This window comes from Aythya fuligula, chromosome 3 (genome assembly GCF_009819795.1).
Source record: "Aythya fuligula isolate bAytFul2 chromosome 3, bAytFul2.pri, whole genome shotgun sequence".
In the NCBI taxonomy this organism is placed as follows: Eukaryota; Metazoa; Chordata; class Aves; order Anseriformes; family Anatidae; genus Aythya; species Aythya fuligula.
In genome coordinates this window covers 109,430,663-109,574,841 of record NC_045561.1, presented here as the reverse complement: position 1 = coordinate 109,574,841, position 144,179 = coordinate 109,430,663, and the positions used below count along the sequence as shown (strand labels likewise).

At 38.5% G+C, this 144,179-nt stretch overlaps 1 protein-coding gene across 2 annotated transcripts; it reads left to right on the top strand.

Annotated features, from left to right (window-relative positions):
* The first annotated feature begins 23,810 nt into the window (after positions 1-23,810).
* LDAH (lipid droplet associated hydrolase) lies at positions 23,811-141,779 on the top strand. Of its 2 annotated transcripts, XM_032184012.1 has the most exons (8): positions 23,811-23,955; positions 24,541-24,647; positions 39,148-39,306; positions 58,512-58,646; positions 78,551-78,720; positions 105,235-105,475; positions 126,061-126,143; positions 139,176-141,779. In XM_032184012.1, exons 3-8 carry the CDS (start codon positions 39,153-39,155, stop codon positions 139,365-139,367), a joined length of 975 nt encoding a protein of 324 aa, XP_032039903.1. In that variant the 5' UTR covers positions 23,811-23,955; positions 24,541-24,647; positions 39,148-39,152; the 3' UTR covers positions 139,368-141,779. The 2 variants fall into 2 exon arrangements, with proteins under 2 accessions (XP_032039903.1, XP_032039901.1); XM_032184010.1 differs by lacking the exon at positions 24,541-24,647.
* The last annotated feature ends 2,400 nt before the right edge of the window (positions 141,780-144,179 follow it).

Sequence of the window (144,179 nt, the reverse complement as noted above, 5' to 3'; positions counted from 1 at the left end):
TTTTCTGAGGCAGGTAGATATTCTGTCTCCTTCAAGGAAGCTGCAGAACTTGAGAAGCATTTAAAGTATATTAGGCTAAATCAGTGACTCAGAGCAGAATTTTCACAAAGTACAGTTTAACAAGGTAAGTAATATGTTATAGATACCTGCAAAGTAAAAAGCCTAATCTGTAGCAAACAGTCATTTCTGCTTGTTCCTGCTCAGAAATGTTTGTTTCTGAGCTTGGCTGCTTCTAGATATGCTACAAACAGCTGAGAGTTTCTCTACTTCTATACTTGGGCTCCAAATCTCCTCTCACAGCTGTGAAAAAGAAAAAAATAATGTCTTAAGGTACTACTGACTTATGCATAATGAGATTATATTTCTCTGCAAAAATGCACACTGTAGTAAGTGGGTCTTGAGTTTCAAGATGCTTATGATTACTTACAGATTACGTGATGAGAAGGTAAAGAGATACTATCAATATTTGTGGAGTTAGAAAGTGAGATTATTAAAATGACATTATTTTTTTCTTGTTTATAAAAACACTAAAGGTTTACATAATAAGAAATATGTCATATTTTCCAGTGTTGCATTTTGCTGAATTTCTATAGATTCACCTCTCTACCTAGAGGCGTAGTAACTAAACTGAACAGCCACACAGTCTTGTTTCTTTAGTCTTGTATATTATAGATCCCTTAGAATATAGACATATGTCTATGTCCATTATGGTAGTTATCAAACATATAATGAGGAATACCAAATAGATTGTGTCAGCATTCAAAAGGTAATCCAAAGCAAGCCACCCACTTGCTGCAATGGAAAGTCATATTTTTGCTGAAGAAGCCAAATCCAGAAGGCACTGGGCAAATGTAAAAGTAATGGGAGAAGTTGTTACAAAATGCCAATATACAAAAAAGGATAATTTCACCAGAGCCTGAGTAAATAGGCTAAGTAGGTTTTGACAGCTGCTTATTACCACTCAACCATTTTACTATAGACTATATAAAATGGAAAGGGAGTCTTAGACACTTCCTTTGGACTGCATGGCCACAACAATTCCTCTTGTACTAAATAATCTTTTTATAAAACAAAAATATGAAGGAGTCCCATGCCATGCAATATGTCTTATGGTGGTGCCTTATCTGGTCTCCAGATGGGTCTCAAACATTGCCTGCTGCTCATACTGTAGGCATAGACACTGTGCTTAGGCAACTGAACAACTGTTCAGTTGTACCCCATGGTATGAACCTGCTTCATTGCTATCAGGGAAGCTTAGACACCCAGCTCACATGCATATGTATGTGAGCCATCCAAAGGGACCACCTGCCTCTGGCCAGAACTGAGTCAAAAAGCGGTGTTGTTTGCATCTCTGTGAGAGTAGATTTAAAAAAGGGAAAATAAAAATGCTGTACAACTGCAGCTGGGAGAGAGGAGTGAGAACATGTGAGACCCAGCCCTGCAGACCCCCAGTTCAGTGCAGCAGGAGGGCAGGAGGTGCTCCAGACACGCAGCAGCAGTTCCCCTGCAGCCTGTTCAGAGGCCCCTGGTGGAGCAGGCTGTCCCCCTACAGCCCAGGGGTCCCACATGGAGCAGATCTCCACGCTGCAACCCGTGGAGGAGCCCTCTGTGGAGCAGGTGGATGTGGCCTGGAGGAGGCTGTGGCCCATGGAGAGCCCCCACAGGAGCAGGCCCCGGGCCAGAGCTTCAGCCCATGGAGAGGAGCCCACGCAGGAGCAGGGTGTCTGGGGGGAGCTGCCGCCCATGGGGGACCCATGCTGGAGCAGTTTTTTCCTGAGGGATGGACCCCATGGTACGAAGCTGTGTGGGAGCAGTTCTTGAAGAGCTGCTGCCTGTGGGCAGCCCCTGCAAGCCCTGCAAGCTCAGTTAGGGAAGGACGGCATCCCGTGGGAGGGACCCCACATGGAGCTGGGGCAGAGAGGGACTGTGAAGGAGCGATGGAGACAAAGTGCTACAGACTAACCGCAGCCCCCATTCCAACATTTTCCTGTGCCACTCAGGGGGAGGAGGTATAAGATGGTGTAAGAGGGGGAGGTGTTTTTAGTTTTTCTTTGTTTTTCACTTCTCTAGCTTGTTAGTAGTGGGTAATAACTTTCTTTTGTCTCCCTACGCTGAGTCTGTTTTGCCTGTGACAATAATTGTTGAGTGATCTCCCTGTTTTTATCTCAGCCCCCGAGCCCTTTTTGTTATATTTTCTCCCCCTTTCTCTTTGAGGAGCGGGAGTGGGAGGGGTTATGGTAGACCTTGGCTGACCAACTGGGTAAAACCACCACAGCTATGAATCTGAAATTTGTTTCTGAATTTAAAGCTCAATTCTAACCCTCAAATGAAGGAGGATTAATCCAATCCTTCACGTTCTTCCTCAGCATTCGCACTGCACAGAAAGGATGTTGATTTGCAATGCTAGAACTTTGGCTATTGCTATGTCAGGTAATAGTTTGCAAGCTCTTAGTGTTCAATTCTCTTGTCTAAATTTACATACCTGAGATGGCCGTGGGTGTCAGGAACAGCCTTATAGCACTGTGGGCATGGCCTAAGGGCTAGGGCAAATCCATGCCTTGCTGAGGTGCCAGTCTATGGCCACATGGGTGTCTCAAATAGTGTCTGTCTCAGCATGTCAGGGCTACTGAAGTGCACCACATGAGGGATTAGCCTGCTTCTGGAAGTTGCTCTTCCAGGTGTGAGAAGGCTTCAAGTTCCTTGGACATTTATGTTCCTTCTTCAGTGCACTTCACCCTTTCAGATTTACTTTCCCTGAGAAAACAGAGGGAGAAAAAAAGGCAAGCCTGGTTGCAAGTTATCTCAAAAATGAATTAAAAGTAGGCTATAACAAGAAAGAATATTTACATCATGTGGGTTTGAGATATTTTAAAATAGTGAAAATATCAGAGAGAACTGTGTCCAAGGTTGTGTTTTCACATTTGTTCCCTAAATCAATGTCAGTAGTTTCGGTCAAGTAAGTGCAGCTGGTGTTCAGGGTCTGCAGCTCCTTTGTAACTGGTAGCCTGGACTAATTCTTTGGTTATGCAAACCTAAAATGTCAACCATCATTAAAAGGCACATTATTTTTATTACAGAATGATGGAAATGAACTCTCATGGAAGTTTCAGTGGGGTATACTGCCAATAATACTAGAAAAAGTAAGATAAAAGTTCCAGAACTTTTGAACCGTTCATCTAACAAGCTCCACACATATGTCAAACTATGATAAGAAGGCTGGCAGCTCATAATATGACAAGGCACTCTGTTATGTTTAGTTGCATCACGAAATTCTAGTTCAAAGAATAAATAGTAAGAGTTGTGTTTGATCCAGAGCTGGTTGCCAAAGGGAAGATTTGCTTCTGCTACTCTTAAGTCTCACCATATTTAAAATATATAAATTATTTAACATTCATAAATTATTGAGTCTTTTGGGGTCAGAATTACGTCTTTGTTCATGAAGATTTATTGTCATTGTTTTCTTGATTACCAATGGTTGCATGCAACAACTGAAATGTCACAGCTAGAGTAGTCTGTTTCTGTATTTAAACAAGCTAATAATTTCAGTGCCTTATACAATACTGTGCAACAAATTACTTTTTTTTTATTATTATTTTTTTTCCTGGTAACCACCAAAATCAAGGAAGTAATGGAATTATAGACTTTTCTGTTGTTTTTGGCTTCTCAATGGAAATTTTCTTCAAGCTCATATAGGTTACACTAATTAAGTAACAGAAACTTATCTACCTACGTGCCTTGATATTCATTGATCTCACAAGTAATCACTGCAATATTCAGAGCTGAGTAAATGCAGGGCAATACAGGATACATGCAATTCACCGAGCTTATCATCTCTGCTTTGGCTAGTCTAGATCAGCTTTAAAGACTGCCCTGAGCCGATTGTTCACAGTATCAGAATTATTTACTTTCTGGTAATGTCAAAGAGATCTATGTGTGGACTGAAACCTCATTATGGCAGGCACTCTGCCTCCTTTCTTTTAATAACTGATTTCTGTAGCAGTGCTACCAGACTTCAAAGGCAAGATCATCTAATTCTTCTTGTAAAATAGGCCAAAGTCTACCCAGAGAGTGCAAAAACGTGTAAAATTGGATACAAACTGACAGGGTCTTCAGATGTACTGTAGGTAGTGAAAGAACTCTGAAAACATGAAATACGTGACTGAGACTGGAGCCTGTAAAATTGCTGTGATTTTGCCAACATAACCTTCTCCTACAGAGTTGGAAACATGCAAGAAATTTAAACATTACAGAACAAAGCTACGGTAAAATGAACCAAGAAATTTAGCATTTTATGCACTTTATGGTGAATTATATTTTTAGGATCAATCTAACTGATAAATTTCCAAGATTATACAATAAAAGGTTCCTACTTAATTTGAGTACTTAATTATCTAGTGTAGTGAGTTGACCTGGCCAGCAGCCACACACCCACCCACTTGCTCACTCACATCTCCCATGGGATGGTGAAAAAGTAAAAGGAAGGCGAGAAGCCTTGTGGACTGAGATAATGACAGTTTAATAGGGAAAGCAAAAGCTGCACCCACAGGCAAAGCAAAATAAGAAATTCACTATTTCCCATTGGCTGGCAGATATCCAACCACTTCCTAGGAAGCAGGGCTTCAGCACATGTGTAATAATTACTCAGGAACACAAACACCTTAACTCCAAATGTCCTCCCTTCCTATTTCTTTCTCCAAGCTTTTTACTGCTGAGCATGATGTCAGGTGGCATGGGACATCCCTTAGGTCAGATCTCCTGGCTGTGTCCCCCACAGCCTCCTGCCTGCCCCAGCTTACTCACTGGGGAAGGTATGGAGAAGGAGAAAGCCTTGATCTGGGCAAGCAATGGTCAACAACAGCTAAACTACTGTTGTGTTTATCAACACTGTTTCAGCCACAAATCCAGAGCACAGCACCACATGGGCTACTGTGGAGGAAGTTAGCTCCATCCCAGCTAGACCCGGTAGAGCCAAACCCAAGAGAAGTTAGCATTTGTCTGAGGGGCTGGATAATAAATAAAGAACAAAGACTAATTCAAGGATAACTGGTAGCTGATGAGTGAAGGATGTCATCATCGTATAATAACAGAACTAGCAATTATTCCCATTCTGTGGGAAGAAGGGAAGGAGGATGTAACGCAAAGATGGCAATTAGAAGGAGTCTGTTAAGCATTTTCTTGAGAATGTTGCAATATGAATAATACATGAAAATTCTTCCTTCTTGTAAAGATGAATTACCAAGATAGAAAGTCAGGCAAGTTTTTTCAGTGTTCTTTCAGTTTTGAGCAGGTTCCATATACGTAGTAATATTTCTGTGAATCTCACCATTTTTTGCACTGTTTTAGGAGAGAAAGTGGTGATTTTCTTTATGTTAGTATTTCCGTCATATCCAACCACAAGTGAGCTCACTTGGCCACTTGTGCAAGTGGAAGTGGGTTTTCAAGACTGGCATTTTATGCAAAAAAGTTTTGGAATCCTCCTTTGGTTTGGAATCCATTCAGGTGCCACAGAGGACAAATATTTCACCACTAAAAACAAAAACAAAAACAACAGCAGCAAACAGGACAAAAATACTTTCTTTGATCCTTGTACGTCAAATCATTCTCTTCAAGAACTTGGCTTACCCTATCATTAATGCAGATTCAGCTTGGTCACTGTTTTGGATTTCTTGCTATCCACAAGACGTTTTCTCACTATTTTTTTTGCAAACTCTTCCAAGAATTAATCTGGCAGAGTGCTGACCATTCTGGCTTGATCCAGAAAAACGCTTAAGCCTGTCTTTAAGCACCAGAGTAGTTCTAACCAGATCGAGCTCATAATACTATTGTTTTACAAGATGGTGAAATATCTGTTTACTCATTAAAGTCTGAATATTAAGATTCAAGATTGCTCGTTATATCCATTACAGATGTTTTCTCCTCATAAATGACAATCAAAATTTCATTTGTTTGATGTTTATATCTTTGTTCAGTTCTCTACTCTATTGGATAACTCACAGTGAAAAATTCCAGGCTCTTCTTGAACGATTTATTGTTCTTTTCTCTTTCTTCATTATTATTAATGGGAAATTCCAAACTTTGCAGATAAGATTTATATAGTCTTTCAAATGGGTCAGAACAAGGGAATATCAGAAATGTTTAAAAAGCCTGGCTTTATTTATTTATGGCTTTATTTAAAAAATAAAATAAAATAAAATAAAATAAAAATGTGCTTAAATTGCTTTAAAAACCATAAAATTACCAAAATCTCTGAGACTGATGCACCACAAAGGAATCCATCCTGCAATCATTTATGTGCCCAATTAATTTTAAACACATGGGTAGCACCACATTTTATACTTTCAGTAATGACCTAGATAAAAGAAGACAGAATACGGTTATTATGCTTTTAGATGACACCATGAGAGGATGAGAAATAGCAATGTCATATTGTAAAATAATAATAATAATAATAAAGCTTTATATACTGCATAATAATAGATTTATTTCAGTTTTTAAATGGATTTTTCTACTTTTAGTAGAAAATGGGGACCATAATAATCTTTCAACATGCAAAACCTCAGGATGAATATTTTCAAAGAGATCAGCACTGCATTTTAGCATGAATCTATTCATCTGGAAAATCCTATACTGCTCTGATCTTAATGATTATCACTTCTTGCAGACAAGCACAGTTACCTTTACATCCTTAGTCTCTGTCAGGATTAAAGGGTGTGGGGTCTAGACTGATACTAGGCATTCACGGGAGGATAGCAATCAAGTTTTTCTGAATTTTGCAAGACTTTTATGACTATTTCTCTGAATTCAGGATTGTTATTGATCATTCATGAATTATCCTCTAGAAATTAAATTGCTGTTTATTACTGAATAATATTGAAGACAACTTTTGTGTTGCATGCCATGAACTTACATCTTTTGAGACTTTAGGACTAGAAGAACAACCTGTGCAACCCCATCCAGCTACCTGTTGATACAAGCTGCCTATCATAAATTACTTCCATAAACTTTTCAAAATCCGTAACAGAAGGAGCAAGTTTATTTGCCCCAATTGTCTGCAGCCTTGAAGGCTGCTCTGTATTTCTGACTCTTGCAAAAGCTGCAGGTCTCTTTCTAATGCCTAACCTGAGTTTAGTCATGACTTGTTTAAATCCAGTTGTCCTTTAGTTTAATTAGATTTCTTCTCTCCTTGCAAGTCAGTCTCATGATACAGCTAAAGATAGAAAATATGCTTTTTTCTAAACAATCTTTTTAGATGTTCCTATAACTGATCACTGTCTCATCTTTTTGTCAGATTGTGCTCATTTTAGTTAAAAACTGAAGTAGAACTGCATAGTGTTCCTAGCAAGTTAACCATTTTCTTTCTTGTATGACTTCCGATTCCTCCTGCCCTACCAACACTTTGCAGTTTTGTGTCATCAGATCTTATTGTAAATTTCTTCCAAATGTTTATTCCATATCTATTGGAAAATTCTTACATGGATTTCTTCTGTACTCTAATATTTTTTGCATCAGAGTCTATTTAACCAAGTGGAAATTCAGTAAATCATTTCTTTTCTAGATCCTCAGGCTTTACTTTGTCTTCAGAAGGAACTGAGGATGGTGGTTTGTAGATACAAAACATAATATGACTTTGACCATGTAAATCTGACAAATACCACTGCTCATAACAAGTCATTAAACAGTCAGCTTAGTTGCATGACATGACATTAGAACACATAGATGGAGTCTATCAATACTATGGTATCCTCTGTGGCATGGTTCACTCTATATTTCTTCACCTTTTTCTACTCACTTATTGGACAAGGTATGACATTTTATAATATTTTTTCTCAAGATTTTGGTTGTGTCGTTTTGAAAATATATTTGTCTTTGAACAGAGTTACAAATGACTTAATAAATTTAGCATCTAACAGCATGCTGTACCATTTACAGTACTAAAAGCTTACTCCATTTATTAACTCAAAAAGTTAATGAGGGGGTAAAATGGAGTAAAAAAACACAGTAAAAAAGATGAATCCAGACTCAGTGTCACTCTCATCTCACAGGATAAAACAGATTAGGTAAAAAATTGAAATACAAGACATTCTATTTTAAATAAATAAATAAATAAAATCTGAAGGTGGTCAAACACAGGAACAGACTGCCCAGAAAACTCGTGGAGTCTCCATCCTTGGAAGTATTCAAAGTGCAGCTGGACACAAAGCTCTGTGCAACTGAACCTGACTGACTGTACTTTGAGCAGAGCCTCTGGACAAGGCAATCCCCAGAGGCCTCTGCCAACTTAGGCACTGAGCTGGTGATTCTGACTCTTCATTACTGATGTTGAAGCACTCAACTAGCATGTGGAAAACTGTCTGCACAAAGCGGCAGCAATAGAACATTTAGTCAGCTTATAAATTAAAGCAGCTTTTGCAAAAGAGATTGACAGGAAGCCCAATAGCAATGAGAAAAGAGCATCCTGCTGGGGTGTTAGCTGCTGCCCCTGGGACTGTTTTATATTAGACAGTCTCTGGGTAACATAAAACCAGTTTCTGTATTCCTTAGCAGCAAATACTGAGTGAACTGCAAAGTCAAGCTTTCTCATGCCTCCTCTCCTCCATGCCACCATAACTTTCTCATTCGTAGGTGCACAATGTTTTAGCCTCACCAGCAGAGGTATGGTGTGGACCATCCTACTTTGTCCTTCTCTCTTAAGCTTCCAGAGAGCTTGTTGGTTAACATACTTTCTAAGACTATGAACTAACATTTCAGTGCCTTCAACAATCCTGTTTGTTAGGCAAATAACTGCAACTGTGTACAAAAGAAATGGTAAGTACTCCACTGGTTGCATGGGGTCTTAAGATATTAAAATCTGATTGCTGACTAAGGAAGTCTGAATTCAACTGTGACTAGATGTTTAATATCACAGCTAAGTGCTCTTGAGCTTTGTTCTGGGTGATAAATGTTTAAAAATCAGGTGAATTTTCAAAAATTATTCTTTACTGCAGCAAAGAAACTAAAAGTTCAAGGATCAGTCATAAGTAAATAATATAATAAATATATGTATATATAATTATAGGTTTAGTCCTGTAAAGATAATCTTTGTTATGGAACAGTGAAAACAAACACAGACTCAAAACCACAAAAAATGTGAAAGAACAGGCAGAGAGGAAGAGATAACAAGAAAGATTAATGCAATCTGCAGCATATTAGTCTCCTATCTGATGCTCAACCTGCAAGTGTGCTCTGTAACACTGAACTGTGGCTCAACTGATCTGATTGGAATAAATGGGTCAAACAGTCAGTCTGTGACAACTAGAAAGTGCAGTCATAACTGGTCTTGCATATTCAATTTACTTAGATTGAGCAAGTCTTCTTATGTGCACAGCTTCCCATTTCTGGTAGAACACCTTAACATTGGATCATAAAATAATTCTTAATAATAAAAAGGATATTATTCTGATCATCTTTGTATCATGTGCTTAATATCCTTCACAAACAAGAAAGCAAAATAAAATTATTAATCAATTTCCCAGTATTTGTTTGGTAGGTATCACTGAAGTTCTAGCACAACATTTTACAGTAAATATTTATCTTTTTTAGTTGTTAACTTCTTCTTACTCAAAAATTTGTCAAAATGTGTCTGGCTAGAGTCACAAGACCAAGGGTATCATTTTTCAAAAGTGCAGTGCAGTACAGGCTGCCAGCTCATTTGGAAACAGCTCAAGAATCTCTAATACCACAATGTGTAACAAAGACAAAACCCTTAATTTAGAGTGCTTTGTCACCTTTGAAAATAGGACTCAAAACTCACTTGGTTGGTACCACTAGAGCCTCTAGTGGATACTTTTTTATATTGCAAAACTTCAGCACAGATAACAAATTCTGTGGCTGATGGATGTTATCCTACTGGAGAAAAAGTGAAATCCCACAGCTGCCAGTGGAGAGTCCTCATGGCATGCTACCCTAAGGACCACAAACATTTTTGTCTGTATGCAAGGCAGTTCACCACTCACTTGCAACCTTCCATGCTGTGCTCAGGTTTTGCAGAAAGACTCAGTGCCTTTGTCTGGAAACTGGAAGTGCTTTGATGAGAACAAGATGCATCTTTATTATAAATAGAAGGGGCTGGATTCAACTGGACATACAGAAGCTGCTGTCGTTTTAGGTGAAGTAGGATTTCTCTGTGTCTCACCAGCCAGCCTAATGTAGATGTCTCTAACATCCTGCAGCACCTCAAATATCAATACATACAACATTTTGGCCACTGAGTAGAGCCCACATAACAGGATTCAGATGCAGACAGCTTACATGTCTACCATGTAAAGCAACCTAGATGTTTAAGTTCCTATTATAGCCAGTGGAGATCTGCTGGAATCTTCCCAGGAAGCCAAGGAGCTCCCACAGACCTGTGTCACACCTGTGTGAGGTACCTGCCATGCCCAAAGGTGGACGCTAAAGGGTGGACAAATGATCAAACTTCTTCATTTTGTTTACTTACCTAGGTCATGTAGATACTCATACTGTAAGTATCTAAATCTAGATGCCAGCACCTGAATCTGCATCTGAATCCTATCAGGAGTGCTGACTTGGCAGCTCATCTAATGCTAGGCATTCATTTCCATAACTGGAAAGAAAGTATTTTCTGAGCCTGCAAATTAACCGGTATCTTATTACAAAAATCTTAAAGGAAGTCAGTGTCAATAACACTAGATTTTTACTAGATATCTAAGACTAGACAATTAGAAGCTTTGCAAAATCCAGCTCTGCTTATCTATGCATTTTGGTCCTTCAGTGTATTAAGTGATGACATCAAATGACCTAGTAACTGATAGTCTGCAAGTGTAGGACTCCAAAAAATCTTCGGCACTCTTCTGAATAAAATGAATTTAACAGCAAAGTAAATGCACTGACTAGAAAAGACAATTTTAGTGAAATACTTTGGAATTCATAAGCAAGAACATTGACATGATGATGACTGCACAGAACCATTACTATACAGTGCAATTACATGGAAAAGGTTTTTGTGCATTCTAGTCTTTATATTAGACTGACATATTTTCTCTTAAACTGATTTCACATTTTTTTTTAATTTATTAATGCTTTCTTACAACCCATTAAATTACCCCATAAATTTTGTGGTCGCATTTGGAAGAATCCAAATTTGTTTTGCAAAATTGCTTTCATATTTTAAGAAAAGAATTCTTTTAATTTAATGTGTTTTACAGTAATTCAGAATAAGAAGAAAATTGGGATTCTTTTCCACATGTCAGCGGCTAGCCACATTTTCAGTTTTCAAAGCAGAAAAGCTCTAACTGAGATTAAGAAATGACTGAGCACTTATAAATGACAAATAAAAGCCTGCAAAGAACTGAGAAGGCAGCCTACTGTTTCAGGGGGATTTTTCTTGTAGATTTCTCTGAGGATTTTTCATTTTGAAAGTTCATCACAGTGATTTTCAACAGTCTATTCATTGTGTTACACATCACAATTAGTAATTTAGAAAAATTAACAGTTTCTCTAAAACACATTATCAAAGAACATGTATAAGTCTTATTTACCAGAGGGATTTTTTTTTCTCCCACAAAATCAACTGATGCATATCCAAGCAACCCCTGGATAGAGCCTGCTGAAGATCTTTTGCACTTCATGTATAAGACTACTCAACTCAAATAATGTGTGCAATGCTGAACCTGAAAGGCATTAATGCCAGAAACAACAACTGCACTATATCAAGCCCAGGAAAAAGTAATGGGACTAGAAAGGGAGATTTTCCAAAAATCAGAGTTTTTATTTCATCTGTAATATCGTTGATAAATTGAAACGCTACCATGCAAAATCTCAGCACTTTTTTGGCCGGAAAGGCACTCACGCTAATATAATGAGTCTGGATTACAAAGGTTTGCCAAGCTTAGATCATGTATAGATTAATAATGATGTCTTTTAATGTCTTAATGATCTCTTAATGAAATACATTTATAATGCTATGATTTGGTGAGGACTCACTAACATTTCTCATATCAGAACATGATGTTCAAAGCCAGGTTCTTAATAATAATTAACACATGTACCGTACTTTTTCTCTTCAAAGTGCTCTAGGAACGTTAGCAATTAGTTAAAAACCCGTGTGCTGAGTGTATGCTATCTGTTTAGGCTCTCAGAGGCCCACAACAATCAAACTGGAGCTAGCCAGGAAAGTCCAAGCAGAAAATAGTAATTTCTTCTGCGTTCTGAAGAATTTTAGATCAAGGCAGGAAAGACATGTCACGGGATAAATTAAATGCAGGTGGCGGCCACTTCATACAAATACTATTAGACAAATATAAACATAGACTACACTTTAAAAAATGTATCCAGAATATTAAAGCTTAATTAAGTTCTTCTAAAAAGAAGTGCAGGAAAAGACAACCTCAGAAACAGAAGACTCCCCCAAACCATCTGAAACCTCTTATTTTGCTAATCTCTGTTCTCAGCATCTAGAGCAAGCATTTTAACATAAGCAAACAGGCTCACAGTGTTGATTAAAAACCTGTTAATACACAGTACCTGCAAGCTACAACAAAGCCCTGTATAAACCATACCCCTTTGCTCCCATGGCTAGTATCTAGCTGTACAGGCCTTAAATGAACAAGAAGAGATTGCAGTTGGCTAATTTGCTAGGGCTCATCATCTGCCAGGAGATCAGATAGGACAAGAGATCAGAGTTCAGTTGTGGTCAAGCAAGACTCAGCTTGCAAACCAGAGACAGTGGTTGGTTGGGAGAAAAGGTTTTCCTCCTCAGATTGGCAATAATATGTCCCCCAAATGAGGAAAAGCTTTATTGTGTGATATTCCATTCACTGCTAAAATAAAAGAGTTAATTCACAGCATTGTTGTGCTTTGGATGGAAGAATTAACTAACTCATGATGAAGTGAATTCAGAGACATTGTTCTATTTCCAGAAATATCATAGAGTTGTGTTTTTCATAAATAATTCAATGTTATCTTTAAGAACTCAGGCAGGAACCTGACTGTATATAAAAATCTGTGCACTTCTAATCAGGCTAGGTTTTAGGGTTCTTTCAAGACTTAATGCAACCGATGTGCCTGTGTTCTCTCTAAGCAGAAACAGCAGCAATTTCCTCATTCAGAAATATATTGCAAAGATAATCATGTTAAAGATTCATCAGTAATGGAGTTAAGAGTTTAAAATAAATCTGTACCTAGATTTACTCAGTTGAAATTGTGAAAGACTTCGCTGTCTGCTCATTGCCTCAATTTAAAGACAAAAAAAAAAAAATCCTAAATGATTTTATTCAGTTGGATTTGAATTTCATCTGTCAAAAGAAGAATTGATTTTTGTCACCTCTAATTTTTTTTTGCCATTTTTCATTAATATAAAATTTAAAATAAACACAGAATACTGTGAGCCTAATTAATATGAAGTCTTATAAAATTCTAAGATTAAAACCAGCATGTCTTGGCAAAACACACTTTTTTTCTATTTTACTTGAAAAATGAAGAATTTATGGGGAGCAGAGAATTTGGTGATCAAAAGAATAGCATGAGATATTCAAACTATAAAGATCTTTTTGAGCAAAGGAAACACCTTTACTAAAGGGCAGAACCTGAAAGTCTGCTGATTATTTACACATTGCACTCACTTGGACTTCTTTCAGCCACGTATCAGAATTTCTTTTTATCTTATGTTAATTTTTTGGCAAATGACAGTGTGATGCTTGTGAGGTCTTGAGAAATATGTCCTCCATAAAGCTGATAGCAAATTTTTGTTCACCTTTGTTCTATATAGATTATACGGACAGCATAATAAAAATAGAAGGGAAGGGGAGAAGGTTGAAAAATCCAGAGCGAGACTATCAGATCTCAAGCTGCTGACTTCTGAGCCTGAAGAAAGAAGTGACCAATTTCCTTTCTTTTTCTTGGAAGCCACAGCGAGGCCAAGTTTCATGGAGCAAGCCTTGCCCTGCCATAGCCATCTCCCTCCTGCCTGCTGGGGAATCAGCCTACCCAATAAAGCGAGCAATTCCAATGGACCTCTGAAATCTAAGGCAGGAAATTCCTTTCAGCACAGCTTTCAGCAGTGAAACGGACTGTCAAAACATCTTCCCAGAGGATTACAGAGCTCCTGCCCAGGAATTAGCAGAGAAAGTTTGGCACTTACATTAGTACAATGCCCCCAGCTCCACTTCAGGCTAAACAAGGGCTGAGGCTACTTAACACTTTCAGATTCAGTGCAAGAATGTCACCCATGTAACACAGGCTATTAAGAATTTCTAAAAATACATTAGGTATAAGAAAATGCTTCTACAACCTAGTGTGTTCCCTTCCCAGCTTGTAAATGTTTTCCTAATTAAAAATGTAGCACTTTTTATTTCTTTCCCGTGACTTCTATAATTTTATCAAAAATTTCTATAGTTTTCTAAAACCTTTCTATAGCTTTCCAAAAGAAAGAACAACCCAATGCATAAGCAATCACATTCTGCATGTACAATCACATTCTGGTGTCGGTGGGTAGAAGGAGGCATGCATATATATGTATATGCCTTGCCCTCTCTTTCAGCCATAGTAACTTGTTGAACATACCAGCTAATTCAGAAACCTTGTTAATTCTAGAGGCTTTATTTATTTCAATTGATAAGGTGGTGCTTCCCATTGGATTTCATTTCATGACGGCTGACTGCCAGGATAGGATTCAATTGCATAAATGCATGTGAAAGCGCAAAGTGACATGCCCCAGGGTAGGCTGACACTGTCCTGAGGTGTCCAGAAACTAGCTGCTGGGCCAGAAAGGAGCAAGTGCCCCATAGGTGCTGCCTCATCTGTGCCAGCTCCTTGCATGGATGACTTTGATGTGCAATAACATCTCAAATAGCACGCCATGCCTACGTTTAGGCAGCTGGATCCAGCTGCCAATGACTTTGAAAACAGAGTGAACAGCCTAACAGCCACAACAGCAAAAAAGCTGACAGCTGAATTGCTGTGGCAACAGCCTCACCTCACCTCCAGGCTACTTCATAAACTCGCTGTCTCGGAACTGGAAACTGAAGTGCACCCTTCTCCACCCCAAAAAAACAGGTTCCCCAAGACTATAATGGAAAATTCCTTAGAACATTAGAAAGTGTTGATGAAAATTAATTCTTTGTATACCTTGTAACTTAACATGAATTTGCTCACAGTCAGACACCAGCAAGTCACACATGAGCACTTAAATGTTTGGTTTTCTTTCTTCTTCTTTTTTTTTTTTTTTTTTTCCTCCCTTTTAAATAAGGAAACATCCTACAGCAACAAACAAAGACCCTGTGGCCTCTTCTCCTCACTCTCCCCATATTATATAGTAAATGCACCTGACTAAGTGCCCAAGTAAAAAAAAAAAAAATTAGAGAGATGGGGTTCTGGGCCAGGGCAGTCCCAAGCACAAACACAGGCTGGATGGAGAATGGATTGAGAGCAGCCCTGAAGAGAAGGACCTGGGGGTGCTGAAGGCAGAAGAATTTATCTTAGAATAATGGATGAGTCATCCTAGATACTTTTTATGCAAACTGTAAGGAAACCTAATCCACTGTGTAACGGGAAACTGCCAGAAACCAGAGCAAAATATCAACAATCAAGAGCCAGAACACAGACAAGGATCTGAAGGGAGATCAACACAGGAAACATCAGAGCGGGTACCTGCCACAGGCTCTCTTATGTAAGCCTTACTTCAGTAAGGCTTTTGACACTCTCCCATAGCATCTTCACATGCACAATGATGAGGTACAGGCTAGCTGACCAGCGAGCAAAGCGGACTGAAAGCTGGCTGATCTGCTAGGTTGGAAGGGCTGTGGACTGGCCATCATGGTCAGTTGAAGGTGAGTCACTAGTAGTGTGCCCAAGGGTTGATACTGAGACCAATACCGCTTAACCTCTGTTTTCATGACCTGGACGATGAGGCAGGGTGCACCCTGTGCAATTTGCAGATGATACAAAACTGTGAGGAGTGGAGACGGGCATGCTGCCATTCAGAAGGACCTCTATGGGCTGGAGAAATGAGCAGACAAGAAATTCATGTACTTCCATAAAACAAATTATGAAGTCCTGCACCGGGGGAGGAATAACCCCACACAACTGTGAGGGCTGGCCACTAATTAGGTAGAAAGAAGCTTTGCAGAGAAGGATATGGGGGTCCTGGTGGACAAGTTGACCATAAGCCAGAAACACACCCTTACAGCAAACAAGGTGAATGCTATCCTGGGCTGTATTAGGAGAAACATCCCCAGCAGGTCAAAGGAGGTGATCCTTCCTCTCTACTCAGCACTGGTGAGGTCACACCAAGAATAGTGTGTCAAGTTCTGGGCTCCCCAGAACAAGAGAGATGTGGAATCCCCATTCTCAGAAATACTCTAAACTGGACACAAAACCCTGAGCAACCTAGTGTAGCTGACCCTATTTGGAGCAGGGGGCTTTGTCTATACAATCTTCAGAGGTCCCTTCCAACACTATCCATAATGCAAGTCTGTGTACCTGTAACTGTAGTTTAAAAGTGCTGATGGAAAGTGAAAAACAAACATTTTGTTTTGTCTGCTCCATGCTTTACTTCAAGAGGAAAATTGTATCTATCTATGTATACTTGTCCACTCACCCCATCAGCTGTGCAAGGCTCAGGAGCAGACAGGTTGACCTCTCTTTCTTGTGATGTTCAACTTGATGTTTGTTTTGGAACTACGTCTCTTTCCAAAACTAAACAATGTAAACAGAAAGTCAAAGTCGGCTATAAAGCACCACATCAATATAATGGTGGCAGAGCAGTGAGAAGGAGGGCTTGAAATTATGTTAACATTTTCTTTCATGTAACGCTAACGAACTTTAAGTGAAAACTATAAGACACCACAAAATTAAAAGGGAGTGGTTGCAGTATTAGATTGTATTTCACCAATGAAATACAGTTTTAGAATATGAAGAATATTGCATTATTACTGATGATACAGACACAACCACATTCTTCCTTTTTAAGGAATTTAACCTAAGCTTGTGTAAAAGCTGTTGTAAAAGAGAATAATTGAATATATTTTAAAATGGCTGGAGCAGAAAGAATTTTAACAGTAGCTCTTTGCTGCATACGGACCTCAAGGGAAACCCTCAAGAGTTGTTCCCACCAGTAAGAAGGAAATTGGAGAAAGGTGTTTGGAAAGTTTATTGCTTTCTAGTAGCTTAGATTTCATTGTCTCCTTCTTATGTTGCAGATGAGTCTATGATTGCTTCTGGGGAGTCCACATACAGGTAATCATCATCAACAGTTGTTCAGACTAAAATTCATTGTTCTACAAAGGCTAAACAAAAAAGTGATGCATGGGGCTTAGGCCTCTGGTTAGGGCTAGAGGTGACCTTGCACAGAGTACATTCCATACCTGAGCTGAAATCTGTACCCTCAGAAAGATGAGAAAATCTCCAATGAAGACTCTTGGCCAATATCAGAAGTTATTTTTGACTTACAGTTTTCATGGTTTTAGTTAGCAACAAAAGAAGGCAAGGGGAAAAAAATAAATTACTTGACTAGCTCTCAAATGTATTTATAACTGGAATTTACTTCCATGAAATTCAATGTTTTATTTCATATTACAGTTTTTAGCTATTAAATATGAGGCAGTTGCTGTGCGAGTTGTTCCAGTACACACAGCTGCATTAACAGCTAACTAGAAATACATTTTGCACTAGTGGGTACTTTCAAGAACCAAATGTCTCTTCAGGAAGTTTTACTAGTAACTTTTTTTTTTTTTTTCATGTATTTACCCAGTTCCAGCTAATTCTGTATGTTATTCTCCATGTATATGCACTTTTTTTTTCTGTCTGAAAATTAATTTCCACTCATCTATGGGGCAAGATTAACAAAGACACTACCATCTGTTCCTGGACAGGATTTGCTATCATATAACTGTTGACATGTAAAGGGTATTTTATATTTTGATTGGACATTAATAGTGCTTTCTTTGGATTAACTATTTTAAACCAAACTATGAAAACAGCCTTAAATATATAGGTCATAGCAATTATTGTGTTATTTACATTACTAAACAAGTACTCAGCAGATGGCCTCCAGGGCCCTGGCCAGAAGAACCTATCTCCTGCAGATTTATGTGGTGCTTTGAGATACTACCAACTAACTTCTAAAACCTGTTTGAATGCCATTGTGCCTATAGCTTTTTGCCAGCAAAAATATTCTAGGCTTGTTTATTTCAACACCGACATTTCTCCAGGCCTTCCTGGTATCCTGCTACATAAAATGTTCATACTTGGGCTTTGTCAAAGAAGAATGAAGTAAGCACTATGGGCCATTAATTAGACAAGGGGCCAAATGACAGTCTGTCCACACCTACACTTCTCAGTACTTGGCCCTGACATTTTTGGACCTGGGTGGCACCTCTATGGCCATTAGGCATTATTGCTATATTGTGTGGTGGTGGGGGGGGTTTCACGTATAAGTGCCTGAAATAAAGAAATATAGAAAAATACCAAGACTGTTTTGCAGCCCACCATTGTGAGTTCTCCATTTCTTGAAACCGATGGCTTATGCATCATGAGAACCTGTGATGGTAGCGAGCATGAAGCCTGCAAGTTTGGCATTGGATGACTATGTGAGGTGGGGATGGAAAAGTTTGGTTCAGTTTTCCCCATATTGCTTACTGAGAATGACTTCTGGTGGGTGTTATACACTGAACTGTGCCCAGGATTGTTTACCGAAGTGTTCACAGGGCAAAATGATGCCAGGGAGCAGGTTATCTGTTAACTAGTCTTGACAATCAGTGGTCTAGTGCCCAGGAGTATTCATGGTCCCATTTCGTTTCTCGGTAAAAACTTAACCAGGGAATTCATCCAAAATACTCAGGAAGATCTGACCTTGTAAAACACTACCCCAAGCTTTCATGTTTCAAAATCATTGTTTTTTATATCCCTAAGTTAAACTGGCCCTTAAATGTACTTATTTTATTCAAGCCCGATCTAGCAAAATATTTATGCACGTGAGCCACTTTAAGCTCCCTGTTTTCAAAAAGGCTGTTTGTATAAGCAATTCTATGTATGCTTAGAAGCTTTGGGACCATTGTTTCATGTAAGTCTATTTGTATGCTCCAAGTTCTGTGTTTGCTGGATGCTGACTCTACATGCTGAAAATAAGAATCACATGAGAACAATATTATTACACAATATAAGAAAATATACAATCTCCAATTAACTTCCATAGAGATGCAGAATAATAGCCTTTTGGTACTTAATGTTTCCTTTTCTTACACTAATTACCTGTAAAGTTTAGTCTTAAATAATAAAGAAGAACTTTATTTATTTTCAATCTCTTGCCTCAGTTGTTTAGGAAACTCACAAGGCATCTACTTTTGAAACATTTCACTGTCTCTAGGACACCATCTCTAACTCATTTTCAACTGTTCTGTAATAAGAAAAAAAGTCATTTGAAAACCACAGAGCACGTTATGTACTTCTGAGAAATTCTCTTTAGACACAATGAGCATACAAACAATAGCTTAACTGTTCAGTGTGAAATTTACTTCCATGAACAACCTAAATATTTATATGATCCATGCATATTTTTAAAATCTTAATGTTAAGATCATATTTATACAGAGATTCAATATATTTATTCCTGAAAGAGTAAGTAATTCCACAGAAAATCTAATCGGGATCCAAATGTTGCAATCTACTGTTTGTTTGCTTATCTTTATTGTAACTAGACATTTGGTAAATTCTCTCCAAAAATACTATGCTTCAACAACATGGAGACTAATGTTTTAACTGTAAAGAATTACTGAATTCTCGTATCTTGACTGTAAATTACACTTACAGCATTACCTTTCTCTCTATCACCTCTATTATTTTGCCTTCTCTGCGTGCACTAAAGAGGAGCCACGGAGACCAGAAATGCCTTTCCACTGCATTCAAAGCACCAGAGAACAGGAAAAAAAAAAAAAAAAAAAAAAAAAGATCTTGAGAGTAAAGGCAGTAAAGGCATTTATATCACGAATATCAAGAAAGACATTTTTTCATATTTACAAATAAGCTACTGAAAATAATAAATCATCAAGTGTGTCTTATTGATATGTATAGATGTATTCATATGTACCATCCCACTTTACTACCGAACTTATATATGCAGTAATAGGGAGCAATTTGTGATCTCCTGAAAATACATTCTCCAGATTGAATAATAATGCTTCAACACTGCAGACTATAAATATTTGATTCTTCCACAATACACAGAAATTTGGCTTGAGAAGTTCAGGAAATGGTGAAGAGATGCCCTGAAGGGATCAAGATTTTTCTCCTTATGTGAGAATATGTGATGAAAATATGTACTTAAAGATCAATTACAGCTATGAAATAAATGGTTGTCTAATGTCCCAGATGACTACAGAATGGCTAGACCAACTAAGATGGTGGGTTAATAAGCAAAACACATGTTGCCCTCAAAACAGCTGCTCCAACAGCTCACATCCCACCCCTAGAATATTGATCTGATTGCATAGGGACTGTTTTGATTAACCTCTACTTTTATTATTTGTTTACTACCCATTAAAACACCCAGATCAACTATGGATATATAATCCACAAAGTTAATATATGATATGTATGATACATATTTGCTAATTCACAAATAACACCTATCCAAGGAGTACATTACAAATAACAAGTAAAATACAAAATAAATAAAATAAAATAAAATAAAATAAAATAAAATAAAATAAAATAAAATAAAATAAAATAAAATAAAATAAAAAAACAACAATGAATTGCTATCCTACACTGAACTATTACAAATATCATTAACACTAAGGATAATGATGAATATGAGGAATGTCTTGAGCAATGTAAACATATCACGGAATCTAGTTTGATTAAAATGCGGGTGAGAATAATTTAAGCCACCCCTCTGTAATTCAAGCAAAGTGAAAGAGTTGTTCTTGCATTCCATCCCCCAGGGGAAAACACTATGAAAATTTATGCTAATCAGCAGTCTTATAGTCTCACTTAATAAATTAAAAGTCACCGAGCACCTGCACTGCAAAAAACATACTAAATCTCACATAAAACCATGGCTTATACTTCTCTTCTGAGGACAACAACCACAAATTTTCACAGCTATTAAAATAAATGTAAGAAAATAAGGGCAAACAATTTAGCACTCAGTTACTGATAAATAGAACATTGGCAAGATCATATTGGCGGGAACCATGCAAAGCCCTTCCTCTTGCTTTCTGTCATCTACCCTCATCACAGCTAGCAATCCTCACAAACTGCAGAGCAAAAGCCAGCAACCTTGGAATTTACATCTAACCATCTTGGTTTTGGCTATTTTTATTAACATTTTAAAGTGGGGAACACTGAAATGATTTCCTCAAGAAGAGAAATTCATGTGTGAAATCCAGGACTGAGAAACTGATTCCTTTGAAAGTCCATTCAAAGCAGAGCAGGGCAAATTGCCTCGCTGTACTACAAAGTGAGAGATCGGACTTCTTTGTGACTTCACTGCAGGGATTTATCAATTCCATCTCAGCTGAAATGTAGTACTTGCAGTCGTCATTTTAACATTCACCCATGAGCTTACTTGCTGCTGGCAGTGGAATTTTATAAACAGTTTAACAAAATGTTGCACTCTGATCAACAGAATCTCAGGCACCTGGGCAGTACTTTGATAGTTTGAACACACGTTAGATAAACTGAGATCTGAAACAAGAAATGGCCTGCAGGGCTCGACACAGATTGCAGAAAAAGTGATGCTAGTTGTAAACAGGAATATGAAAACCTTATCAGATCAGGCTGAAAGTCCATTCTGTCTTCGATAGCATCTACAACCAGCTGCCAAGGAAAGGGTAAGTACATTGTGCAGCTTGCCTGCTGTATCCATTCAGCCTCCAGAGGAATGATGGCTCTGGGCCTCCAAGCAGCACCTCCAAGCTCAACAGCCCCTGAGGGATTCCCTTCAACAAATCTGTCTCATCTTTTTGCAGATCCTGTAGACTTTTGGGAACTGTGACACTTCCAGTGAAGCTAAAAATATGTTAAAATGTTTTCTGTTTTGAAACTGCTGTCCCTTAGCTTGGTTTGCTTTCCATAGTTTCTGCAATAGACAAAACAATGAGGAATTACTGTGTACTCAACTCAGTTTCACACATCACTGTATGGGCTTCAGTCCTTATTCCCCCATCCTCCGTCACCCATCAGCTTCAGACTTCCATTTTATTTAGTGCTCTCAATATGGAAAAGTTTCACAAATCTGAAAAACTCTGTCACATCTATAGATTTTGTAGCATTATTACGCCTATTCTGAGAGGTGGGATCTGCCAGAACTGCTGACCACGTAGAAGTGAGCATATCATAGTCACATACAGTGAATGATGATGTCCATTTCCAGACAGTTACTAAATCTTATTTTGTTCTGGCTGCTGCTGAGCACAAAGCATCTGTTGTGATGCCAAGGCCTCTCTCAGGAACAGCAACCATTTCTTCAGAGCCTGTTCTGTCTAAGCACTGAGACTTTTATCTCATGCATCGATATTTATCTATCATCTTATTGCTCTATCAGTCAGAACTCTGAGGTCCTTCTGCAACTTGACAATAATTTTTACTAACTGGAGCAATTCAGTCTGAATGACAATTTTTATTATTTCACCATCCATCTCCTTTTCTAGAGTATTTATGGATATGTTGAACTGTGCTGATTTTTGTACAAATTCCTGTACAATTCTACCTGTTATTCCACCCCATTTGAAAAAAAAAATGGTGATTTACTCCTACCTTCTGTTGCCTACCTTTTAGCTGTGTATTTTACCCCATATGTAAATTTTACCCCATAACAGCCAAGCTTTTTAAGGGTCTTTTAAGAGTCTGATGAAGCCTCTTATTAAAAAGCCTTTTGGAAATCCGGCTTTCCTTGTCCAGATGTGGTCACCTGGCCCATCCAAACATTCTCAATGATTTGTGAGGGAGGCATGACATATCTCTATGAAAAATAATGCTCACTTTTCTCTGGCATACCATACTTATTCCCATTCCACTCATTCTTGTCTTCATTATTCTTTCCACCAATTTGTTCAACACATGCATTGACCTTACTGGTTCACAATCATCCAAGTTCCTGTTAGAAACATTTAGATGTTGGATAACTGATTTTATTTTTTTTATTTTTTACTTTCTCTCTACTAAAATTTCAACTTGAAAGATCTCTTCCAACATAAATCTAAAATTAAAAAAAAAAAAAAAAAAAAAAAAAAAAAGGCATGAAAACCTTGCTAAGGTCCTCATAGCCAAACAGGGTTTGGTTTCTCCCTGAGCCTTCAAGCCTTGGGCACCCTACCTACTGTCTGAGAACATACATGTATTTCCTCCTGCTTTTGAGGCCTTTTTTTTTTTTTTTTTTTTTTTTTCTGGCCTTGCTGTGATTTTACATCCTGGGCATCCAGCTTTATGCCCTTGTCTACTTTCCTGATTTTGACGTTTAAAATTTTGAGGGGCGTGTTCAAGCTTCTGTCACGCCTCCTCCCTTCACCTTCTGAGCACGGCTGCCTCACTTTCCTCTTCCAAACCTCTTCCAAACCTCTTCCCCCTCCACCCAAGCTCACAAACTACAACCCTGAGGCGAGGCCAACCCTGCACGACCCCAACAACCCCCCTGACGGTGGATCTTCGGGGAGCCCAGCTCTGCCCCTCCTCGTCCCTGGCGGAGCCCGGGGAAAGCGGCACCGCCTCGGGACCTCTCCGCGGCCGCCGGGGCGGAGCGGGGCGAGCCGGGGAGGAGCGGGACGAGGCGGGGAGGAGCGGGGAGGAGGAGCGGGGCCGCCCCCGGCCCACCCCAGCTCGGCCCCAGGCGGAAGGAGCGGCCCCGCCGCCCTCCGCTGCTCCCCGGCCGCCTGCAGCCGCCCGCCCCCGGCAGACATTGGGGGCGCCGCCGGTCCCTCGCCGCCGCTATGCTGGGCGTCGCGGAGCCCCCCAAAGGGGAAGGTACGTGCCCAAGCGATCTCTCCCCTCCCTTCCCATCCCTTCCCCTGTGCCTTCTTGCCTGGTGGGGGCCCTGCCCGGCTCGCTGGGCCTGCCCAGCCCTCGGTGGAGGCTCTGTATTTGGGGACACAGGTCCCTGTTCCCCCCACCCCCTCCCTGTGCTGTGAGCACTGGTCCTTATGTAACGGCAGCGCTGGTCCCCGAGCCGTGTTCCACCCTATAACGTTGGTAACTGCTGCTGTAACACATCCCCGTGCTTTCTACCTCCTCCCTGTATTTGATTTTTGTGTCTTTTCCCTTGGCTGGTTGTTAAACTTCAAGGGTCAGATCCTAAGGTGCGTCTCTCGTCTCACAAAACAACTGCGATAATGCTGTTTGCAGGGTTTTCCTTTAGTATCTCGCTACCTGTTTCTGCAAAACATCTCTTGCAGCTGACTGGTGCTTGTTATCTAGGCAGCAAGTTGCGAAGCAGGTAGAATTAAAAGCTCCGTGGCCTATGGATGTGGAAAACAAGATTATAAATGTTTATAAGCATAAAGTAAGCTGAGATTTCTAAGGGGAAAGAATGTTTTTTTTTTTTTCTATTAGAGTAATTCACGTGGTTTGGGAAAGCAGAGAGCCTGGCAGGCGTACACGCCCTTCTCCATCAGTCTGGTCCCAGAGCATCGTCACTGACCGCAGGCGTAGGCTCAAAGGTGGGTGCTGCAGCAGAGGGGTGCCTGCACCGGGCAGGGGGCGAGTGGCAGGGTCAGGAGGTGGTGTAGTAGGAGGTGGTACAGAAGCTGGTGGTAAAGGAAAATGAAGATTGTAGAGTGCTGTGGAGGCATGACAGTTGTTGATGGCTTTCCTCCTGGTAACGCGTTTGCTGTATTTGTGAAAATGATGAAGCGACTTCTCTTCTTGCAACTCATGTGTGGTATTAAACGCTTATCGTCGGAAGATTTGGACTGCTTGAATGATGCAGGCCCTCATTTGTCAAGGTGCAGCATGCTCCAGGCCCTCTGGGATGCTATGATATTCAGCTAAGGTCTGAGAGTCTATCTGCATGATCTGTTGCGGTATTTGTAAATAAATTTGTATTGTGGGTGAATCAGGGATTATAAACCTTCAAGTGTTAGTTAAGCTTCTTGCAATGTCCTGTGTTCTCGTGGCACTTGCTTATGATGCTAGTGAAGGAAGCAGTCACATAATTACAGATGTAGGTAAGTCATAACATTAACAATTATTGTTTTCCTTTGTGGAGTTACTACAAAGGTTATATGGAAGCAGGTGAAATCAGAAGTCTCTTGAGAACCTTTGACAATGCCCTGAGCTGATGCTTGTGAAAGGGGCAAGCATATGTGATTCCTCTTTACCTCACTCAGCCTGCAACAACGTGTAACCGAGGAACTTTCTGGAACGAGTATACTGAAGACTTAAAATTCCACAGTAGATTTCTTATCTGTGAACTTGTTCTTGCCTAGCACCCATGTGTATCTCTGGTGTTCCCAATATCTAGTGTCAAGGTGTTCTGTGGCTCAAATACCCACTAAGGATGAACTGCCAGTGGTTTTGAACTTACTTCCTGCTACTTAATTTGATATTTCCTACTTTTTAAATTCAAAGAGGCAGTGATGGGTTGTTACCTGTTTATGTGCTTCATCTGGTTTACAAATGCAATTATGATAAATTGTAAATGAGTAATCAAAAAGGCAATTGATTTTTATGATGTTTGTACCTTGGCTGGAAAAAGGGGAGGTCCCTATTTTGAGGTAATGTCTAGGTTATGTTTGCCAAACATTAAGAGCAAATTCTCAAGGTTTAAGATTTAGTGTTGTTTTCTGTACAGTTGTACAGACAACAGATATGCAACATATAAAGGACAGTTAATATTTGCTTATTTAGATTGGGCACGTTGTTAATGGTGGCACAACTATGGCTTTTTTTATTCTGGACAAACCACCATGTAATTAATAGTGTGAATTTTCATTAAAGAGCTTGTCTAAATTGATTCCAGCTTACAGTGTGATAATATTCAGATGTTCACTAAGGTTTATAAACAGGTTACGTTGGGGGAAGCAAGTCATTCTGATAAAAGAACGTTTATAACAGAAAAATGTGTAGTATGAAAGGTCTGAATTCAACTGAGTGTTTAGCTTGAAACAAACCTGGAATCCTAGCCTGAGTACACTGTGGATGAGTGCAGTGAATGAGAGAACTGTTTGTTTACCTAGCTAGGTTTGCACAAACTCCTAATGCAGCTGTGCATTGTGTAAGTGCCTTGTTTTCGCGTATTAGGTAACTGATGTGCCAGAACAGTGTCTCAACAGAGATGCTGCAAATCCAAGTGTGACAGGATTTCTTCCTTCAGTATCCTTGCTTCCTGCTGCTGCTAGTAGCCATGCTGTTCTTTCATTGCTTTCCTTTTTCTGTCTCGTCTGACTCCATTTACAGCCTGTTCCCTTTTCCTTTATTTAGACAGGTTGCTTACTCAAATCTCTTTTTTTAGAAAAGAAACCAAAACAACAACAATAAAACAAGTTGATAGGATTTTTTTGTAGAAATCCACCCACACAAATTTTACCTTTTAGAAGAAATTGGAGCACTAATTGGAAATAAAACAATTACCAGGTAATAACTAGATTATATTTGCACCCCCGATGAACACATTCTTTGTATGTGTGTGTAATTGTACTTAGTCATGTGTTGTCCAGGGGTTGGTAGGAATATTTTGATGGGAGAAGTAGGGGCCTTGCACAAAATAGTGGTGCTTCAGGGATTATTCTTGTTTTGAGGAACAAGCTATCACTGTTTCCAGCATGCCGAATTGACTTGGATCCTCCTGTTACTAGAACTGCCAGTCTGAATGTCAGAGCACAGATGATGCTTGGACAAACTTTTCAGCTATTGCACCACTTTCTCCAGCCTGGCTGTTCAGCTGCTGTCCCATCCACTTTGTTAGCAGAATGATGAGCTCACCATCGCATCTTACTGGGAAAGACGCAGATTCTAGGACTTAGAATAATAGTACAGACAACTATAATATGTTATTGTAGCAACTCAGGGGGATGTCAAATGCTGTTTAATGTTCTTCTTTGTTGTCTCTTGTTTATGTCTCATGTTCATTGATTCTCCCATTTGATTGTCTTTTGCCGAGGGCTGCACAAGGCCTATTTATTGCCTTGCAGTGCCTTCCTAGCCTGATGAGGCTAGTAAATGAATTTCAGAATGTATAGCTGCTGCAGAAAACATAGGCAGGAGGTGCTAAGCAGAAAGCATAGGTTGAGGGATAACTTGGAGAAATGCTGTTGAAACTAGTGAGTTGATCCACTGTAAGTAAACAGTCCTTTGACTAATTCTCTATGTCCTTGTTAGAAAGCAAGGAAACAGCAGTAGCTAGATACTCAAGCTGAAGGTGAGATAAACAATTGATGTAAGAACACGTGCAAGTTGAAATAATAGAACAGGAAGAGCAGAAAAAAATAGTGTTTTGAATTCAGAGCATGTGTTAGGCTTAGGGAGAGCAACTGATGCAAAACTATGGAAGAAAGTGAGAAAAAAATGAATAGTTCTGCAGAAAGATTCATGCTGCACAGCAAAGGATCAGGAAACCAAATGGAGGACAGCCTGATGCTAATAGGATCGGTGTATGGTTGTTAGGTTTTCTTTTGCTTTGATACCTGCTTCTTGCTAGTATTCATTATGCTCTTTGAGCTTTGCCTTACTTAACAAGAAGAAAGAACAGACCTCCCCCTTGAGTAGTGAATCTAATAGGTGGTGAAAAAGGAGTCGTTTGACATTAGATGAAGTAGCAACTGCTTTTTGCTTCTTTTGCCTGTCATTAATGCTGCTGAAAGATGGGCGTTTCTTCAAAATCTTAAATTTTAGGTGCTCTGGTTTAAAACCCTATAAAGATTAACATTACTTTAAATTCTAGCTTATTTTTGCTTAGTATTGTTGATATTACCTCTATGTGTTAAGCAGCAGTCCAACAGAAATGTGGCTTTTGTAGGTTGCTTGATACACAATAAAAAATAAGGGCATAAAACATGTTTACAGAGCCAAATACTTGTTTGACTTACCCTGTTTTTTGTTTGTTTTTTTTTTTTTTCTCTCTTGAAAAAGTGCAAAGCTCTCTGTTCCCTAGAGATAGCAGAAATTAAACATCAAAGGAGCATCATGTTTTTTTAGTGAGCAAGTGTTTTTCCCCTAACCCTTAGAACAGAAGCACACCCATTTGCGTAAGTACTTGGGGGTGTCACAGGATGAGAAGCTCAACAGGAGCCAACAATGTGCGCTTGCAGCCCACAAAGCCAACCGTATCCTGGGCTGCATCAAAAGCAGCGTGGCCAGCAGGGCGAGGGAGGTGATTGTCCCCCTCTGCTCTGCCCTTTTGAGACCTCACCTGGAGCCTGCATTCAGCTCTGGGGCCCCCAGCACAAGAAGGACTTGGATCTATTAGAGCGAGTCCAGAGGACGGCCACAGAGATGATCAAGGACCTGGAACACCTCTCCTATGAAGGCAGGCTGAGGGAGTTGGGGTTGTTCAGCCTGGAGAAGAGAAGGCTCCAGGGAAGGTTTATAGTGGCCTCCCAGTGCCTAAAGGGGGCTACAGGAAATCTGGGGAGGGACTCTTAGTCAGGGGGTGGAGTGATAGGCCAAGGGGTGATAGCTTTAAACCAAGAGAAGATAGGTTTAGATTAGATGGAAGGAGGAAATTGTTTACTGTGAGGGTGGTGATGCACAAGCAGCCCAGAGGAGCTGTGGATGCCCCATCCCTGGAGGTGTTCAAGGCCAGGCTGGATGGGGCTTTGGGCAACCTGGTCTGGTAGGAGGTGTCCCTCCCTATGGCGGCAAGGGCTGAAACTAGATCTTTTAGGTGCCTTCCAACCCAAGCCATTCTATGATTGTAGGTTTCAAGACCTTGTGAAAAGAGCGTCAGCACAAACAAAAACTGAGGTCTTTGACAAAGGAAGAAAGAGATCAAACATAAAAATTGGTGTTTTGTTGCCAGAAATACAAGGAAATGTTACATGCCTTTGCCTACCGTGTAGGGTGCTATAGACCAACAGTTGATGCTTCCAGCTGTGAATGTTTTCATAAAGAATGCTGTTGTGCCTTCTAGCCTTAGCTATTTCATCCTCTTGAGAGTAGTGAAGAAATCAAGACAGAGTGTGGCAAAAGTTCTGTTATCATTTATTTATGTTAATTGACAATAATTCCATTTGATTTTTCTGCTGTCACTAGTATGTGCCGAACTCTTTTAAAAGAAAATTCTCAGGGAGGTCTAAGGAGTGGTAGAAGCTACAATGGGCTTTCCTAATCCATTTCCCCAGGGTTATTGACCATGATTTCCATTAAATAATTTTGTATCAGACCAATGTAGACATGTAGTAGCATTATAGGATCTGAAAATGTTTTCTGATTTCTTGACTCTTTACCACCCCCCACTCCCCCCCAAAACTGTCATATTGGTGCAAAGCACCTTCTTTGGATCGTGGTTGATGACAAATATTATGGAAGCAGTTCTTCTGTTGTAGTTGCTTTGTATTATAACATTGTCTACCAGAGATCGTTTGCAGCCATAGATCCCCTCTTCTGTCTGCAGCTCATCAGAGACATTCAGCAAACAGATCCATCTATTCCTGATTTGAATCCACACAATCTGGACCTTTTAAAGCTAAAGCTTTGATTCTTAAATTCTGCCTTGCTTTGCTGAAAAGTTTCTCAATAGTTGACATTATAGTTTTTGGTGCTTACAAGGGACCATTTGTCCAGTACAAAATTGATACCCAGAAGTTCTTTTCCTGTCTTTCTTACCTGCCCCCCGGACAGCATATGCATTGTTGATGATAATAATTGCAATGTTATTAACTATAATAAAATCAAAGTTTTCTGATTATACTGGAGGTCCAGTTCTAAAACCAGGCTTCTTCCTACACAGGTCTGTGCACAGTCTCCTGGGTGATGTCTCTGTACAAGGTTCTGAAATGAAAACTAGCTCTGTTTTCCATTCTGCACTTCAACTTTTTTATCATTACAGCTGTAAGCATTAATAAGCATTAATGTAGCCTGTACACCATTACCATGCATTTCACAGACATTTTTGCACAGTCATCAGTGAAATTCCTCTAACTGAGGAAGAAATGGTGTAGGGGGAAACGCAGGAACAAAACAAGCTAAGGGCTTCAGATTTCTAGGTCACTGACTGATCCCTGAATAAAAGTCCTAATTACTTCACTTGTTTTAGATGGAAACAGTCTACTGTTCTGAACTGTCTGAGGTATAGATGTTGTGTTTTACTGGGTTATTTCATTTAACTACATTGCTTCATTTGACATGTCCACTGGGCTTCCCTTGTTTTCATAAATAACAAAATGGTTTTTACTTACTGCTTCAGCATGAAAGGGGCTAGCATGTCCTTTCCATCATATGACTAGCAGAATTTATACTGTAAAATAAAATGCTGAAATGTTTCAGTTTTACTTGATACTTACTGTTGCTGCTTTTCTTACACAGAACGAGTCAAGATTTGTGACCGATGTCACAACAGCTTGCGAAGTCTTTGGCCTATGCTTTTAGTTTTTCTGCTGAAAATCTGGCATCTACTGTTTGTACTTTGTCTAAAGAAATCCTTGCTGAGCAGTAGGCATCCTGCATTCCACCCCTCATTCGCTGTTGCAGGTTTCCTACCAGGTCAGTCTGTCTGTTCCTGCTGCTACCAGCTCTGTGCTGTGAGCATGTTAGTTCCAGTCTGCAAATCAAGGAGCTTGTGTCAGGTCTGGATGGTTCTGTTCTGGGGGCAGTGTTGCAGAAACTGTTAGAGCCTTAGCATCTAGCAGTCAGCAGGAGCAATCCTACTTCCTATTTTTCCAGTTGCTCTTTCGCATTGCGATATTGAAATCAGTCTCATAAGCTCACCAATTAGGGTGTTTTTGTTTTTAAGCTGGTGCGGTCAATCGATGGAATACATCTGCTTCAGTTTCCAGTGTTTTTGGGGGGCTGATCACATTCCTTTTCTCTGACCTATATACTTTGTTGTTGTTATCTACTATATCCATGAAGCTCTCTGCTGCCTTTACTAGAAAAATTGGCTGAGATCCTTGTAGCACTTCATCCCTGATCTTTTCTGGTACTTTAGGGCTGTTAAGAATAGTAAAATGTTGGTTTAAAGAAACCTGTGGAGAACATTTGGTCCAACCTGTGGAGAACATTTGGTCCAATCTGTAGAGAAAGTTTGGTCCAACCTTCTATTCAGACCAAAATTATTTTGTCTAGCTGACTCTTAAAAACTTCCATGGGTAGAGGATCTACTACCTCTCATATCTATCATCCATTCAATTTTTAACTGTTGGTCATTGTCCTTTAGACGCGAGTCTTGCTTCAGCACCTGTATCATCTTGATTGTCATCAGCTTGACTCTCTCCAGTATGTTAATGAGAAGTCCAAAACCGGACAAAGTGCTCCAGATGCATTCTCTCCAGTGCCAAGCAGAGGAATATAATCATACTAATTAACCAGCTGGCTACTCTGGCAAATACAGCCTTGTATGTTCTTGCAAGGGCATGCTACTGACTCATCCAATTTGTTGTCCATTAGTGTCTTTTCTGCAAAGCCACTTTCTCACCCATGAGCACCCACTGTGCTGCATTGGTTTATTGAACAACTGCAGGTGCAGGACTTTCTGTTTGCCATTGGATTTCATGTGTTTTCTGTTAGGCTGTTTTTCTAGCCTGTCAAGGTCCATTTGGATAGCAGCACGGCCCTGGAATGTTTTGAGTTGGTCTCTTTCTCCCTATCTCAGACTGGTATTATGCACCAACCTGCTGAGAGTGCTTACTGTCCTGTTGTACAGATAATTAATGAAGACTCTGAACAATACTGATCCTCAAGGGATATGGATAGTAAATCAATGTTTTTCTTTGTTGTGCAGGATTTTGTTGAGTCTTGTGGGTTAAGCTAAACAATATTTACTTTTCTCCCCTCATTGAGTCATTTGTCCTTCATAAAAGGCAGTGAAGTTATTCAGGCACATTGTGCCCTTGCCAAATCCATGCTGGGTGTTCTCAGTCACTTTTGTGTGCCTGAATACAACTTGGGAAGGATTTTTTGTGACAGCTTTCTGACAACTGAGATGAGGCTGACTGGCTCTTAGTACCCTTCATCCACCATCTTGAACATGTGTGTTATGGTTGCCTTTTTTGGTGTTTTCAAGTGCCACCCTTAGTCACTGTGACAAATCAAAAGACAGAGAATGGACTCAAAGCAGCCTTGGCCAGCTTTTTGGGCACCCTTGGATGTGTCTTATATGGTTTTGTGGAAGAGCATATGTCAAGTGTGCTTCACTGTTTCCTTTTCCTTTACTTTGGTTCCACCACTGTTCTATGCAGGCAGGATCTGGTGACTCTCATACGGGTGTACAGGCCTCACAGAAAGATCTGGACAAAGTATAGAGCTGGGCAGTCATCAGCAATATGGAGTTTAACAAGGGCATATGCTGGATTCCTCATCTGGGAAGGGACAACCATAGCTTTAAGTACATGCCTGGGGGATGAGAGGCTGGAGAGCAGCTCCGCAGAAAGAGATCTGAGAGTTTTGGTTGACAGCAAATTGAGTATGAGTCAACTTTGTAACCTGGCAGCCAGGAGGATCAGCAATGTCCTGGGGGTGCATCAGACATGGCATTGGTAGCTGGTTGAGGGAAGGGATTATTGTGCTCTACTGTGATGATGTGGCCTCAGCTTGAGTACTGCGTGCAGTTTTGGGTGTCACAGAATAAAAAGGACATAAAACCATTAGAGAGGGCTACAAAGATGGTGAAGGGTTTAGAGAGCAAGACATATGAGGAGCGACTGAGGTCCCTTGGTTTGTTCAGCCCAGAGCAGGCTGAGGGGAGGCCTCATGGCGGCCTGCAGCTCCCTCACGAGGGGAGCGGAGGGGCAGGTGCTGAGCTCTGCTCTCTGGGGACAGTGACAGGACCCGAGGGGACGGCATGGAGCTGGGATAGGGGAGGAGGGTCAGGCTGGGGGTTAGGGAAAGGTTCTGCACCCAGAGATGGTCAGGCACTGGGACAGGCTTCCCAGGGCAGCGATCACAGCACCAAGTCTGCTGGAGTTCAAGAAGTATTTGGACAGCACTCTCAGGTAGAAGGTCTGATTTTGGGTGGTTCTGTCTGGAGCCAGGACTTGGACTTATGATCCTTGTGGGTCCCTTCCAACTCAGGATGTTCTGTGGTTTTATGATTATCTTTGCCCTTGTGATTACCACTGTTTCCTGTTATCATTCTTCAGATCAGGTACAGCGACCTGTTTGTCCTGTCTTAAGATTGAGTAATTTGTAGGCCACATTTTAAACAGCTTACTCTGGTTATGTTATGCAGTGCTATACCAAGTTTCTGATAGGTTTTTCATGGAATGGTATTTTGAGTGTAGATCACAAGTGCTGTTTTTCCCAAGAGAGCTTTCAAATAAAACCTTAACTCCAAGTAATCATGTAAGGTAGAACAGTTAATATCAGGACAGTTGCATAAATAATTAAGCATTGTGGATGCAAAAGAAGGATGCTTTTACTATTAGCATTTTGCTTTAAAGTCACTGGCAACAAAGATGAATGTGAAGAGATCTAGTTGTATGGCAGAAATAATCTGTTACTTCTGGATAACTTGTTTCCAAATATTCTCATCTGGTATGGTGGCAGTGGGTGGAGTCCAGTGGTATGACACCTAAATATACATGTTTGTTTTTAAGTGTCTTTAAGTATGTCAGATGTCTAAGCTCTCATGATAGGCTTTGCTGACTACAGGGTGATTTGCTTCATCCAGAGGTAGAAACCTAGCGGCTGGTCCTGTGGTTCACCGGTCAATCCCTCTGCTGTAGCCTAGATCTCTGTATCCTGTAAGAGGAGTTTGCTTTCAGGTAGACACCTATGTTAAGGGTGTGTTAATCCTGGGCTAAAGCCCTACCCAGCAAGTCAAAGCCCGTGTTTCTGTATTGTAGCAGAAGTTTGAGCCATGTCTTTCCCACTAGATAAATGCTGTTGGCAGAAACTGTCCTCACAGAATCACACAGAATCACAGAATTTCTAGGTTGGAAGAGACCTCAAGATCATCGAGTCCAACCTCTGACCTAACGCTAGCAGTCCCCACTAAACCATATCCCTAAGCTCTACATCTAAACGTCTTTTGAAGACTTCCAGGGATGGTGACTCCACCACTTCCCTGGGCAGCCTGTTCCAGTGCCTCACAACCCTTTCAGTAAAGAAGTTCTTCCTAACATCTAACCTAAAACTCCCCTGGCTCAATTTAAGCCCATTCCCCCTCGTCCTGTCACCAGGCACGTGGGAGAACAAACCAACCCCCACCTCGCTACAGCCTCCCTTGAGGTACCCATAGAGAGCGATAAGGTCACCCCTGACCCTCCTCTTCTCCAGGCTGAACAAGCCCAGCTCCCTCAGCCGCTCCTCGTAGGACTTGTTCTCCAGGCTCCTCACCAGCTTTGTAGCCCTTCTCTGCACCCGCTCAAGCACCTCGATGTCCTTCTTGTAGCGAGGGGCCCAAAACTGAACACAGTACTCGAGGTGCAGCCTCACCAGAGCTGAGTACAGGGGGACGATCACCTCCCTAGCCCTGCTGGTCACGCTGTTCCTAATACAAGCCAGGATGCCGTTGGCCTTCTTGGCCACCTGAGCACACTGCTGGCTCATATTCAGCCGACTATCCACCATCACTCCCAGGTCCTTCTCTGCCTGGCAGCTCTCCAACCATTCCTCTCCCAGCCTGTAGCTCTGCTTGGGGTTATTGCGCCCCAGGTGCAGGACCCGGCACTTGGCCTTGTTGAACTTCATGCAGTTGACCTCAGCCCATCGGTGCAGCCTATCCAGATCCTCCTGCAGAGCTTTCCTACCCTCAAGCAGATCGACACACGCACCTAACTTGGTGTCATCTGCGAACTTACAGAGGGTGCACTCGATGCCCTCGTCCAGATCATCGATGAAGATATTAAAGAGGACCGGCCCCAGCACCGAGCCCTGGGGGACGCCACTAGTGACTGGCCTCCAACTGGACTTGGCTCCATTCACCACGACTCTTTGGGCCCGGCTATCCAGCCAGTTTCTAACCCAACGAAGCGTGCGCCAGTCCAAGCCAAGAGCAGCCAGTTTCTTGAGGAGAATGCTGTGGGAGACGGTGTCAAAAGCCTTGCTGAAGTCAAGGTAGACCACATCCACAGCCTTTCCCTCATCCACCCAGCGCGTCACTTTGTCATAGAAGGAGATCAGGTTTGTCAAGCAGGACCTGCCTTTCATAAACCCATGCTGACTGGGCCTGATCGCCTGCTTGCCCTGCAAGTGCTTTTTTTTTTTTTTTTTTTTTAATAAGAGATTAATTTTATTTCCATAAATGTAGATGGTAAATACATAATGTCATGCACAGAATACAAGAATTTGCAGGATAGGAGCAAGTTCAACTGCAAACAGAACCGCAATAGAAAAGTTGCCATTATACAGCACTATAAACTCTGTACCCCATAAAGGGCTTACTCTGATAAAGTTTAGTCCAGGAAGGGCTTTTTTGGCTTATTTATTTATTTATTTTATTATTACTATTAAAAGAAATCTACCTAAGCATAGGCATTTGTACTCAAGATGTGACTGCTTTAGGGAAGGCATCCACCCTTTACATCCCATCCATGGAACTAGAGCTGTGAAGGCCTTGCAGAAAGCAGAGGAGGGATCATCACCACCTGAAGGTTGAGCCTGCCTCACAGCATTACGGACCACTCCAGAGGAGCATGGAGATGGGAGCAGGACAACCAGAGCCACAATGGCACTATCTGAGGTGCTGAGTTTCTGTGCCACAAGCCAGATCTTATACCCAGAAAACACACAACTGTTTATTGGAAATACTTGGTACTCCTTGAAGGAGTACCTCCTTGTAATACTTTTCCACATATGCTTAAGAGTGTATGGGTAGGGGTTGGAGATGAGAGAAAATACTGCATGGGACTGATTTCCTACATAGTTGCATCTCTTCCTCTAGCTGTATTCTTCTCTTCCACGATGACTCATGAAACTCCCTCTGGTCAAGTCTGTGGTTCTGAGTTCTCCTTAGCTTGCCTACAGCAGTGGCACAAGCTGTGCCCTCTGCCAGCTGGCTGAGCCAGTAGGAACCTCATCTCAAAACCCATCCATTAAATGCATCTGGAAATTGATGGGCTGTCTTAAATATTTCTATGGGAGATACAGGCAATTAATTCCAAAGATAGATGCTTATAATGGAAGCATTGTTCTTGAAAACCACTTTTATGAAGAACAAAGAACCATAGGTATTTGGGAATATTATTCATTTTCTCTTAAAACGTGTCTGAGTAGCATCCTAGAAGTATATCCAGTTCCTTTTCTCTGTTTTTCTCTTCAGTCCATCTGTATTGATACAGACCATAAAATTCCAAATGAAAAACCCAATGATAAGTAAGAAAATAAAAATCCTTAAGCTTTTACAAAGAGTGAGTACTAGGAAACCTTTTGGAATTGTCTTATGTGGGCAGTTTTTCAGAAAACTTTTTTTAGTGCACAGTCTTATTTTCATGTACTGCAGTGCTGTGCATACTAAAAATTGGAAGTTATGTTAAAAAGAGGAATAAAGCTACTACAGACATTGATGTGAACCTGAGAAGTCTACCATTTCAGTCTAAAATGTGTTGCTGGCCTTCCTTTTTCATTTTTTATTTTATGACCTTATATTGCAGATGCTACTCATGAATGAGGAATTGCCAGTGGGATTTCCCTTTGGAGTTGTTCAGTAAAATCAGTTCAGAATGAAACTTGACAAACTGTTTTTTTTATTGGTTTGCAATTAGAAACTGTGTGAAATTTACTTTTTTTGGATAAGGCTTCTTGAATTGTAAACACCTTAGAAAATGGATAACAAGCTAGAATTTTACGGTGGTTGTTGATGTAACTGGGTTTCTCTGTCAAAGATGTTATTGGTATCTTTCAGTTTTGAGTAATTAAGAAATAAAAAGCAGGAATTACTGTCTGCAAATTACTCCTTAGTATTATTGTTTGAAAGTATTCACTTCAATTACATACCTTCCTGTCACTGTAAGCTACAAACGGTAACGTGATGAATAAAGAAGTAGTAAAATTTTCTCCTTTGGCATTCATAGAGCTTTTTTTTTTTTTTTTTTTTTGGTGGGGAAGTAGATAGATGGAGGTGGGGGGGGGAAATTCATCTAGAGAACAGTGCTGTAATTGAAAGTACTAAACAACACTTTTTTCTTCCCTCCAGAAGCATGTTCTGTTTGTATTATGCTCAGTTTTTTCAAAGTACTTTTTGTTAATTCAAAATAAAGCACTCTAGGTCTTGTCCGCTGTTTTACTTAAACCTTGCAAAACCTCAAATGAGAACTGGAGGAAGTAAATAAATGTTTCTACAAGTGCGCTTTGTTTTACGTAGTTGAAGATCATTACTTCATGGCTTCATTCAGATCTGTTTCTTCCAAGTTGTGTAACACTAAGCATTTTTGACTTTGAGCGTCCCTCTATCAGGGTCCTGGAAACTTTGGCTTTAGATGTCTTTATTTTCTAGTGGTTGCTCTGCAGTACAGACAGGACAGATATCCATGCTTTAAGAGTCTCTGTTCAGCGTGAGATATTTCAGTATGATAATAAGTAAACTTACTATAACACTTTTTAGAGCTTTTTTAAACTTACTATAACACTTATGGTTGAGTTTACTTGCCTAAACCTTCACAAACTGATTAGGAAATAGAATTCGGATCCGTGTATTCAACAATGAATGACTTTTTTTTTCACTTAGCAAAAAGATTTGAAAGTGCTAATGTTATCCTAACTAGATACTTAAAGATTAAAATCTTTTTTTTTTTTTTTGCTTCTCATTAATTTTTTTTTATATTTATATTTCAGTCAACTTTAACGTCAGTACCTGGTACACCCTTAAAGTGAGATTTAATCACATACAAAGACAAAAAAAAGTTTTGAATTACTTTGATTAAATTGGAAAGAGTTAAGTTGAACAGCATTTTTCATTACAGATAGTCATATTTTGGACAAACAAAACGTGTAGTCATTCCTGTAATAATTTAACCAAGCTTTTCAGCTCCATCTAAGTGAGATCTTTTGCTTCAGAAGCCTGAAATGAGGTTCTTCTAAGATGAGAACTGCTTTGTAGAGCTTAAATAGTCCTTGAAGTTGATATAAACCACACTGTTGACCTGCTGAGCACAGGTCTCGGTTCCGAGTGATGCATATATGTGATCGTACCAAGCACAGGCTTCTGACTCTTCATTTGATAGCTCATAGTTCATCTCAGTGACATGTTGATTTGTAACTAGTCATTTGATGAAGAGGGCTTTTTTACTTAAGGGAAGATGCAGGAGTTTGGTCAATCAGCCAGTTCCAAAGTGGTACCTTATTAATACACAGCCATTTCATGTGTGACAAAACCATGAACTGATGAACACGGCACCGTGGCATTTTATTTGCCATAACTGCATTCAGATAACTAAATAATTTCAAAAAAGTTTTAAAGGAGAGCATAAATACATACCTGAAGTGTTCAAATCTTGATGAATTTTAACTGACAAAGACTGCTCTTTTAAACTATTGGAAGTTTATAAATAATTTAGTTGTGCTGGACTTAAAATGAGGAACCCAGCTACTGCTGGAAGGCAGTCTAGTAACTAGCACATTTGCCTTTTGGCTTCCATAGTCATCGTTTCCTTATGATGCTGTGTTCCCATAGTGAGGCACACAGAACTTGTGAAGGCGTTCATGCAGTACTTCTCCTTGGTTTGGTATTTTTTTCTTTTCTTTGTCTTGACATATGCTTCAACTGAATCTTTTCTCTGTACTCTGAGAATAAGAAATTTAAAATTATTTGCCTTTAAGGTAGACTAGATAATATTGCCCAGTTCATCATTGTAAACTTGTGTTAAAATCTGAAAGATGCTTTCCCTTGTAGAGTGGTAGTGTGTATAAACTCTTGCAACTTACTCAAACATCAAATATTGAATTGGGTCTCTGTTTATTTGAGATCACAGCTGATTGGGAGGATAGTTTTTTGTTTGTTGTTGTGTTTTTTGTTTGTTGTCATTTTTTTCTTTCCCTAGTTGTTCTATGGGAAAGTACAATAGCAGAGAGCAAGCTATGTAAATATTTGCTGATCTCTTCCTAACAGTATCTTGTTTTGTCTTACAGCAAACATGAGGTCAGCATCAGAAGAGCCAGTCCCATTACATGAAGAATTTATCTACTGTTGTGGAGCTGCTACCCATGTTTTAAAATGTGGGCCATGGAAAGACCTCTCAAAAGATGAAAGTAAAAATCTCCCTAGGCTCTTATTCATGATTATTCCTGGTAAGGGTCTTTTTGTTTGTTTTTTAAGTCTGGAAATGTGGTGAATTGGAATAGGCATATTCAATTTCCATGTCAAAAATGTTATTAGATAAATGATGGAATTTCTCATATACATGCAGCTAAAAATCAGTGTTATTACAGTGGTGAAATTCCTTTGTTATATTGGGTCAGTACTGTTACCTAAATTTTTAGTAGTGCCTTAAGGTAAAACTGAGAAATTAGGATGTAACATACTTTGTGGTATCTGTTTGCTGACAGCATTATATATTTTCATCACTCTTTCCATTTATTTCTTGTATGTTAAAATGGTACTGCCACGTCATCCTCCTGCTAATTGTTCAAGCATATTCTGCTGCTTATGGGCTGGTCTTTATTTAGTGGTGAAAGGGTGCCCAGGTCCCATTTTTCATTTTTTACTAGGTTTTGGAAGCACTGTAGAATATTTTACGTCCATTTCTTCAGGCACAATGATTTTATGTCCTAGCCTCCTGTAGCCGATTAATAGCCTAACTTTTAACACCATTACAGTGAAGTTTAAATGCTTTCTGTAACTGAAAAGAAGAAATAAACATCCCATTATTTCATCTTGCTACTGCTTCATGGGAACAGATTTTTAAGCCTGATGCAGAGTGTAAGTTTTTCCTAAAGACCATCTGTATAGATCCAAATTGTTAAACAGTTTTGCAGAGGTGCAAGTGTGATTTGATGCTCTTTGATGGCTGATTTCTTCTAGCATTTTTTGGAAGGCCTAAATGAACAGGTAAGTGTTTCTTCCCTGAAGTTCTGGAGACTTGTCTGTCTTCAGGTTGTGATGCCCATCTCTTTGGGCTGGTGGTAGAGCCTGTAGCTATGGTAAACCTGTAAAGCTAACAAATACCAGTAGAAGGGTTTGTGGATGAAGAGTGCAAGTGTCAAATGGATGTATTGGCATCCAAAATGAGGAATCTGTCTAAGGCATGTCAAGTTATTTTGCTTGAAATGCACCAGGACACACAGGCTTTATAGACTCTATATTCATCACAAGAAACTTGTCTACAGGAAAATGTAGTGGCAGGGCTACCTGGTTCTTAATTCCTGTAGGACACTTGTATGAGGACTTCTTAGTAACATTTTATATTAACCTGATAAGTAACCAGAAATAAACATCAGTGGGATATTTAGAGTGCTTCTGTAGTGATGTGCCAGCTTTTGTGAGCAGTTGATTAATGTTTTTGCTCTTATTTCAGAATTATGTTGGTAATACACTGGAAGTTGTCTCACTGAGAAAACAAAAAAATGTAACAACAACTGCCAAGCTGCAAAACAACTGGCTTAGGAAATAACTGATGATGGTGAAGGTGGTTTCTGGCAGACAGTAACCAACTAGAGTACCCAGTGCCTCTCAGTTTTTCTCCCTGCTTCTGTAACTGAAGTCACGGTGAAGTGCTAAGTGTTATGTCCTGTTAACAGGTCATTTTTGCTTGCATAAAGCAGAAAAGCAAGGAACTTCTTACAGGAAGAATCTGAAAGATGAGTGGTGCCGTTGTGGATATGGTGTTTCACTTATGGTGCTTGTCGTTTCTAACAGTTGTAAAATAAGAAAAACCCAACCAAGTTGTCACAACCCTTCTATTACTAGTTTTACAATAAGTAGGTATTTTTTTTTTCAGGTGATAATTTAATATTTTTAACTTAACCACATCAATTCTTGCATCTTAAGCTGATACCAAGATTTTGAGTAACAAATATTGATAATGAGGAATACAAAGATGTATGTACATCTGAGTCTACTGAGAGAGATATCCAAAAATAATCGTTCAACAAATGTTAGATTTTCAAAGCCAAATGTTTAAATGTTGAAGAATGGCAAAATGATTTGAATTCTGACGTGAATCATGGTTGCTGCTCAACACCTGCTACCCTTTCTTACAAATCCTGTGCATGTTTTGCTTATTTCTGTTTTGCTCTTGATTTGTCTTGCCATATCAGCCACTTCCTTTCAACTTTCCTTCAGGGTTCCTGTTGACCTCCTGCTTTTGTTCCTGAACAGATTATATTTTGATTCTGATTAGTTTCTTACTGTCTGGTGTTCCCACCGAGAGCTAAAAGCTTTCCTTCTAAAGAAAAGAGATTTGTACCTCCAGAAGCTGGCCTTAAGAAGCCCAAACAAAAGAAAAACACCTAATACTGTGAAATGCATTTAAAACTGACTTTTTGAGGTATTACCCCCAACATATGAAATATCCAAAGCTTTCTATTAGAACTGTGTATACTTTCGCTCCAGTATCCATACCTGCCACCTGCAGTTCATTTTAGGATATGATGAGCTGGGTGGCCTGAATGTCACTGAAGAAGGAACTCTGAAAAGCCACCAAAGCAGGCAGAACATTTAAGCTGGCTTCTAACTTCCTTGATTTGCAAGTCTCCTCAAGGCATTTTGAGTGTTATGGTGAATGTTTTGGCCAGGATTACACTGTTCTGGAGGATGCTTCTCTTGGTTAACCCATGTGGTAGTACTGTTTATTCTTCTGGTTCCTCATTTTTTCCTGCTTTTTCTCCACCTGGAGTTGGTTGAAGATACTAGTTGCATCATTTCATAGGATACTGTAAGACTTTTTCAGGCAGAGACAATTATATTGCATGTATGTGTGATTCTTCCTTAGCAGAAAGTACTGAAATAGGACTGGCAGCAGTAAATTAAGGAAAAGTTTTAGGAAATAAATTACCTTACATTGTTGCATTGTATTGATGAGAACAATGTTTCTCTCTCTACTTTTGCTTTGTTTATTCGCTAATAATATGTAAATAATAAATGTTTCTTAAAGTTTCTGACTAGGATGTTTGACTTTTTTTCACCTCTTCATATCTTTGTTGCCCTGTAAAAGAAATGCTTAATTTGCTGTCTTTCTTTTGGGAAAAAGTCATATCCTATCTGACATACCTCACCTGTAAAAGTGAAGCGTGTCTGGTAATGTGTTATTGCTGGTTGATACTTAATTTGGAAACTGGGTCAAGAGAGAGGATTATTTTTAAGGCATTTGCCTCAAATGACTTGGTTTAAACTCTTTTCTTACGTGTGTTACTGTAAGATGAGTGTAACATCACTTACAGTTGCAGTTCCTCCTTGGAAGAACAAACTAAAACTTGCTTTTACCTTGGAAATGTAGTGAGGGCAAAACCATGATGATGCTATCTTCATTTTGGCTACCTAAACTCAAGTCAATCAAGTCACCCAAGCTCCTTCCTGTGACTGCCAGGGAGCTGGCTAGGAACAGGCATAACATAATGCCTTTTTGCTTCGCATAAATCTTTTTTTTCCTGGTTTGATACATGCCTCACTTCTGGCCTTCAAGGAGAATTCTGTCTGCCAACACAAAACACAGCTCTAGGGGAGATCCGGACATTTGGGTCATCTGGCAACATATTTGTATACCTAAACAGGATTAGATAGCATTCCCCTCGTGGTTTTGTAGCTGTCTGAGTATGAAATGTAGAGCCTTGCTGGGGTCCAACAATTTTCACACTTGAAAGGCATGGTTCCTGGGCTGAGATCCCTTATGGGATGAAATAACGAAGGGCAAAAGGACAGCTTGGTACAGGTCAATGAAAAAAATACCCAGACAAGGGCAGCTCTCCCTCAGACAGGGAAGCATGCGCAGCCAAGTGCTCAGTGATCCGAAGGGAGCATGGTAAGCCCTACTGTGGGTGGTGTATTATTCTGTGTGTTACTGATCTGGTACATGCTTTCCGGTGTTAATGAAATCCATGCCTGTGATTTTGTTTACACACAGCCCAAACAGGGCACGAGGGAGGCAAGTATAGAAGAGAAAGATGATAAAATTCTCAGCTTCTGCTGGGATTGCAAGACACTTGAGAATAAATCCTATATCCTCAATTTGTGAGTCAGATTCCTTCCTGACGGGGAGGATTTCTCTCTGCCCTGACTTATTTTCTGAAATGGGTTGAGGGAGTTGGCTCCAAAACATTCTCGTATTCTGAAGCCAGTGGTAAAATTCCCATCGACTTCAAACAAGGCAGAAGTCTGCCTCCTGTGGACTGACAGCTCTCTGTGCTTGAAGCAGTGGAAATGCAAAACGTTCAGTGGAGTTGAGTCTCATTTAACAGCAGGCTAATGCTTTTACATATGGTGGTCTGTGTACACTTACTTGAGTAAATAATATGTTGAAATGTTTAATGTGAACTTTCTTGTTTCATAACACTTTTCCTTGTGTAAGCAAAACCACTGTATAGGAATATGTATTTATTGAAGTAATTACTGTGTAGAAGGCCCAATTTGTTCTCTTGTCCTCAGTCAATAATATATGTGTGCTTGTTTACAGTTCTTAATATGAATTCTTTTCTATTAAAATCAATGAAAATTTACTCAGAATAAAATTAAATGTATACACGATCAGGTTCCCAGTTTCCTGGAAATGTAGGCGTTATGGGAAAGGATGGGAATTATTTTTTTTTCCTCTTGTGTTATAAAGGTCTGTTTTTTCCTTTTGCAGTGTTTGTTTAGTGTAAAATTAGCAGTGAAGTATAAAATCTACTGCAGTAATATTTAACATTGCTTGGGTTCATTGGAAACCAGGATCCACAGAGTGTAATGGAATATTTTTTTTACTGTTTTAAGAGTATCTGTCTATTTGTGTCTGTGTACTTATGAAACATTTAACTTTGTAAATAAATACAGTACAAATATTAAAACCACTGTGCTGTTTAGCTTCATCTTCATAAAGTTTTTCTCCTGCATTTCATTGCAGGAGTGCATTGCAATATCTTCATTCCCAGCATCATTTTTGTTACCATTGCTGTAAACTAGGCAACTTTGTTATTTGCTATTTTGTACTCAGGAAGATTAGTTCATGGTTGATAATGTATAATAAAAATATTTTTTTTGTGGTGAAGCATGCTACATAAGTTTTGTTCATTAATATGCAGAAACATTGGAATTTGCTGCTTTGGCAATCATGCAGAGCATTCCCTATGCCTGCCAACTTTCTTGATCTGCCTGCTTGCAGTCAGATTGCTGCTGGGATATTGGATCATCATATTGTTTTACCAACTTATGCAGTGACTTGGTGGTGTTTAAGTCCTTATAGGCTTTAAACAGATGCTTTCTTCAAAGTATAAAGATTTAATCTCCTGAGATAATCCTCCCAGTCAAGAGTTGCTTATGGTTTTCTGCACAACAGATGGCTGAGACTTGGATTCTGATCTTCTCTTAGGAGTAGCTACATGTACTTCCACAAGACTGCTGTCACTTCAAGACTACTTAGCTGTTTTTCAGTAGTGAAAATAGTACAATTTTTCTAGATTATGACAAGTCTTTAATGTGTTCTCCCTTGAAGTGAGACTTCCTGTTAGCTTTAAAGACTTTGAAGTTCTATTTTTGACTATACTGCAAGGACTCTGAAAAGTCTTCAATACTTTGGCTTTGTCTTTGTGTGCTGCTTTGATATTTCAAAATCATCTCTCAACATTTTCATAAGAAAAGTTTATTAAGGTTCAGTATATAATAATACTTTGCATTAAAACTAATTGTATAGCCTAAAGGCTTAATTACTTTGTATTTTGACTTTTTTGTTTGTTTGTTGGTTTTTCCCTTTGCTATTGTAAAGTTGTTAATCGTTCTGTCTGCTGAGCAATCACTGGGATGAATAGTTTTTCAGAGGTCTATCAAAGGAGCTACTGTTACCACTGAGACCAAGGGCTTTGCTTATCATTTAGTAATAATAATAATAAAAAAAAAAGTTCCTGGCTCTACAAACTATGTAAAGCGTATTTATTCCAATTCTCTTCAATTGGATTTTAGGATATGCTTTAATTTAAACAAAATCAGGGGGCTTTTAATGGGCCTCTTAGTGTGTGATCTGTTTGTTGTAACCATTTGTCAGCAAGAACTGCACAAGATCTTGTAAGGACTCCCAGTACTAGTGGATTCAGTTGCAGCATATAGCTTCTGGCAGCTGTGGGGTCTATGTAATTTAGAATCTGGTACATGAACCTTGGTACTTAATCCGCGATTAAACCAGTAAAAGGCAAAAAAAAAAAAAAAGCAAAACTGTTTGTGAAGCGAAATCAGCTTTTGGAGTGAGACCACTGAGTCATTCAAGGGAGGCACTTGCCTCCTCTGCCCATTTTGCACATCAGGCAGTGTCCCAGGCCATGGCAGCATTTAGCACTTGTGTGGGAGGAGAGGGAAATGCTGCTGGCAGTGAACAGGCAGATGAGGAAAGATGATTTTGTACCTGCTGGGCAAGGGCACTTCGAGGTTCTGGCTCCTGTTCTAGTGCTGCATACACTCTGCACTCACAGTCACTGAATGTACTTCAGCAGCAACTTAATGAACAAAATCAAGAACCTGTTCTGTTTGTATCAAGCAGTAAAAGGTTATTTTTTGACTGAATAGTGCCAGGGCACCTGCAATCAAACTATCTGTCCAGCCTCACTTTGCCTTCTACCTTTGCAGTTTTATCGCTATAAAGCTGTTTATGAGAGCTGTCACTTTTAATTTTTTTTTTGAAGAGTCAGTCTGAGACAATGTTACCTAGCTCAAAAAGGGACTCTTTTCTCTAGCTTAATACTAAGCACCTAATTAAGAGGAATTAATGTTCCTCATTTTATCTTAAGTGCTTTGTGTAAGTAGCAGCTAGGGCTGGGCACTGCTAGGACTTTCTACCTGCAGAGGGATCCACTTGCTCGGGTGTTGTGGAGTCTCCTGGCTGTGGAGATGGTCAAAACCCAGCTGCGCATGTTCCTGGGTGACTGTCTCCAGCTGACCCCAGATGAGCCAGAGGGACAGACTGAATGATCTCAAGAGGCCCCAGCCAGCCTCAGTGAGTATTCAAATCTGGCTCGAGGACTGGTCATCCAGGCTTCCTGTCCAGGTGTGGATTGGGATCTTTATGTATTTTTTGGAGGGGGGTGCACCCAAAAGGTAGTAAACCTAAACATATGGATATTCTTAGTTAAATAGGTGATTGGAATTGGCCACTTTTCCAAAAACTGTAATTTCAGCTGCCTGCTTCTTGCCTTCACAGCCATACTGTACAGTAAGTGCCGTAACACTGAAATCTGTTTGTTGGGTGCTTGGTACCAAATGGAATTAAAAATTGCTAAGGAGTGAAAAGTGGTGCTTAAACACAGTATGGAAAGGGTATGCCAGAAGAGGGAGCTGTTCTAAAGATTAGAAAAAAAATACAGCATTTCTTGGAAAGCTTTTTGCTCTAATAGCCAGCTATACCATACACTAGCAGGCTTCAGGCTATCATCTGAATACATATGTAGGCACTGACTGTTTATCCACAGTCTGCATTGCAAAAAAAAAAAAAAAAAAAAAAAAAATAGTTTTATAGAACCATTCATGGGGCAGTGATTAATGGTTCTGGTGGTTGTTGAAGGTCATAAAAATGCCTTTAACTTGTGTTATGGGGAGCAAAATAAAGGAAGTCCACTTAGAGCAGAGAATGCAAGGACTGGAATGTTGGGGCTTTTGTTCCCAGCCTTGCCACTGGGTTGCTTTTCAATAGATGCTTCAGTCATCCTCACAAATTGTGTAGCAAACCACCAAACAAATCTTCATTCCCATTTGCAAAATTTATCTAATCTATCACCAGAGTCTCTAAGACAGCATTCAGTAACAGTCAGCTAACAATGTGTAAATAAATTACCAATAAAAGCACAACTGGATAGAGTGAGACGACAAATACTTCCTCTCCTAGAATGTTTAACTCTGGGCAGCTCCACTCTTTCTGGTTTTGTGAAATACTTGCACCAGGATGTGTATCATCTTCTGTTTGTACAGCACTGCATACCCAAAGGACATTAGGGAAAATAACTTATCACACTTAAATACTTCAGCTCTTTATTATGTTAAAAAAAAAATAATAATGTTGATTTCACTTGCAATTTAGGTGGCTTAAATTAAGTAATTCTTTTAAATGCAATGGTAATTTTTAGATGAAAGTCATAGTTTAATGGCTCTCCTGCTAATATTAAGGAAAAAAAAAAAACTGCATGTGATACCTGTTTACAGGCTTAGTTTTGATGATCTGAAGCTAACAACTTTTTTGTGTGCATATATTTATATTCACAAACTGTTTTCTGTGTGGCTGTATATTTTCCATCATGTTAACACTGCCCTTTCCATTTATCTTCTTACCTCCCCTAGTTTCAAATAAAAGGAGTTGCATGCGTTCTGCTAGCTGTGCTTATTCCCACCAGACTTTCCCAAGTAGAGCAGTGCTGCTGTTGTCAATTCTCAGCTGAACAAATGAAGCAGAGAAAAACTGAAAAACAAAGACAATGTTATTGATGGTATGGTACACCTCACGCAGAGAATCAACCGGAGAACCTTGTTCTGTTGGACTCTTGGTCCCTGTCACCAAGGAGGACTTAGCGGAGGACTTAGTAGAGGACTTGAGCTAGCCACTTGCTCCTTTGAATGTACTCCTTGCCTCCTGAACTGCTCCACAGGATAGCTCGGGGAAAGCCAGCTGGTATTCCTAAAGCTCTCAATAATGTATTTTTTCTTGTATCCCACCTGTCTGTGTACTGACCTCGTGTAATCAATGTCAGGTAATCAGAGCTTTCCTGGAAAGTGTCTGCTGTTCCTTGCTTTATTGAAAGTGGGACTTATTTGAGCCTCCCTTTGGAGACTGGGAGGCGGACCTGGGGTATTCATCGAGCTCTTGCCTTCAACCATCAATCCCTTGTCTTAAGGCCACAAAGCAGGCTTTGCTGAGTCTGAAGTATAACACAAGTTAGAAAATGTTTAGTATACATATATTAAGACCCATCAGGAACTGGAAGATCTAAGAGGTTAATGTTTGGAGCACTTAAAACAAACTTTGTAAGGCCATAATTTCACAACGCAAAATATTTGTCAACAATAGTGGCATAAGGTATTCCTGTTCCCACCACACTGTGCCACTCCGCCCCTTGGTTAGGCCAGAACAATAGTTTACGAGGTCATGCTGTGAGTTAAGTACATACATACATTTATTTCTGGGGTCGATTTTAAGCTGGAGCCGTTCCCTGTTTGGGTTCACAGCACGGCCCTGCAGTGGTGCCAGTGTAAGTCGGAGGCTGGTGAGCCGTGGTAGGGGGGTGGGAAGGGCAGTCTGGGAGCAAGGGATGGGGTTCCTTCAGTGGACTCCTTGCAGAACTTCCCTTAGTTGGGTTGTGGTGTCAGTCCTCACCACGTAGAACGTGTATGTGGGTTCACGTGCTCTGTCTTGAGGCTTTTCTGGAGGAGTTGGTGCCCCAGGGGTCACACCAGGCAGTAGTGACTCGCTGTGAATGCCTCTGCTGCTGTTCACACTGAAGCTCCAGATGAAGCTGTCAACTCTTGATGTTTGACCCTGAGTTTGCAGATTTTAATGTGGAGAATTTAGATTTTTAGGTTGATTTGATTATTTTTCTTTTTCCTGAAGAAAAATTGACAGTGGAAAAGGAGCTTTCTTACTCTCTAGTAGCTGGTATATGCAATGCAACAGAAGTCAATGCAAACAAGTTACACTCTAAAGTCTATGTCGCATAACAATCTAGATAGATGGGTTTATATAGGACAAGATAATGCGTTTTCTCCTTCCTCTTGACTACAAGTTGTCCTATCAGAAAATAAGGTAACAAGAATATAGATTTCTATTTCAGTGAGAAATACAGCAGAACACTTTTGATGCACATACTTGCATGCAGCTGCCACTGCTCAGGGATGGGCAGTGCATCAGTCACTGAGTGGTGAGCAATTGCATTGTGCATCACTTGCTTTGTATATTCTCTTATCGTTATTATTTTTATTACCCCTTCTTTTTCTGTCCTATTACACTGCCTTTATCTCCACCCATGAGTTTTACCTTTTCTCTAGTCCTCTTCCCCCATCCCACTGGGGAGAAGCGAGCAAACAGCTGCATGGTGCTGAGCTGCTTGCCGGGTTACACCACAACAGCCTGTTTATTATTTCTATTTTCTCATTTATAAAATGGGAGTAATGAAATCTTCCTGGGTCAAGTTCTTGAGGACTTGTCAATGAGATGTGCTGTCTGGACTCAGACAAAAGCTCTTTGAGGGCTTTCCCCTTTATTTCATGGGGATAAATAGTTTGACAGAGAAGAAAACTCTTCTCTGTGGGTAACACTAATTTTTATGTACCTGTCTGGTTTCTGCTTTCTAACTCCAATAAAACTTTGAACACATCAGCTGATTTTCCCCAAATCTTTTGGAGCAATAGGGGACTCAAAGATATTGAGAAGATAAGAATTTGGATAGAGAACATACAGACTGGTAAAGTAGCCGCTGAAGGAATGGTGTGCTCTATCCTATTAGATATCCTGTATTAGATTTAAGAAAATTCAATTCTTAGGACGCTGCACTCCATTATTTTTTCTGCTTATGGACTACTTGTTTGTGAGTAATATTTTAAAATATGCTGACAGTTGTGCTTTGTTTACTGGGTCAGCCCACCAGTTTCCATTGTCTTTAGAAAATAAAAAAAAAATGTATCTTTCATTAAAAATAAAAACTTCCTCATGCAAAGAGGAGTCTGTATGTCAGATCTAGGCTTGAAATATGCCACTTTTGTTGAATTTCCCAGTGCTCCAGCAGTACCTCTGATGGGGGCTTGGCACATTTAAGCTTGTTAAGTTGGAGGAGGCAGAGTAATGACAGGATGGTTGAAACTCCAACTGTGCTTGACAGCATTTCCCTCTCCTAAATCTGGGTGGCAGATGTGACTTACTGAAGTGGCTTGCCGAAATTTCTCTATCTGTAGTCTTCTCTCCATGTCCTCTCCCTGTTAATGAGGCGTTGTTTTCAGCATGGATTCTTTCTGCCTGCCTGGCCGCAAAGCATAATCAGGAGAGGAAGTAATCCCTCTCCTGCAATGTGCAGAAGCTTGGCTTGAGTTATGGAAATATTGTGTTCTAGGGTATTTTGCTTGGTTTGACCATTTAAAGAAGTGTATTTTTTGTTCTATGATGTCTGAGGCAGAGGGGAAGAAGAAAGTACCTCCCAGAGGACCCACCTATGATGGAAATCCAGTTTAGCCATGCGCATCATGTACAAATAATGCAATTAAAATGTGTATAATATACTTCCTTCTTTCCTGGCATCTACTTCTAGAAGTGCCAGAGCTGATATGGATTTCCACTGATAATAAATATTTTGAAGTAGTGTTCTCTTAAAAATCATGAAAAATAAATGCCTCCTTTCAGACTCTAGGTAACATGTGGCCCTATTTCTATAGAACACGTGGTTCTGTATAGTAACTCCAATGGACCACTGAAACAAAATAAATTTCACCCATTATGTTCAGTATCTAGATTATGAAAACAATAGAGCCAAACATTCAGTAAGTCATCACTCTTGGTCCATTGTTTTTCTGCTGTGAGCATGATGGAGGATTATGATCATTGTCCTGATTTCCATTTTTGAGATGAAATCCTGTTTTTTATTGATGGATCTAAAAGCTCCCATGAGAATAAATAAATATTTAGTAAGATGTACTTATATAGCGCCTTTCCACCTGTAGATCTCTTATATCCATTATTAAAGCCTTCTCTTATGGGATAGAAACTCTTCATGGTAGCTCTTAAATAGCTTGTCCACAGTGACTTGTGTTTATGAAGGAGGAAAGTGTTTGAAACATTTGAGTTGAACTTCATGGAAAATCTCAGGACTGGTACAAATATCCTTACTACATGGTCTTTTTCCTCAGTCTTGGGTTTTCTTCTTGGTTTATCATGCGCAGAACAGGTTATTGTTTTCTCTTACTTTTCTGAACACTAATAGCAGATACAAGTACAAAATCACTTTAGACAGTTCCTTTCGAATGCTGCATTCCCTTGATGTTCTTAACCCACAAAAAGAAACCTTTTCTTTCCACAAAAATTGCAGCAATGTATTTTCAGACATTTTTCTAACATCTCCTGTCTTCATGTTCTCCATAGCTATTTGTTACCTGTTTATAAAATACTTTATTCTGAAATCTGTCTTAAGAAAGAAAGAAAAATAAATGACCTTGAAGGTCTCAAGCTTACACTTTTTTTTCTTTTTTCTTTTTTTGTAACTCTGACCAGCATTACAGCATAGACAGATCTCTGATACAAATTTGAAAATTTAATTTCTGGTGCTTTTTGAATTTATTGTTTGCTTTCTCCTTGTATCTCATTCAAAATTGATAAAATCTGCAGAGCTATTTATCTGCACAAAACAAATAATTTGTGGTTATCTTGTTTTTGAATTGTTTATTTTCGTCTTTGTCTTCTTCCTGCTGATGTTGTCTCATCAGGGTTGTGTTATTCAAATGTTTCGTAGGCTTTATTGTGAACCCATTTGACACCAAGTCTCATGTTCCTCTTCTGCCCATGTCCTTTGTTCTCCTTTGTTTCTTTCAGAAGGAGACTAGTTTTCTGCTGGTCCAGTTCTGCTTCAGTCCCTGAAGTCAACTGGACAATTCCCACTGGGAATTTGAGACCCAAGGTAGAGGTCACTGCAGGATGGGCTGCAGCATAGATTGGGTCAGGCAGACCAACAGCCTGTGGGTTTTAAAGTAGTAAAATCTGTCTTCATCTGCCAAAACAGATGTGCAGGAGACTGCATGTGCAGGTGTGTACCAGGAGATCTAATTAAAAGTGCTAATTTTTAATCTAATATGCAGAAAATGGAACAAAAAATAGTAATTGTGAGCTTTAGTAAATTCTGTTTTATCACTTTAAAAAATAGAGTGGAAAATTCACTATTCCATTGTGAACTCATGTTTTTCAGTTTCATACTTAAATCCTTAACTCCCTTTCAAGAATCATTTGTTTACAGGCATACTGAAAGAATTGATAACTTTTTTTTTTTGTATATATATTTCTGTATGTGTCTTAGCTAGTTGAAACATTGAAGTCACCAGATGTATGTCAATATTTACCTTTATAATTGTATTACACCCCTGCAATATCACTTGCAGACAAAATCCAGTAGATTTCCATTGCCAAAATCAGGATTTCAGACTTGTTTTCATATCTGTCTGGATAGATGCTTTTAATCATTACTGTGAAAAAAGAATGGCAGAAAAAAAAAAAACAAAAACAAAAACAACAACAACAACAACAACAAAAAACCTGTTCTATCATAGTTTCTTGGGAATATTTTTTTTCACAAGCATCAGGCACAATTGTCACTTAGGGAAAAACAACATTGTTAGTTTAATTTAGGTTTATTAGGCTGTCCATGGGACTTCTTCAGAGGTGAATGAGCCCACATTTGTCATAAAGGTAGAACAGCATTAGAGAACAGCAAGGCAGGTGTATTTGCTCTGTGAAATGCACATACAGAATGTGTATTATAAAATCTTAAATGTACGTTTTATAGCTGTATGAGGCTAAAAACTATATATATTTTCCCATATATATGTATATATATGTAGGAGAAACAAATATATACATATATATGTATAGGAGGAAAATATGAAATGAAAAACTTCTGAAAAACTTGAAAAACTTCTGTAATAAGCAGTTACAGGCACCTGGCTGAGTCCTGAGATTCCCTGTTTACACAACCGAAGCATTGAGGTGCTTTCCAGCCAAACTCATGGTTCCAGAGCTAGAGAGGATCAAACAAGAGTTTTCACGTGTTTCGGCATACCGTCTTTGTTATTATTTGCTCTTTGGCTGAGGTTGCTCCGCTCGCACACACTCTAAACAGAATACAGAGCTAAGAATTTCGGTCCCCTCGATGTGCAAACAGGTGAAAGTTTAATTGACGTGAGTTTGTGATGGCCATTCAGATGTTATTTGACAGGCGTTATTTGAAATTCCTTGACCCTGCACAGCCAAGAAACCTGTGTGTTTCCTTTTAAGGCCTGATCGTCAGCTGTGGTGTCAGTTTCTGCAGTTTTTTCCCAAGTGTGAGAACATCATTGTATTTTTTTTTTTACATGCTCCATTTAAATCCTCCTGACATCTGCGTGGGCTGCTTTCCATTCATTAACATAGGGGAGCTGCATCTTCTTCCATGGTGGCTGGTCAGACGCCAAAGACAGATTAAGTTTCCTTGAGCGAGGAACTTGTCATGTCGATCCTTCGGGCCGGAGCTGGGAGCTTTGGCAGCTCTGCAAAGAGGCAGTTGGAATCTTTGCCACAAAAATGATTTTTGTGTGGTCCTGCTGTGCGCCCCTGGATTTCCAGCATGATTTATGGCTGCTCATTTAAAAAAACAAACAAAAAAAAGTCTGCATTTGGTTTTGTTGCAAGAGATTATCGTGTAAATACTGTGGTATACATACTTAATTCCGAAACTGTGGATTATTTCTAAAATTAAACTCATGGTAATTGCTGGCATGTTTTCCAGTTCCTCAAAGTTCTCAGTAAACCCACTGCTGGCTGTGTATTTCCCTTCTTCTATTCATGTAGCTGCTTCTATTCTTTATGGTCCTGCTGAGGTCCCAAAGGAAACAGAAAGCAACTGCTATGAAAAGTGCACGAAGCACCACAGCCCGCTGCCAGCTACTGCTCCTGCAGATGGGCAGGCTTTGGGAGACGTGGCTGGAAGCATCGAGGACAGTGCACAGAGCACAAAAAGCTTGGTTCAAAAACAAGGTGCAAGAAACCCCACAGCTGTTTGGGATGATTTAGCTACACATAAATTTCTTCTCTTTCACTCCCCACTCCCCTTGGCATTTACTAGAGGCTAAAATAAATCTTTTTGGGGTTAGATATCCTTTCCAAAACTGCTAGGAATTACTTTCGTTTTGTCTTTTGGTCTCTCTTCATTTGACTGACCTGTGTATATTTTTGAGCTACCCCTTTCAGGACAGAAGGCTTTTCCTGTATGTTTTGGTGTATATCTTTATACCTAACCTGAAATGTTTCACAATTGTGGAATTCTTTGTATATTCCTCAGTAAATTCAGGAATTATTTTTGCATATGTTTGTCTAATACTAGTGCTCTATTGATTAAAGTTTACATTTTACATTAATATTTGACTGTTGCAGAAGAATTTGGTATTCTTGACAATTTGTAAGAGTCAAAAGTTGTCATTGCTTGTGGGGATTAGGTATGGCCTGTGACTTTTTAAATAATCCTTATGTATTTGTTGTTTTGCATCCAGATTTAAGGGGTAGATTGAGTTGCACTGATAGCATATGTACCTAGGTTTAAACCTCCTGAATCCAGGTAATTTCTTTCTTGGAATTCCAGCATCTCAAGCATAAGTGCATATTTCCTCTTAAGACAGACTAAGGTTGTCTTTTTGACACTTCACAGAGGAAATAATGTGAAATCAGGATAAAAGTGATTATCACTGTTATCATGGGGCAGATACTTAGCTTGTATAAGTTGTTGTCTCTTGTTGAGTTGTTGCTGGTATTTAAAATCTTAATGGAACAGCACTAAAAAGAAAGTATTTGAAAATAAAAGTCAGGCAAATGCATGTTTATGAGTAATTTTCACATTCTTATCTGTTTGGGTGGTTAAAGAGTACCTCCCTGTTCTTGAAAACCTGTATCTGCAGTATGTGTAAGTGGAAAGAGAACATTTACCTCTCCATGTAGCTCAGAGTTGCACCCCTGCAAATTCTTTCAGGCTTCCCAGTTTTGCTTTAGCAGTATGTGGAACATGTCAGGAAAGCAAGGAGATTTCATCTTCAGATTAAAAATGGAAAGACTTTGGGTTTTATGTGGAACAGCTGGATGAAATGACTCGTGTTACAGAAAGGAACAGAGAAGGTCCTTGCTTATTGACATTTGTGAGTACACCGAATAAAGTGATCCAACTGCGCTCCAGTTCACTCCAAATTGTCCATGTAACATATTCTTCTCATGAAATGCTTAGAAATCTTTTGCAAATCAAGCTAATCCGCAGTGTCTTAGAGTTTTGTGTCTTTTTCTTTTATGGCCACCACTTAAAGCTATTGTTTGAAAAAATTTCTGAAACAACATAAACACAGTTTAAAATTAAGCACAGTTGAGAGTAACTGCTTAAGATGTGCTTCTTGGTTCAGATGACTGCAACTTGAGATTTGCTGGCATGCAAGAATGATTCAGGTGCCCTGAGGTGTCTGAGGATTGATGTGCTATTCAAATAACTGGAGTAACCTTCAAATCAGGGAGGTTAACATTGCATTTACTTATGGTTTCTATTTTTTGACACTTTGGGACTGAGTGAAAGAACATAGGCAGGTTTGTTCTGATGTATTGGGAAGTCCTTAAAATGCACAAATGAGCACTGCGTTACCTCCATGCCTGTGTGATGAACCTGGTTGTTCCTTTTATTTAAAATAAAATAAAATTAATTGAACAACACTTTGACTGCAGTAGACAAGCCCAAACTATTGTTGATCACAGATTGATGTGCATATTAAGCCCCAGATATTTCCATTAGCTATTACTGTAACTCTGTTGTATAGAAAAAAAAAATCTTTATCCATTTAGGTTTTTTTACTCTCTCCCCTTAAAGTCTGTTGACAGATAGAAGCTAAAGTTAAAACTGTATGAAATAGCTGACTTTGCAGAGATGCAAGTTTGATCTATAATTGGAGGTTAACATTCTCCACTTACCAGTTCTGTGTACACAGGCTTTTCAAGAGCCGGGACTACAGCTCTGCTTTTACTTAAGTCAGTGAAAATCTGGAGTAACTCCATTGAAACTGAAAGTTCAATAAAGAACGAATTTATAGCTGCTTTACACATGGTGATTTCTCTATAGAAAGCTTTGCTGTTAAAATCTTTGTTGTTGATTTGCCTTTCCATTTGTGCCAGCGGTTCTCATTCATACCCCTTCAAGGCATTTTAAAGTATCAGTAGCAGATCTAACAGCTCACCCCACAGAATGTCTTTTACCATGAGCAGGTGTGTGCAGAGAGTGAGGGAAAGGGGTTACTTTTGCATTTATGGATCTTCTCCTTTACCTGTCTAACATATACATGCCATTTATCACAGAATAAAAATCCTGTTTTCTCCAAGAAAAGTAGTACTGCGCTTCGAGCTTTGCATAGTGTTTGATCCAAAGCCTCCCTTGGTGGTTCATGAGCGCTTCGTACTTCTCTGTTCTTCAGCTGATGGCTGAATCATGAGAGTCCTTACATCCTTACGTTAGGTTCACCTAGCTGAGGATGAGAAGGACATTTGAAAGACAGCTGTTTTTATTTTCCTGCCTTTCATTGTTTTGCATTTTTAAAGGAGAGAATAATTGAAATGGATACTCAGAAAAAGATGTAAGGCTAGTTTTAAGATTAACATGATTCCTTGATCCCAAACTACCTAATTCCATTATATTGCAGGACTGAGTATAGTGCTGAAACTTAATGACTATTTATACTGCAAAAAATGCACTTTATTTTGGGTTGCTGCTACTTTCATCTTCAGCCTTCCTGAATGACAAGTTTCCTCTATATAACTTCAACCCAAGAAGCTTGACAAATGATGTCTAGATTTAATCTTGTTATCTCTGGGGGTCCATCTCTGATACACTTTTGAAGTATAAAAATGAAAAAAAAAAAAATAGATGTACATTTTTATTGGTTAAATAAAATGAGGTCGTAGGAGGGTGTGAAATGTAAAGGTTTGTATGTGTGACCCCTGGGAATTTTAAATGGATTTTCTGGAAATCAGCCTGCAAAAATTTCCTTGTGCATTCTTGAGTTTGTGTATACAACAGCTTATTTTAATTCTCCTTTAATTTCAAGCTTAAAAAGAGATGCTTATAAGTACAAAATAACTAACACTACTCTGTTTTTTTCCCATTTTCAAAATCTATGTATTCCAGTAAAAATAGTATTGTTTTAAGATCAGATTGTTTTTAAGGCTTAAAAAACATCAGAAGCTGAGTCTATTACATATAAGTGATGGATGAAGCATGTGTAATACCTTACCTAGAGTGGAAGGTTTCTATGTTCTGCCCTTGTATTATCACTGGTGTGAGCAAGGGACTCACCAGCTTCTGAGCATGTCTGTGCCAGAGGTGGCAGCAGGTGCCTGCTGTACTGCGTCTCTGTGGCCAGGAGACACTCCTCTGGAAACCCTACAGTGAGGGAAAGCCTCTTTGGAGATCAATGAGCTCACTGTGTGTTACCTGAAGAGCAAAAGGGTTAAAGTAAAAGAACCCAAAATGCCCACTGTATAAAGGGAAGAAGTGAAATAAACCCAGATTTTACCGCCGCCTGCCATTTCTACAAGAGCTCATTTGATGTCAGCTCCAACTCCTCTCCTTCTCTGCCCTTGTCAGTACTTACACTGGCTCAGCCTGTTATTACAGTCAGACTTTTACAAAGAAATTTTAAAAAATTTAGTGTTGTTCTTTTTTCCCTTCATATTCTTGCAATAATACATCTGTGTTATTTTGGGATGTCTTTGTCTTAAAAACTGAATGCCTTTTTACACAATACTGCTCTTGCCTCCTCCTGCTGTTGATGATATCCAAACTAAGAATTGTTTGGTATGCAAGTGAAGGGCATGCAATTGAGCAATCCTAGTTACAATGGCAGGCTTTGCTGATGTCTAAATGATAATAAGAAACCAGTTGGGTCTACCCTGGAAAAGGAAATAAATAGAGAGAAATTATATGTTTTTATATATGTGTGGAATTTTTATGCTTCCTGGGGGAATGGGGAAGCAAGGCTCATTTCATTTTCATATGGATTTGTTCTCAACTTAAGCCCCTTGACACTTTGTCACTGCGCATATACAAAAGAAAAACAAACAAACAAAAATGTGAGGGGTAAAGATTAAAGGTTTGTATGGAAATCTTGAAATCTTGACCGAATATTGGATTGTCTGTAAATAGCATACCTGTTTTCAACTGATAACAGAGAGATATTCCATGTTCTGAGTGACAGATACCTGGATCAAGTGATACACACATTAATGTCTGTCACATTTTTGTAAGATCTTGGGATTTCTTTATATTTGCCTGATTTTCATGTCTTGATGGGGGAGATAAGCAAGCTGCTTGAACTTTAATGCAAAAGGAGATTTTCTCTTGTGCTGGGCTTCAGGTTTAGCTTTTGCAATTTCAATTTTAGCTTCTGCATTTTCTGCCATATACTTCTCATGGATGCCATGAGAATGGAATTAAAACAGTTCAGTAGCATAGCCCCTGAGTTTGGGAGAATAAAAATTGGAGATGTGCTAAAAAATATAACAAATTCAAATATAATGTTGCTTGGTTTGCTTTGAAGTACCTTGCTTGCTGTTGAAAGGTTAATATTGACTGTGCTTGTGTGTTTCTTTTGACAGGTAACCCCGGACTGGCAGGTTATTACAGGACCTTTATACAGGCCTTGTACTGTGGACTAAATCAGCAGTACCCTGTCTGGGTTGTGAGCCATGCCGGACATTGTAAGCCTCCTAGTGGTATGGAGATGATAGAAGGTACTATATAACTTGTACACACAGATATTTATAACCTCTCTCATTTCGCCAGAAGAAAACGTGCCTATTAGAAACAGCATGTCAACTTTTTAAATGCCTTCATTATATTTCCACAAAACAGTTTTATGAAGAGAGAAGTTGCTAAGGAAAAAGTATTTATAGATAAATTAGATTTGTCAGTCAAATAAATGCTATTAAGAGCATAGGAGAGTTTGCTGATTGCAGTCTTGAGAGACAATAGAGGAAGGTCTCAAATGTATTTACATGAGAACAAAAGATTATAACAGTTTGTGGGTTTTTTTTGTTTTGTTTTGTTTTTTCTTAAAGGAATATCCAATTCAGAGATTGAACACTTGAGGACAGTATCTCTGAATTTAAAAGTAGTTGTACTAAAGTAGTGAATGTTTCTGAGACTGAGGTATGGGATGTTTGCGGGGGCGAGGTTGCTTGTCTTTTTGTTAAAAATCTTTTAATGTGCCAGTGACAAGCAAGACATGATAGCCAACTCTAAGTGGGTATTGTTAATGTACAGCATTGGAAGACTACATACAGATTGATTTAGAACAGTGGTCTACAAACTTTTTTGATCATTCACACCAGTCAGTTAAAAAAAATTTGAGCATGCACCATTAATATCTATGTTTTTTCATAAATGATATGCATGTACAACTGAAGTTCTCCTATTTTCTTCCTGCATCCCAATGTGTATGCACCCCACATTGGAGACCACTGATTTAGTTCCAGTAGAATTTGGAAGTCTCAGAAAGACTAAAGTAAGTTTCCCAGTAGCAGTTACCAGTCAGACAACTTTCCTAATTTACTGGAGGCACATCATATAGAGAAAACTGAACAAAACTACATCCTTCATTTTTACTTCTGTCTGGTATTCTTATGCTTAGAGAGCTCTAGCAAACTGTGCTCCAGAGAGACACACATTAACTGAGCATTTCATTGTCATAATTCTACTTCTAGCAATCTGCAAAAAGATCTGTAAATTATTTTTACTCACTGAATGCAATAAAGAAGTTATATCTCAGTTTAGACCTCCTTATCCTTCTCGGTTTTTGAAAAAGTGATTGAACAGTACTGTTCAAATTAAGCCAAAAAAAAAAAAAAAAAAAAAGTCAGGCCAACATCAGTCTTTAGGTGTAGCTAAAATAACAAAAAGAGGAGCAACTGAGTAGCCCTCTCTTAATTATTTTGTTTAAAACAAACATAATCTGTATACACTAGTGGTTCACATGTTAAAAGTGTTACTTTTTTCTTTCCATTGTCTGATGTTGAGACTGACTTGTAGTTTTCCTAACAATAAAGGTGCGTGTGCCCCTTGAACAGATGCTACCTAGGAACAGGTTGCTCCAAAACCCCTGCCTGCCTACTTTGATAATTTACTGTGCATAATCTGTTTATGATTGCATTGCTGTAAGCCTTTTTAAGGTGCAGGTAATTGCACATCATTTGCTTAATTTCAACCGTAAAGACATGTTAATAGACAAAAGGAAAAATGTACCCAAATAGACCATAATTCAGATGCGGCAAATTTTTGCTTTAGAGTAAAGATAACAGGTGTGTATATCCACAGTTAATATATTTTTTGTGAAGTTCTGGAGCTTCTTAATGCATCACTCTTTTGATGAATGCTTTTCAGATTTCTGATCTGATAATGTAAATAATCTCCTCCTTCTAACCAAGTAATTTATTAGACATCAGAAGAGTTTATTTAAAATACAAGTTATTGCTTCCTGTAAGAACGTGTTAAACATGCTCAATGCATGCTTTCAAAAAAAGGCTACTACCTGAATAGAGAATCACAGAGTCACAGAGTGGTTATCGTTGGTAGGGACCTCAGAAGTTCACCTGGTCCAACCCCCCTGCAGAGCAAGATCGCCCAGAGCACATTGCTAAGGATGGCCTCCAGCTGGGTTTTGAATATCCCCAGAGAAGGAGACTCCACAACCTCTCTGGGTAATCCCAGTACTCTGTCACCCTCACAGTGAAGAAGTGTTTTCTCATTTTCAGATGGAACCTCCCATGCTTCAGTTTGTGCCCATTGCCTCTTGTCCAGTTGCTGGGCACCACTGAAAAGAGTCTGGCCCCATCCTCTTGACATCCTCCCTTAAGATATTTGTGTTTTGATAAGATCCCCTGTCCGTCTTCTCCAAGCTAAACAGACCCAGCTGTCTCAGCCTCTCCTTGTATGACAGATGCTCCAGTCCCCTAATTATCTTAAATTAGTATTTTCTTAAGGATTAAATGAGTGGTCTTCAGACGTAGTTGAAAGACTAAATGCAAATCATGTTTTCATGATACGTAGCCATCACTGAATGTTCATTTTATAGACAGTGAAATCAGAAGAAAATAAATTGTGTTGGATTTCTCTGTCTTTTAAACGTATGATTCCCCTTAAACTGCAGAAAACAAATTAAGAAAAGAATGAAAAAGTACTTTGGTACTTTTTAAAGAAATTGAAGAAAATTGTTGAACAGTGTTGAATGCTTTTTTGTTGAATGCTCTTGAATGCTTTGTAAAGCTTTTTGTTTTAAGAAAATTCTAAGAAATTATTTAATTTTAAGAAAATTCTTGATTTAAGAACATTCTAGAAAATTTTAACTTCTAACTCAAACATAAAATTAAGATTAAAAATGTTTCATATTTATTCACATTTAAACTATTCTGAATGCCAGAATAGTTGCTCAGTTTGGAGGGAGACACTATAACAGGTTATGAATGGTGGAGACCGAAGATGTAAGCTTTACATTATGATACCCAGTTGAATAGAAATGCCTGATTACTGCAAAAGGACTAAAGACCATTGTTTAGGAGTTGCTCTTCTGATGGCAGTGAATAGTAGCCAGTTGGAGACTTTTCAACAGCCTTTCAATCCCTTTTGATAGGAAACAAAATGTTAGTTAAAACTAACACATCTCAGTGAACAAATCCTGAAATTATTCATTGCTAATTTGATACTTCTTGCTAATTCAGAGCTGTGTTGTGGCTATCTAATTTTAAATAAGGACTAAAAAATGCAGCCTTGTTCCAAATTTCTGTAAAAGCCCTGGAAAATGGGAAGTTAGATAGTTTTTGTTTGTTTTTTTATCACTCTGGTCACCTTTTGCCAGTAAAGGCTGTATAGAGCTCTCTATACGTGGGCTGTAGACAATAATGGTGTTCCTTCCAATGTTTAAAATCTGTTAAACTATCCTTAGTTCATTTTGAATGATAAAAAAGGTAGGCATTGATTTATGGTTCACCAGAAGACTGTTTCCATTGATTTCTCTTTAGCAGGAGATTAGGATCTTTGCAGACCATTTTGAAATTGGGTTATATCCTTAAGAAGCACTATAGGAAAAAGCGTAGAAGTGTGTTTTTTGCACAGAAAGCAAATCTGTGAAGACATTCATTATTTGTTAGTGTGCCATCAGTGTGAAGTTTTGAAGTGAAATGGAAAATTTAGAAGTCATGTGCAGCATAATTTGTGATATATTGCTGATGTATTGCTTCTTAGCTGTGTTCTTTACTGTTGTTACTCACCTGAGTTTGCTTTTCTAGCCTTCTGACTTCTGATGAAACTGCAAAATTGACTTCAAGTGAGATTCTGCCTCATCTAAAGTGATACAACACTACAGAAAATATTAATGAAATCATTTGGGTAAAACTGAATTTCGGCTTCATCAAGTTACTCATCTTGTTGGTTGCTAGATAGTTGTCCACCAAAGGACAGACCTAAGCGTGGGTGTGATTACCAGATATGAGCCATAAATTGCTATCGTCATAGGAAATACTGTGCTGGTAAGGAAAAAAAATAAAATAGTAGCCCGAGCAAGACAAGGAGCATGGTGTGCTATAATAAGAGGATTGTGTGTTATTTAGGACAGTGATTCCCAAACTTGTGGTCTGTGGTCCACTAGTGGTTCCCAGGACACTTGCTTGTGGTGCAGGAAGAGCTGGCTGATCAGGTGGAGTTGGCTGTCTCGCTGGTTTCCACTTGCTAAGCTGAATTACTGGTAGCTAAGAATACTTTTCCCATAATACTTCTGCTGTGTAAGCATTTGCAGCGGTGGTCTTTGAGATGTTACACAACCACGGATGTGGGGAGATGGGGAGCAATGGGATTGCGGTCTGCACTGCTGCAAACAGGAGAGAAGGAGATGGTGAAAAATGGTCTGAGAACTTGGGCTCCTAAAAATAGTGACTCATCTTTAGCTAATAGCTTTTGTCCTTGTCATTGTGTATAATCCCAAAGGAGAGAATTCACACAAAGGCACAGGGAGTCAGTATGCATTTGGTAATTTTAGCTATCTTGTGACTTTCGTTTGTTTTAAGTAATGTGAATATTTTTAATGTTTGCTGATTTTGGAGAATACTTGCACTGTTTCTTTAAGGTGAACAAAAGCTACCAGGAGTCTGTTCAGTCAGTATTAAAACACCTCAGAATTAGTGTCTGTGGTGCTCAGGAGGTCTTCAATCTGTGAATCTTTATCTGGGCCTCAGCACTGTACAGTTAGAGATCATACAGCAGTGGTGATAGTAGGTAAGGTTAAGGGCCTAAAGGGAAGAGGGACCCAAAAAAGCTGGTTAATATTCAAGGATCACCTCCTCCAAGCTCGAGAGCAATGCATCCCAACAAAGAGGAAGAAGTCGGGTGAAAATGTGAGAAGGATAAGTTCATGTGAGCATGGATGAACAAGGTGCTCCTAGCCAAGCTCCAACACATAAAGGAAGCCTACAGAGGGTGGAAGCAAGGACAGGTAATCTGGGAGGAATACAGAGACATTGCCAGAGTATCCATGGATGGAGATAGGAAAGCTAAATTTAAATGAAATTCAGTCTGGCCAGAATGTCAAGGGCAACAAGAAGGCCTTCTACATCAGTGATAAGAGGAAGACTAGGAAAAATGTGGGCCCTCAGCATTGGTGAGGCCACATCTGGAGTGGTGTGTACAGTTCTGAGCTCCCTGTTACATGAGAGACCTGGGCATACTGGAGGGAGTCCAACGTAGGGCCACCAAGGTAATCAAGGGACTGGAGCATCTCTCCTATGAGGAAAGGCTGAGAGAGCTGGGACTGTTCAGCCTGGAGAAGAGAAGGCTTCAGGGAGATCTCAGTGTCTATCAGTACCTGAAGGAAAGGTACACAGAAGATTGAACCAGGCACTTTTCAGTGGTGCCTTGTGCCAGCACAAGAGGCGATGGACACAACTTGGAACACAGGAGGTTCCCTCTGAACATGAGGAAACACTTTCCTTATATGAAGGTGACCGAGCACTGGCACAGGTTGCCCAGAGGCTGTGGGGTCTCCTCCTTGGAGATCTTTGGAAGCCACCTGGACGTGGTCCTGGGCACCCTGCTCTGGGTGTCTGCTGGAACAGGGCCTGGGCCAGATGGACCCTGCCAACCTCATCCATTCTGTGAGGTGTCTGGACGAATTCTGGTACATAGTGGTGGTTATGTTTAAAGACATTTACATCTTGTAATATGAAGGTTAAGAGAGAAAAGTAGAAGAAAAGGCAGCTGAACTGACACTTTACATACATATTTTAAGCTTACACAGCGAATTAATATTAAGTTATATTCCAACAATATTCTCTGCTTCCTGTGCAGATAAATTAAAACATCTGAGAGTCATTGACAGATGGCTTATCTTTAATACACGTTCTTTCCAGGTTTAGTCAGTTATGTTCAAGTATTAAAGACCTAGAGTACTCTATGTCCAAAAACACACAGCACTGCTCTGCAGAATTAATAGAGTTGTGTGGCAGGAAGTTTCCCCATCAAATGGTACCATGCTGTGGATACATTAAGAAAAAACAGGTTGTAACCACGCTATCCAGATAGAATTCAACTAGTTTAACATCCAAGTGTGACTTTTTTTTTTTTTAAAGTTCAGAGAGGAGAAGCTTCCTGTTTACGTAGCTGGCCTCAGCACTGATTAATCACCCCGAGGTCCTCATGCGGTGCTTGTCACCAGCAAGGGTCCCTGTGTGCACCGAGGAAGCGGTTGTTTTCTCAGGACAGGGCAGGAACTGCCAGCTTAGGGCACATTTGTCTGGCTGCCCCTCCTGATGCAGCAGGTGCTGCTATCCAGTAACCATATTCCTTCCTTGTCTTTGGAGAGGGCAGCTAAAGGAAGGAAGTGAGTGTGTGCATTTGGAAGTTATTAGGAGATGTTTAAATGCTGAGGTTTTTGTCTTTACAAAAAAACTGGTAAGATCTGTATTTTGCTGTATGGTTTTACTGCTAGGTGTCTATTTTAAGGAAATAAATGGAACAGTTCATGGTGGGAACCCACCAGAATGTTTTAAATCAAAATGTGTGAAAAGCAAGCAGCCCTGGAGATGCTGCTGTCCACCATTTACTGTAACACACCCTTCCCTTGAGCCACATTCAGCTAATTATTCATAGAGGTCCTGTAATCATGTCTGTAATTATGCAAAGAGATCCTTTGAATGAAATGTTGGCATTTGGCATTCTTTATCAGTTCCGCTTAATTTTAATCATGTGTTTAAAAATCTTGTTCAATTCAAAATCAAAACAGGAAAAATAAAATTTTGCCATCTGTGCAGTGTTTCTGAGTTGTTTTATTATTTTCTTTTCTGGCCAACCAAAATGTTATTAATTTTAACTGCTCATAACAGCATACTTTAACAGTCATGTATTTATTTATAATGATCACTTAAACACTATTAAGCTGATTCTGGTACCACTTAATGCATGACTCTACATGTATTCCACTGATTTTGATGGAGTAGTGACCAATTTTTTCTGGTGTTACTGAGAGGGCTTTGTCCTTATTTTTATTATTACTATATGAAAAATAGGTTCCCTCTATTTTCTATTTCTTTCAAGGTTTTTCACTGTCAACATATATCTGTATGTATACTATTAAAGAAGTCCATGAATAGCTTTCTAGTCCATTCTAGCACTTTATTCAACTAATTCCCCTGTTAGAAGAAACATTTTTTTCACCCATATCTACAAATAAAGTTAATATAATTCAAATTCAAAGATGTGTTTTAAAGTAACAGTTTTTGAAACCTGATACAGACTTCTGGATTCTTATCCAGAAAACAAGATGTTTAAAAAAAAAAAAAATGACATTCATCCATTGGAGAATATAATTTCTTTACTGCATTCCAGGAAAATTTGGATGTAGGTTTTGAGATTGTTTATGGATCATTTTCCGCCTTTCACCCCATGACATAGGTATGTTCTCCAGCTGATACCATCATTTCTAATTAGATGCAGATGGCTGTTAGTGGGGGGAAAAAAGTGTTCAAGAATTTGAACCCTATGAAAAGGTAACATTTATATCTTTTGGTGTCTTGACTTTAGAAGGCATGTCACAGTTCACTGAGATGAGCAGTGCTGTGATGTTTCAGACTAACTCGTTTAAATGCTTTCTGTACTATTGTAGAGAAATAGAAAAAGTGAAATAATTCAATAAAAAAAATATTGAAACGATTCAGATTATTTTCCCCAGGGATAGTGCTTAAGAATCTTTTAATCCCAAATCAGATTGAAAAATACATCCACATTTGCTAAAGGACTGAAAATGGACTATCCCCATAGCAGGGAATAATCCCTTCTCTCTGATGATGTAACAGGTCTGGGTTTGTTTCAATAGCTGAACCAAAAGTTTTTCCACTACATAGGTTAACACTAGGGGAAAAACAAATAATCAATTTGTTTATTTATTAATAATAATTCCTACTTTCCGATATAGACCTTATATTTAATTTTGATCACACAAAGCTTGCAAAAATGTTGCAGATCTTGGTGCGATCAATTCAGTGTTTCACGGTAGTTTTATTTTTAATTCACAATGATCTGCGGTCATAAGACTGAAGAACTATCAGCAATACACAGCACGGTTCCAGATTCTAAAAATAATCAATTTCGGAACTTGAAGCCTCTGTTAGCTTTGGTTTGGGGGAGTTTCCCTTTCTTTAAGAGGCAGCGTAGGTGTTTCAGGGAAACGTAGGTGGATATAAAGCAGATTATGCACAGGGTACAACTGGCCTCACTCTTAGATCATCTTCATAAATGAATTACTCATACCTCTAGTGCACCTACTTATATATCTCACCAGAATCTGAGTAAGGGTTGTATGCTTTAGGAAAGGAGCAGGGACAAAATGGTAACAGTGTTGGAGAACCAGATTGAATGAGGGACTGTCATTGGTGCTTGTTAGATGGAGTGTTTCCTTTTTTTTTTCTTCCTTTTGATGCTGAACGTAAGACTGTTCTTTTGCTTTAAGCTAAACATACTCTTACCTTTCTGAAGTTTAAATTCTGTTTTGTGCATGAATACATTTATTAAAACAATCTAATTTACTACAGCTTAGTCAAATTACTGGTGAAGTCAAGTGGCTGCCTAGTTGCCAAATTAATCCCTGTTGGGTTTAACCATGAAACAAACTGTGCTAAAGTTCTCTAGGATTGTTGTTGTAGTGGTTTTTTTTTTATTTTGTTTTTTTTTTTTTTTGGTTTTGGTTTTTTTTTTTTTTTTATTTTTTTTTTTTTTTTTTTTTTTTAAGAGTATATCTGTTTTCAGACATACTACCACTGAACTTTTGCCATCTAAGACTCCTTTGACTTCTATGGTAATGTTTACATGGTTTGGAGAAGTTTAATCCTGCAATTAATCATGAAGAGACTAATTACTGTATTCCCCAATGCACGTCAATGTATATTAAACTCTACATGATTATATTTGGATCTGTTTGCATGTAGGGTATGGGTCAAATTCAGTTACTTTCAGTGACTAATTCAAAAAAATATACTGTAAATTATAATTTATCAATTATAGCTTAATTATACTTTATACTTTTTACTTTGTCAGTTTCAAAGAGACTGTAGCAAGCTATGGCTTAGATGTCTACTAACATAAATGAATGAGAAAAGTGGCTCTTACCCAGATGTGAGCCTGGCACTTTGTTGGTCACAGGTGGTTTACTTTCTGTGTAGCACATCTCACCTGTGTAAAATGAAGGGCAAAAGAATCCCTTATTCATTTATAATGACAAATCAGCACTGTAACGGTAGCACTTCAGTCTCAATGTCAGCTATGATGCAAAACTCTGGGGAGCCATCACAGTATCTGTGGCATGTTGCCATACCTGCTCTGCTGTGTTGTTCAGTTAGGTGACTACAAATGAAACTTTCATTAGATCTTGATTATAGGGAACAAATGTGTCGATTACATTTTAAATAATTTAACAGAAGGAAATATATAAATCATATAATTTAAAGTGGTTAATTTGACAGAAACGTATTTCTTCCTCAAAGATAGGCAGTTTGCACTATACATCATCTGCAGGTTGTTACTTAAAGCATCAACAAGCGATAAAGAAAGCTGCCGTATTTCAAGAAAGTACAAGCTATTCTCTCTATATATTCTATTCTCTCTTCTCAGCCTTGCTACTGATTTTAATAAATTCAGGCTTTTACATACAGTGTTTTGTCCATTTCTCTTTTGCCTTATGTTGTGGGAAGTAATGAAAGACGTAGTTTGAAGTGCTCCTGAACCAAAATCATGTCCTTTTCCACTGATTCCTCACAAGTTCAGGTGATTCGAACATGTAACTAGGTGAGGAGTATCAGAGCAGAGAACTGGAACCTCCAGGCTGCAAATGTCACTTGATGTCACAGCAGTCAGCAGCAAAGCCCCTGTTGCTCTCACTTCCAGTGGGGATCACGGCTGCTTCCCTTTGCTGTCAGCGTGCTCACCTTGTGCAAAGAGGAGACCCAACAGAGACACAGTAGGCTTTTTGAGGCAGGGAATGATTAGAAGCACTGACTGAGCACTGTGAGGTTGGTCTGCAGTACTGTTTTGCAAGCATTTCATGCTGTACAACCTGCAGTGCTGGTAGCATGGGGTCATGTTCTCACCTAGAATAAAATGATGCAGCTCTTGTGCAGCCACCGGCATGGCACTAGTTTACAGCATCAGGGAATCTAAGATGTGATTTTGAAAACGTATCATCTGAGAGTTTGGAAGTATACAGGTTAAAGATGGAAAAACGTTGTGCTTTCCTAAGTGGGTTGTTTACTCCTTAAAATAAGAAGGGTGCTAGACAGCACTGTTACATAATCGGAATCTGCTTACTGCAGGTGGTTATTCTGTACACTAAATATAACATTTCCATGGACAGGTGGAGATACAAACTACTTTATGTAGTATCAGTACAGTATCCTAGTAGTGTAGTATCATCTGAGATGAATATATGCAAGAGTAAAGAAAAAGCCCAAAGTTTACACTGAATGCCATCCAAACACCATTATTGTAGCTAGAGTAGTTAAGAAGTGTATTACTGTTATTTTAATGTTACTCTAAAGACTTACACTTACTTGAACATTTCGGTCTTTGTCTTTATCAGTTCTAAATAAGATTTTGGGATGGATTTTCAAGAGAAATCAGATCTGGCCTAACAAATCAAAAGTTTTAGCTTCAACAGAAGTTGAGTTGCTTCAGAAAAGCAATTTGCCTTTACATACGGTTTTACATTTGAGTTGCTTTCAGTTGAGTGCTTCAGAAAACATCACCCATTGATCTATCCAGTTCTACCTTCCTGTAAGTCGCTGTAATGTTGAAATTCTGTATTGCTACTTGTGTTACTGTGTAACTACCCATCCACATACCTTCTTATCTGCTTGCTTGTTCAGCCTTCCACCTCTTAATATTGTTCTATACTTGTTGCCATTTTCTCACGCTTTTAATATAATTCTTTTTACTCCCTCTTCTGTGGAATAACATGGGTTGTCTTCCTTGGCCTGCTGTCTGTCTTCACTCCAAGCTTCGACTCTCCTTTATTTGCTCTTAGTCCCTCTTTTCTCTACTTGTATCTGTTTAAACTTCCCAAAGTTTTGAAGTGCTGTTTTCAATAGGTGTGACTGTTAGACTTGCCTACTACGGCACAGTGTTTTATTTATCATACACCTACTGAATCCATTCCTATGAAATTACATTCATTGTTTTTTGTTCATTTCAACCCTTGTACAATTGCCACTGCCCTTTCTATGCCTCTAATTATCATGCTGCATGTAGGCAGCCTTGGTGATGTGCAGGAATCATTATTTAGTTTTTCTTCCATTGTCAAGCTGTGCAAACACAAGTTGTTGTGAGAGTGTGTTATATACTGAAGTTGCTTTCTGTTGCTTCATCCAGTAAGAAAGTTCTGTGCCTTAGTTTCAAGACTAAATTTTCCCCATGTTAAATTGGAAGATGTTAGATATAACCAAACACAAAAAGATCTTGATACTCATGTGCTTTGCAGTAAGGAATTACCTTAAGGAACAACGCCCTGTGTGTTTTTCCTGGATAGCCTCATGCATCACATTCCTAAGGCTGATGGTGCAAGATAATTCAAATACCAATGAAACACATTTGCCCTTGTAAAACTGGGTGATATTATTTCAGACCATATGTGAAATGAGTATTCCTAAGGGAAACACTCAAGGTGGACATCTGGAAGAGTACCACCTGCCAGTCCAGCAAAGCAAGGAAAGCAGACTTTTGGGGGAGTGGGAGATAGCTAGTGGACCTAGATTGATTTTTGCAGACTAGCTCAGCATGTCAACAAGATAATGGAAATTATAATATTTTCTCTCTGTTGTTTGAACATGCACTACTGGTACGATGTTCCCTCCCAGAGGCTCAGTCAGAATGTGCCCTTCTGTGTTCAGTGCACACCTTGTGGCAGACATTTCCCTGAAGATCTCATGAATGACTTCATTTTCTCAACCATTGTATTTTCAAGGACATGAGCTCTGCTTCTTATCACCGTGTATGATAGCTGTGCCAGTGCAAGGCTACTTCTTGCTTTCTTCATAATGCCTCTCTCTTTTTTTTTTTTTTTTTTTTTCCTGTGATGTTCCCCTTCAGCACCTGGAATGGAAAGGCTGAGCCCTGTTACATTGACAGCTGTTGGCATGGCATGTCTTTGCTGTGGAGTTACTCTGAAATGTCCAGACACCTCAGCAACCCCAACTAAAGTAATACGTTCAGGGGTTCCCACTATAATGATGTTACTGGTTTGGTTTTATACCTGTTTAATGGTATGTAGTCCAGTGTATTTCAGTGATTTGGGCTATGCTCAGTGATTCTTCCTTAACCAGCAGTGGTAGATATTATTTATTTTGGAATTACTGGAAAAGGGAGAATTGCTGGAAGATTTTGAAGGCTTGTCAGCACTGAAACTATTTATAGTTTCTGTTGCTTTGCAAGTATAGATATGCAAGTCCAGACATGAAATGACTTCAGAACTGGAAAAAAGATGAGTAAAGCCTAGATAAAAGCCTAACTTATAATAAACTAAGGACATAACATGGCTTTTTGAGTGTTCTGCAGTTAGTTGTCTTGTGGAGGATATTCTGCAAAGTGAAGTGATGTGCAAAGTGGGATACCGGGTGCGTTGACCTTACTTCACTTTTACAATCAATGCAACTAATGAAAATGGTGCTGCAAGTTTTGCTATTCAAAATAATTAGGTCTGCTGAGAGCTGTAATAACCCAAGTAGCGTTCTGCCTTCAAAAGAGCTGCTTAGAAATGAAACAAACAAACAAACAAGAAATCAACCAAATCATCCTGAGATGAATAGAGTCATAGTGAATTTAATACTTGGTCCTATATCAAGATACATCTTATGCAGCGGTTGGCCATAGTGAGGAATTCCCTTCCTGTTGTGTTTGTGTGGGCAAGTGGAGCAAGGAATTCACAAGAAAATGAATGTGAAAAATCAGCTTCCCAGCAGCTCAGACCTCTTTTCTTTTGCTCCTTGAAATTACTTCATGATGGAAATTTAGATCTGCTCCTGTACAGTGATGGTCCCTCTAACCCCTCCCCTGCCAAGTTTGTTTGTTTGTTTGTTTTTGTTTTTGTTGTTGTTTTTTTTTTTTTTTTGCGTTGTTTTACTTTGCTTTTTGTTGCTTTTTTTGATAATGATATTGAAAATTGTTTTAAATTACACTTCTGTAGTTGTTCAGTTTGACGGTAAAATGCAATCCTTCAGAAAGAGAAAAGAGTCCATTTATGTAGAACACACATATTAGATTTGGTTTATGCATGTAAAAGTGATAATGGAGGTACAGTTTGACATAAAACCACACAATAAAACACTGTTTAATGGTGCTTGCCTTGCCAAAAATAGAGACAAGCAACAACATTTATCTCAAGCCTTGCACTGTTATCTCATTATACCTCAGTGATAGTTGCTTTAACCAAAGGGAAGCAAGACTGGGAATGCAAAATGAAAAGAAGTCTCTCACAGACATCTTCATTTAGTAAGTTCAGTATACTGTAGTATGTTTTTAATCAAAACTGTTTTTTAGTATTTCACATGTTTATTAGTTCATTTGGTCAGACTACGCTGGTACTAATTTAATTACGATACAGCTTCCTTTCAAAAACAGATTAGGTGTTAAATAAGTGTCCCAGCAATAGGTATGTAGATAGTAAAGGAAATCGGTAGTTTAATTTGTAAATTAAGGTCTTGTTATTTTTCTAATAAAGAAAATAATACCTATGACCATTTCAGTGTCTTGAGTACATGGTAATTTATTTGTGGAGGATACCTTTACAAAAAGTAATTACTTCAATAAACACTAATGAGTGGTGTGTTTATCTTAAAAGTTGCATGAACAGTTCCTGAGGGTACTAGGGCCAGATGAAGGTCTAAGGGTTAATCTAAAACACAATGCTTTAAGACCTGGTTCCTGGTGTCAGTAGGAGTTCTTTGGTATTTATTGAGCATTCTTTCACGGTTTCCATCCCACTTCTTTGGCATTTTATCACTTGCTGATACAAATTATCCAGGCTTCAATAATCAAATGAAAGATTGGGTGAAGCATTCAGGCTCTAAGCAATATATCTTCAGGGGATGTATTTTCTAAAAGATATTCTGAAATTAGACTCACAAACCAGAACACTCAGTTTTTTAGCACACTGTTCTGTTTAAACATTTCAGATGGCATTATTCAGTGGTGAGGAATTGCTATATTTTGCTACAAGAACAAAATCAACCACATAGGTTATTTAATTTACAGAATTAGACTTCTGACTATGCAACCCTGTTTAACAGGTAGTCCTCCTAAGTAATCAGTTGTGGAGCTGCTTTCTGCCTGCCACGTGAAAACAAAGATTAATCTACATGAAGACAAAGATTGATTTATTGTGATGTTACTGCATTTTCATGCACTGAAACTTGTTTATCTCCTCATTGCTAACAGCAAGCATTAAGGTGATAGCACCCACCAGACAGGAGCTGCAAGAAGAGGCTGAGTGAACCCCTTTCCAACCTCTGAGCTCAGTTTCCAGATCCAAACTTGTCTTTATCTTGTAAAAGGTTCAGTTATGAAAATTCTTGACCCCATCCTAGGTCCATCAGAGTTTGTCCTTAGATATCCTATTGCTACCTCCTGGAGCAAATGAGTAGTGAAGGGAAAGATGCAAAGCAGGTAGGGCAGGGTTTTCTTTTCCTCCTTTTCCTTCAGATACAATTCCAAGTCACCTTTTCATACAGGCCCTGACACCAGATTCAGTGACACTGTTCCTTGTTTGGACACCGTCTGCTTCATGTCACAAGGTCATACACAACATTTTCCTTCTGGAACACCGATCCTCCTCTTTGCTTTAATGGCTCCCTCAGTGTAGGCCACAGAGCAAAGAGCCTCGTCCCAGTCATAGAAACTTGCCTTGGTCACCTTACTGGTACTTACCCACTAAGATTTATCCCACCTTTTAGGTAACAAGCAAGCTCCTTGGGTTTATTCAGGACAGGAGCCATCTCATTCCTGGGGTTACACCACCTTATGGGTCTCGCTAGCAATAACATTGCAGTGTATGGGTTCCCTGGTCACAAGCTCGATGCCATTTTCATGGCAATATGTCCCTAGGAATAAAGAAAAACCCTGTTGTTCTTTCTTCAGAGGATCATTGGTCTCCTGTTGGCACCTCCAGCTACATGCCAGCATTTATGGAAAGATCGGTGTCTGCAATTTCTCTCCCATCCTTTCTTTGCAGAGGAGGTGGAGGCTTTCATTTTGTGAAAGCCAGACTTGCAATGCAGTATTATAAAGAAAAGCAGTGTGCATCTTTCAGAATCTGAAACAAATTCTGTCACTTTGTCTTCTGTTTTCCCATGCAGTTATCCTTCCTATGGTTAATTAAAGAAAAGCCAAGAAGCAGAAACTTTTTTTTTTTTTTTTGGAAACAAGGCACCAACATGAGACTTAAGTCAAATGCAATTTTATAGATTCATAATAACCAAGCAAAATCAGTTAGATTAGTCATTTCATTGATTCTTTTAATTGTGATTCATTTGTGATTAGACTTCAGGTTGTTCATAAAGCAGGATTTTTTTTCTTAAGATGCTACCTGAAGCAGTCCATGTTTGTATTAGGTCAGAGATGTGGTTAGTCTTTTGTCTTGCTACAAGAAATGTTAAACATATTTGTAAGCTTGTTTGGTTTGTTGGTTTCTGCTTCATAACTTGGAGGATGCTTGATCTACATGAGGCTACTCATTTAACAGATATGCTTTTTTTTCTTGCCTGAGAATTTCCCTTGCATACACAGCAAAAAAAACAAACAAAATTCTCTGTTATTTCCCTGAAAACTGAAGTCCTCTTCCCTAGCAAGATTAACTTGTCGACTATCTTAGAGCAAACACTTTATTTTAATCTATCATTGTTTTCTGACACTGGGTTTAGCAGAGGTCAGAGAAAGAGATTCATTAAAGTGATTGCGCATTTGTTTTTCCAAAAGCACATCAGAAGATTAATGCTTTGCCAAAGAAAATAAAGAAATACAGTATTTCTTTTAATACACTTCAGCTAAATAAAGTCTTGAAATCACATGCCTTGGCCCAGATGGGGTGTCTTCAGCTTACGGTTCAAGTAGGATAATTTCTACTATCTGAAAACGGCTTAAATGAGCTCTATTTCAGCCATGCCGTTTATTCCACACCTGAGGTGAAGTAACTCACCCTCCAGTCCCTTCTCTGATGTAGAGCCATTGGAGAGCTGACTGCCAGTGTGTTTGTGCAAGTCTGTTTGCTTACATAAAGAACCCATTTAAGCTCCTCCACCCAAGAAATTCGTGTTGATTTTGGAAAATCCCCGGACAATTTTATTCCATAAAATAAATAAATAAATCTTTCAGACCTGAGACACAGCCCAGCTCCACATATTTTGGGCTATTATAAGCACAACATTTGCGTTGGGGAAACATGAATTAACATGAAACATTGGCAATTTTATATTTGTCCAGAAGTAAAATAGAACATGTATTTCCATAGAGATTCTGTGAAAGTATATTTCACCTGATAAAAGAGAGCTGGATCAGTCCGGGATAACTGGAGGTTGGCGCATGCATCTCCAGACCATGCACTGCATGCTCATCCTCCAGGGTGGCTTTTCTAGAATTAATACCAATGTGATTCGGTTTGGCAACAAACCAGAGTTTCAGAAGAAAAGGAAAAATTGTATTAAACTTCAGAACAATTCTGTTGAGTCAGCACTGGCTGTCAGGACTAATTTTCAATATGCTAAAGTCCTAAACTCAAGTCTGGGCAAACAAGAGGAGGAAAAGGCCTTATTCTCTTCTCTTAATCCGTACAGGCTTGACCTATATCCCTCCCTGGGGTGCTTACTTTGGCAGCAAAAATGGTTCTGAACAGACACATCACTAATGAAATCAGTAATAGCCCTGAATATGTTGCCCTGGGTCTCCATACTGCTATTTACTGGGTAACTATATATTAAATTAGATATCTAATGTTTAATAAACAGGTGTAACTGATTAACTATATTAGACAACTTTGATAACGTTGAGACTGGGCCAGGCTGTATTTGCTGTATTGGTTATTAATAGCATTGCAGTGATTTTCAGCATGTCTCTTGTAGCAGATTCTGAATTTGTGTAGTCAAACATTGCCATTAACCTGGGCAAGCTTGATTTTCCATCGTCTGTATTGACAAGGGAATCATAAGATTGGCTTCAAAGTCACGAGATTGTATGAATAATACAAACAAAATTTGTTTTCTTTTCCGCTTGGTTTCTCTGGTCTTGAGAACCATGAGAGGTTCTCTAGAAGGCTTATACACCTATTTTGCATCCTCTTCTGTTCCTCTAACCTAGAAGTAAGCTGAAATTCCATTTGAAAATCTTGAAAATCCATTATTTTCTTGAAAATCCATTATTTTCAAAAACAAAGGCTATGAATGGAGTGTCAAACATTAAAAGGCTTGCTGATAAATCACTGGAGATGGCAGTGCCTGAGAAATAAAACATGGGAATGGTAGCAAATGTTTACAGAGGAGAATTAATCTCTTCAACCCAACACATGGTAATATATATGCTGAATGAAACATCCTCTGTCACTTGTTGCTGTATCCAGTGGGTCACCGTATTTCTAGTATTCTGTGTTTCGTGTGTGTTATACATACCCTTAATTAGACTTATGATGTAGACAGCCCACGCCTGCATGGGGTTAAGCTGCTGTATAAACAAATAAAAAGTAACTCTTGCTAAAAATAGAAACTAAGATTAAAAACAATGTTCTGGCCTTAGGGTTTTGGAAAACAGAACAAGTTTTTGTTTTCCATTACTTGTAGAAAGCCTAATAGTTAATATATTACTTCTAATCTAATTTTGCATTCTCTGAGTGTGTTTTAGTAAATTTCCTTTTCATTTAGAGTAAACTACTATAAATTATGCTGGGTTATGATCATTAGTACTTTTAGTAGAAATACTAAATTAGTTGAAGACAAATTTGCTTGTTGTTACCTCTGTGGTAATATTTTAAGCTCAGAAAAAAAGGCATCAGAACATATTGTGATTCTGTGATATTCTTCAGCAATTATTTTGCTTCAGAACGTTGTGTTTTATACAGATCAAAAAGGCAATGTAATGCCAACCCACTTAGGCTACCAATTAATACTGTTGCTGTCAAAACCCCAGCAACCTCAGTACATTCGTGTTAGTGATTCTTAGCATTTGAGGTTCCTGACCAATTGCCATCAAATTTATTGCACACATATTAAAAGAGCAGTCAGTCTTTGTAATTTGGTAATGTATGTTCAGAGTCATAGGTGGAACGGTTTCTGTTAGCACCTTCTTCAAGCAGGTACAAAACCAGCTACACCTGAAATGGGTCTCCACTGCAAGCTAACTTTCTCTTATAGTACTTTCTGAGTGCCTCCCAGACTCTTTAATGTGTGTCCATGCAGCATCTCTGCCTGATGGATACTTCTTCCACATCTGTTTCTTGCACAAGGAACTGATGTAGAAGGCATCAAAAGAAGTAGAGTGGGAACTGAAACACCTAATACTTGGTGGACCAGGTAGGGCTGTACGTGCACCACATCTGGTAGCTGAATGGTTATAAATGGGTGTTTTTTGCCAGGAATCTATGTGCTGTGTGTAGAACTGTAGCTCCATAAGGGTGCTACGGTTCTACACACAGCACATAGATTCCTGATTCCCCATCCTGTGTCTGAAACTTGCTGCCTGGAGATTTGGCCCCTTCCAGACTAAAGCTGCATTGCAAGTCAATGTGTAAGCAGTGTAACGGATCAGGAGGTTAAGCAGGAGTGTGGCACTGAGCTCTGAGGTAACGGCATGGGTTTAAGGGATCAAGCGATATTAGTACATGGGCATCTCCAAATATAGGACTTGAGGAAATAGCTTGAAGCTCTGAAGGTTGGTTCAGGCTGGGTGTTAGGAAAACATTCATCACCGAGATGGTGATTGGGCACTGGAACAGGCTCCCCAGAGCAGTGGTTACGGCACTGAGCCTGCCAGAGCTCAAGAAGCATTTGGACAGTGCTCTCAGATACAGAGTCTTTTTTTTTGTGTGGTCCTTTGTGGACCCAGGAGTTGGACTCAATGATCTTTGTGGGTCCCATCCAACTCAGGATATTCTATGATTCAGTGTTCCTTCATGCCTTCTGCCTTTCATTTTATTTTATTTTTTTTTCTTTTCAGTATTCTTGCATTCTGTTCTGTACAATAACTTAAACTGGTGTATTTTAATGTACCTTTCAGTATAGCGTGTAGAGTACTGTTCTAGCAGATCAAAGACCTGTGAGTCTCCTTAAACTTAGAACTTTCAAGAACTTTCACATCTCATGAGCTAGTGCTCATGATTTTTTTTTATTTTTGTATAAAAATAATGTTGCAAATTGTTACAGGCACCAGATTATCCTGGTCTTGCTGGCTGGCCGGAAAGCAAGTGAAGTTCTCATCCTAAGTGGTTTCCCAAGCTCCTTTAGGAGGTCCTTGACAAAACATGAATGAGTTTGCAAAATAACCTGAAACCCTGAAACTGTAACATGATCTTTCTCTTTGTAGCTGGATTGATAATGATAAGAACCTGCCTAAATATGGGTAGTTTATGTAAGTGCTAGTGCTCTATGTTGGCACATAGCATTTCATATTTTTTCCTATTCTATTGGACTTTTTTTCTGTATATTTGTTTTAAGACAGGAGATTTTGGATATCTGAAAATCCTCAGTGTACGATTAATGTGGATGATAGTTTGTCTTGAGTGAAAGGACTTGTTGCTGGGCAATGTTGTTGTAGGTCTCAATCTTGCAATATGAAGTTGGATTGATTTAAGCTGATCGAACACCTTGAGGTTGGTCTTGTGCCGAAAGAGAGGGAGCACAATGCTAGATGATGGACCATCAAGTTCCATGTGTTTCTGTACCATCCCTAGTTGCCCAGTTTACATATGTCTTCACATCCCATATACATCTATCAACGGTCTATATTTACCACCTGTGTTAATATTATTTTTTTATTTAAAAAAATATTTATTTCAGAGTTTTCCAAAGAAGTGAGGAAAAATGAGACACCTGACACTTCCACTATTAAAACAAAGTTGTTTTTTTCTCTTATGTTTCAGACACAGATATTAAAGAACTGGAGGATGTTTTTGGACTCAACGGACAAGTAGAACATAAGCTGAACTTCATCAAAAAGAATGTATCAAAAGATATAAAGCTGGTACTGATTGCTCATTCTATTGGTTGCTACATCACACTGGAGATGATGAAGCGAGCATCAGAACTTCAGGTACATCAACCTTACAGAATGGGAGTTGTATTATTAGCAAAGCAGAGTACATACTTAGCCTATGGGTGACTCCATACCTTTCCTATAAAAGCTATATTCTGCTGTAAGTAAGCTTTTGATCCTAGTTCTTACTAAAATGAAATAAAAACATTAATGACTAAGCCTAATAAAATATAATTAAGTATTTTGGTGTAAAATAAAGGTCTTATTTTGAATTTGGATCTCTAAATGCCCATGTAATATATAAATGATTAGTAATGGTGATAAATATCTTCAGGACTTGTCTTTTCATCTTTAAATCATTTATAAACAGGTACTAGATACCTGGTAATTACATTACGTTACTGCACCAAAAATGAAGACTGGTTATGATTTTAATAGTAGCTTCTTATCTCAAGGCAAGCAGATTGCTAATTCTAGAGGGGGAAATGTATGGAAGAGAATAATAATACAAATTGTAATGAGTACTGCTATAAAGTACTTTGTTTTTAAAATTGAATATGTATGCAAATATCACTGCTTCTGCAGCTCAGCCTTGGTTTGTGTAACTTGACAAGAACGGGAGGTGTTACTGTGTGTTCTTGTCATTGGGTATCTAAACACTTTTCTTTGTCACTGTAAAGCAGTTGCAAGGCAAAGGAAGGACATAGTTCTCACAGCTCGCAGTTAGCGAGCTGTTAGTGCTCAGCAATAACTCACTTTCCCAGTGGATAACAAATGAAGAATACTGAATTTATTTGTATTTAAGTATTCACTCTTGCTATATCATTAGCTCTTCCTTTACATCATATTCTCTTCAGTGGAATGAAGTGCAGTGTTAGTGTATAGTCTGTATTTAATATATGCGTGAGTAGGTTCTTCCACTTCTTCATAACCATTTCCACAGCACTTTTTTTTTTTTTCATTTAAAGAAAACAAAAACTAAAAAAGTGAAACATGAGGTTAACCTGATATATTTCATCAAGCGTATTTCACGTAGTGATTATAAACATGCTTTTCTGGAGGGGAAAACTTTTATTACTGTTTTATCTTTTCAAGAGGGAGTGTTCTAGAAAATATCATATGCAGTAATTTGTCCAAAAATATCAACTTTTCTTTGGTCAACATCTGTACAGTCCTTATGACACGAAGGGTTTTATCTGGTTTCAATTAAACTGAATTGTTGAGCAATTTTTTTACACCTGACCCACTGGATGTTGGCAGCTTGAGATTCATCAATGTTTTGAAACTTAGGTATCTTTGGGACACACTTAGACTGTGTGGTGCACTGTGTGCATAAAGTTAATATATGACAAGCTACATTTAAGATGCATTTAACAATAGAAAATATTTGCGTAAGCCAGAGTGTTGTGCAACCTTTGTCCCTTTGCCAAAAATAAGTTAACTGTTAGGTTTTATAACATATGAAGTGTGATAATAAGAAACTTGTGTTTCCATCTCTCCCTTTATTTTTACTGGAATATTTGATTCCCACAAGATTTTGAGCACATATGTGTATTTTAGTAGCTAGATCATTTGATTTTATTTTTGTGTAGTTCTTATGTGATATTCTTTTATTATATGAGTTTTGGTTTTGGTCTTAAATTCTCTGCTTCTAAAAGCCTTTGATTGCTTACAGTTTATTATTCTGAGCTAGAGGTTAATGTGTTGTATTTGGTGTTCAAATAACTCAGTAAACGTTTGTATTTGGAATGTAGGTTTTGCAGGCTTGATTTTTGTTACCCAGTTTAAATAATACCCTTTGATAATCTAGCCAAATGTAGACTAGATTTTCCCTCTCCTGTGCAATGATGAGGGAACCTGATGAGCTTAAGCTAGCAGGCATGAAAAGGATGAGGTACTGCCTTCTCTTCTGTCCTTCTTGGTGGTTCTTCAGCTGTCTCTTTTGAATGGGGCCCCTGTGCTGTGCAGGTTAATGAAGTATTGTTATTTTTTTTTAATTTTCTTTGCTGTATTTCTATGAAATAGTGCTTTCTTTTATTAAAAGAGAGTTTAAACAGGAATTGCCAATTTACCCCTGGGATAAATTTGATTTTGGAGCCCAGCCCTGGTTTCCTTTTGACTCTCAGGGCAGCTTCTGTTAGTGGTTTCTTCAGGAGCCTCCTTAACTTATTGTCTCAGATAGATACTGTTAATTAAGCCTAATTAGTAGAAAAGTGCAACACAGGTTACATCTGTGCTTGTAACTAAATGAAGCTGCTGCATGGTTTGAGCGCTAGGAAGCAGCCAGCTCTGCTGTGCCCCTCTTGAACCATGCCCCAGGAGACTTTTGGCCCTGAGAAGCCAGCAACTCGCAGACTGCACCCTGGCACGGGTCCGGGCCTGAAAAAAGACTAGGACTATTCCCAGTAGTTAGCCTGGATGCAAACAGCCTGTTTTTAGGTGGGGGGAGTTCAGCCATGTCGTGACAGACCATCCCATGTCATCCTGTTCAGTCTCAGGAGCAGGGAATAGCTCCTGGTTGTTTTATTTGCTGGTATACATGGAACCATGGACACTTCTCTACTACCATGGTGGGCATCAAGTCTTTGAAGATTCAGCTCTTTGCAGAAAATGGATCATCCAGAGTTTTTCAGACTTCTCTAATTTTTTCTTACAGGGAAGGAAAAGTGTTAATCATCCTTACTCTTTTGAGATGGAGAAATGCAATAATGTACGCTGCAACTTATTTGATGTTTGGTCTTAACCTCATAACCTTCTTCATTCAGATAGCAGAACTGAAAAGTGAAACTGAGTGACAAAATGATTTTCTCAGTTGTTGAAGCTTGAGCCTAACTCATAAATACTCTACAACCTCCAGGCGTTCTCTTCTGAAATACAAATCCTTTCTTTGACTGTTTCCATGTGCTTTGCTGATGACACTACTGTTACCTAAAGTATTCGCTTTGTTAATTTAATCAAAAGATTGACATATTTCCTTGCTATTGAAATTCATTCTGTTACAGCATTTGTCTTCCATTAGGGATGATGCTATTGAAATGCCAGCATCTTTGTGGTAGCGAATTAACAATAATAAATGAAACCATCATACAATGTAAACATAGTTCTTCCTTTAAAACTCACCGAAAAGAAAGTTTTTAAACCCGCTGAGTATGTGTCTGTTTAAGCAAATAAAATTTCTGAAATATATTATCCAAAACCATTCTTTGCTGCCATGTCTCAGTGATGCCAAAGAATATTGGGTATTGCTAGGACTTGGCTGATCTTATAACTAATAGCGGACAAAACATCACAGAATCACAAAATGGCTGAGGTTGGAAGGGGCCTCTGGGTCCATCTGGTCCAAGCCCTGATCCAGCAGGGCCACCCAGAGCAGGTTAATGTTTTGCACTACTGAATTGCTTATATATCCCATCTGTGCATTTTCTGCCCTCGTAGCCATGTTTCTAATTCATATAAATATGTTCTTCTCACCCATCATTGATATTATCAGTGAGATCTAATGACCTCAATGGAAAGCATTTTGTTGGAGAATTTTTGAATACAGATATTTTAGGTGATACTCCTATATGTGCCTGGTAGCCATATTTCTTTTTCAAAATATTTATATAAAAAAAGAGATGGTGCTGTCATCTATAAAACATTATTGTTGTTACTTCAGATGTTACAAAAAGTTAGAAATGTATTTTATCGTTCTTTTTAAAATTTAGCATATATTGGACTAGTTCTTCTGTCATTCCGAAGTTGAATGCACTGTTAGTAATTGGGTCTTTTATTAGCCTCTATGCTCCCCTAGATCACACCTTTGGTTCAACATATTTAGTCCTCATTTTCTGGTTTCATGCCTGAACCAAAAGGCTGTGTTCCATCTGTTGTTAGCAGCTTGCTTGGAAACATGGATGGCCTACAGGTACACAACAGAATGGCAGATGTCATGACTCTGTTAGCTTTTTTTTCTCCCTTTTGTCTAGAAGCCTGCTTCTTCCCAATTACCTGGAGCCCTAGGTAAACACATCTTAGTGGGAGAAGACATCATGTAACCCTTCTGATAGCAACATTGAAAGGGAAATTAAATTTTAGAAATAGTCTTCTCTTTGCTATCTCTTAGCCAGGGATTTATTTTTTTTTTAGCATGTGTGAGAAATTATCTGTACATTTTTTAAAAGTTTGTTTTAAAAGAAGCTTTATTAAAACAGTGAAAAATGGCATTGCATTGTGTATTTGTATGCTACATAAAATGCAATAATTATTCACTTACAGAAGAAAAGAAAGAAAATATATAGACTAGCATAAAAAAATCTTCATATTGACTCTCTCTCACAATATATGAACATCCATCTATAAAAATATTTTTCAGTAACATAGAACAGGAAGTTTAAAGCAAAAAATATGATTCTGAACTGTCTTTTTCTGAAACAGCTTAATCTGTTTTCCATATACATTAAATAGTGGTTTTTAATGTGTTCTAGGTTCATTCTGGACAAATGTGCTCACATATGGAGCTATTCTGGAATATTTCCATTTTTTAATATCCTTTATTCATGTTTACTATATACCAAGTCTCTTGGTCAACATCAATTGTGTAAGCTATCAAAGCTTTTCCAAAGATTATTGGCAGAGATCATCTTTTTGAAATACATTTTCCTGAAGATGGAAGCTATGAGTAGGTGTCTTATTTTTCTCTTCATTAGAGTTTTTGGTTGTCCCAAGAGCTGGGAGAGAAGACAGGGAGAGAATTTTGTTTTGCCCCTATTGGTAAGTGCATATTTTGCCATCATAGCAAAAGAGATCACACTTGCTTGTTCAGAAGTTTTTGTTTGATGAGAGCAGTTACATGTGGGGAGGAAGGAAGGAGTATGTAAATTGTTTGTAATGGTTCAAAATCTCATATGGACAAATATGAGATTCTCGCACTCCTACATCTTTCTGCCTCAAATAGAATTACATTTTCTTTTATCTCTAATTAACACTTAGTTCCTTTCTGTTGAAGTACTTGGAAAGCTCCCCCTGACTTCAGTGAAAGCAGGATTAGGCCATGAGAGAGAGAAACGTGTCAGAATTCCTCTGCCAGGAGATTTATTATGATACAAAATTCAGTCCAGTGACCCATTAAGATAATAATTTAGTTTCCGTTGTGTTGAAAGCTTGATTATGAATTTGGGAAGCACTTTCATAATGACAGGAAAGAAAAAAGTCACCATGATTTTAAACACTGGTATTCTACAAGAAAACAAAATTCTTTAGTATAGAATTACTGGAAATCCACAGGGACCGCGAGATTAAAAGAGGGAGATTTATTAACAGTGCGGGAACTGCTAGAGCTATTAACAATACAGGAACTGCTAAACACGTCTGACCTTTGAGATAATAAGAGAATCTTTTCAGCAGCATGAATGGATGAAGGAAAGACTGAATTAAGGCAATGCCATTTGTTCAATTTCTGTTTCGCTGAGATTAGAACCTATATATGTAAATAGAAGACTGGTAATGCTATCATGACAGAAAGTATCTCTGAAAGGACACTAATTCAGCAGATTCTGACATGCTTAGAAGCTGTAGTGAGTTTTGGAAGTAGAAGGAAAATGAAAACCTAAAAGCAGACAAGTTAAACAGGGATGCAAATTTTTATGACATCTTTGCAGGTTTTATTTAACATAGCTGCATCAAGTTCAAATGTTGATTATTTAAATTACATGTCACAGTACTTTTTAACAAAGTTAGTATGTGTAGCTGTTGTCTAGGCAAATTCACTTTTTATGATCTGGCTCACAGTTACGAAGTTTAAAACATGCTTAATGAATAAATGCATTTTTACCACCTTTAATACTCTCTTACAAAAGTACCTTTATCTCAAATAAAGTGAAGCTTCGTAAAACAGAAAATTAGCTAGAAATCTCTTGAAGAGATGTTGTCTTCTCTCACACAGAGGATTACGCTTTGTAGACCTGTGTGCCAGTGTGTGGTGTCACCAGTAGACTAGCACAGCAGAAACATAAAGAAATGTCCTTGGTTTGTACAGCTTTCTTTTGACTTGTCCTGGCTGAGAACTGTTCGCTCATAGTTCCTTAATGGATTGCAGTGGTAGGTCAGATATGGATATGTAATTGTGTCTAGCAGTAGGGATCAAGATCTGGAGAAACTCTATATGTTTTTTTATGTGACTTGCAGGCTAAAATATTAAAGTGCAAAAAGCATAAAAAAGTAAAATGGGTAAAAGACTTACAGTAACCAAATTACAATGACAATACTGACAAAATTATTATGCAGGAAGAAAATAAGTGTCTATGCTTAGCAGACCTCACAAGTAAATAGGTACGTTTCAAATAAATACACATCTTTTGAAGAGAGATGCACATTTCTAGGCCATAATGGAAAACTATATTGAGTCTGATATATATATATATATTACTTTTCCTTCAGTATCCATTCCAGATAAATGAGCTGTATGTTAAAAAAAAATAATAATAAAAAAAAGCAAACAGCACTGGTTGATATATACCCATCTTCATCCACCTTTAAGCGTTGAGTGAGTAAAAAAATGATGGAGACATTGCGCAGATTTAATCATGAGTCTACGTTCAGCTGCCTTCAGTGAGATATGTGTTAATTTAACTTTATGGATGTCTTCAGTTGGTCCCTGAATTGGACTGTTTCTGTAACATATATATATATATATCTGGCACTTCTCTATCAGTTCTTGATAGATAGGAAGCCTTTGGGAGCATATATAAGGAAACACAGGTGGTCTGAGCCAGCAATTAGACTAAAATATGCTTTAGTTGACAATGTACACATTGCAGAGGCTGCATAATCCACCTTGCAACAGATGACAAAGTTCGGAGGAGTATATTCTTTCAGTGAGGCCTCAGGCAATATCATTAAATCTACTGGAATAGCCAGTAAAGCAAGCAATATGAACTTGGTGCATATGCTAACATTATGCAGCCCTGTTATATGGAAAAAACAAGAAGTACTGCAGATGATTTATTAAACCTGACGAAATAAAATAAATAAGATACTGTATCTTTGAAGCATCAAGGGAGTTTCTAGAAAAAAAAATCTGGATAGATTAAAAAAAAAATAAAAGGAAAAAAAGGAAAACAATCTTCATATGAAAACCTAAGGCAAATATAAAACCTTCTCTCTTTGGGGTGGGGGGTTGCAAACCAAAAAGCAATGAGTACCCACTGAGTTCATTGCAAAGATTTGTTAGAGAGATACTGACTTTCGACTAAAACAATTAAAAGTCCACCAGCCTGAATTTAAAAGCTCGACAAAACTTCAGGACCCCATCAGTGAAAGGCTGATAACTGTGTAATGGGGTTGAGTGCCAGGAGACCACGATCAACCATTATTTTCACTGGCTTGATGACAGACTGTAATCCTAAAGGTCCTAGTCATATTCTTTTCTACCTATCCCCACCAAAAAAAAAAAAAAAAAAAAAAAAAAAAAAGGCTTTAAAAAATGTAAACTCTAAGAAAATGCAGCAATCAACAGGCAGACAGGATTTGTTGAGTAACTCTCACTGGAAGCCTTTGTTGTGCCTAGGAACCAGCAGCATGGAGATTGCCACGTGCTATGGAGGTTGGCCTGTAATGGCTCTTCCCTTCACAAACAATCCATTTCTCGGTTTAGAGGGCAAAAGAATGTGAATACCAAAAATTTAGGAAACTTAAAATGTAAGGAGGAATAAACTGTGGTGCATCTACAGATGTAAAAATGCCTCAGGGCAAACTAAAAAATAAGTCAAAGTCTTTGTGTTTTCCTTTCACCAGGGAGAGACATAGATCTTTCCCCACACTAATAATATCATTTTTGTCAGGAAAAAATGGCTTCAAAGCCAAAGCAGCATGATCTATCAGTTATCAACAAATAACTAAATGTATCAGGAACTGAAATGTGATCAACAATTTGAACATAATCTTCTGTCGTGCTCTGAAGACACCTGAACATCACTGCATTCTGTCTGCCTGGTTTTCTGTTTTCTGCTTTCATGTTGTAAGCAGAGAAATTAGCTGTTATTCATACATTGGGTAATCTATTGCATGTGGTACCAACTTCTGATTCTGACATTGACCAAATATGTTGTGGTTAACAGTGTGTAACTTGCCATTATCTAACAATCTGCCTAACAATCCACTTCCCTCTAAAATGAGATGACAGGGTTTATACTTTAAAGTTGTTAAATAAATAAATAAAAATAAAAAGATTTAGTGTTTCATTTATGGCAAAAAGTTGGTCAGAGACTTTCAAAAACAAAAACCATTTCCTTTTTTTTAGCTAGTCCCACACTTGGCTGCTGTTTCTGGGCTTGTCCTCTGTGACTGGTTCCAGAGAGAATTATTGAGTAACTCCATATACCTGCTTCTGGAGAAATTTCCAAGTTTTTGTCTTTTAATTTTGCAGACACCTTGTGGATGTGGCACTTAGGAACATGGTTTAGTGGTGGACATGGTAGTGATGGTTGGATTTGATGACCTTCAGGGTCTTTTCCAACCTAAATGATTCTGTGATTCTGTGATTGTATGTTCAGCTTTTTAAGTTATTCATTCTACTATTATCTGATTTTTTTATTTTTCTCATCTTCAAAGAGAGAAATGCTGAAAGTCTGAGTCGTATCCCCAGTCTCTGAAATGCAGCAGGAGTTTTCTTCCCTCTCAGTCCTCAGTAATTCTGCTTAGCCATGCAGCTCCATGCAGTCAGCCTCAGACCAACAGGCTGCCCATGCTCCTGACTGAAATTCAGTATTCACTGAATTAATTCAGTATTCACATTAATTCACTGTAAGGTAGGCACACCTCAAAAAAGTAAAAGATTTCCACAGGGCTCTATTTGGTACATGTTTTCTGTCTGCAGTCTAGACTTGTTCTTGATAGTAGCTGTAGAGGTAGCAAGCAAGAAACCATTGAGGAATCAAGTGACCAAGATATGATGATAAAAGTCAACACAAAACTGGCAACACAAAACTTTAGGACTAGAAACATGTAGAATTTTCAGAGTTTGATGTTAAGAAAGATTGCCAGTTGTAGTATGCCACTTTTCAAGATCTTGTGTGTCTTAGGTGTTGATATCTTAACTTCTAAACTGAATCGTGGAGTATACCAAAGAAGCATGAATGGAAGTTTAGATTAGGCTTATGGTGCTTGTCAGCCTACTTGGCCAAAGTTCATGCCTGATTTTCAGGTCCAAAGAAAGCTTTTTGAAATTAACCTCGCAGTGATTTGGTTGTTTTATTTTGCTCACTAATGTATTCTGCCATATTTCTGTTACACTGTGTTAGCACACCATAGCTCAGCTCACATTAACCACAAATGGAAGCAGTAGTTCATCATGCTGTCAACACCTGGAAGTGGGCAGTTGAGTCCTGGATTTGCCTGGCTGAGTTCAGTATTGGACCAAAAGGTGTAAACATAGAAAATTAGTTTAGAAAACAAAAAGATTAAAGATTGCAACGTGGCTGTCTAAGAACAGAGAAGAAAGTGGATCTACACCAAACAAAACTGATGGATAAATCCACTCGTTTTGTATCTACTGAATATAGACCAAAGACTACACACTCACAGTTTGTCCTGTATGATTACTAAATGCCTCACACGAAACAGAAATAGGGCTACTAGAAAGATGAGATATAATGTGGTAGTTAGAGCTCAATTTTGGTTTCAAGGAGAGCATTTAGACATACATGTATATATGTCTTTCATTCTTAATTCTGCCTTGTATATATTCTGAAGACAAATAATGCATTTCTGAACAATGCTGACCATACCTCATATGCTTTTTGAGTGGGTAAAGCAGGTCGATATCATTTGCTCAGTCCTAGAACTTCATAGGAAATACTAGAATATGTATAGTTCAGCACTTTTTTTAATCAGGAAAATTTGCAGTCCAGAAATCTTGAAGATCAAATGAGACCAGTAAATAGTAGAGTGATAATAAAAAGCACAAATGTAAATTTAATTAAAATTGATTTCTGTTACAATGAAAATAGAGGTCTGACAAAATCAGTGGCAGTACATCTGTCAGAATGTAATTACCTAGTCTAGTCTGTGAACACAAGTTTCTTTTTAACTTTCTTTTTTAAGAGTAAGGATTCAGAGTCAATAATAACATTGCTTTAAGATTAGCTTGTTTAGATCATAAGCCTGTGATAAGAAGGCTATAAGAAAAAGGGAAAAACAAGGTCTCAGGACTTTCTGAGGAAAATTATATTTTGTTCATAATATTCACAAAAAATTACAGCTTCTATTGTCCTTAGTGTATTTGCTGTACTGCTCAGTCGAATATAGAAACAACATGATAACTAAGATTTTTTCTGTGATGTTTCAAAGTAGGGAAGCATAAGTAATAATTTTCATTTGAAGATACTTGATTTTTTTTATTAGTGTATTTCATTGCTAATAAAACATCTGATTTCTTTTCAGATGTATGTAGTCAGAATTCAAATACACCTATAAAAATTATTTTTTTCTAGGAAGTTAAAAGATATTAAAGTAGCCAAATGTATAAACAGAAAAGGACTAAAAATAAACTGAAAACCGGAATCTGTGATCATTCATCAAGAACCCAAAGTAAAACATGAAAATGAAGAGGAAATGAATGACTAAAAATAAAAAGATGGCCAGAATGGTGAATACCATAACAGGATTTATTAAGTACAGTGGATTTTTACACATTTGTTCATAAAATCTTGTTATTTTGAATCACTGAAAATTTGGATTCATATTGTAATAACTAAGTTAAATGATTCTGTAAAAGTCAGGGAATCATAAACATGGCAAGAAGTGAATTTCAGAAACAATTTGTATTTATAGCACGTGTTTTCAAAAGAGGTCTTCAAAAGAACCCGTTTGAAAGCTAGGTTTCCCAAAGAACTTGTTAAGCTGAGGGGTGAGATCTTTTACAACTCTGGCTGTAGATGTGCATGCATAGTACTTGAAAATCTGAGCCCTGCATCTTTGGAGAGTTGGACCAAACAATCAAAACTCAGTATCAAGATATGTTCCACAGAGCTTCAATTTGTTTTGTTTTTTTTTACTGCATTTAGTATTCTTTTAAAGAAGACAATCAAGCTAGAAATCAGTACTTCAATTTACTTTATTTGATTTAAAATTGAGTAGAGAATGGGGAAAAACAGTCAATTAGGGCATTAAAGAATCATCCATGAAAGGAACATGTAAAAGGACTTTGTGGAGGTTCTTAACAGACTTCACAAACATGTGGTTAAGGTGTGAGCATGGCCAGTAACTCTAATAACCAATATTTATTCCTAGAAAATATTAAAATATGTTAAATATTAAACTGCAATTTCTCCTACAGTCCTGAGCTCTTAACAAAGAAGTTGAACTGCCTCATCAGCTCTTGCACTTCATTGTACGTGACACAATTATTCAAGCTGTTGAGGGCTTGGCTTGGGTCTCCCACTTAGAAGAGGATGCTTAGAATGGACAGTGTACTAATTAAAAGTATTTTATACTGTGCCATATTCTTAATTTGTTCATTCTCCATGATTTACAGCGAAGTTTAGGTATGTTTGCTTTAAAGCCTCAAGCAGAAAAATATGTTCCTCTGCTTTAGCTTTTATATTGAAAATGGTGCATCCTGTTTGAAGTGTGTAGACCAGGTGTGAAAGGCATTGCAGACACAAACTGGATGAAAAACATTTAAGAAATTTCTAATATAATATTGAATTAAGTTCAGATAAAGATTGGATAATTTTGTTTTGATTTATTTTATTTGCTTTTCCTATCTTTTTCGTATTTCTTTTATTGTTGATAATTTTAGGGGAATTTTTGCCATTGCCAAGATGGATCTTTTTATATAGCAGAGGATGTGTCAAGTGACTGTTACACCTATGTTTAGAGAACTGAATCAAGCCCTAGATTTCTCCTCAAGAATCACCCTCTGTGCTCTTTAGAATGAGGTTATCTTCAGAATTAAGTGTAATAGAAGTCCACTTCCCTTTCCATTTATTTCAGTCTATAAATATTTGAAATCCTTGATTTCTATTGTTTGGATACAATGCTATTTAACTGTGACATTAAAAAAAAAAAAAAAAAAAGAAAAAGAATTTGCCCTTTTGTGTGGAATTCAGTGTTAAATATACATCTAAGTGGAAATCCAGAAACCACAAATGTATTTAATAAACTTGTTACCTTTGGAGTCCCATAAGAAAGTTCAATTAATGTTAATGAAAATATGCTTCTAATAACTTTGTTACAACATTTCTAGTCACTGGAAAATTGTAAGAACACTCTGCTCTTTTTCAAATTCCAAAATGAAGCATAATTGTGTGTAAGTCAAATTACCAAGTCCTAATTGTTCTTGAAAATGCTAGAGTGAATTTCTGCTTCTCTGTTTAAAAAAAAAAAAAAAAGCATTATGACTACTGTAAGTGTATTTTACTGAAATGAAAAGTACAAAAAAACAGATCTGAAAAAATACAATTTGAATTGTGACCTTTAATGGCAGGTGGCAGAGTTCAGACTTATTCATTGGCACTGGCAATTAAAGGATACTCTCAACATTCCCTTTTTTTGTTTTTTTTCAAAGACCTTTTTACCTGATGACCCGTTTTATTTACATGATAAATTGGATATGGTGTTTGCTCTTTTAGCAGATTCTTGCCCAGTGCATTGCACTGAAAGGAAGTTTGTATATTTCCCTTGGGAAAGTCAATGGAAGGATGGAAAAATAAGCTGACCGGGAGATTTCCACACTCCCTCCTCTCTCTTCTTCTCCTGATACCCTAGCAAGACATTGGGGTGCAAGTTCTATCTTGAATCTCAAATATATACCTAGTTTCTTTTCTTCCATTCATGGAAATACAAAGCAGAAGGTTGGGCTTTCCATTCTGTTTCTTCTCAGTATAGTTTGGTCTCACTTCTGTTTTTCACTGGTTTAGCAAATGAGGACTTGGTCTGCTCTTCTTACTCTCCAGTACGTCATTAAGTAAGCCACTTAAAGATGGTTAAAATGATAACGGGCTGAACTCTTGCCAATATTAAATCTTATCTTCGTTTTCCTTGTCCCTCTAGTAATCCTTCTGGCCAAGCAGGGCTACAGGCTTGAGTTGACAGGATGCCTTCTGAGGCCTGACTTCAGTGAGTGGTGATGTACACCCCTTCATTGTTGGAAGTGGAGTATTAAAAATAGAAGTCCAAGGATGTCGAGGCACTGTTGGAAAGTCATGGCCTTCCTTTTTCATCAGCAAAATGAGATTATAGTTTTAAGGCTGGTTTTTCATTTACCTTGTTCAGCCACTTTTCCTTAAATGCACTGTCATTGACATTTATTAGTAGGTATAGGTATACTGATGGATTTGAAAACTGTTGGTTCAAGACAGAGGAGAATCTGATTCTTAATACCTTCTTTGTGTTGAGCCTTCTCTTCATTGCACACATTAAGGTTCATCATAAGTGGTAAGTTTCCCAGGTCATATTTGTAAGGATCACATTTACTGGTCCATGTACTGTGAGGGTACCTGCAGATGCAATGCAGTGGTCTCATGGGAGTGCTACACTGAAAAATAATCCCACCCTGTACTTCCAACATGAAAATGGAAAGAATTTCTCCTGGAAAGTGGCAGCTGCACTCCGACATTCATGTAATGGGAGCAACTGAAAGCTTTATGGTGTGTAACTGTGACACTGCATTCCAACATAAGCTTCTCCCTGCCCTTCTTCCAACCAATAAACTATTCTTCCTCTCTCTTCACTCTCACCCCTCCTAATCTTCTTCTGTTTATATGCTTTAATCATAATAGCAACAAATCCATCCCTGCTGGTATTATCACACCGTTGCAAATTTTGGCTGTCTCCTTTGGCACTTCCCTTGTAGATGGAATGATACTGCCCACTTTGATGGGGCTTAATTCTCAATGTAAAATACTGCTCTGTCAATGAATATTTTCTCTATTAAACTATTTTCTGTCCAACAATAAGATACAGCTTTTTGGGAGAACAGTTTTCTCATTATTACCTTAACCCATAAAAAGGCTTTTTCTTTTTCTTGTTCTTTTTCTTTTTCTCGTTCTTTTTATTTTTCTTTTTCTTTTTATTTTTCTCATTCTTTTTCTCTTTCTTTTTCTCTTTCTTTTTCTCATTCTTTTTCTCTTTCTTTTTGTCTTTCTTTTTGTCTTTCTTTTTCTTTTTCTTTTTCTTTTTCTCATTCTTTTTCTCATTCTTTTTCTCATTCTTTTTCTTTTTCTCATTCTTTTTCTCATTCTTTTTCTTTTTCTTTTTCTTTTTCTTTTTCTTTTTCTTTTTCTTTTTCTTTTTCTTTTTCTTTTTCTTTTTCTTTTTCTTTTTCTTTTTCTTTTTCTTTTTCTTTTTCCTTTTCTCTTTCTCTTTCTTTTTCTCATTCTTTTTCTTTCTCTTCCTCTTCCTCTTCCTCTTCCTCTTCCTCTTTCTCTTTCTCTCTCTCTTTCTCTTTCTTTCTCTTTCTCTTTGTTTTTCTTTTCTTCTTCTTCTTCTTTTCCTTTTTTGCTTTTACCTTTGCTTTTCTTCTTTTTTTTTTTCTTTTTCCTTTTCTTCTTTTTTCTTTTTCTTTTTTCTTAACTTTTTGTGAAAGACTTCACTTACCCAAATATTTGTAGTTCAGTGTATTCGTTTGCATTTCAGCTCTGAGAGACTTGAAAAATTTAATAAACAGTCCGTGTATTTGATATATTAAATATTTTTAATAATTTGCAAATAGGTCAGTATGTAGAGCAGACCTGTTGGGAAATGGTTTGTGGTGTTTGTAGAGAACACTTCGGAGTTCTTGTCTTTTGTATGTTTAGCAGAATTCTGGACTTTGGCTGGGAAAATTCTGGAAGTACTTCTTATTGGAAAATATTTCAAGTAATGTGAAACAACAGATCATATTTTCTTGTGACATGACCCACTTGTAAGATGAAGTATGGATAGTCCCTCTCCTGCCATCATTAAAAAGGTTTCAGCAGTGGAAGGCAGGTGTTACAGAAGATACCAACAGCCTTTTGAGAGGGGAACCTGCAAGCGAGAAAACAAGATACAACTGAAAACTTACTGGTTTAAAAGAGAATTGTCAGTGGTCTCAATTTACTTCTCAGTCCAAGAAGAGATTCTGTAACTATCACGGTGAGTGTTTTAGGGCAGCCTTTGTCTTCATCTGTCTATACAAGAACAGATAGAGAGAATCTTAGTCTCTCAGGCTGAGAATATCATGGCTTTGGTGAGACCTATATAGGCTGTGAACAGTCGTATTTAATAAAATAAATCCTTTAATCAGAATTTTTAAGGAGGCAAAATTAAGGCCTATTACATTGATGGAAATTTTGCCACTGGTTCTGACAAGACCAAAGTCACACTCATGGCCTTACAGTAGGTGGAATCACATAGGACCTGAAGCATTCACTGGGCTACTGGACTCTTTAGGACTCTCCAGTTATTAAACTTGTGAACAGCTACACTGATGGCAAAGGTAATTTCTTACTCTTAGCAGCTGAAGTTACATAATGTCAAGATTTCCATGCCTCTCACTTGCTTTCCATTGAAAAATATACCCTGAGTTATTTTCATGCCCTTTTAGTGCTGCCATTATTAAACTTTGCAGAACAGGTTTTAGTATACTCCCAATAATTTTATGCAAATTAATACTGTAGAAGCCTGAACGCAATTCACATTTTAAAAGGACTCTTCATATAGCTGGTGCAATGAGTTCAGTCATAGGTTTCCACTATATAGGGCCCAGAATCAAATTTATACTAAGTCAATGGAAAGTGGCCTTGAAGTAAGCATGAATTTATTCGCACCTCACCTTGCTGCAAATGACACTCAGGCCTACATATGTTTGGATGTGATCATCGTACGCAGCACTGTGTTCATCGTTGCACTGAAGACTACAGCATTTGAAATACAAATTCATTAAAAAAATGCTGGTCCTTGAATTTTGCTTCCATCCAGGTGGAACTGCCAGGAAGCACTGGAGGCTTGAGGTATTAAAGACATAGTTCAAATAAAATTGAATAGTGTATGTTAAGTAGAGACAGTGCCAGGACATGGAAAGCCTTATGATCGCTGTAGAGCATTTCAAACAGCTGAGAATATTGCTTGCTATTTATATCATCAGGTAGAATCTGAAAGCAAATAGTAAAAAAAATAAACCTAAGTTTTCATTCATTTGAAAAGCATATGCACTGTATATATTTGAACACCACGGGTCAAATTTAGAAGTTGAAAGAAGGCATAGTAAATTTTATTGTAATACTGTATATGTTGAATATAAAGAGTAATAGACCAACAGACTGAGAGAAAACAATATTTAAAATGGTGTGGAGCAGATAGATTGACTTCTATTTCAAGGCATCCTACTAATTGCTTTTCCTGCTAAATTCTTCTATTTTTGCTACATAGAGAAGAAATAAAACAGTACTAGATGCACTGCTGAGTTGAGGATAATTTCTGCAGCAGCCAACAAATTGGCTGTACTTCTGTTTGTTTACGTGGGGGAGTTCTGACACTTTCCATCAGCTGGAAAGTTGAGTTTGTGTGTTTTCCTACCATTGAGCAGCATCAGCTAAGACTTAGCATCTATTTATACCTTAAATTATTCCCATCTTCTTTTTCCAGAATAGTCTGTAAAAGTACAACACAGGTTAGGTGCCCACAAGGTGCATTGGTATATTCGTTTTGCTCCTGCATTTCATTAGTAAGGAATAGCATGGCTATTCTTGGCTGGTGTTTGTGCTACAGCTAAAAGAATGCCTTAGACTAACTTCTCCCAGAAATGGTGACATACCTCAGGCAAAAAATATACCAGGGACAGAATATGAAAGCAAGCCATGCTCCTTAAGTTGTTTCTAACAATATTTTTCTGATTAAGTCATGAAAAAGTAAGGAAAAAACTTGGCTTTGTGAATGAGTCTGTAGGGTGGGGAAACGGAAAAGCGAGTTTGCTGTAATCTGTTGTGTTACCTTGCACTACTTGGGATGGTACAAGAAATCTGATGGCTGGGAAATTATGAATCAACATACTCAAAAAGGAGGTTTACCCTTAAATTTCATTAACTGTTGTTCAGCTCACATATATTTAACAGGGAATTTACAAAAAAGAATGTGTCTAATATCACTAAGGACAGCATTGTCCTTACAACAGTTTAATCTTTCCTTTAAATAATAGTTAATAGGTCTTTATGCTTTAACTCAGTTAGTATCACAGCAAAATACTGTGAAATTGTGAAGATTATGCACAAGTGCACAAAACAAATATCAGCATCATCTGTACCTTTCATTACTTTTTATCTTGAAGGATGTTAATGCTCTTGAAGTATTTGTAAACAACACATATATGTATGTATATATGTATGTATACTGTTTCCTGAAGAATCCATATAGTTAATACTTTATGTGTATGTCCAAACAGAAATAGACTGAGGTAAAAATTGTATGGTTGTTTGAATTTCTGTTACACTGAATCCAGCCTGTTGTAATAATAGGCTCTCAGAACAAAATTCCCCAAATCTCTAAAATCTCTGTTGTATTTCAGAGCGTTGGAGATGTGTCTGACACAGGTTGACCAGCTCCCTTAAGGTCCATATAGTCATGAAGTTTTACAGACGTGAGAAGGGGTCTACAAGGGTTGTACCTGTGGTCCCAAAGAAACAAGGGTGTTCTCTCTCTCTATCACACACTGATAATTCTCATTTTGCCCGTTTTGCTCAAAACCAGAATATGAATTGAATTCAAACCCTACGTCAATCTGTTAAGACTACACCAAAAGTAATTTTATCTATAAAAACATGAGGTCAAGTATGAACAAAGGAGAGTACATCAGATGCCAAGAGGCAGAGACATCCCTGACATCAGACTAAGATAAACAGAAAACAGCCCTCCAACAGGAAACAGCCCTTGTCACACAGCCAACCTGAGCCGAGGGTGTGATGCAACACAATATGAAAGCAATATTGTTTTGTTAAAGTATGTTATGAATTTCAAGTTGCTTTGCTTTTCAGATCTCTAGAGGAGACGTTGATTGGGGCTTGGCTACTACTTCTCCCCAGCCTCAGCTCTTGCTGACGGGGCTCTAGTTTGACCTTTGAGTGACAACCTTGCCAAGGAACAAGAGGGAGAAGGCTGTGAAGACAGCCGTGTCAGCACAGCACTTTGAGGAGGCAGCCTCATCTCAGACACATATTGTAAGAATTAAAAGTTTGGGTGTTTGGGAGAGAGACTTAAAAATGGTATCTTCATATTCTGTGTATTTGCCGTTTCTTATACGTCTTGTGAGTCATATTTGCACAGGTGGGGTGTAAGAAAAGTCTGCTTTTCTCAGTGGAGTAACGAAGTGCACAGTAGAGGGGTAAGGATTTCCATCAGTGATTTTATGAAGATGAATGACATGTCACCGTGGAGAGAACTCACCCGCATTTTAGCTTGGCATAATACAGCTTATAGGACAGAAAAGCATTCATACTACTGTGCCGTGTAATTTCTAGCCAACCATGTTCAAGAAAAAGGAATTCAGACTGAAATAAGTAGAGGGAAAGCCTACAAGGATAATGAGGAACCTAAATTATGGGAGGAAAGGAATTCTCCATCAGCACTAATCTCTGTGATTTTCTTTGGCAGCATTTTCTGGTGGCTAAAAAAGAAAAAAAAAAAATTCCTGGGATTTTCTGAATATTTTAATTTAATGACTTCCATATCAGAAAAGGGGGCCCATGCCAGTCATAGTACTGTGAGGCTGCCATATTCTCATCCTGTGCTCATCCTGTGCTGTATTGTGCGTTTTGAAGGGTTGGGTATTTTTCTAAAGCATCATAAATTTGTCATTGGTTGTCATTGGTTGTTAGAGGGTTATGGTAAGACAACAAGGAAATGCAGAGTGGCTGTGGACTGGGTTTAGCGATCATCTTGTGCTGGAATGTTTAAAACAGTTCATTTCATTAACAGAATTCTTTTAATTAAAGTGAAATTTTTTTGACTATTGTTCTCAACTTCGTGTTTCATTCTTAATTTTTCAGAGAAGGGTTAAAAACTTTACAAATAACATTTTTGTTTCTTTTTTTTTTTTTTTTTCCTCTGGAAAAGGTAAAGTAGAAAGTCAAAAGTAATTGTTTACCATAAATGCATTTCCTGATGTGTTTGCTCTGTGGGCTGCACAGTCTGTTGTCAGGTGAATTCAGAACATGGCGCATTTGAATTTTTATTTCTTTCCATCACATCTACTTGTGTCACTGGTCCCACACAAAATATTTTCTTATCCTTCACATTTATAGCCCTTAAAAATCAGTAGTTACGTCCCACCACTCCATTCCCTCTTTGCTCCCATTTTGCCAAGTTATTCATATTTCTCTACATAAACATAACTTCCTTTAGGAAAAATTATCATCAAAGTTCTTCATTGATTTTAGGCTTTATTCGTGGCTGGCTTTCGGTTGAAACCTTTCTTTTTAGGATGTAGAGCACAGAATACAATCTTATTTGTCTCCCAAGGAGACAGAGCTTCCTCGGGCATTTGTGATGTTCTTCCTCACTATATGTAACATTAACCTGCTAAGCTTCTCTCTCTCTTGCTTTCCTCACTGTATCATATTGCAAATCATCAGCTCTTCACGATTCCTCATGTGTCCCTTCAGCTGTATTACTTGCCAACTTTTTTCCTACTTGTTCATGTTCTGAATTGTTTTTCCTGGGCATATTTAAAGATAGCAGTAGTTTTGAGTTTGTTCCATGAGCTGAGCAATTAAAACACCAAATTTAGCTTTACAAAACCTCGTTATTGTATTGCTTCTTCCTATTTTTTTTTTTGCATTTGTTTGCTTTTTTTTTTTTTCTGTACTTCTGCTAGGAAAAACTGCATTAACTATCTTGAAACAGATAACCAGTTTGGATCTCAGAAAGCCAGTTTGGCATTCTGAGAAAGTTTGACATTCACTGGAAACTGAAATCTAGCTACAAAAGAAAGGTAGTGGCAGCCATTATGAAATTCTTCTAGCTTTTCTTCTTCTACTGCATCTGTAATTTGAAGACCATTTTTGCAAGCATCAAGCATATGCAGAGTATGTTTCTGATTTCTAAGCAGTCCAACATCAAGGTCACTTGATGCAAATGCAGACTTTGCTTGACTAAAAAGCAATGGGAAAGCATTATACAACTTTATCTGTATTTGAAAGTGCAAGTTATTACATAGCTAATCTGCTTCAATGGCAGAGGTAGCCTAGAACACAGGGTAGCAGTGTAGTTTCACAGTGCTGTCGCAATCATCATGCTCTGATGATGGTGCTAACGTGCATTTTTTGTCTTGGCATACTTTATAGATACGGTACATATAGTATGAAGTGGTTTAATAAGTTTGAAACATCCAATACTTCCAAGGGAATTGTTGTGTATCTGCAGCTTTTACAGAAGTAAATTCTAAACTTCAGTCTTTATACCTCGCCATGGTAAGCGACATCAGTAAATTCACACAGTGTTTTCAGTGCTGGAAACAATACAGCCTTAGTGTGTCTGTGCACTCTCCTGGTGCATTCAGAGCCCTGCTTCTGTTGGTGCACGTGAAGAACTCAGTCCTCAGCCGTATCCTGAGTAAATCTGTGAAAACTCTAACAGAAGGGCTTGTGATCAAGAGTGTTGAAACAATCTGTTCTCAGATTATGAAAGCCTGAATACCCTTTACTAAAGTAGAGTGGAGAAGGTGTTTATGAATTGCTATAGAGTTTTCTGTAATCTTCCTGCCTTAACAGTATAAATTTGTATGTGGAGTCATCTAACTTTGAATTTCAGTTTATTCATCTTTAAAAAAAGTATGGTAAGACGTCTCTGGGTGACTTAATTCTTATAAAGCACTTCGAAATTTCCAGGGGTAGTATTGTTTTTCAACTGTGTTTGAGATGTTTGTTCTGCGGCATGTTTAATATCCCCAAACATTCATTTGGGATCACAGGACATCTAGAAGGTAAAATAGAAGAAAGTGCACATCATATGGGATTGCTTCACACCAGGAGTGAAATAGTTTTTTTGTAACTTCTGTACATTCTTTCGTTCTTTTTCTGTCTTGAAATGATTTGGTTTTGTGTATATCGAGCTGTGACAGACAGCGTGCTCATGCAAGAAACAACATGGCATCTCAAAATGAGCAGTTGAAGGAGAAATTCTTACAGATTTTAAAATATAATTTCTTTTTTACAGTGTGTGCAAAGGAAAAACTGAATAGAGGAGTGTGTTTAGAAAAGGGACTGAGCAAAGTGAGATGGCAAGCCTAGAAAGTCCTGTTTTGTGCAAGGAAAGTGTAAGCAAATGCCGGCTGTTTTGTCCGGCGCGTTTTCTTGGAAATCTTCTCAGCACAGCTGTGTTAATAAAGCAGGGTACGCTTCCCTGACCCGAGTTGTTTTGCCTACAGGTTTCTGCATACTGAGTAAAAGAAATTGTGATTAATGTGGCACTCTGTGTCAAGGGTAGACTGTAGATTATCATTAAGTGCATCATTATGTTAGCTTTGAAAAATTTACTAGGTTTCACCTGACAGATAATAGCTTTTCTTTTGCCAACACAACAGAGGAATAATAAACTAATACATGGGATGAACCAGATATATCAAAAGAAGTGTTACTTTTGACAGAGAAACGGCTTTTACTTTTCTTCGCTTTTTTTTTTTTTTTTTTTTTCCAAAGGATTTTAAAGTAAAACTTCCTCACTTATTTTCTTCCCAGCCCTGTGATATGAAATCAAGCCTCCTTTCCACATCCTGGTGCTATCGATACGGGTCAGGGGTGTGTGGCTGCAGAGCCATACTTGGATGCTTTGGTACTTACCATGGGTCAGCGCGATGGCTCGCTTATAAAAAATAATAGATTGCTTCCTGCTTCTGCCAGCTGATTTCATCTCTGGAGTTGCTGTGGGCTGCGAGTTGCGTAACGGGCGTGGAATCCAAACCTTGAGTTCTTTTTGTTGGTGGTTATTGTATTAACCGTTCCTACACCCCCAGTGAGGAAAGAACAGATTATTCAGCAGGAGCAAATGCTTTCCAAAACCTTCTCCACTCAAAAGTCAGAGCGAGCCTTCAGTGACCATCAATTGTGCCACTAAAGCAGAGTGAACCAGCAGGTTAGTTTTGAAGAAGTTTTAGTTTCTGGTAGTGTAGGAGAAATATTTTCTTCAGTGAGTCAGACTTTTGTTATTTTACAGCTGCAGTAGAGAAATCTGAACATGCTCAAGAGGTGTCATGGGCAGGGACAACCTGTCCATTGAGAGCCAAGGTATGTGACCAGCAAAGCCTGGCTGCAGTTAATGGATTCACCTACTTGGAGTCTCTTCTAAACCAAAAAATAAAAAACACAAGATCTTTAAAATGACTCATACTCCTTTCTGACGTTCATATCAGGCTTTTCACTTCCTGCCTGCTCTTCTCCCCCATTTTTTTTCTCTTAGTAAAATGGCATTATATATTACGAGCAAGCAACAAAATGGCACAGCTCTCTCCTGGCTCATTTTAAATGTCTACTTAATCTCAGGTGCCTGAGTTTGTAGCCATGCATAATCAAAACTACTTGATTTCTGAAGTGTTGAGCTCCTCTCATTGACTTCACAGGAGTTAACAGGTCTGAAAACCATGTCACTCTTTCGAATACTGATTGTAAATTGCACCCATTTGTTTGTGAGGTGTTACATCCTCGATATTGTCATTGACCAATCCCTAAAACAAGTAGCATTACCCACTGAAACTTGAAATCATAGCTGCCAAATGTATTTCAGCTCTTTCAGTTGAAGGCATTAATGAAAAATATTAGTCTGTTTTTTTGGCTGGATCTGATCTTCATACTTTCAGTGTCTTTATATAGAAACTGTTTAAACATTTTACAAATATCCTTTGTTTGTGTGGTCAAGACTAATAAATTGTGCAGTGATAAACAGCAATTTGTTGTAAATTTAATTGTTTAATGTTTTGTTCTCTGTTCTCATTGTAATCAAAACAAAAGATTTCCAACTCTTTTTGCAAATCCCAAACCGTTGAAATAACCATTATGCACTAAAAACTTGAGTAGATTCAGTTGTTGCTGTATAGCCTGTTCTGGGCAGAGTCCTGGGCTTGTGGATGTCCTGACTCAAGTTTCAGCTCCAGTTTCCTTTGGAAAAAGTGGCCACTGAGTGTCATAGCAGTTGTGTGAACGTGGATGTCCTGTCTCATGCTTGACATGCTCACATCTAGAAAGTGAATGTCTTTACAGGTAGGATTTTTTTTCTGATTTATAAGTGCAAATGCTGGATGTTAGAATTCAGACTAGTGCCTGAGCTCCCTTCAGAGTTAGTAAATTGGATGTCCTCTTTCTGTGACTGCTCTTAGCTTTTATACCACCATCTTGTTTTAAATAGATTAAAATCTGGATAGAAAGCCAAGAAGTACAGGAATGTGCGTAAGTTCTTAACATAGGTAGTTTGGAGGAAGCCTGTGTTTTGTTCTTCAATATTTGCATGAAGCAGTGATGACATGAAGCAAATCATACTCATTTAGAGATCCTGCTTAACCAAAGCTCCTTGGTCAACATCATTCTTTCGAGGACTCACTTTTCCTTTGAAGTAAGTGCTCTCTCATCTCTCTGTCATGTAGAACTTGCTGTGCAGACCATACGTACCTGAAAATTGATAGCTCTAGACACCAAAGTATATAAACAGTGACAAAAAGGAATAGAATAGTGGGTAATGTTACATTTTTTTGTTGTTAACAAGATCTAAACCACAAAAATTTGTGAGATGCTGCATCGTATTACCATCCCTTGAACTGCTGAGGTCTTAAGGTCTATGTAATGTAAAGGGTTAAAAGTAGATAATGGAAATTGAAGAAGCTGCCTGCTGACAAGACAAAAGAAAAAACACGCCTTATGCCCTGAACTTTAACTGTGAATGTAGGCATTATCCTGGGGGCTGAAATCTTGCACTTTAGTATCATTTTAAGTAAATAACTGGTAAGCAAGTTAAAAAAAAAAAATAAAAAAATTTACAAATATTGTCTATTGTAAAAACAATCAGCAGTGACAATTTCAGTATAATGTAGGAATATATGCACTGTTTTTAGCAGTTTGACCAAAGCACAAAATGGGTAAGTGATACAATCTACATACAGTTCTCAGCAAATCATCATGGGAATGGGGCATGTTTGCCTTCAGTAGGTTCACTGGGTGACTTGTAGAAGTCCCCAGATCCATTCAAGTCTCTGTAAGTAGTGCTTCTGGTTAGCCAGCTCTCTGCCTTCCCAAGTGCTTAACCAATAAATATCCCTAGCCTTTGAATCAGGGGTAATTTGAACCAGGAGATTTGGATTTCTCACCCTAGTTATCTGTAACACTTTTTGTATTTTGATTTATTGCTATCACAAGAAATTTCTATAATTACATGTGAGAAGGATTTCCATAAACAAAGGGGTCATTTGCCTTTACACATTACTTAATGATGTACAGTGTGGCATTCATAGCTGTGAATACCTGGTGCTTTGTAATAGATAATGCTCTCCATCTACAGAATGACCAGTTATATAGTAATTCTGGAAGTTGTAATGTGAATATAATTGTGTGCCATCTATGTGATTTCAGCTGGTGTAAATTGCAACTAGATGAGATCCTCACATTTGACAAGACAAAAATGATTTTAACTGATGTTGAGTGTTTGAATCTTTTTATTTTCCTTCATTTTACCTGTATAATTCTAATTCACTTATTACATATGGCTTTTACAAACATCTGTGTCATTATAATAAAATATGTTAAGTCTGTTGTATCCACAGTGGTATTGCAAAGAAATTGAACTACATCTTTAAGCAATTCAGCAGGCAAATGCACATTTCAAAATCCTGGCTCAGGAATCTAGCTGTAAACTAAGAAATAGCTGATAAGTGTTTGAAAAATATAAATTTTGAATTTCTTTGTTATTGTCTGCCAAAGATTAAAGAAAGAAATTAAATAAAATTACCCTCTACATTACCACCATCTTTTAAATTTGTATGCCATTAAAAATGCAGGAATGTGAGGGCTTTGTAACAGCTTTCTTGGTTTGTCTTTCTTTTGCCTCCAAGGTTTAGCAACTTCCCCCAGTGGTTAGTACAGCACTCCAAGCAACTAATCCTGTATCTATAAACTGTAATGTCAAAGGATTAATGTGTGCCTGGGAACGCAGGTCAAATCTGCTTTAGATCACAAGAGTTTGAGTTCAGCTCCTAGCTGAAATATCACGAAACTACCATATAATTTAGTACAAGTCTTGCATTCCTATACTTCAGCTGCTGGTTGCCTTTAATAAAAAGAGGCCCAGGACTGATTTCCCCGAGAATGTATTTTTCTTTGTCTAAAACCAAAGTAGTATCAGCTGGAAAGTAGAAGGATTTCTTAAAATAGTTCTGTATTCGATATAAATAACACTTTCAAAGTCTGCTTTTAAAGTACTGTAGAAAGTGCAGCACGGCAAGTTACTGCTATTTCCTGAATTACTCCCGTTTGCTGTGTTACAATGCCCAGATTTCATGAGCATCCCATCACAGCATGCCTTGCCTTCTGCCCAGAGAGCTGCTGAGGGCATGGCGCTGCACACAGGTGCAATGGCATGCAGGAGCTGACTCTAATTCGAGAGTAAAGACAAATATTTGAAAATATTTTTTTAAATGCTAATTTAATTTATGTATTATGTCAAATTATATATGCAGTAAGCAGACATGTATAACTGCATCTTTTTCTGTTCATGCTGAGTCTCCAACAAAGCACGGCGATTTATGCCTAATTATCTGCAAATGTAATATCTAGAATCTCTCATGTTTTGCATTCTTGATAATTCTGCAAGGTACAGAAGTTGTGTGTCTTCAAGGCATTTTCCTATATGAATTCTTCTAGTATGTTTATACTTCCAGGGAAAAGTGGCAGGTATTCTTTAATAATATTTGATATTAACATAGAAATATACCGGAGAGTAGGAGTATCAATTTGCTTTTTCTTAGTGTGGGTATGTTTTTTTAATTAATTTCGTTCTGTTTTAAGGCTGCAGTATATTCTGTTATCATCAAATAAGATAACGTATTGGTTTTAAAATACATCTATTTCAATTTGGTATGCAGAAAGCAGTCGTGTGTACCACTGTATGCACCTTAGTGAGGGGGCTGCGTGCTTATTCTTTTGCCCTGACCAGGCATACCTGTGTGGATCTGCAAATCGGAAAACCTGTGTGCTCTCAGACTGTAAAGATACTGTCTTAGCAGCGGAAACTTTTAAATGTGTTTGTTTTACTCGGAGAAAGCAGTTAAAAGAGCCAGGTGCTTTGCTGCCATATCGCTCTGCTCCGGTGTGCTGCCCTCTTGTGGGGCCAGCTCCTGCTGGGCCAGCCCGCTGGGCTCTCCTGCCCAGCACCTTATTTCCCAGCTAAACACATCCCATTCTGACCGGTAGAACCCAGCATGTCATAACCAGCTTCTTGTTTGCCTCATTTTAAAAAAATAATAATCATCTGGGCACGCCACGAAGCCTGCCTACGTGTCTGCACCTGGCAGACCCAAGCAGGCCCCGTTTGCCACTTTGCCTCCTAGGTCGTGCTGTGGTGCTGCGGGACGCTGCTGACAGTGGTTTTCTCTTGGCCCCACAGGTCCTGCGCTCTGTGCTGCTGTTTCCCACCATAGAGCGCATGGCTCAGTCCCCGCAAGGCAAGCTGATGACACCCCTGCTGTGCAAGCTGCGGTACATCCTGTACATGCCCGTCTACCTGCTCTCCTTCTTGCCGGAGGGGGTCAAAGCTTCCCTGGTGCGCTTTGCTCTGCGAGGGATGAAAACCTGTGACGAGTCCTCTATAACAACCTCAGTAAATCTCTTCAGCGTGGATTGCATTGGTGAGTGCATTTTTTTTTTATTGCACCAACTTTTGTATTGTTTGAGTTGTGTAAATGTTGATGTTGTACACAAATGCTCCATACTAAAGCGTGAATCAATTTTTAAGGACAGGTCTAATCTTTCCTCCAATTAAGACCGCAAAAACAAGAAAATCATAAACGATTCAATCAAAAAAAAAAAAATCTTAAGGGGGAAAATAACAAATAAAATACTTTCCTAAAGAATATATATTTGTTAAGAAAACTAACCTATATTAATAACAGTATTTTGTGTGATTAAACCACTGCTTTACAATCTAATTTATGTTATTTATCCCTTCTTACCTTTTGCTTTTCTTTCATATTGGGTAGTGAAAATAAATCAATAATCAGTTTAACAAAGGGTTCTTCACATCTGTTTTTTTAAGCTACGATTTAACTGTCTCAGTGGATTTTGTAATGTGAATTGGAATATTGATAAACTTAGGAAAGGGTCTTCAGCCTGCAAAACCACAGAGAAGTTACTTTGTGCAAAGAAGAATGTCAGTGCTTTTTGGGCAAAGACAGAAGATTAACGTTCTTGCAGTGATATGGCACACTGTAAGCATATTTTGCACATTCTAGCAACAGGAACAGCTTTAAGAAAGGGAATAATTTCAGATAAATTACATTAAGTTTAGAATGAAAACCAGAACATGGATTGTGCTATACTCCAGGTATTTTGGTAAGTTAGCAGTTGAAAACAATTTGGACTAGAATTGACATGCTAACACAGTAATAATAGCAAGAAGGAAGTTTAGATTGCATTAATAGTAGTAAAAACACATTCCTAGATTTCCAGTTGTGTTCTGTCTTCTATCAGTTAATTTTACCTCCTAATCGACCAAACAGATGTGCCAGAGTGATTCTGTACTTGCAGCGAGTCCCTTTAACCTCAGCCCATATCTGTGAGTGTGTTGCTCTGTACCAGACTCTCTTGTAGGACTGTGCAGAGACTGAAAGCAGGATGGGCAGCGAGGGTTTTTACTGTCAAACCCCAGACAGTGTTGTTTATCTTGCACAAATGTGACAGAATAGTAGTTGCTGCATTGTAGTACCCTGTACCTGACAAAACCAGGCTCCTAGTCAATAATGTAAACTTCTGATAGGAGTCATATGGTCTGCTGATTGTGTTCCTGTTAATTTATGGTAATTTTATGATGCCCAAGGAGAAAACTTGCATGCAGTCATATGTACATTAGGACTTCAGGCTTCTTCCTCTGCTAATTTATTCTCAGAGAAAGGTATGTGAAGGTCTGTGGGGTCATGTCTCTACAAGCCAGGAGTCCTTCTCTGGTCCACACAGATAAACTTCTACCTCTCAAAACAGGTAGCCGCATCCAGAGTTGTATTGGAAATGGTCCTTGGCCTGTGTTAACCTCCAAAAAAAGCGTGGCCAGACATTGTTTGTGAGTGCTGTTTGGCCAAGACCACAGCACTGCCAGGAATAATTTAAAAGAGCAGATTTTGAGTGCTGCTGTTGGAGCCTGACTTGTCAAGCTGCTCAGTCCCCTAGTGCATCTGTCCTGGGGTGTCTGCCGGCTATAATTTTCTGGTTGCACCCATGTCTGATCTGTGTCCAAGCTGCAAGGAAAATAGCAGCAAAAGTCAGGCTAAAGGGACTTGTACTCATAGGATGTGATCTTTGTCTATGCTCAATTTATTGACTGAATTCATTATACCAGAATGAAAGTCTTTGTGAGCCAATGTCTTGTAAAACTTGCACAAATAGGCGTTATTGATGCAACTCATTCCTTTGGGCTTGTGATATCATCTCTCTTAGCAGAATTCCCCTTCGGTTCCATCTTCGGAAACTGATGATATTTTACAGCCCAGTGACTCAGGACCACATGCGTGGATTAATAATTGTAGGGCTTTCCGGATATTGCCTGTTAGCCTTCTCTTGTATTCTTTGTGGACAATAGAAAATGTAACCCTTCAGCAAGAATTGCTGAGCTTAGCATGACAACTGAGACTGTCCTACAGAACTGCTCATCTGCAAGTGAGTGAAGTCCCTGAATTTGTGGTAAATATTTTTCTGATCGACTCCTTGTCCCTTAATAAACTGCTAGATATGGTTGAGAAATGTTGAGCAAATGAAGTTGTTTCTCCTCTCCAGGAAGGTTGCATGTCAACTCATTAAAAATACACATATTGCCTTTGGCATGTACATCTGTTGCATTACTGTAATTGTAATAAAAGCTGTGATTAAGAGCAGAAAAGATGGTAAAAGTTTCCTTAAAACTAATACGTCCGTTAAAACAAATCAACCTGCCAGGGATTTGTTACCACATCCAAAGCTTAGTCACAACAATGTTTTTTCTCCTCTGAAAGGAAATGAGATTTGAAAACTTAATTATAGCGGAACTGTAAGACTTAGTGCTGCTCCCATTGAAATCAAGAGTGAAAAGCTCCCTTCAGTGGCAACAGGATCAGGGCCCCTAGCTGAAGGACTCAGTCAGAGGGGTTAGGGTGTTGTGAAGGAAGAATTATATTACCTGTCTATCCAACTGTTTCAAATTAAGTTTGCTCCTGCTTCTTATCCAAACTCATCTTTCCATTGTCCCAACCTTGCAACTGATGGCATGGAGAAGCCCCAGTCAAACAGCAGAAGCTGTTGTGATGACATTGTCCAGAAAGGTAACGTGGTATGAAGTCTTATCCTGAAGGGGAAATAATAGGAGGAGGAGAGACAGCAAGGACTATAAAGAAAATTGATTGTAGGGAAGGATAGGAAGACATAGCTTAAAAATAAAAATAAAGTTGCTAGAATTAAGCAAAGGGGTCTAAAGGCAGCTTGCCTACCTGGATTTTAAACTTCTAGCAAGGGTATTCTGGGGCAGAAAAAGTATTACAGCTAACAAACTGGCATTGAGATACTTGTATTCATGAATGTATGGGATGAATAGACAGAAAAATTGGACCTGAGCGACCATGAGTTATCTGAAATATCATGCTGTTTATTCAGCCTGGCAAAACAAGGATACCCCTATCTAGGACAGCGATGGTTATTCTACAAATCTTGTGTAACTCTTCAGTACTGGAACACTTTGGCACTCTAGCCTGTTGAAATTTGTAAACATTTCTTTGGTGACAGATGCCAGTAGCAGACTTACAGTGACAGTAAACCATTCTATCTACATAGGACAGGATTTATTGTCCACCAGTTTGACTGGCAAACTTCCTCCATTTGTTTCTGTAGAATTTCCACAAAAGCACAGACATTACATAATAGGTAAACACTGCAAGGCTTTTTCGGGAGGCGGGCTCAGGGGTCAGAGGTTAACATCTGGATGACAGGGAAGATACAGATAAGCATAATAGCAAGAAAAACCTCCAACTGGCCCAAAGGGGGTCGTCCTTTGTGATCTTGAACCTGTGACTTCCCTTGAGGAATCTCCCTGTTTATTTAACCTATTCACAGAGCAGGGGACTACAGAAATCTGGGAGGGAGGGAGGGAGGGAGGGAGGAGAAGAACTCCTTTGTTGAATTCAGGCAGGTTGGGGAGGAGGGAACTTAAAAACCCGAAATGAGGATTTCAGAGGTGTTTAGACTATCACACAAGTGAAAGCTGGAGACAGAAAGATTTTCGTTTTATTTTATGAGTCCAAGAGATGTTGTAAGAAGACAAGGAATTAAGATTGAACAGCAGAATTTAGATTCAAACCGTAACATGTTCCAAGTGTGCAGACATTCAGATTTCATGTGTAGTGTTTATATTTCATCCACTTTACAGAGAACAAAGTGCTAAGGCAGTGTTAGGCAATCTACTCTGATGCCTGAGTTAGGAAACTGTATATAGTCCACAATCCTGTGCAGGATGGTTAGATTCCCAGCTATGGAAACCTAGATCACCTCTCTCTGTTGGCTGTACAGGGTAGCAAAATTACATGCTTGGAATGCCGTAGAGGAGAAAGTTTTCTCATAGGATAAAATCTTCAGAACTGGTAAAAAGAGCATCTGTGAAATGAATTTGTATAAAAAGCCAGTGAAATGTAGTCTTCTAGTTGTTGCAGACCACTATGGAAATGGAATATAAGCTTTACATTAACTGAGTTATTATAAAATTTCATCTCCAGGGAGCCAACTGGCAAATTTTATTCTACATTTGAATTATTCCCACCTTGGGAGTTCTCATGTCCTGAGATCTGCTTCTATTCTAATTCTCTCTTCTTAAACAAGGAGATGTTAAATATGACACTAAGCATAGTCTTCATCTGCCCATGTGTAAACATCATGCTGTCCAAATAGTTGGCATCTAAAGCAGGTCAGGTGAATCGCACCCTACAGATGACTTTTCTTTACAGACTGCAAAGGGACCCTATCTCTGCTAGGCACCTAAACTTAGAGGAGATAAATCCCTCTCTGCATCTACTGGCTGTTCATTTTGCAGCTGAGATCAACAATCAATGGGATCAGAATTGTACCCTTGCTGCTGGAAGGAAAGGCAGATATCCCCACGCTCTGACTGCGTTACAATTTATAACTGCTGGTTTCTAGCGATAGTCTTGTCATTTGCTTCCTACCTTATTTGAAAACTCATTTCACTTATTCAGCCCCGCTTCCTGACGACTAAAACAGGAAATTTTTGGAGAATTCTATTGTGAGGCTAAACTGCTGTAGAAAAACCCATCTAACTAAAATGTTCAGGTAAGGACACTGTGTGGTGTTATTTTCATGACACACATGAACCGCTCCAACTATGCAACTGATATTTTTTGGAGCTAAAAATGACTGTTTAAAGTATTAGATCAGTATTTAATAAGTGAATTCACATGAAATGATGAAATCAGAGCACTTTGCCCACCCAGCTTCTAATCAGTACTTTAGAAAGCTGTATAATAGCTTATTTTTATAGCTGAAGTTTTATAGCTACAGTTTAATTTACTTTTATTTCTGTTTTGCAAAAAACGGTGTTCTTTTCTTACACTGAAATGAAAATTTAACTCCTAAAAGCAGTAGAAGATACGATGAGCACCTCTAAATCCATCATGAAACGCAGTGCTCTTTTGGTTGGAGTTGTATGGAACTGTATGGCTCTCCATTCAGGCATGTAAGGCCAAGGAGCCATTGCATATTCTGCTTTTTCATCTTGATTTAGGGATCTGTGGTTTTTTTTGATTACCAACAATTTGTGCAATATTAGTCAAATTTATCTGATTACTTTCCATAAGTCTATCTAGGTCATCTCATTTCAAACACATTTTAAGAAGAACCTGACATTCAAGACAGTGAGCATCAGTGAGCATTGCTCAAGTCAAGCCATGAGTTATTGCCCAGCATCCCATAGCTGATCACTAGCAGAACTGTACATAAATGTACATCCCAAGGCAACATTTTAGTTACCTAATCTGCTTAACCATTAATTTAACCTTATAAATGTATATAGATATCTTAGTCATGAGAAACTTGCACAAACCACATCAGCTAGACAGGCTGATGTTCGTGCACTGCATTTTAAAGTAGAGTCGGAAACTGAAACCACAGAGGATTTGAAGTATTATCTTGCAAACTGACACCTATGTTTTTCATAGCAGTCATGAAAAAAGCTTTCCTTCCCCCTGCCACTGGACAACTGTGCAGATGAGTAAATTTTCAAGTTAATTTTTTCAGTACACAATTTAAAGGATTGATTAAAAGAATTGATTTATTTTTTCTTCTGATGTAAGTAAGTTTTAAATAACTTCTGGCTCTAATGAAGAAATCATTCCAAAGGTATTTTTTATTATTTTTATAACTAAATATGTATAGAATTTCAGAGTTGATTTATAGCTAGACAAAATTTCAGCACAGAAATTACCAGCATGATGAGTAAATTATAACTACATAAAGTAAATAAGCTTATATCTGGACATAACAGTATAGCATATCACAGGTAGGCAACAAAGATGAAGCTCAGCAGGTATCCTCTCATCTTTCTATATGCATTCTTTGATACTCAATGGTTCATAGAGAGGTCAAAACGATAGAGCAGACAACCTTCCTCCTTCTCACTAGTTTCTAAGTGGTATCCACATCATTTCCTGAAATCAGGTAACTCTACAGCGCTCTCTTACAAGATGCTTTTTGCCTGTATTTGAATTTGCTTCTGCCCAGGGTCAGAAGGCTGCTGTAGGCAGCCCACCAGTCCGACCCAGCGTGCTAAATCTTCTGATCCTGCAGAGTTTCTCTGCAGGCTCCTGTGTGCTGTCACAGCTGAGCCCTATCCACTTCTGACATTTTAAGTGATGATCGTAATATGTATTTCTGCAAAGTGTTTAAGAGAGTGTTTCCTTACCTGTGGAAACACAGTAATATTTTATCACCTGCTTTGCAGGAAAAGGGGCCAAAGAATAACAGCCTTTAATATTTTCATGTTTCCTCTGCTACTGTTTATTTTCCTGTGCGATGCCTGACTAAAATGTTTGTTTAATGTTGTCGGACAACTCACCTTACCAAGGCAGCACTTAAGCTGACGGAAAAAGCTCACATCTGCTTTATTCTTTCTGCGAGTGAACTAAAGTTTTCCTTATTTAAAAGTAGGATGCTCATATTAAATTACTGGTGGAAGGCAATGACTTTTATGTATTTATAGTCCTATTTATTTTTTAAAGTCAATCTGCTTCATAATTTACCCCACTTCCAAAAGAAAGAAAGACATTTAACAAGGACTTTTATTACTTGCGAAAGCTTTTACTTTCCTGTGAAAACCTTGTGAAAATAATAGTAATAATGTGGAAATTTCTCATTGGTTTTATTTCTTTTAATTATTCCTCCTTTTCTTCTTGGGGGAAAAACCCAACGTAAAAGACTCCCATCATAAATATTACTCATAAGGCGTGAATGTTTGGATAGCGGAGCTGCTGATCATTTCCATGAAATGTGAGGCACTGTTGGGATTTGCTTTGGGAAGGGGAGATTGTTTATTCACCCCGGTGGGGTTTCATCCCTAGGGATATGATTTACTCCCACAGATTTGCAACGAGTCTAACAATACACTGCAAACGGCATGAAAAAGGAAAGGGTAACATCAACAAAGCCAAAAGGATGTTGAAAATAACTATATGCCAGTTAAATGGTACCAGCTACATTTCCTTTCCGCTAGCCACTGTCAGATGCAGTCATCTGTGTGTTGGTACTTTATTTCCCCTAGTCCCACTACAAAAACCCCTGGATTCAGGGGAAAGATCCCCTTCCACAGTAGACTCATGCCTTTTGTCTAAGAAGTGTCTGTCTAAATTTTTCAAGAAATAGAGCTCCTAGATCTGTCATAACTTGTGTTTGCTGGTTAGGAGTTTACCTTGATCCATAAGTCCTTTCTGAAATTAAAGTATATATTCTGCGATCAATCTCTGTAGTCCCAACAGAGCACTGAAGCATGTGCTAAAGCCATACCTATGGGTGGACTGCAGACACTGTCTTGGAGTAGTTTTTTTGGAGATTAACATTTACAAAGCTGCTAACTAGTGCAATACCTGTTATTCCATGCAACTAAAGGAAACACCAGTCTCTGTGTAATTGCTTCAGTCACATATTGCAGTATTTCAATCTGTTTTGCCAATACTGCTTGTCAGGAAAATGTCAACCAGTGTTCATTGTCTGCCCTTCTTAACTCTTTAACATGATGATATTATCAAGGTTAAAATTCAGTAGAGTCTTCATGGGTCTATGGAGGAAATGCTGGTTATCTTGAGAAATCCAAGTGGTGCAAGAGATTAGTTACTGGTTAGAGTAATAGCTGACAGTATTTACAATGAATTTTAAAATCAGTGGTTTTATCTTTAGCAAAGAGTGATGCAAAGTTCACTTTTTGTACCAATCAAATCCAGTGCACCCGAGAGGGACTTCACGCCATTCAGAGGACAGTGTGGTGCAGTTGTTGAACTCCATCAGGGTTCCTCAAGGAAGGGGCAAATCCAGAAAAACCCTTAAACTGAGCTGCATAAAGCTGCTCACATGTTCAAACATGTGTCTAGGAGAGCATATTAACTCCCACTAGAGCCCAGGCAGGGAGCACAGCATGGAGATGCTAACTTGATGCATACACTGCCTGTCCTTGGGGACTGAGGACCACCTACACCAGACCCTTCTGTGCCCCTCTTAGACAAGAAGAGAGCAGATGACCAAAAATCTGGACTATAGCAGAAATCTTATCATCATGGCCAACTGCCAGGGTTTATGAGAGCTTAAACTGGAGATTTCTCCAGCTAAGGGGTAGTTCTATCATTTGAAGATAATGGGAGTTACTCCCAAGCAATCTTGGGCAGGATAAAGCCCATTAGACATTTGGTTTCCATCACACCTCACTTCTTCTGCTTGTGTTTCATTACACGAAGTAAAGGAGTGTTTTTCACACTCCTTAACAAAGCATCTATTGTTTGTAAAACACTCGGATATAATTGTTTGAATAACTTTTGTTTATTTTTGCCTTCAACCCTCCTGCTATGCTTTCTCAAGCACAGCTGACTGATTTTCATGTGTAGTTCTGATCTTCCTGCAACTTGAATACCAAGCAGATTAAAGACGTCCGTTCATAACAAATGCGGCTATTTTCTGCCTATTGTGTTGATCGTGATTATATATTAATTGGGTATGTTTTCATTCCAAATTCAATTGTAAACTGAACCAGAACCCAAAGTCAATGTTTACATCTTGTAAGCCGCTAAACATCAACATTTTATCTAATGTGTGTGTGCATGTGTGGAAGCACATGTTCCTTGCTTTAGTCATCCTTGATACTAAGCAGTTCCTTCTGTTTGATGTTTTTAAACAATGTTATACGATATTTCCAAGATTGCTGTTGGCAATAATTACCAGTAGAAAATATGTTTTCCCCATAGGAAATTACACTGCTGTTTGGTATTATTAGTTCGTACCACCGTGTTCTGAGTCTTTCTGAGGAATGACAGAGATTGCTTCCTTAAGAGCAAAGGATAAACTGGAAAGGAAACTAGTGTTACACTCCTCTGAAGACCCTTGCAATAAGATAGGCAACTTACCAGGAAAAAAACTCTGACCAGATAGTAGTATGTTCCCTGAGGATAATGTGTTTTCAAAAGCTCAGCCTACTTTTTGCAGGGAATTTCAGTTTAGCATGAGGATCCAATCCAGAACTGATTAATCATTTTGCAATTTAAGCACTTTCACTGTAGAGTTGAGAGGACTTTTGAAAGAGTCATATATTACATGTCAAGATGCAGATGAGCTCTGTTGCACTATGAAAATACTAGCCTTTGGCAAGCATCTTCCCATTTAAATTAAATCATTTTCTTTTCTTCTATGCTCTGTCCTCCCCCAGAACGAGGAGCAAACCTCCATGCAAATTTGCAATTCCTTGTGATACAGCCATGGATTTATAAATAGACTGTAAAACCTGTAGGACAGAAGTGATATTTTTCCAAATAGTTTGAATAGCCTCTGACACACTGAAAGCCAAACCCCAGACTGTGACCTTTAGCACTCCCACCTAATTTGTGCACCTAATTCATAGTTAGAAAAATGATCTGATCAGGTAGTAAGTTTTCAGTTAGGACTCTTCTCTTTTGCTACATTTAACAGCAAATTGTCAATCTACTTGTATATTGTCCAGTTTATCTTTAAAGAGACCAGGAATGGGAATTAAAACGTGCCAATGTTTTACATATTTTAAAACATTTCTCAAGTATTTCATAATACCAGATTATTGTGAAATTATCCGGCTGCCAGGCAAATTTACTAAGGGAGGCCTCAGTGAAGCATTCTGTGAGAGGGAGACCAAGAATTTGTGGAGGTTCTTCGGAAGTCCCTTGTGTGACATGAGAAAGAATCATTTCAGGTTTTTCTATGTTTAACACTGCCAGTACCTGACAAAATGCAGTCTTTACTGCAGTCCTTAGCCAACACAAATAATAATTTAAAGTAATAGCAATAAGGAATTAAATGGCAAATAGTGAAACAGCAGATGCATTCTGTGAAAAATAAATGACAGTAAATGATAGTTTGCCAAGGCAGAGCATCAGAAATGTCCTGGGAAACTGCAGTCAATATGAGAAAGAAGGATGTATGGGAGCAAACTACAGATAGTGAAAAACTGTTACAACTAATGACAGTGGAATGAGGTTGCTTGGTTTCAACAGGCATTAAGACATGACAATTAAAACCACTGTGCTTCTTCAAAAGAATATTTTCAAGTATGCATGGGTGTACAGGGGCTCGATCACTGTCAGTCAGATCAACATCATAGGGGCTTTAGTTTCCGCAAGCATGAAGAAATGATTAATAGCAAAACATTTAGTAAAGAAGGCTTGAGGAAGAGTTTATGAGGAAAGATAAGTATACATATGTAATACATATATATAGTATAGAGCAGGAGTGCCCTCCTGAAGAGTGTGAAATTAAGACAAACAAATAAATTTGTAAGAGATTACAGTAACATTGCAAAGAATATAGCAGCTGAGCAAGGTAATGTGCAGGTGATGTAAATTCCAAAAATATGGAAAATGAAGTAGTGTCACAAGCCTTTGTAAATTAGTTAATTGGTGTAACAGACATAGGTGGGATAACAAGCAGAACTAGAATACCAATGCTAAGGGATATAGCTTGCTTAGGAAAGAAGGGCACAGAGAAAGGAGGAGGACAGACTGACTTGTTCTGACATCCCAATGCTAAGGACAGGGAGACATCTTGAATATTATGTCCAACAAACCAGGGCAGACAGATCCATGAGGCTCTTTCTGAGAAACATCTGAGCCATCTGAAGTACATTATTTCATATGCTTGACTTGACGTCTGTAGAAGAAGGAATACGGCAACACAGACACTGTCAAGCTAGCTCTCATAAGGTGTTGTTTTCTTTTTTCTTTCCTTTTTTATAATATATAAAAAGTGGTGAAAGCAACTGGTAGAAAATATGCTGGATACAGAGAATTTGAAGGTGAAAAGCAGATCGGCTGAATGTACTGAGGGTAACATTTCTGCTAGAACAGAAATACTTACATGTCTACAGCAGAAAGCTGAGATTCATCTCAATTAATTCCCTTAAAATTCTGTCATTGTCAGTGGAGAGATATAGGTAACGTTCCTGTAATATGTCTAGGTGACTACTTGAGGGTGAGATAAATTGTCTTCTTTACAGTGTGAAGGGAGATAAATTAAGCCTTCAAAATCCACATTTACTTATATGAATCCCATGACAGATACTGAAATATGATGATCTTCAAGGAAAAAGTAAATAAATTAGAATTGTTTAGACTAAACAAGAAACAAAAAAGCATGGTAAGAGTTTTCAAGTAAAGAATAATCATTTAATGTCCATGGTAGACAACATAATGTGTAACAGTAGATTCAGATTAGACTTTAGTTAATGATGAGAAAGGAATTCTTGACTGGATTTCATGGGAAGATAATGAAACTTCCATCATGTGTGCTTTCTAAGAACAGGATGAGCAAATATCTGCTGAAAATGGCATCAATATCATTGATATTCCCTTAGACCATTGGAGAAAATTTCCAGCCCCTACGATTTCATTCACTTTAAAGATGCAAGAGTAGCATCCAGAATTTCAGAACTTCAACAAGAGACAACATGGTAAGAACCAAGCAAAACTGATGAACTACAGATACAACACAGAATGTTTGAGAAAAATAAACTATAGAAAAAAAAATGTCAGGTAATAGTTGAAAACAGACCTGAGAGTTCAGAAAATGCCAGAATGCAGATTCATTCTGAATTGCAGATTGGATGTAGGGTACAGAAAATGTTATGCCAGGAGCTGCCAAAGGTGGCTCTGGTTACTGATAGAAATAAGCTAAATGAGTGCAGGACTTGTAGTAGCATTGGAGTACGATCTTCCATACTGTTTAATGAATTTTCTGGTGTGGTTTTGGCCTGCTCCAACAGGATTCTCCTAGTATTCAAGCCTTAGGGCCAGAGAAGAAAGAGTTCCTGATTCCATCTGGTATAATGGTGCAGATACAGCCCAGAATTGTACCTCCAAAAGCTGTGGAAGTTTGATTGTTGGAAAGCAGTTGTGAGAAAACACAACAAACAAACACAAACAAGTTTGACTGGAAATTGCCAAAGCAGAAGCTGAGAAATTGGTAAGACAAAGAAGACGGAGCATTTAATGTTCTGAGGGGTAAGATAGAGTAGGAAAGGCATTTTACAAAGGTATTGACCAAAAAGTAAAAAGAGGAAAGGCTATCAACAGCAAGCCAGTGTGGAAATGTGTTTTTACGGAGTGCAAAGAATGGTAGAGCAGAAAAGAACCAAGGGTTCTTTTATCCAGAAATAGGAGGCAGGTGAGGGAGGTCAGGAGGAATGGTGGAAACTTGCCATGATGCAGGGTCTCAGAATACCAGACTGAAGTACTGAGAACAGCCACAGTGATGAGGATCAGTGAGCTCTGGACTGTGTTGGGCTGAGATTGTTTCTGCTATGGAGAAAGAGGAAGATACAGATACAGAAGGGCAATGAGCGAAAGCATCCAGAAATACCCAGGTGATCAACCTGAATATTCAGTGGTAAAGAGGCATCTGGCAGTCAGGTGGGGCTGGATGTTCCAGCAAAGCTTCAAGGTGTCCTGTTTTCTTAAATATATTTGCAAACTCCTGCAGTTATGGCTAAGGAAAATTTAAATTCTTGGTGAAAGTAAGAAGACACTTTAGTGTACGGTAGCCTGAGAAAGACAGCATAGGAAGTCCTTCTCCACTCTATTTGTGTGCTTATGGAGTTGGCTGGTCAAAAAAATGCATTAGTGAAGCCTGATGAAGGTAAGGCTGTAGTCTACTTTTCTTCTGAATTTGTCCACTCTGGAAAATCACATAGCATGTTCTTCCAAAGTTAATGCTGTTGAAATTTCACTGTCTAGACCTTGAAGTAAAAAATTGGCTTCGTATTTCTCCTTGTACCCATTCCAGAGCATAGCTCCTACTAAGTTACAAAATAGAGCAATATTTTGATGTGTGGGACTTAATAAATTTACACCTACGGCCATAATCTTGTTGATAGAGTCAACATAATCTAAAGCAAACAGCAGTAGGGAAATGAAGTGACTTTGGGTAACCCTTTGTAGTCTAATGTTTACTTTGTTCTGGTGAACAAGCTATTAAAGAATGTGTTTGCATCCATTATAGTGTCCGGATTGGGGCTATCTTTATAACCACTTATTTTTGCTGAAAGGGAACTATTCTGATTATTTCCATAAATGCTTAGACAATTAAGTTGAAAGGGTTTGGTTGGATTGTTGTTTTCTTTATTGTTGATGGTGGTGGTGGCGGTGGTAGTGGTGGTGTTTTTTTGTTTTGTTTTGTCTGTTTGTTTTTTGTACTATCCCTGCTGTTTCATTAGTATGGCATCACTTTCTGTCTATTCTTTCTGTCACTGTAAATTCATCTCTTTAGCTCAGCAAAGAATACAATATTGTTTTTTATGTAATTAAGATACTGACTACAGCTCAAAAGCACATAGTTATGCCACCACAACAGACCTGATTTTTAAATAATTAGGGTCATGTATGGCTCTGAAAGTTTATCAGAGTTAAGTCTGATATACTGAACCTGAAATTTTACGGGTATGTACAACCATGTGTAAGTCATCCTTTTAAGGTTTCTTTTGACACAGACAACTGCGTCTGTATCGAAACATAGTTGTCTTTATGGAGTATCTTGAATTTCCACAGATAGCATATTATGACCCCTTTGTTTCCAGTGTGATTTTACAATTAATCTAGCCCTAATCTAATCTTCTTCTTGCAAATAAGGAAGCAAATGATCTTTGGATATTCAGCAAACAAGCAAGAAGTTTAAAGACTTGAGGAAAAAACACATACTTCAGTGTAAGTACAGGAAATCTCTGTCTTGCTTCAAGATTCAAGTACAAAAACCAAGTTTATCTGTCCCAGGTTAGAATCATGTTTCTTCCCTGAAATTAGCACAGTTTTCCAGGTTCCAGCAAAAATCTGTTGATATCCAAATAGTCAACTAACAATGTATTGGTTCAGGATTTAGTTCTAAAATCTTTACAAAGTAATAATAATGCTGCTAGACATATGTTTCTTCAAAATCAGGGAATCTTTTATTTCATATTTTATTTGTTTGACTGCATTGTGGATACATCAGTCTGCTTGAGCTCAATAGGTACAGGTATTCATCTAACAACTGGCTAATTGAATTGGTGGTTAAATAACCCTAAGCACTGAAAAGCTTGATTGATTTCGGTCATTATTGTTTGTGAAAACTAATAATTTAGTTGAAGGATATTAAGTCCTTGCTGTGACACTTTGGGTTAAAGAGCTACCAATGATATAAAGCACTCTTTTCTTTTCTGGATCCTTGATTTGAGCCCAATCAGTGTTCCTCTATCACAAAACCACCACAAATAAATCAAACACATTTTGGCACAGTTTGTCGTCTCTGCTTAGCAAATTTATGAGACTAAACTGACACTGATCCTTAATCACCTTTAATCCATGGAGAGGGAATGATCCTACTAGGGCAGGAGAAAGGTCATTGGCAGGATCATGGGGAGAAAGTAAGTTGGCAGTTAATTTCATAAACCTGACCTGGGAGTAAATGAAAGGCTTCCATTTTCAGGTTAATCTGTGAAGCACTGTGTATAAAAGGTTTGCATATAAAGAAACTAGGATATTTTGAGAAGGTTTTTATGTCTTAAAAGTGTGGTAAACATGGTGTTTGTCTGGTAAAACTTGGATTTCACTTTTAGGCTGTTAGGCCTTTTAGTTTATGATAGTTATGTAAATAACAATATATTTTTTCATTAATAAATGTTAATTACTTAATTATGAATACAGGACATAGCAGTAGTTTAAATGAAATCAACTGTATAAGAAAGGACTGGGGGTTCTATGACTGTCTCCATGCACATTGGCCAGTTTCTGTAGGCTTGCAACCACTTTTTTTTTTTGTTTGTTTGTTTTTTTGACAAGTACTTTTACTTTCCTAGTGAAAAATGTGAAAAAATAATGAATATTTACAGAGGCCCAGACCCTGCAAAGATTGGTGTAATGTGTTCCACTTTCCATGCTTTGGATTATCCCAGTGAGTCAGGCCTTGCCATCATGTATCAATCCTGCATAAGTACAGGTGTAAAGGAATGGGATTAGACTAAGAACTTTCAGAAAAAAAAATGCTAAAATTGGCCTTAGACTGTGAAACTGGATAAACAAATGGAATAAGAGAAAATACTCTGGCAGGAAAAACTAAAGAACTTCTATAGCTTCATCTTTCAGAAGTGCTAGGCTGATTCAAGACGAAGTCTTGGAGCTTGTTTGGATTCAAGACCAAGTCAAGGAGCTTGTTTCCTAAATAAAGAATTTAGAGGTGCAGGGCTTTTGCCATGCATGCAGAGGATGAGAAAAGAGTGAACTTTGCTCCTTTCTTCCAGGTCTCTTCAGGAGAGGAGTGGCAAGTCTTGTATCCTCAGTGGATGGAGATTGTCATATCTCTCCTGAACTTTCATCCCACATTCAGTCTTACCTTTCACATGTAATGATTTTTCAGAATACTAACTTTGATCTTACATTCTCTTTATTAAACCCCGGATAATTTCTCTATTCACTACGTAGTGAGATACAGTGGTGAATGCCAAACACAAAATCTACATTTCCCACGTTTTCAGCACGGACATCAAGGTGACAACTTCAGTACATCTTGCACATGGTCCGTTATGGAAATTTCCCATGCTGGCATTTTGAGCCAGGGTCCTACAGGCTGCTGGATGTGCTGTATTTTGTGCAGTCACTAATTCTGCAAATTTCAATGAGACTCCTTCATCATTCAGGTTGTTCAGCACATGGGCTTGGGGTTGCTTTTGTGGTTGCATTTTATGTTGTACTTGAAATCATGACAAAACCAACAAACATTTTTCTAGGTTGTAGGACTTCTGATAGTGATTCTGAGAATCATAAGAGATTTTCAGTAAAGACAAGCATTAGCACTTGTTGGAAGGTTTTCCAGAGCCTGTAACACCATGTTACAAGCACTGACAAGATGATCTCATAAGGAGACCTTCCTCTGCATAGACTGAGGAAGCATTTCAGAAGCCATTCATTTTGCATGTCTCGGCTTCTGATTGTGCCCAGTTTACAGACGGATTTTCAAAGCTGCTAAAATACTCAAACAGTCCCTGGGAGCCCTTTAAAATGGCTTTATAATTATGCACGAAAAGTGAGAGAATTTTTCTGAGTTACTTCCTTTGAAAAAGAAGCTAAGAATTCATGAAATGTCAGAATAGCCTTTTTTTTTTTTTTTTTTTTTTTAATAGGAAAGAGCTAAATATTCAAAAAATGCCAAGGTTAGCAGAGTATAGTGTTAGGAAATAGCAGAGAGATTTCTCCCTGAACTTGTGACTTAGCTTTTGAGAAAAATAGCTTTTCTGAAGTAGCCCAGTTTGACATTCCACAGCAGCAAGAGGGAAGAAAATTACTGTTCCTGCTCTGGAACGGTATCTCTTTCCATTTGGTTTTAGTCATTAAGCATTTGTCAATGTAATGTGGATTAAAGGGAAGCAATAAACTTGGGATATCTTGACTTTAATAAGGATTTTTACACTGTCTCCCGTTGTATCCTGATAAAAACATTCAGGAATTATGACATACCTGAAACAACTGCTAGACAGCTGTGTGGAAAAGAGGATTCAGGAGGATTTTTGAAACTGGAAAGATGTAGCTAGAAAGGTTTTGTAACAGTCTTACCTTCATTCCTTTACCTGTCAATAGTTTTGTTAGGGATCTCACTGGTGGAATACCATGTATGTTTACTGACCATATGATGCTAGAAGACACTGCACATTTGTTGGAGAGAGATGGGATCAGCATTCAAAATGACCTTCAGATAAAACAAAGAGAAATAGTTGGGGAGCAGGTAGAACTGAATCCTGTCCTTCTTTGAAGATCCAGGCTGTTCTGGACATAAGTTTGGATGGTGAATCACTGGTTAACCAGCACGTTTTCAGGAAAAGATCCTGGGAATGTCATAGGACACAAGTTGATGTGGTTTAACTTGCTGCGCTGTCAAGAGGCAGATGTGACTGTGATACCTATGAAGAGGTGCATCAGCTGAAGGAGCTACAGCTCTGCTGTTGAACAAAGATAGACTCTCCAGCATAAACTGACGTACTGTGTCAGTAGAATTAGAAAGGAATATGAGCCATTGTACGTATCCAGAAAAAGCCAAGCAAGAATGGCAGAGGCCCTAGAGAACAGTACCTGAAAGGAAAGATTGATAAAAGTATAAATTACCTGCCCTTCACAACTATTTGCTCGAAGATTACTTGCATTAACTGTACCTACTGTTAGAGGAGCTCAGGGCAAGATGCTCAGATGGGAATGCCTACATGGCAAATAAGTGTGCTTATCAGTTTCCTGTGGCAGTAAGGTTCATAGTTAATGGTGTATGACATTAAAGAAGTACTTCCTTTTATTGTTTTGCATTTTAATGGATTGTGCTGTAAGACGGAAAAACAGCATATCATGAGTATTGTGAATGCATTGATAACAACATGTCTTTAATTGTATTTCTCTGACTGCACCACCATTCTTAATTTTGCAGTATCCCACAGAGGCTGGGACTGTCAGTGTACACACTGCTTCAGATGTGGTCATGTTGTGTGATTTATATAGTGGTACTGCAGAATTCTTTATTGTCATCTTCCTATTATTTATGAAACATAATGTATGATTTGATTGTATTTTTGAGTAAAACACACAGTGAACAGCAGTCATCTTAGCAGTCTCTGAATTTCTGATTCCTTTACTTGCATTAATTTAGAAGCTTTTAAGGTAAAAGAATATTTTGAGTCTTTCCACATGTATATTACTTAACATATCTTGAATTTGCACTTCTTATACTAGTGAATTGATTTCTTCTCTCTCCTCTTTAGCTCCCTTCTACATTTCTCACTGCCTGGTCCCCACAAACTGACTAGCATTGTATCCTGTGCAAATGCTGTTAGTACACTACTTGTCCCATCAATAAACAATTAAAATAAATTAAAAGTAACACATGACATAAATATGAAGCTGTACTAGAAGCTCAGGCCAGGACTCATCCCACATCAGTTTAGACACTTAATTCAAATTGGGTTGGTTGAGGTCTGAAGTCCTTGTCAGTGAAAAGTCATCTTGAAAGGTAATTTAATCCACACCATAAATGATCAAATCAGCAGCTGTGTTCAATGATTATTCACAGATTTTAGTGATAATCACTATTTAAACATATTTGTGATGAATCTAGACCCTATTCCTCTCTGTGATGAAAGCCATCTAATCTAATCTAATCTAATCTAATACTAATATTTTTTCTTTTCTTCAGGACTATTTCTTAATCCATTACAACCTTTCATTTTACAGCTATTTAGCTTCAACTACAGTTTATGGTGTGAAATTGTAACAGAGATCATTTAGAAGACCAATAGTTTTTGTCATCTGGTTGTGTTTACTGAAATATTCAAGAAATTATGGGTCAGTAAAATGCTATTTTCCTTTGTAAAATCAGTAATGATTAGACACTGTTTTCTGCTCCTGAAGCCTCTGGACAGGGTGATTCTTACATAGTAGGATTGCTACCAGCTATGCAATTCCTCATGTAAGGTTCTTTAAAACTCTGATATGTATCTTCTTTTCTAGTATATTCTGTATATACTAGAATATAGAGTAGAATGTATACTGAATATAGAGTAGAAACTTCCTGAATGTTTTGAACAAGAAAGGTCGATGAAGGAAAAAAAAAAAAGAAAATCTGTTAGCTTCCAAACACTGTAATTATCCTCTTTAGCTGCTCCTTTAGCCTGTGATTATCTGTTAGACTCACCAATTCTTGAAGACCTTTTGTTTCTGATATACCTAAAGAATATTTTATTGTTTATTTTTAATTCTTGTAATGTTTGTTCTTGGAAACCTACTTTTGCTCTTTGCAATTTCCTCTTACTTAACGCCTGCTGAAGTTTAAGTTCCTGTTTATTGGCTTCCCTAGGATCGTGTTTCCAAAATTTGAAGGATTTCTGTTTGGTTGAAATAGACTCTTGAACCTTGCCATTCATCCGGTTTAGCTTAATCCTGCCTTCCTGGTTCCCTTCTTGCACAGTACACAAGTCTTCAGAGACAGTTCTTTTTAAAGTAGTGTCATTATTGCTTTTGCTGTCTTACAGTTTTACTTTTAGGATCTTTATGACTAATTAAGTTTACTAAGGCTGTGAATTCCGCTTCATTTCTTATATTTTATTTAAAATAAAAAGCATGAGCAACTCAGAAATATGAACAGAACCGACAAAGAACAAGAGGTAGGATGGAGAAACTAAGATGGAAGATGAGGAAGGAGCACAGTACGTACTGTTCACTTTGCCCACAGTCCCGTGTATGCTGTATGACTGCACTGGAAGTGCACAGCTGCATACAGGATCCCAAGTATAAACTGGTATATGTCAGGATTCTGCAGTGATGGCCACCAGTGTTTTCAGCCCTGCCTACCATCTACTGTTTGAACAGTGGAGCTGAACTGAGAAAAGGAAGGCAAATGTGAGTTCTTGAATTTGAAGCAGTGCTGTAGATGGACAGACTTTTGCCAACTGTCCCATGATTAGATGACAAAGTTGCTATCTACAAAGCTGCAGAGAGGTCCATTTTGCTTGGTAGAATAGGATGGGACAAGCAAATTTTTGCAGGATTTGTTGAGTTGTTTACATGCTGCAACATCTTGCCCTTCTGTCTTACACTAGCTGTATTCAACATTTAATTGAAAAAGACAGAGCTCTGCAGGCATAGAACAGTATTGCATCTTCGGCTGGCTCAGAACTAGATACTACTTTCTAGGATTTTGTTTTTTATTTGAGAGCACTGGCTTTGTCTTTTAACATTTGATCTTTGGGGCCATCACTCATCTCTCCAGTGGCGTTCTGTTTCCTTAGAGCATTGCTGGAATTTAGCCGACTGCATGTTTTGGTCACCACCAAAGACCTATGTAATTGCCATTTCCTCCCCTATCACACATTTTGAGAGTGTATTACTTCTGTCTCATAGCAATTTCAGGCCCAATATTGTCATTAACTATTTACACGCAAAACTTCGTTGGTTCTTATTTTAAAAGATTGTCAGTCTTTCCATTTTCTCCTTTTTTCAGAAGAGAAATTAGTAGTTCAGAATACTTTCAGTCAATCTAGGACCTGGACGTTGAAATGCCTTAGAGTAATGTAGCCGTTTGTGGTCTTCTCTTGGTACTGCAAACTGTGTCCAGTCCTGTTTGGGTAATGTTATGCAGGACTACAAGTTTTGATGATGCTGTATTTGCCATTGCCTTTATTATTTGTCAGGTTGAATATTTGAATGACTTCAATATAGAAATGTCAGTAATTTAATAATCTAATAATTAATAATGTCTCTTAAATGTAATGCTTTGAACTTAAAAGCTCACTCCTGCTTTCATGGATGATTTATCATGCTTACCTTTTGTTTTTTGTTTTTTTTTACCTTTTCAGTGGCATTGTCAAGATGATGACTGCTCTAGTCACCTTACCTTTTTGCATGGTTGGGAACAAATAGGTTTTTGTGAAAGATTTGCTGTGTAATTACATTATTGCATGTTTCTTCCTCTACAGCCAACATCTTGTATATGGCAAGCCAAGAAATGATGAAGGTTGTGGAGAGAGACAGTACAACCATAAAGCAAAATTTAAAAAAGGTAACTACATTCTGAGTTTTCATTGGAGGTCCGTGTGCATGGGGAAATTTTTCATCCTTTTATATTATTTCAAAACCAGAATTTCAGGATTCATTCTGATTGTATGTTAGTGACATTCCATTGATTTGGAGAAGCCGTTAAAAGGGTCAGTGATCATTAAAGTGTCATTGATCCACACCTTTGTAGATACAGTATTCACCACTACCAGATACAGCGTTCCAGTAGCACCTGTCTCACAGCATTCCTGCGTCCTCCTTATGTCCTTGCTTGTATAGTATCCTTCGTGGAGGTGAAACAGTGTATGTTCTGGCTAAGCTTGAGATGATTCCCAGTGAGGCCAGTAGTTACGTGGATTGTGATGAGACAGGCAGATGGCCAGCCAAGACGTGAGTGCAGGCTGATTGACCAAATCCTCACACTTTGCTGCTGGACAGATCAAGCAGAACATGTACCAGCAGTGTTGCGTGATGTGCAGGTCTGCTCATGAGGTCTAGACCACTGTGTCCAAGAGCAGAATCTGATCCATGACATTTTCAACTTGACATCTGTTAATACCAAGGGATTCTGCAAGCTTGGTTTTTCCATGGCATCAAAACTTATGAGACATTAATCAGCAAAGTGTACACAGTTCATCCATCTGATTGTCATGTAAGATAAAGATGTGGAAAGCACATTCACTGGAGACTGACACTACTGCTGAACTAACAAACTGGGGACCTTTCTGGGGACCTTTCTCCTGCACTGAACTTTCTCATGTGCAGAGATTTATTGTTGAAACAGGTCCTGGTACAATTTGGGTCTATACCGATGAACATTCTCCTAATCAATTCCAAAGCATGGTTCAGGGGTTGGCAGAGGCCAGGAACTGTTCCTAATTGGAAGTTTTGATGTGGTCACCCTGTTTTGGAGGCTGAGAGAATGTAATAGTCAGACCATTCCAGGTGGCTGATGAGCCAGAAAACTGCCACATTTAATAAACTACTATTGGTGTAGCTGCTGTGTGAGTAGATAAATCAGCATAACATGTATTATTCTTCTGTGTTCCCTTCCTTCTCCTCCTTTTTTTTTTTTGTATCATCCTTGTCCTTTTATTGGAAAAATCATTCCAAAACTTTGCACTGGCAGATATTTTCCTTAGAGAATGAGATTTTCTGGGACAGAGGTCCTATATCTCTGTAAGATTACTTTGCACTTTGTAAATAGATATAGTACAAAGTTCACTCAATAAATCAGTCTTTCTTTTTTTGGCTGAAAATTGATTTATTTTTGACATATCCCACTGCCTTTTCTGCACTTCGAAAGGTATGTTCAGATGGTTCAGTTCTTTTTTTTTTTTTTTTAATGAGCTAAAATAGCACACATGAATAAGGAACGTGACAGTGCACTAGGTATGCATATTTCTTCGCATTTTTATTGCAGAGCATTCAGCCTTCTCCTGCACTTAGGGAGGAATCTTAGTGAAGAAACTGAAGGGCTGATCATACAGACTGCAAATGCTCTCATTGTCTTAAATAAAACTTTCCGTGGGTTGGTCCAAAGCCTAATGAACTCAAGGGAAACTGTTGATTTTATTGACCAAGTCGCCTCTCGGAGTGTCAGGGAGCAACAGGCTCTGTCTGCTCCATAAGGGAAGGGTTCCATGAGTCGAGGGTGACTCCCTAAGCAGGGTGCTCTCCCACAGCACCCAAGTGGGACAGGCAGAGCACAGTGCTGGTAACAGGGTCCATCAACAATCCCAGAACAAAGGAAAGCAATGAGGAAGAGAATCCAGTCTGGAGCAAAAGGTGGCAGGGCCAGAGATGGGACTGGGGACAAGGCTACAACATGGGTCCAAAGTTTATCTAGGAGGGATCATAGAATCATTAAGGTTGGAAAAGACCTTCAGGATCATCTGGTCCAACCATCCCCCTACTACCAATGTCACCCACTAAACCGTGGCCAAAAACATGACAGGAAGCAAGCCACAAGGTGAGGTCCATCCAGTCAAAAAGCTGTGTACAGTGTAGGCCTGATGTTGGTACAGGAGACAGGGCCAGAGGCTAGCTCTCAGCAGAACTGGTAGCTCAGGCTAAATAAAAGCCCAGGAACTGAGATGGAGATGGTTAGAGATGGAGATCCTGGGCCCATGGGCAGGGAGTGTGGGTGAGGGTCCCAGGTAAGGTTGGTAAGGGCCTGCTTGTGCCCCCAGGGCCCTGAAACTGAGGGCAGGACTCTGTAGGTTACCTTGGGATTAGTCACGGTACAAAAGTAAAGAGTTTCCAGGGTCAGGACTTGGAGTGCTTTTGGAAATTTTAATCACAAACACCTGCTTAAGCATAAAAGCTTGGTTGGATGAGGATGATAGAGTTGACAATTAGCTGTAGCTCCAGTGACTTCAGAAGGTCCACTCAGATGCTCCAGATTACGAATATGCCTTTTTCTTGTGCTAAATGGAGGCCAACAGCCAACAAGAGCTTGCAGGTGTCTTAGTCTGCTTCATCTGTGCTGTTGTTGACTCTCAGTCTAAGCACAGCCTTGGCACACAGGAGTTTTTTTTTAGACCTGTGTTAACTTTCTTTTATTGATTTCTTTCTATGTCCTCATACTTTTAAAGTGGCAAACATACTCAAGAAAGCAAAAAGCTGAAGCGAGCTTATAAGCAGCTTGCAAACCGAAGAAAAAGCAAGTCTAAAAGTGAAGCTAAATACTTCTCTTTTTTCATTCTCCTAGTAATTTCTGGGAATGTAAGAATTAAGGAAAATTTTTATAGCTGGCATTATGTTAAATTTGAAGTGTATTGACAATAAAAAATGGGCTTAACTTATAAAGGTTGGAAGTTTATAAAAACAGGAACTATAGTCCAAGTTGCTATAGAACTGGCAAGCTGTCACTTCAAAAATTTATACTGTTTAGTGGTCACTGTGATCATATGCTAAAAGCCAATCTTAACACCTGACTTTGCCAGCTGCTGTGGAATAGAAAAGTTATTTCTGGATCATATTTGCGTTCTGTGATCTGAAGAAGAAAGAAGAAGAGACAGTAAATTATTCCAATCTTTCCATGTCCAGGTTTAATTATAATTATTACTAGTAAGGGACTGGGAGAAATATATCTTAGGCCCCAGATTCTAACAATGCTTATTGCTCAGATTTATGTTAAAAGAACAGGAGCTGGAATATTTTGGGGATAGTTATTTGAGGTATTTTACTTATAATCTTCTAAAGACAGAAGTTATGCACATGAAATAGCAATGGAATTGTATGAAGAGAATGGAGACCTATCTTCTGACAAAATAATATGTGACAGCGTTTAAAATATGGGCTGTAAAGTGATATCTGGATCAAGCAGTACATGAATGTAGGCTTCTTATTGCAATAACACAAAGAGTTGTGATAAATCACAAAATCCAAACAAATAAGGTAGGGGATACTGATGTAAGATTTGCTCAGCAATGATGGTTAATTATCATTAGCTGATTGTGTCTAAGCCAGCTGAGCTACATACTTTCACTGTAATAACACCAACTCCCTTTCCTAACAGAAACTGGAGGCAGAGATACTACTGTACTAGAGGAAGTTTATTGTAATTCTTGCACAAAAGGAAGTGGGTGTAATTCAGTATTCATAAAAAATAGATCAGCACTGAGCATCACAGAGGTTTTACGTATAGAATAAAAATTTAAAAGAGAAATGGAAAATGACTGTGTTGGGCACTCAACCAGCATGCTTGTCATGGGCAATAGTATCTCCACATAAGAGCTCCCTACAATACTTAAGTCTGCATCATGCCACAATCATTGTTTTATTTTAAGACTTAGCTTTATAGACTCTTTTTTTGGATTCTGTAATCCTGTTGTAATCAAGAAGAGATTGCATTAAAGGGTAAAACTAGGGGGGTTGCAGAGGAAATTCTGTAAAGTAAAAACATCCCTTTGTTTTTTATACTTACTGTGATATATTTTATTCATTACTCTCTGTGTAATACCCAGTAGCTCAACTTTTAAGTGTAGGATCTGTTCCAAAGCTCATCAAAATCAATGGAAAGCTTTGACAGACTTCACCAAGTCATGAATCAGTTTGGCAGTGATCTTTCTGTAGCGGTTCATAATTTCTTAAGACAATAAACCATCTCTTCCAGTAACAGAAAATCACGATTCTTTTAAGTAGCATATTAAACCCAAAAAAGGTTTATCTGCTTCTTCAGTTTATTTTCACCAGTGATTTGGTGCAGCAGATACATTGATTGTGTAAGGAAAAAGACAGGAAACATCTGAAGTAACATTACAAAGATGAAAAAAATCTGCTGCCTGAGAAGAATGTTTTTTAATCAAGCTGGAAAATAGATATTGGAAGTTTAAGGACACATGAATCTATTTTCACTCACATTGAGGAAGTTTGTGTTGTGGGTGGCTTATAACAGGCTTATAGCCTGTAGATGTTTAGGTGATGAAGAAATTCTCTTTTGAAGAAATTAAAGGAATGAAGTGTGTGTTTACCATTATCCGCTTATTTCAATGGTGAATTTAGAATTTAAAGTAATACAAGCTTATATCTCACCAGTAATACCATAGAAAAGGTGTTATCCAAAAGCATCAACTGAACTGATACTGAGACATGGATATTTAGATTAAATATAGTAAAAAATGAAATATTTCATTTCCACAGAAATGAATGCTACATTTTTCTTTTGAAAAACTACCTTTATATATATTAAAAAAAAAAAAAAAAGCAACCAAGAACTATTTTGACTCCTGAAGCAGCTGTTTTGATGTTGCCCAGTGTTTTTGTTTGGGTCTCTGTAGACATCTACAGGGGGTTAGTAATTATTTTCAGTGCGAGAAGCATGATCTGAAGATAAGTGGTTAAAAGAATACTACAAATATTTTGCCTGCCCACAGCTTGAGTGAGTTGCTTGCCTACATTTGTGAAAAACCTTCCAAACACTCTTTTTCAATAGGTGCAAAGTGCTCTTCTGAGCCAAGAACACCTCTTTTTTGGCTGGTCTCACATCCTTTTTGGCCTGCGCTCCCTGGAGGTGCAGAGTTGAAGTTAGGGAAGTTACACAAGTGCTTGGGGATTTTGGTGCCTGTGTCATTTAACTACAAAAACAACCTTCTCTTTGAAGCACCCAGAATGCCTAATCAGGGATCAGCACTTTCCCTCCTCAGTGGAAAAGGATCCCAGTGAGCATTCAAAAAGTTCAGTGGGCTACGGTCTACTTTTCTGTGATATTTTCAAGTTTCCTGTAGCTGAGCTCTGGTTAGCATCTTTCATGCCGTGTGGCATTCCAATAAGGAGGCAGTGACGTGAACTTCCAGGACTGAGGGTGGTATAAGGTGTGTGCTTCATAAAACAGGCAAAGACAGCAGTATTTCCATAGTCTTTTGAAGAATACTTAAGAAGTTACCCTTGAACCATTACTAACCCTTAAATGTGAGGGATACCTTCCCTCGCTCTGCTGCAGAATTCATTGCACAGAAGTGAGAGAAAAAAAATGTCATTTACAGTCCATCACCGATCCTGTTGTTTCAACAGAGATCTAAGTTCATCACCTGAGGTAAGTTCCCCTGAACGTAGGCAGCACTGGGATGCTTTTCAGAGGGAAATAATATTTGCAGTAAATACGGTTGGAGGAATCTGACCCAGTAATATTATCACTTAAAGAGTGGTTTCAGGTCTGTTTTTATTTTCATAGTTATACAGACTTGACTTGTGAAATATTCGTGTTGCTGACACACCTAAATATATACCCTTGAAAGGTTTCTAAGTCTTTAACATAACATAAATAAGTTAATCACCCTGGTTTGTTGGTAAAGCCTATGCATCCTTTTTAAAAGCACGTTTTACTTTGCACTGGGTTTGAGAGAGTAGAAGTGCCTTGCCTGATCTCTTAGATCTACATGCCAGGAACATTGCTAGCAGAAATTATGTAGGTGGCTAAACTGCAGCAAAGGTAGAGAGAAGCCCTTTCCACTTCCTTGGTTTATTGAATTTCCAGTTATTACTGACAAAGGCATGAAAGCAAGGAGCCTCTGCTCTATCCATTTGGTAGAACACCATATGGGACACCAGGGAGAGGATTAACACATTGTGGATTATGTGCAGAGTAGCCACTCCACCTGCCTGTGTGGCTTTGCATCTTAATTTCACTGAAAGCAAAATATTTTTCCACTCCTTTTTCAGAGAGGGAAGCTGTTATTGTTTATTATTTATGTTGGTTTGGCAAAATTGACCACATTCTTTACGTTAAGTAAAATCACCACAAATACTTCAACTACCCATTACACCTTTGCTACAACCCCTACAGGTTAGTATGTAAAAATAGCATTATGTACCCCAGATTGCCAACTGCCTCTTCTTGGAATGGTCCATCGCAGAATTAAAGAATCATAAAGGCTGGAAAAACTCCAAGATCATCTGATCCAACCCCTACCACCAATATCACCCACTAAACCATGTCCCTAAGCACCAGGTCCAACCTTGCCTTGAACACCCCCAGGGACAGTGACTCCACCATCTCCCTGCGCAACCCATCCCAATGCCTGACTGCTCTTTCTGAGAAGAAATGTCTCCTAATTTTTTACCTGAACCTCCCCTGACACAACTGAGGCCATCCCTCTAGTCGGCACTTAGAATGCAGAAAGTTGAGGAATCACACTTCAGGTAAAACAAGCCAAGAAGCAAGTTCCACAGACCTTGCCATCAAACTGGCTGATCTCAACTACGGCAGGATCACAAGGGGAAAGAGGTGGTGTCTCGGAGAACCAGATCCCAAAGCTTTTAGGGCTTTCTAGGGTAATGCCAGCTCTTTGAATTCTTCCCAGAAACTGATTAGTAAAGCCAAAGCACAAATAAAGCAAGTCAAAAAAAAAAAAATCACGTCCCAAATGAGTATGTTCCCATGTCATTTATACTATTCTTTTGGCAGGATACGGTGAAGGCACTTTCACAAATCCAGAGAAGCTAAGCCATTTTTTATAAACCATGATTGAAGCTAAAATTAATTCTGGGCTAATGCCTTTTAAACTAGTTTTCATCCAAGAGCAAATGAAACTATTCACTGGTTATCGTGGAGAGATGTCACCCAGAGAGAAGTTGCTGTCTCATTCAGTGAATGTACGTGGGAGTAACGCTGATAAAAGTTAATGTATCTGACACAAGGATTTCAGCAAGGACACCAGTCCAACCCTGCTTGCCAGTGCGCACGTGCCGTCAGTTTATATCCACAGAGACCAGTCCTTCGCTCTTTGCCATCAGCTGGATTGGTGCCTGCCCAAGTAATAAGATCCTAAAGTTGTTATAATGTGTACTGAATTCCAGAGAGATAGAGGAAACTCAATTAATATTTTTTAACTTTTTGGATTTGTTTTTCAGTGTTGACCTATGATGGCCACAGAAGAGGCATAAAAGAAACCTCTCTGTAATTTATACTTCTGTGAACTGTCATACTTACTAAAACAAGTGCCAATGGAGTCAACTGCAGGAAATCTTTATTATTTTCTTAGAAACTCTTTAAAATGTAAACATCCTGTTGATACGAATCTCAGATTCTTCTGATGTTTACTTAGCAGCTGCCGTCATTGTGCAGTGTCTGAATACACATACCATATTACATGGTACACAAGCTGACAGAGCCACATTCTGACTTGTGTTTTATTTTACAGAAGCTAAGACTGAAAACAGTTCTTAGCAATTTAATTGTAAAGCAGCTTAGGAGAACATTGATATTTTAAAACTATTGAAACTTGGAAATGACCTATTTAAAATGCCCTGTTGCAATGGCAATGATAACCCTCATCCCCTTTACTCTGCCCCCATAATCAGATACTGAAAATGTAGGTACTAGGTACTCATAGCAAACAGGGTGTTGCATCAAGGATCATATAAAGACGTTGTTGTGTTCACTCATAACTGCTATTTGCCTTCTAAATCTGGAATACCTGGAAGTCTCAGCATTCAGTATTGCAAAAGGATAAAAAACAATCTTCTCACCGCAATGGCAGAAAAGTTAAGAAGTACAGATATTGAAAAAAAAAAGATTGAAAAAAAAAAATCGCAGAAGAAAAATAGAAATAAACTTCTATTTATTGTTTTGTAAATCTGATTATTTTTAAGTTAGTCTCATTATTTTGGGGGCCTGACTCACCATTTTTGAATGCTTAGGTTGGCAGCAGTTTTTCATTGCTGGTACAGTGGTTGTGCTGACTCAGGACGTCTTTACAGCCATGCACAGTCCACAGGAAAATATGTACTTTACAGATCCATGCAAATCATATACTGCACGCCAGTGTTTCCTACCGTTAATGAAGATTCCATGTGCCTCTGGTTACACATGGTTCGTTAATTATGTCTGCCCCTGTGCTGCAGTAGCAAAACTACTGGTGTAAAAATGAAGATGAGATTCTGGATGCTTTTGTTTAAATACATTTAAAATAAATATCCCTTAATACATTAGGAAAATAAGTAACACCCTAACATCTGTTTTGTGGCTGTATATGGTGTAGGCAAAGAACAGGGACGTTTTGTCATTCAGAGGGAGACCCCCAGTGCCACAAATGACATTTTAGTACTGTAGACTTTCATAGGTCCTTTACTGCACTCTGTATTGATGAAAATTTCCACCTTACTTACAATCCAGCTTTTAGATTTTATAGAATAATTTGGAAACCATTTGGAAAACAATTCTGAATTCTGTTGGCAGTTTCTAACTAAGAAACATGCATGTTTAAGTTTTAGATTTGGAGGCATACTCAAATAGATACACGTAATGCACACACCAACCTCTGCACACAAAATAAGCTGACAAAATAACTCCAGCATCAAATAAAGCTCCCCAGCAATACCTGTTGTAATGGTTATAACGTGCCCTAACTTTCATTCCATTTATGACACGAGTGGCTATCCTGCCTTGACTGTTCATTTTTTGCTTCAGTCCAAAAGGTTCTACAAGGTCTATGAGGCTCAGGGAAAAAAATACATTGTTTGCTTATGATAAAAATTCTTGGCTTGGAGAAGGAAGCTATTCATTCCACTCAGAGGAGATATGGGCTGAGCCAGCATGTAGAGAACTAGTGAGTGAGAGGTAAATAGAAATAAGGAGGGGGAGGCAGGATGAAATCAAAGGCTCCGTTTGTTCCATCAGAGGTAGGCTTCTAGTGCTGTATGAGATAGTGGATTCATGCTACCCATGCAAGACTGACATAAGATATACAGGAGCTTTCTGTAGCTACAGTGGAGGCCAAATGGGCTACTCTAACGTATCTGTCTTAAGTTGCATGAAATATTTATGTATGTGCATCTGAATCATGGTTTATGAGTTTACTGGTAGGAATTTAGAGGTACAGTAGGCAGTAGAGGTGCAGATGACCCCATTAGAGTCAATAGAGATCTACAGAAGAAGCCAAGGTGGAATTTGGTTGCCTTAAACATAAACATTTGGTTTAATTTGCGGCACTATAGAATATCTCCATGGGGCGTCCAGCTGCTTTTCCAGAAAATTGTGGGTTTCCTGTAAAATCTATGTCATGCCTGCTAGTCTCATGCAAAACCTGTAGCTATCTAGAGCATCTCAAATGATAGCAGGTACCTACACTTCAGCAACTGAGTTCTGCCCTTCCTGAAGTGCTATTTCACCCACTTCACAGTAGCCATCTCCTGTTCCAGCTGAATAGCTTTCTATGTACGCACCAATATTGAGTAAATCTTAACAGGTTCTGGTGGGGTATTGATGCATAGTACACATGTAAACACCACAAGAGTTATATGCATTTAAATGTTTCTGTGTTGAATTGAACCCAGGCCTGGCACTAGGGAACAACTGGTGGTTTGAGAGAAGTTTGAGGGGTAGGGCTGGGAATAGAGGTTCCAAACTGAAAAAAAAAAAAAAATGTGGAGAATTGCATGGGGAGAAATTGAGACTCAGAATAGGATAAAGAGACCAGAAGGCTATAATTTGGTTTTTCAGGGCAAGAAATTGGGACTAGAATAAAAAAGCAGAAGTGGTAGAAATTGGAAATGACTAGGTAAGGAGGATAGAGCTAAAACAATGCACTGGAGATGGTAGAGCAGTCCTGAGGCCAGAAAGGTTGGACGGGACAAGATAGAAGAAGTGGTATTGCTCTTTACAGATACCTTCTGTACTTGGAAAGATTGGACAAAAGACTCAGCAAGGCATGTAGTTGGTAAACATACTGATCTTTTCTGCTTGGAGTGGAACCTAAGTTTCTGAAGTCTTACTGTTCCTGTTCATAGCAGATGCCTTTGGCTATGTTTGCCTTAAAATCAGGAGCAGCACAACAGGGGAGAATTTGCAAAGCAAAACAGTAGGTGGTGAGGACCTGATGTCCCCAATGTAGGTATCTCAGAGGGTTATCACTTTAACCAACAGTTGCCTGTTCCCATGGACTGAATGCCCATTAGTGACTGGAGCTCAGTGGATGTGGTCCTGAAAAGCATACTTTGACTTAATTTTGGTTGAAAGGATAATGCTATGCACAGAGAAAAAACAGTTCCTAGATGTTTCAGACTACACGTTCAAATTGATGTGATTTGACATGAATCTCTGTGCTTCCCATCTGCAAAATGGAGATAAATGTGGTCACTAAGGTGTTGCAGAAATAAATTAATAAATGTGAGCATGCATATACTCTAGTGGTGTGTGCCAGAGGAATGCACATAAGAAAATAAATTCTGACTGTAAACCATGAAATATGTAGTAAATAAATCCTAAGACCACACACAGAATATAAAAAGAAAAATACTATCAAATAGCAGCTCATCAACTGAATGTCATCCTGTCAGTGGATTGAATGAGTCAAGGATCCTTTGGATCAGGCAATGAAGGATTAAACCGTAATGCAAATATACCAGAGGTAGGCTAAGAATGCGCATAAATCTTTTGTTTAGTCATTTCCAAATCTGTGAGTTCTCAAGTTTACAACCCTACCTGGAGAATAGCCCATTTCACAGTTCATGCAGACTAAGCCAAGTACTTTATCCACCTTTGTAAATGTAAATGACTTTTCTTCTATTTTTTTTCTAAATAATCATGTGATGAGACTCTAGGACTTTAGGGCTACTCCATCAAAATACCTAATGATTTCACGGAGTACTCCACTAAACTGGAATTGCTCCATTTCTTTTCTTAACAGTTTCAAAATCTTTATTTCTGTATCTGTTGGTAACGGAGCCCAGGGTCGAACATAATTTGGTCAGATGTTTGGTTTTCAGAAGAATTGAATGCACTTGGCCATTTTCAGTTGGCTTTTTTGGAGAATTTTTGCTGATGTGACTTACTATGATTTATGAATAGTCACTGCTGAAGGCACGATCAAAGGAAAATTTCTGCTAAAGCAAAAAAACACACCTTGTTTCCAGCAATTACTTAGTGACAAAATTAATGTTTGTTGACATGGTTTATGTTCTGTGCACATATGCTTGGAAGTATAACTTGGGGTAGTGTCTATGTAACCGAGGTATTGTATTTTGGATACAGTCAGAGGTCAGTAATATCCAAGATTTGGGTAAGCTTCAATAAGAGAAAAGCAAGTAAGACAAAAACTTGTAACATTTTGTGAAATGCAGTCTGGGCTCTTAGCCCATCTCTACACCAGTGGGCCAGTAGGGCGCACATATTTATATTTCACATGGCTACAAAAATGATGGAATTGAAGATTTTTGCAATTAAAAGAAAACGTCTTGTCCCCTAAATTATATAAGCATGGCTAAATTACTCACTGAAATACAGAAATGAAATATGAAACAAATGAGAGTAATGGAATTAGGCCGAGCTCTGTGTGTGATATGTTGAGCAATCAACATCCTTCTCATACCTGTATTTGAATATTTTAATATAAAGAAACCTTATAATTAATCTTGTTCCTGTATAATTTTAAATCCGTAGATTTTTACTCTCTCCTAGAGAACCACTCTCCCTTGAATTACTTTATAGAAATAAAAAACATAGCTATAGCATGCAAAGGTGAATATGGGGGAAAATGATTACTTGGGAAAGAGATACAGACAGCATTTCTAAGAAAGAGTAAAGGTGTTTATTGAATGTGATATTAACCTGGTATTTGTGACTTCTGTGTTTGAGTGGGCCCAGTAGCACTGGCCTCATGTATGTCTTTGACCAAAGTTACTAGGGTGAGTTCAACACAAAATAGTCTTTGTTAGAATTTTACTTCCACATTGCAATCTAAATGAAAATTGCTTATTGATCTCAAGAAAGTGCCTGTGCTCTACATGTGCTGCACTTCAGCATGTGCTTCTACATGTGCTGCGATTCTCCAAGCAAAAAAAAGTTTTGCTTCTGAGAATGACCCAGATGATCTTTAGAGGTCCCTTCTAATCCACACCATTCTATGATTCTATGATAATTATTATAATGGCATGACTGAATGATTCACCTCTAGTTTACATCTAACACCGAGGGTAGAAAAATAGATGTTCCTTCACCCCCAACTAGGTAGGTGCTTTGAAACCACATCTAACTGATGCCATTAAGAGAAAGTTACTCATAAATGTGGAGGAACCTCCTGCTTTCTCCTATTTTATACCCAGAAGAAAAAAAAAAAAAAAAAAAAGGAAAAAAAAATTGTACTTAGCTCACTTAGCTAAGACATAGCCTCAATATTGTTATTTGAGTAAAAAACTAGAAAGCTATTATAGAAAACATAACTAGTAGATAGTGGAAATATAACAGCTTGCCTAGATAGGCGTGAATGCCATGGACAACCAGGTGTTTTGGTCCACAATAATAAGTCTCTTGAGATACCTGGACTTTTGTCAGCAGACCTCTGTTTTCAGAGGTAAGCCCAGAGATAAGCCACAGTCTTACAGATGAGAAAGCATAGTTACAGAGTATTTAACGGGTTTCCTTGTAATTGTAGACTTGGAAATAACCAAGAACTACCATTTTGTTATTCATCATGAATAACACTGGGTCATGAAGTATCCCTTATTTCCAAATAATCCAATGTTCTTGTCTCGGATATTGCTTGCCACATCAGGAACTTTTCAAATTAATGATTTGATATGCTTTGATTTCTAGCTGATTTTTTACTATGGAACTGGAGACAGCTGGTGTCCACAGAACTACTACGATGAGATCAAAATGGATTTTCCAGACGGGGACATTCGACTTTGTGAGAAAGGCCTCCGCCATGCCTTTGTGCTGGATGCCAGCAAGGAGATGGCTGCCATGATTACAGACTGGTTACGGGATGATCTGACCAAATTATAAGCACTGATTCAATGATCAACAAGAAAACAATACAATTATTTCGTGAACGTGTGATTTTTTGTGAGAGAGTCTGTCCTATTTTTTGTTTGTTTATTATAGATTATGGCTTGTTTTCTACTGAGATGTTTTAGAGAAAGTTAAAGAGAGGCTGGCTGGTCCAAAGTGTAGTTTTCTCAATTTAATGGTGATGTACCTTCATCCTGTGTCTTCAGAGCTCTGCAGGACTTGGAAAAGTGTGGAATATTTATTGTCTTCTAGCACTCTAGACAACATTGATACTAGGTTCATTGACTACAGGTGTACCTGTGTTACTACCACCTCAATTTCTTTCTGAGGAACTGTTGAGGCCATATTTGGGGCAGCTCAGTTGGTCTGATTTAGAAAGAAATATCAGGCTACTCTGTATGGATAAAAATCCCCCTGTGGCAATCAGTCCTGGTGTGCTATGAAAAGCCTGGGCCCTCTCCACCTGACTCATCTGTCTGTGCAGCCCTGGCACATGAGTAATAGACACCAGAACTGCCCAAGGCCTCTAACATCTCCTTCAGGTCTGGTGGAGCTGGTGGACAGTCCAAGGTCAGGACAAGTTCAGGCTTTGTACAAGGGAGCTGGAGCTCCGAAGATGAGGTGAAGACAAGGTCCTCCAAGTATCAGAAGGGGTTTAGTCCCAAGACTCCATAAATATTAAGCGTAACATAAGGCAGGTGAGGCTGCTCAGCCAGGGAACATATTTAAAGCCCTTGTTTCATTTTCTCAATTGACTGTAGAGAGGGTGAAGGACCCAGGTCAGAAGTGCCAGTATTACAAGGTGAAGTTGATTTCAAAACCCATATATTACTACTTGTAAGTGCCCGAGCTCTCTGAGCTATCATTCTTGTAATGAAGTCCCTGGGAACAGTGTCTGCTTATCAACTATAAAGAATTAAATCAGTTTTGATGCTTGCCTAAATTGCAGTTCTTTGCTCTAAGGACTGAAGTACAGCATTTTCTGCCAAGCCACAAATTAGGTAAGTCCACCATGAGAAAACAGCCATTCTGCTGCGATTGCACCCATGGAAGTGCATGAAATGTTAGTATTTATAACGCAGTCCTGGCTATAGTGCATTACTGATAAGTGCACTGTTTCTCACATTTTTCATCTCTCTCCTTTACAGATAGGGGAAAAAAAAAAAAAAGGAAAAAAAAAAAAAAAGTCCTACCACTTGTGATAATACAAGAAATTGCAACCTAAAGCTAGAAATGAAAACAATGTAAGGGGAACAGAGCCAAGTGTAATCAGGAAAAGCTTTCTAGCTGTGAACCTGTGAAACAGGCTCCCTGTGGAGTCCATAGGGACATTTATAAATAAATAAATAAAACAGTACAGCATATAGTCATGGGAAGTCCTGCTATAGCAAACAAATGAATTTAGATGATGCGTTAGGTATCTAACTTAAAAGATTCATTAGTGTATTAATGTGGTACTACTGAGAATGGTGCTGGAGAACGTTCTCTGTGATGCTGAAAGACTGAATGATTAGCTCCACACTTACCTTACACAACTATATACACACCTTCTACTTCTCTCTAGATCCCACTTAACTCTTTCATTAATACTTAAAGCAATTTGTAGAATTAAGTTTCAGGATATTTTAAACCAGTTTTCAAACCTGCAGCCAGCCGGTGGATTTAAGTGACCTTTTTTGCATTGTGTGAACTGCTTTGTCTTTTGAGACCAGCCGCTGGCTTTTCGGATTACACTGCCACAAAATGAAACAGATACTGATGCTTGAGGCAGAAATGTTGAGACCTCTGTAACAACAGCACAGGGAGGAGCCAGGTGTGCTCAAAGTGAAGGGTCTGTGCCGGTGCAACCGATTCTGGTCATTGGAGAGCCCTGGGACCTTCCTACAGGGCCATAGTCAGCAAAGATCAAAACACTTCTTGTGCTCACTTTGGAAATCCACAGCTGTGCATGTCTGTGTGTCTGTCTGTGTTCAACCAGCCCCTAGATGTTGGCACGGAGTCCTGTTGGATGTCCTCGTGGCAGATGCTAAACGCATCTGTTGGCCTAGGTGCTCCCCGTGGCAGAGTGAGGGCGTGTGTGTCTGCATATGTGTGTGTGTATGTACATATATCCGTATTTATACACACACATATGCACGTGTGTGTATGTTAGTGACATAGAGAACACAGTTCACTTGGTTGTTTTGGTCTACGCATTGATACGGTTAGACAAAACATTTGTTTTTTGTACGGAATCATGTAATTGAGCAAGGAATCAGCTTGTAAACGTTGAGCGGTTGTGGTGGATCTTCTGGGAACAGAAAAAATCTTGCATTAACCAAAGATGACAAGCAGCTATTAAAGCCTGGAAACTGAAGCACCTATGAGAGGCAGTTGTTTACAGTGCATTATTCGTATACTTTGTATGAGAAATTAATTTAGCAATACTTGTACTTGACTTGTGTATTCCTTTTATACGAATGCTAATCTGTTGTTATAAATCCTGCTGACTGCATTAAGACCTAAACTGAGATTACTGCAGGATAATGCCTTACGATTTTCTTAAATGAATTTTCTCTAAGATTATGGAAACCATAGTGATTCAATTGCGTCCTTCCTCCTCGAAGCTCTTACCGTAAGGCTAAGATCTGAAAATTCGCTACTCTACTCATTGCATAAAAGCATGGGTCTACTTTTCACAGCCGCATTTCCTAAGAGAAGCGGATCTCACATAGTGAGAATCCAGCTCTTCTGAAGCCAGTGGTGTTCGCCAGGACCCCAGGCAAAGAGTGTCAAAAGTGCTTATGGTCCAAATGTGCCAACTCACCATAAAAACACAGTGTAATTTTGCCTATTTTAGACTACTTTAGAGTTCTTGGGAAACCTATCACGAATGCATTGACTGTATGCAGTAGCATCTAATCTCTGTCATTCACACTTGTGCTTAATTGTCACCACGTGAGTAAACCTGCTAGCTGCGATGACTTTGACTCATGTTCGTGTTTTGCTAGATCAATACCTTTTATGACAAAGTACACAAATCCAATAACAAAAATAAAGACATTTGTTGTAAAATGTAATTTGAGTCTTCGATAACTTGTTCAATCCTAGTTCATCTTCATTATTTCATGCATGCAGAATTTACAAAAATACTTGCCAAAAAACAAATTTCATGTGCAGTTTAGACATCTAACCTCAGCGGACATCAGTGGGTGGTAGGCACCTGACAAGTTTAAGCATTTTTATCCAGAGCCACCCCAAAACAATCAGTGTTTCCTCTTGCTCCCTCCAGCTGAGTGTTAGCTGCTTTGAATGAACTATAGTGTGCAGGCTACGAAGGTTTCAGGAAGCTTGGTGAGTGCTTTCCCTGTGTTTACGGTGAAGAATTTGGAGCTGGACTCCAAGCTAAACATCAGTTTCTTGACTCACAGGAGACAGATTGCATACATGAGCCACGACAGATGATCTCTTCTCTGCAGTTGAGGTCATTTATGTATTGATTTTACAGAAAATGGGTTTATGTGTGCATCCACTCCCCATCTCTTTCTTTGGTCTAGCTAATTGCCAACAAAGACTTTAAACAAGATGTTCAATGTTATTATTAATCAACTTACTCAAAATATTACTGGATTTGGGTAAACTTGCAAGACCCAGGAGACTCATTTTATTCTGTGTCACAGGTCACACTCAGACTCCCAACTGCAGTAAATTTCTGAGGCTCATCACTTCCAGGCAAGTATTCTCCTCTCTGGCACTTTTACAGAGTAAGAATCCTGAGAGCTTTTATGAGTGACCAGGAACAATATACAAGCATGGATTTCTGCAACAGCTGATGGGGTTTATTACAAGCAAAAGATGGTAGCACTAATAGTACAATCCAGCTGCCAGAAGCGATCGTAGCATCACGCAGAAGTTATGAAACAGGGTAACACGCATGCTCAGATGGCACAGGCAAGGAGACATTTAATTAGAGGCTGTTTTCAACTCCTTAAGCTGATAGTAAATGAAGTAGGTTTTTCCATTCCACATACTGCAGGAACGTGCTTGCAGGAAAGCAGTTGTGTTGTGGTTTTTTACCAGTTTGCAGTAGCTAATAAAATACAGAATGTTAAGACATCTGACTCATTCTGCAGAGCAGTGCTTGCCAGCCAGTTACTTGTAGGAGATTTTTTGCCATCCCACTTGAAGCAATTCACAATGAAAAAGGCAGTGGGGGATTGCTCCTCATTTTCCCTGTTTATGAGCATCTTGCTCAAACTCACTTTAAGCACCCACCCAGCCCCAGCTCTAAAATGCTGTGCTTCATTTATTAAGAGAAATCCATGTGTATGAAGACCAGATGTCTTGGAATTGGGGAAAAAACAGGCTTTCCCAATGTCAGGACTGCTCCTTTTCCCTCACAGACATCCTTAAAATTTAAGAATCCCACTGTTCCAACCTAACTTGTTTGAAAAAGGAAAAACATTTGATTTATATTCAAATGTTTTGACGTGTTAACATCATCTGCTTTCACCATGCATGGGATACTGCAAGTGATCAGTGTTTATTAAGAAGGAACCTTTATTTTCACACCCACAAAAACTCTCTTTAAGCATACAGAGTGAAAGGGACTGCACAGCAACAGCTACAGCCTCAGTGAATTCAATAGGATTACACATAATCTTAGAGAGACCCATGTGCTCAGTTGACTGAGAGCAGGGCCATGAAGACCTTCAGTATGAAGGAAAACATGGCATTAACTGTAAGACAGCTTTCTTTTATCTTCATATCCCTACTGGTTTGCATCAAAATAGGATATTCCAACATAGCCGGATTCTTGCAGAATTA

Bases quoted from the DNA above. Each gene is read 5' to 3' on its own strand.
- LDAH (XM_032184010.1), top strand. From the start codon at position 23,922: ATGCTGGGCGTCGCGGAGCCCCCCAAAGGGGAAG. The intron at 58,647-78,550 runs GTACTATATAAC...CTTATGTTTCAG, and splicing joins TGGTATGGAGATGATAGAAG to ACACAGATATTAAAGAACTG. The intron at 105,476-126,060 runs GTGAGTGCATTT...CTTCCTCTACAG, and splicing joins CTTCAGCGTGGATTGCATTG to CCAACATCTTGTATATGGCA.